Source organism: Onychostoma macrolepis, chromosome 12 (assembly GCF_012432095.1).
Source record: "Onychostoma macrolepis isolate SWU-2019 chromosome 12, ASM1243209v1, whole genome shotgun sequence".
NCBI classification, from domain to species: Eukaryota; Metazoa; Chordata; class Actinopteri; order Cypriniformes; family Cyprinidae; genus Onychostoma; species Onychostoma macrolepis.
Window position 1 is genome coordinate 27,284,163 of NC_081166.1, and position 143,900 is coordinate 27,428,062.

The 143,900-nt window shown below is 39.8% G+C and overlaps 2 protein-coding genes across 4 annotated transcripts; both read left to right on the forward strand.

Annotated features, from left to right (window-relative positions):
- Nucleotides 1–14,877: 14,877 nt before the first annotated feature.
- On the forward strand, nt 14,878–114,408 carry LOC131551073 (uncharacterized). Of its 3 annotated transcripts, XM_058793708.1 has the most exons (32): nt 14,878–14,918; nt 15,055–15,144; nt 22,247–22,285; nt 45,017–45,138; nt 47,689–47,967; nt 53,721–53,816; nt 53,907–54,042; nt 55,509–55,630; nt 65,500–65,778; nt 66,693–66,788; nt 66,891–67,023; nt 79,744–79,865; nt 80,002–80,280; nt 80,371–80,460; nt 80,585–80,720; nt 80,894–81,015; nt 81,128–81,391; nt 81,462–81,557; nt 81,664–81,799; nt 81,908–82,029; nt 82,127–82,402; nt 82,610–82,705; nt 82,881–83,013; nt 83,152–83,276; nt 83,360–83,638; nt 83,756–83,848; nt 83,954–84,089; nt 88,424–88,450; nt 91,052–91,250; nt 111,972–112,237; nt 112,313–112,458; nt 112,851–114,408. In XM_058793708.1, the coding sequence occupies exons 2-32, from the start codon at nt 15,105–15,107 to the stop codon at nt 113,358–113,360; spliced, it is 4,995 nt and encodes a 1,664-aa protein (XP_058649691.1). In that variant the 5' UTR covers nt 14,878–14,918; nt 15,055–15,104; the 3' UTR covers nt 113,361–114,408. The 3 variants fall into 3 exon arrangements, with proteins under 3 accessions (XP_058649691.1, XP_058649690.1, XP_058649692.1); XM_058793707.1 differs by lacking the exons at nt 14,878–14,918; nt 15,055–15,144; nt 22,247–22,285 and adding an exon at nt 31,215–31,389; XM_058793709.1 differs by lacking the exons at nt 14,878–14,918; nt 15,055–15,144; nt 22,247–22,285; nt 55,509–55,630 and having other exon boundaries at nt 45,081–45,138; nt 47,689–47,716; nt 47,836–47,967.
- Nucleotides 114,409–137,778: 23,370 nt separating this feature from the next.
- Nucleotides 137,779–139,499, forward strand: LOC131550758 (zinc finger BED domain-containing protein 5-like). The gene is made up of 3 exons (XM_058793134.1): nt 137,779–138,965; nt 139,088–139,270; nt 139,480–139,499. Exons 1-3 carry the CDS (start codon nt 138,608–138,610, stop codon nt 139,497–139,499), a joined length of 561 nt encoding a protein of 186 aa, XP_058649117.1. The 5' UTR covers nt 137,779–138,607.
- Nucleotides 139,500–143,900: the final 4,401 nt, after the last annotated feature.

Genomic DNA, 143,900 nt, shown 5'->3' on the forward strand with positions numbered 1-143,900 from the left:
GTATTTCTATAGTAAATGACCTCAGATTGCAATAAAATGTTCATATATTCACTTATACACTATATCTTCATATCATACGATAGATCTTCTCATTCTGAACAACTTTCTCTTTAGGATCGCTGCTGTCAATCAAACTGTTCTTTAAAAAACCTACTTTTGTGAACTAGCCCTTGGTTTTTAACTCAAAATAAATAAAATCAGTGCAGTACTATTCTCTAGACGCTCTAGGTCATTTGTTTCAAATATCTATATCTGCAACAAAATGTGTGTGCAAGTATGTCTATGTATGTGTGCGTGTCTGTGTGTATAAGCATACTTATTGAGTATTAATATACTAGTTTAACCATTTCATTTCAGTGTGTGTGTGGGTATCTGTGAGCTTATTCTCCATTTTGGATGTGCTTCACTGTCAGCCATACATCCAGGTTGGCCTAGACCCTAAAAGCATACCACCTTAAAGGAGGATCTGTTGTTTGACCGTATCAAAAGCAGCAGACAGATCAAGCAAGATAAGTAATGAAGACTTGGAAGCCGCTCTTGCAAGTCTTAGGGCTTCAACAACTGAGAGCAAGGCAGTTTCGGTCGAATGTCTACTTCTGAAGCCAGATTGGTTGCTGTCCAGGAGGTTGTTGTGTGTGAGAAAGGCAGAGACTTGGTTGAACACAACTCGTTCATGTGTTTTTGCAATGAAAGGTAGAAGGGAAACTGGTCTATAGTTCCCTAAAAGAGTTGGGTTAAGAGTGGGTTTCTTAAGAAGTGGAGTGATACGAGCCTGTTTAAATGAGGGAAAATGAGGGGAAAATTCCAGTGTGAAGGGATGTGTTAACGATGTGAGTGAGTGCACGTACAACTGTAGGAGAAATGGCTTGAAGGAGATGAGATGGAATAGGATTAAGCAGACAAGTATTAGGATGACTGCAAAGGAAGAGTTTAAAGACAGAGAGTGGAGAGAAGGATGTGAACGAGTGTATGTTTGCTGATAAGATGTGTTTGACAGTTTGTGGTGTGGAGAATTGTGCAGTGAGGTTTATAATTTTATTAATGAAGAATGTGTCAAAATCGTCAGCTGTTAGAGTTGATGAAGGAGGGGGACGAGGAGGACAAAGGAGGGAGGAAAATGTTTTAAAGAGCATGCGAGAGTTAGGCGAATTGTTAAATTTGTCATGATAGTATGTCCTTTTCCACACATAAACAAAATAAATGGATGCAGCATTTGCATCAACGTCTGGCTGACTTAGCCCAGTCTTAAGAGCTTGCGCTTCAACATTGGGATTTTGTCCTTGCTCATCTAAAGTCTCTGGGGTTGAGACTCAACGCCAAGGAAAGCGTTTTATCTTTTGCCCAGGGGACAGTGCATTTAGGGGTTGAACAGGATTCGATCGCAATGCGTGCACAGCTGTCTCCTGCATATGTCGAATCCATTCTAAACACGCTGAAGGATTTCAGGCTAGGCCAGAAAGTTACTGTACATCACTTTCAGAAAGTTCTAGGTCTCATGGCGACTGCATCTACGGGAAACCTTTGGCGTCCTGCACATGAGACCATTGCAGTTGTGGCTCAGAGCCAGGGGATTTCATCTAAGGGCCAAACCCCAGAGGCATATAAGGGTTATGTGCTAAGAGCTTCGTACCCACTCTATGTGGTTCAGACCCCGGTTTCTGACTTTGGGTCCCACTCTAGTCACGTGTTGTCATTGTGAGATGCTAACGACAGACGCTTCCCTCACAGGCTGGGGATCGGTCTTAGATGACCTTCCAGCCCAAGGGATCTGGAGAGGTCATCTTCTTGACTGGCACATCAATTACCTCGGAATGATGGCTGTATTTCCCATCATCCATTGCACTGATTACACATACACAGCTGAATTCAATCAGACATGCTACATAAGCCATGGACTTCCTCTTTCTCACTGCCGAGTATTGTTCTGCGTTTATCACTCACTTAGTGAGAGTTGCTTTACAGAGCCTCAGTCCATAGAATATTTGCCCAAAAGTCTTGGGGATAATCAAGATATTTTTTGGCAAATGTAAGACGAGCCTTTGTGTTCTTTTTGGTCAGCAATGGCCGTTGCCTTGGAGCTCTCCCATGGATTCTGTTTTTGCCCAGTCTCTTTCTTATTGTTGAATCATGAACACTGACTTTAATTGAGGCAAGTGAGGCCTGCAGTTGTTTAGATGTTTTTCTGGGTTCTTTTATGACCTCCTGGATGAGTTGTCTTTGTGCTCTTGGAGTAATGTTGGTAGGCTGGCCACTCCTGGAAAGGTTCACCACTGTTCCAAGTTTTCTCCATTTGTGGATAATGGCTCTGACCATGGTTTGCCGGAGTCCCAAAGCCTTAGAAATGGCTTTATAACCCTTTCCAGACTGATACATGTAAACTATTTTGTTTCTCATCTGTTTATGAATTTCTTAAGATCGCGGAATGATGTGTTTCTCTTTAAACATGCTTCACTTTGTCAGACAGGTTCTATTTAAAGGTCCCATGACATGCTGCTATTTGGATGCTTTTATATAGGCCTAAGTGGTCCCTAATACTTTATCTGAAGTCTGTTTCCCCGAAATTCAGCCTTGGTGCAGAATTTCAGCCACTATGAGCCAGTCCCACAATGAGCTTTCCTTAGGACGTGCCATTCCTGTCTCTGTAACTTTAAATGCTAATGAGGAGGAGAGAGGCGGGGCAAGGTGGAGGGTGGGTGTGTGGCCTTAACCAGCTTGTGCTACAATGTGCTAATGTTGACAGTGGATGTATCGCAATGGCTCGTAGACACGCAGCCGTTCGAGCTTTTCAGTTTGACCCAGAATCTGATCCGGATGGAGAAGCACCGGATGAAGAAGTTGCAACTCAGCGGCTACTGCAGGACGTCTCCAAATGGTTAGTTTAAAATATTGTGTCTGGATATGGTACTTTAGTTGGTTTGTTTATGTATGCTGTTACAGTTATTATCATGTAGCTAATGCTAGCCATAGGCTCGGATGAAGGAACTAAAAAAATACTTTGGTGTTCATTTGTAAATCCAAACACTGAGCAACTGCCGTGCTTCGCTCGTTTGCAAGCCGTGATGTCTCTCGAGGAAAAAAAAATATTGTGCTCGCCTTGCACGGTAGTAGCTCATTTTCTCATGGGCGGGCAAAGCAGAGAAAGGGGAGGTAACCTTTCCCCGTATGACGACATAAAGGGAAGATTCCAGATTGGGCCATCTAAGCTTTCATTTTCTCAAAGGCGAAGCAGGAGACCCAGGGCTCGGTTTACACCTATCGCCATTTCTAGCCACTGGGGGACCATAGGAAGGCTAGGGGAACTCATATTAATGTTAAAAAACCTCATAAAGTGAAATGTTCATGCCATGGGACCTTTAAGTGATTTCTTGATTCAACAGGTCTGGCAGTAATCAGGCCTGGGTTTGGCTAGTGAAATTTAACTCAGCTTTCTAAAATAATGTGGTTAATCGGAGGGGGCAAGCACTTTTTCACACAGGGCCATGTGGGTTTGGATTTTGTTTTCCCTTCATAATAAAAAACTTCATTTAAAAACTGCATGTTGTGTTTACTTGTGTTATCTTTGATTAATATTTAAATTAGTTTGATGATCTGAAACATTAAAGTGTGACAAACATGCAAAAAAATAAAAAAAATCAGGAAGGGGGCCAACACTTTTTCACACCACTGTATAGTGCACTATCTGATGCGATACTGTAGCTGACGGCTGCATGGTTACAATTTAATCTCTGATAGTATCGATCTTGGAAGTAAAGTAGCTCATAAAGTCATTACTGCTGTGCTCTTGGGAAATGCCAACACCTGTTGATGCTTTATTTTTCGTTAATATAGTCACTGTATTGAATAAATACCGGGGGTTATGTTTGTTTTCTTCTAGAAGAGACGGAAAGTAATCAGATCTAGCAGTTTTTAATGCTTTTCTGTAGGATAGGGTACTTTCCCGCCAAGCTATACGAAATACCTCTAGATTTGTTTTCCTCCAGCTGCACTCCATTTTCCGGGCTGCTCTCTTTAGGGCGCGAGTGTGCTCATTACACCACGGTGTTGGAGTTTTATCCTTAATCTTCCTTTCACAAGTTCACACTTACCTATAATAAACTGAGTAAAGATTATGCGTATTTGGCGTGCTGTCCAGGGAGAGGGCTCCGAGCTCGGTAATTACTACGGAGCAACCGTATCTAAAGTGCTAGAGAAGAGAGAGTCCATAGTTTATATTACATCATCAAGTTGCTCTGAGCTATTGGATATGCTGAGGAACAGAGATAAGTCAGGAAGATTATTTATAAAGCAGTCTTTTGTGGTAGAAGTGATGGTTCGACCATATTTGTAACAAGGAGTTGGCTTTACAGCTTTAGCTATATGGAATATACAGGAGACTAGATAATGATCTGAGATATCATCGCTCTACTGCAAAATTTCAATGCCACTGACATCAATTCCATGTGACAGTATTAAATCTAGAGTATGATTTTGACAATGAGTAGGTCCTGACACGTGTTGTTTAACATCAATATCAACATGGATATTAAAATCACCAACAGTTAGGACTTTATCTGCAGCCAGCACTAACTCCGATAGAAAATCAGTAAATTCTTTAATAAAGTCTGTATGGTGCCCTGGTGGCCTGTATACAGTAGCCAGTACAAACATCACAGGGGATTTAGCATTAACACTTGTTTCTTTGGATAACGTTATTTGAAGCACCATTACTTCGAACGAATTATACTTGAAACCCGACCTCTGAGAAATACTGAAAATATTGCTATAAATTGTAGCAACACCTCCCCCTTTACCTTTTGGATGCGGTTCATGTTTGTAACAGTAATCTTGGGATGTAGACTCGTTTAAAGTAATGTAATCATCTGGTTTTAGCCAGGTTTCTGTCAAACAAAGCACATCTAGTTTATGGTCAGTGAACATATCATTTACAAAAAGTGCTTTGGTAGAAAGGGATCTAATATTCAATAAGCCAAGCTTTATCATGTGTTTATCTGTATTATATCTGTTTTTTATTTGTTGAAAATCAATTAAATTGTTTGGTTTGGATGTTTTCTGTATTTTCTAGTACGGGGAACAGACACAGTCTCTATAGTGTGATATCTAGGTGAAGGAGTCTCTATGTGCTGAGAATTAACTGACTTCTGTGGCGTGAGGCGGCTAGCAGACAGTCCGTTTAGCCAGTCTGTCTGCTTCCTGACCTGGGCTCCAGTTAGTCAAATACGAACTCTGAGACTATGTGCCATATTTCTAGAGAGAAGAGCGGCACCACCCTAGGAGGGATGAACACCATCTCTTTTCAACAGGTCAGGTCTGCCCCAAAAACTCGTCCAATTGTCTATAAAGCCTATGTTATTTTGCGGGCACCACTTAGACATCCAGCCATTGAGTGACAACAGTCTGCTATGAATCTCATTGCCACGGTAAGCAGGGAGCGGTCCAGAGCATATTACAGTGTCTGACATCGTATTTTCAAGTTCACACACCTCTTTAACATTATTTTTAGTGATCTCCGACTGGCAGAGTCGAACATCATTAGCGCCGACGTGGATAACAATCTTACTGAAGTTACGTTTAGCATTAGTCAGCACTTTTAAATTTGCCAAGATGTCAGGCACTCTGGCTCCCGGTAAACAATGGACTATGGTGGCTGGTGTCTCCATTTTCACGTTCCATACAATAGAATTGCCAATAATTAGAGCACTTTCATCAGGTTTCTCAGTGGGTGCATCACTGAGTGAGGAGAACCTGTTTGATGTTCTAATCAGAATGGAAGAGCTGTGTTTTAAGCCACCTCACAGTCACCCAGTTGCCCTGCTGTATGGGCTCAACCGGAACCGAACAATGTACAGGACTCCCTGAGCTAGTCGCATCCAAAGCAGTATACAGCCCTCACATTCTTACTATCCTCAACTAAAGTTTGGATGTGTGTCTCTAGTTCTAAAACCTTCTCTGTCAGCCTAACTATTTCCCTGCATTTATCACAAGTGAATCCCTCGCTGATGACAGAGAGAGATAAACTGTACATGTGGCAAACAGTGCAAACGACAATAGCAGGAGAAGAAGCCATTACTCACCATGATTGATGAATTATACCAACTTAACTTACCACTTACCACTGTTGTTTGATGAACTCATGAAAAACGGAGCGAGAGAGAAATGAAAACGGAGCGAGAAAAAAAAGAAAACATTAGTAGGCGTGAATAGAAACGCGTATGGTAACATTTTCCAATAATGTTATAGTTAAGAACTGTCTAAGGATCTGGTGTCAATAGGCGTCATTTTACTTTACAGTCAACACCTCTTTCATGTCCAGTGCACCGCAAGCCCCTCTTTCCTCCCTCTCTCACTGATAAGGCTTTTGCGGCTTGGCTGAACCGCGGGATCATTTCTATTAAGCATCTCTACTTTGATGGAACGTTTGCTTCATTTGAACATTTGACTCAAGTTTTTAACTTGCCAAGGTCTAATTTTTTCAGATATTTGCAAATCTGGGACTTTGTCCGTAAGCATTTTCCCGGGTTCCCCATGAGCCCACCCTCCAGCCTTGTTGATAGTATTTTCAATACTAATCCTTACCAAAGAGGAGCTCTACAATATACAATACTTTATCTGCATGTCACCCCCTGGATTCTGATTGTCTTCGGATTACCTGGGCTAGGGACCTTAACATTGAGATGCAGAGACATGGCAGTTGGTTTTAAAACGTGTTCATAATTCATCTGTTTGCGCTCGCCATGGGGTTTTACAGTGTAAAGTTGTTTACAGAGTACACTGGTCCAAAAGTAAATTAGCCTGTATGTTTTCCTGTTGTTGAGGCACATGACTATTAATTAATTGTTAAGTAATATGTCATTGTGATTATAGATTTTGAATTAGTTAGTTAGTCCAGTGCCTCAACAAGTAAATTCATAACATAATGATACCCATGCAAATCATTAGCTAATGATTAATTAAAGCAGACAACTGGAAGTTTAAAGGCATGGCTTCGACCCAATGTGGTAATTAACATATGAATTTACTTCATTAGTTAATAAAATAAGTTATTAGGTAGTTAATATATTATGACGCATTTAACTGATAACAATTTATTGATTACTTACTCTATGAATCATATTGAATGTTCATTTGTTGCTGATGCAGTAATTGATAATAAATGGTTTAGTTCTTCATGAGTTACACATTAACTCATGATTATCTGTGCATTTGTTAAGCATGAATTAATGCATATTAGTGTCAACAGCCATTTATGAGCACTATTTAATTAATATTACATATTTAAGCTAAGCATTTACAAATTTGCTGTGTACACAACAGTCTCCATGCTCACAGTGTCTCAGACACTAATATTTTAGCTGAATCACTGTTTGGCCATCTGGGATTTCAGTATGGAGATAAAGGTTAGGGTTATAATTTTTTTCAGTATGTCAGACGTAACAAGCAGATATTCTGAATCTGCTATGAGCAAGGGGTGGAGTGGAAGTGCACCACAATAAAATACTGCCCTTTATTCAATATTCTGTTTTACTTGGAAATACATCACAACACTGAAGTCAGTTGCAACTTCTGGTTCACGGGTACTTTAATATTGATCATTTTTCAAGGTATTGAAGTTAGAAATTCCTGTATCATGACCACTAAGTCACATGCTTTGTCAATAAGATAAAAGTGGGTTTTGTTCAAAGTAGCTAATATCCACATAGATCTTTGATATGAATAATTTTTTTTTTTTTTTTTTTTTGTAATTCATCAAATAATCGCAGGTTAAAAAGTAACTAGTAACTAGTACTCTGAGTAGTTTTTGAGAAGAGTACTTTGTACTTTTACTTAAGTTATCTGCTCTCATTATTTACACTACATGCGTTAATCAGTGGGCGGGGCTAAACAGGCAGTGATATAGAAGCAGGTGTTGATCTTCCTCTGCGGAGGTGGTGTTTAGCCACACAATTACGTCATAAAGTGGCACATTCCACAACCTGTCGTTTCGGCTGATTAGCTTCAACATAAGCTGTTTTTAGACTAACAAGAAAGTTTTGAGTTCTAAAACTTACAGAATGGTTTTTTTTATAGCAAAATGACCTCTTATATGTCAAAAGATCAAGGGAATTTTGATTTCTCAGTTCTTCACCCCTTTAAAGATTTCAGTCTATTCAGTCAATTGTCAAAAATATAGAATGAAAGGCTCTAAATGATAAATTCATATTAATTAAAATATTTATATTCTTTTACAACACCTTGGAGAAAATAATTTGCTAAATTAATACATTTAAATAATTACATTTATTATTCATAGCTTCATCATTTATGTCCCTCCAAAACAAAATAACAACTGTGTGCGGCTAATCCTTTTTTTATTTAGTGCTCAAAAAGATCCCCTGCGAAGACCTCGTCACTTCAATGGCCATTGGCTCAAGACCACGGGAATCAGATGTCCTCTGCACAATTCTGACTTGTGTTTCCTGGAATTAAACCACACCATATCGGTTTCATCTGGCCAGAGGTGAACTGGCACTCCGAATGAGCCTGGTTTCTCCCAAGGTTTTTTCTCCATTTTCTGTCACAGATGGAATATTGGTTTCTTGCCACTGTCACCTTTTTGGGGAAACTTAATTTCTGGCAATATTGTCAACTTGATTGCACAGATACTATTTGAACTGAACTGAGCTGAACGATGACATTACTGAATCAATGTACTAACTTTAACTGGAAAATTCATTGTTTTCTATTGTCCTCGTGCATTATCGACACACTATTATCCTGTTTAATACTGTAAAGCTGCTTTGACACAATCTGTATTGTATAAAGCGCTATATAAATAATGGTGACTTGATTTGACTAAAACATTTTTTTGAAAACATCAGCTGATACATGTTGTGCAAGTTGGAAACAATGACTGCATTATTTCTAGTATTTTATCTAGGAAGGTTTTGCATAATTTTCTTCTCCTGGGGAGGAAATAAAAAAATGAGAGAACATCATTGGTTACGATGTAGGATATCTAATATTTTGTTATTAGTAGTTGTAATTTTAACCACATCTATATTAATTATGATTATGTTTCTTCTGTCAGTGCAAACGGTGGACAATCAGAACTTCTGAAAAAAAAAAAAAGAAGATATATTTACTTGAGAAGTAAAATTATTTAAGATATAAAGTCTTGTTTTCTGGAGGAAAAAAGATAATAAATTAAGTGACTTCATGCTTAAAACAATAAAAAATAAAAAATAAAATCTGCCAATGAAGTAAGAAAAATAAAACTTGTTCTTGCTTTGAAAGTTTTTTTTTTCTGAGTGGCAGATTTCCCCCTCTTGGTTTTAAGTATAAAATTAAGTATAATTTAATTTTAGAAAACAGTAAAAAAGAAAAAAAAAAGTAATTCGGCTTTTCAAGTAAATGTATCTTGGTTTAAGAATGATTAGATATTTGTACTGTAAAAAAAGGCAAAAATACTGAGTAAGAAAAACATCTTTGCACTGCTTATTTTTTTTTTTATGTAGGTTGTTATCTGAATTATCTGACACATTGTATGCTGTTCTGTTTTATAACGTCAATTTCATATTTACCTGTATATTTTCTAACGACACCAAGCCTTAAACTGACTGTTAGTCTGTGACTGGACCAAAGACAGTTGTTATGCCTGACCTTTTCATGACTCACTCTATTCTTTTCAAACCTTTTTTGCCTTTCAAATTGTGGTTATGCACACTGCTGACATTGTAGTTTTATATTTTGAAAAAAGTATTGGATTCTTCTCTTTTCTCTTTTTGACTGTTTTCCCTCCAATCTGCTGTTTTCAGTTTAAAAGGACAAAAACAACACTATTACTAAAACTTATAAATTAAAAAATATATAAATTATATAAATACTAATGAAAACTATAAGTTTTTCAATACTACTAAAATAACACTGACATAACACGAACCATGACGAATATTTTTTTTTAAACAATTAATTTGTGTTAATGTTAGTAAATATTGTTCATTGTTTGTTCATTTGAGTTCATGGTGCACTAACCAATGTTAAAAAATAATTTAGATTTAAAAAATGAATTAGAAAATTCAGACATTAACATTGACTAATATTAATAAATGTTGTAGAAATACTGTTCATTGTTATTTCACTTTAACTAATGTATTTGTGTAATGCTAACCAATGATACATTATTGTGAAGTGTTACTGTCATAGATCAATAGGCTCCCGTTACACACACATGAGGACTGCGTTCCCAAAGCTGAAAAAATGCTGCCTTCTAAGGATACATTCTAAGGTATGCAGGCATCAAGGCACGTTCGAATCCAATGTCAGCTTCACTTCCTGTCTCCCGAGTTGCCTTCATCTGATCAATTTTTGAAGGCAGCATAGATGCATGCTCCACTGCCTTTGATATCCCACAATCCTGTACGCTCCATTCTGTGATGGTTGAGCTAAAAAAAATAAAGATAGAGTCTGAAAGTTGCATTTGGTGGTCAGTTTGTGTGTAAAGTATATTTCTGACAACCTTTTGGTTGTTTTGATGTTATTTCCAGTGATAAATCAGTATTATAGTAATTAATATAGAATCGCTATAGAAACAGATAATCCCCAGTTGGAGGACGTGAACAGCCCCGAGTTGAACGTCACGTGTTGTCATCTCGGAATTACGGTAATTACGATATGACGTGAACGCAGCGATAGTCAGCATCAAGAGTTTTGGACACAGCCCAGAAGTCAACCAACTGATCACCAGCACCTGTCACTCATCAGCATTGCAAACAAGCCCTGCATAAAAGCTATGCAGTTGTCACTCACTATCTGGATTTGAGTTAGACTACAGACTTCTGTAATCACCTTGGTGGTAAGTCATAAGTCTCCAGTGATCTTCATCCACTCCTAAACTTCCTATGACCCTTGTCAATGTGATTGTACCTGAAAATTCACCTTAGATCACTAGTGGTGTGTACTCACCATCCTCTCTGTCACGCTGTATTTAGATTCTCTGTCACCCTGTGAAGAAAAAGTTCTGTCAGTATTCACATCCACTCCATTTCTCGAGCATGTTATTGATATACTCCCCTGCCATTATCCAGTTTTCACCTCCGTCAATGAAATACCTGTTTGGGTTTACTAACTCCTTTCTCCAGGCTAGAACAAACATCATGCCATGCACTTTCTTCAGTTGGATCCACTGCCTCACCAGACACCGCCATCACACACTCCAACGCTGCTTCTCCGTCTGTTTATGCTGTCATTCACACAGTTAATCCAGCACCCTTCTCTGGCTTGGCAGAGGCCTGCATTGGGTTCCTTCTACAATGTTCACTCAGCCTAGAGATGTAACCGCATTGTTTCCCCACTGAACGAGCAAAGACCTCCTTCATCTTGTCGCTGATGGGCACTTCAGAGGGAAGAGATGGACCAGGTATTCATCACTCGACAGCTTGGTGGCCCATTTCCAAGAAGTGTTTGGACACCCATTTGGTGACTCATTTGAAAATGAAAAATGTTATTTCTTTAGTATAAATTACAGCTTTATTAACCAATTATGCTTTGAAGTTCCTTCCTTCCATTGGTTGGAAAGAGCAAACTCTACTGACAACCTACTGGCAGGGAATCGATTCAGCATTGCAGCTGCATCTCTCTGCGTACAATGATTCCATGGAGCTTAAGCATTTCATCCAATTATCCACCCAGGTCCTCCATTCTATCCTGCTAGCCAGTTCATGCCAGTACTCCAGAACTAGGCGGTGAAGTCATGTAGCTGAACAATACTCTCCTCTCACCGGCCAAGTGGTGTCATTGGCTTGGCCAGCATATCTACTTGTGCTGTGGCTCAAATGTCATTGTGGCGTGTCTCATTCGTCCTTCACCCTTGGTGAGCTATGTTACTAGTACCATTGTCAGTACTTCACCCCTCTCCTCAACTTTGACACTGCCTCTGGTATTCTTGTTTCAGTCTCAGCCCTCACTGACTCTGGATCAGATGGCAGTTTCTCTTCTGGGGAGCTCTGCTGTTTCTTCATCCGGAAAAAAAAAAGGGCCCAATGAAACGGCCTACCAAGTCCAATTCATAATTGGGAAGCTGTTTGGCCATGGAACAGTGAAATAATGTGTGGGACCCATCCAGCTGCAAATAGGCTGTTTCCATCAAGAGAACGTTGTCCTCCTGGTTCTGGTTCAGTCAACTACCAGAGCGATTTTTAGGGTGACCATGGCTCATCCAGCAAGATTCATTCATCCCCTGGTCCAACAGAGACGTCTTAAAATAGGGACTGTTTCCAGAAACTCCTGAGATCTGTGCATACATGACTCACAACAATCTCTGTGAATTCTACTTTGACTGAAAGCCCCTCGGAACGAAGGCCAATGGACATTTCATCTTGCTACTCCCACTATCAAGAAAAAAAGTTTCTCGGTTACTACCACACAGACCATGGGACGGTGCCATCCACCCCTTACTGGGTGAGCCAGTGCTCCATGGCAAGATCTATCCATTCTTCCTTACAGTACAGAAGGCCAGAGTACGTGGAAGAAGCCCTCCAGCAAGCCCTCCGCATTTTGTTGCTAGGACAACAAAATGCGTCCTAGCACTTGCACTGTGTTGGAAAATGAGACCGTGCAAGTGCTAGGACGCATTTTGTTCTGTGGGGTGAGTTTGCTTTTAATTTTCTCCAAAACTATACAGTAAAATGCCTAGATTTTAATAATAAATAAATTACTACAGTGATAGTCAGGGTCACTCTGAATATATATCAATTGAAAGAATGAGCTAACCTATTGAGGAACACTTTTTATGCGTGTTTGAATATACAGAAATAATCCAAGTGCAACAATGGAGTTTGTTCTGTGTGGTGAGTTTGCTTTTAGTTTTCACCAAAACTATACAGTAAAATGCCTAGAAAATTTATACGGTAATAGTCAGGGTCACTCTGAATATATATCATTTGAAAGAATGAGCTAACCTATAAAGGAACACTTTTTATGAGTGTTTGATTATATACAAATAATCCAAGTGCAAGAATGTCTGGGGTGATTTTGCCTTTAATTTTCTCTGAAACTGTACAGTAAAATGACTTGAAAATAAATACACTGATAGTCAGGATCACTTTGAACGTCAATATGGTAACGTTACAGTTGAACACATATAAACAAATGAAATTTCGCATATTTTGCTGTTCGTCAGTTATTTCGACAGATAGAAGTTAACGTTACTATGACAAACGTTCACACTGGGCATTACTTTAAAAGTTGGGTAAACACTACTTTAAATGCTCTCAATAAAAAATTAAACTGACAAAATGAGAAAAATGCAGCATTTAGCCTAACTATGCTATGATAGCAATTTCCATATTACTGCACATACCAAGGCAGCCAGGGCAAGGCCGCTTGTCTAAATGTGTGATAGCAGGCTATTGTGACATATCACTTATACATTAACTTAAATAAATATAAAAGGATATATTTCTTAAGTAAAATTAAGTGAATTTACCAGGAATTATGAATAAAGCCTCTAATCTTCAATCATTCTGGCACTGCTCCAGTCGGCTGGATTTCAGATTTGAATGATGTGCGCCCAATCCCATAAGTAGTGTAAAAAGCAGGAGCTACAGTGATAACACCTGCTTCTTGTAAATTAATTACAGTTGACATGGAAATATACAGTTAACAACTGTAAAACCTTATTTGACCCATAATGCATTGCGAATTACAGCTACATCTGTAAAATTTTGCTGTAGAAACTACAGCAATTTTTTACAGTGTAGTGCACGTCCAGAAACGTCACGCCTCTCACCTCAGTGGCATGTGCTCCACTGTTTTATTGTAAACTGTTGGAAAATTGTGAATCCATCATAGTCGTTTGAAGACAGAATCGCGATTCATATTTGAATAGATTTTTCGTGCCCCCTAGTTTTGATGGCATGGCAACAACTCTTCTTCTCTAAAGCAGTGCAACATGGCCTTGCCCCCTTTGTTGCATGTTCCAGGGCTGGGGTTTATGTAAATTTCAGGGTTTGTGACATCACAAACCCGGAAAGAAGCTTGTTGTAGTCCCTACCAGCCATAACTGTAGGCATTAAACAGCCATAATTTTAAAAGACAATATCTCAGTTTGCATTGACCTTTCAGCGTCGTAACTTTGCAGATATCGTTTATGCTCAAACAGCAACATTACACTCTAACTAAAGTTTTAAAAAGTGAAATCACAATCAACCAACCCTTTAAACTTCCTCTCCTGCTTCATGCTGCTTTTTTGTGGCTACGGATGGATGCTTGTGACCTTGCAATGACTACCGGGCACCCAACAAGTTTACCGTCAAGTACTGCAATCTATTTTCCCTCGTCCCAGACATCTTGGAATTGCTGCGTGGAGCCACTGCCTTTACAAAGCTGGATTTGTGACGTGTGTGTGTGAGAGAGAGAATAACCTCATTACAATACTGAGAGGAAATGAGTGAAAGACCATCTTTGTAACACCCACGGGGGACTATGAATAACAGGTAATGTTCTATGGCCTGGTCAACACCTGTTCCGTATTCCAAGGCTTCATGAATGAAGTGCTCCAGGAGTACCTCCAACACTTTTGTTCTGGTATATATCAACAGCATCTTTGTGTACTCCCAGAACAAGGCTGAACATCACCAACATGTCGCATATCGCAGGTTGTAGACAAGTTGAGGGTGAACAACTACACCTCAAGGTGGAAAAATGCACCTTCCATAAGCTCTAAATAAAAGCACACATATTCAGACGACTGGTACAAAGAGACTGTGTGTTTTTTGTTTTGTTTTTGTTTTTTTGTTTGAAAAATGTTTGCATGCCAATATGCATATTCATTTCAGTACTATGGCAACAATTGGACTGCATATTAAAATTTGTGTGTGTGATGTCATTCTGTATAAAAGATAGATGACATTAGTGGAGAGAAGACAGTGGTGAACATACTTCAGGTATGCATTAAATTGTTCTTACAATATTATTTGACTTCTTTTGGTTCATATTAATTTTATAGGAGTTTTATAGATATAATATTACTATTCTATATATTGATGCACGATTGTATATTTTTGTATTTATTTTCTCCAGATGCAAAGCCTACATTTTAAGAAAACTACAGTTTCTGAAACTGCTTTACAATGGAATTTCTGAAGTATCTGATGCTGATATTTCTCATCCGTAAGTTTGTCGGTTTTTGTTAATATTTGCAACAAAATTGTTTTAGATTTAATAAATATTTATTTATAAATTTTCACATCAAGGCCCTTTAAAGCTAAAAATAGCAGCAACAGAATTAACTGTAAGAATGCATTTCAATAAACAATTGATGTTAATATGTTTGTTGAAATGGATTAATATGAATGTTAAAATATAATGTGTCATTCTCAACGGGGAGGAAAAATTGTTAACAATACTCATTCACCGGTCTGAACAATTAATTTTTGTTAGTAATGTGAATCTTTGGAACAAAACACTGGTATGGCAGTTCAGGAATTTTACAGTGAAAACTGATCACAGTACCAATGTTGTTTGAAGCTTTTATACTTATCTCGGTCATAACTGATTTTAAGCAGAAATCTTATAACTGGTTAACAGTGAATGTATGTAATTTAGGTTTGTTAACAGATATTCAAACAAACTCAAATATACATTTTTGATCATACATTCATTTTATTATGATATGTAAATGCATGCATAAAAATACAAATATTTTTAAGTAAATTCCTGCCTGTCTCTTATATTTATTCCCCCATACTCTGCACGTTGCATAAAAACTGGGGTCACCAATTTGATCACTTGTTTGCCGTGGTGCAGACTTGGGCTGTGCGATTAATCGAAATCGTCATAAAAATATTTTTTGATTTGAGCTTGCGCGATTTCTAAATCGTTTTATAGCACGATTTTATAGTGTCCCCGACCTACTGCGGTCAAGCCAGCCGTGGTTTGAAAATTCACGGTCAAGCCAGCCACACTTTTTTTTTTTTTTTTTTTTGCGAGTCTAATCGCGCACTTACGGTATGGGTGCTGGGAGCGGTCAAAATGGATGTAAATAAGCTGTCATAACAGCGTTTCCTTTGTACTTTTGCTGATATTTTCAATAGATTGCTGTTCACGGTGACCCAAAATATGTCTACATTAAACGTAATTTAACCCCAAAAAGACCATGAAGTGACATCAGAATATGTATTTATTGCTATTTTATAATTTTATATCATGACCTAATACAATTTCAGGATTTTTTTAATGATTTGAACATTGAATTTTTTAATTTTTGTACATTTAACATTTTGTATTGTACACTTATTAACATACTACATTTATCAATGTTACACTATGTATATATGTGTGTCTGTGTGTACCTTTCAACTGATACTTGTTTAAAGTGACTATTACTGTAGTAATTTTCAAGTTAAATCTACTGTACAATTTCTGTACAAATTAATGGCAAATCACTCCAAATCTCAATGAGCATTCACATTTTCTCATAAGCACTTACTCGTAAAAAGCTTTCCTTAATAGGTTTGCTCATTCTTCCAATTGATTCCTGTTAACAGTGACCCTAACTATTATTGTAGTAATTTTCAAATATTTTTACTGTATAGTTTTTGAGAAAATTAAAGGCAAATTCACCCCAAGCATCTGTGTATCCTTGCACTTTTACATCATGTCCCATTTTCAAACACTCATAGGTTTGCTCTTGCTTTCAATTGATTACTGTTCACAGTCACCCTGGCTATCACTGTATGACTTTTCAAGTGCTTTTACTGTATGGTTTGAGAATATTAATGGCAAAATCACTCCAAAAAATAAAGTGCATTCTAGCAGTTGCACCATTACCCATTTTCAAACACTCATAAAAACCTTTCCTTTATAGGTTTGCTCGTTCTTCCAATTGATTCCCGCTCACAGTGATCCTGACTATTACTGTACTGATACATAAACACTTTTACACCATGTCCCATTTTCAAACACTCAAAAATATTTCCTTTATAGGTCTGCTTGTTTTATCAACTGATTCCTGTTCACAGTGATCCTGACTGTTACTGTACTGATTTTCAAATATTTTTACTGTATAGTTTTGGAGAAAATTAATGGCAAATTCACTGCATGCATCTAAGTGCATAAGAACTTTCACATCATGGCCCATTTTCAAACCCTCATAAAAATGTTTCATTTATAGGTTTGCTCGTTCTTTTAATTGATTCACAGTGATCATGACTATTCTTTTTAAGTCTTTTTACTGTATGGTTTTGGAGAAAATTAATGGTAAACACCAGTGGCGGGTGCTGGTCTTTCAAAGAGGGGAAGCTCATTTTAGTTCACCCCACGACGCTAGCCTAGCCTACTGTATGGATGAATGAATGAACAAACGATCTAAAAAAAAAAAAAAAAGATATTAAACTCAACGGAGGAAATGTGGGAATTAGGTTAAACTGAAACAAGGAATGTGGTGTATAATTGTGAGAAATGTATGGTGAAAATTGTCTAGCAATTTCACCAAGCAAATACCAAGAAATAGGTTGCAGCAGTTTGTCTTTCGACTACACTTGCAAAATCCGCTATGGGATTGAGCTCAAATAGCTTCAGCGTCAGCGACTTTTTATTGTACAAAATCACTGTCAATCAAAAGGAGATGCAGTCATTTGACAGACCCTCCAATCATCACGCAGAAGCCCAGAGTCCAGGCCAGCCCACTCCTCCATTCACCCCCAGAGACGCTGAGCTCCGTGGGCGGGACATAATCGCAGCATTTATCCAATGACCATCTAGTTTCGAAGCACTGAAAAAAATTGTTCAAAGCAGCCCCATTGAAGTCAATGGACGCTAGGCTTCAACAGGGAAATGCACTGTAACGCTATGGGAATGTATGAGAAGGAAATCGAGTCAGCCGACCTGCTATATGTAGCTGATTCTGAACGAAATCGTCTTCGAGATGAACGTGTTCGAACACATTTTTAGTCAATAAAATTTTAACACATTAGTACATATTTGACCATTATTTTTTTGACATTATAGGGGAAGTCGAGCTTCCCTTGCAGTCTTAAAGAAATCCCCACTGGTAAACACCCCAAGCGTAAAAGTGCATTCTTGCACTTGTACTATTACCCATTTTCAAACACACATAAAAATACTTCCTTTATAGGTTTGCTCATTCTTCAGTTGATTCTGGTTCACAGTCATCCTTACCATTCCAGTATTCATTTTCAAATCATTGTACTCTACAGTTTTGGTGAAAATTAAAGTCAAATTCACTCCAGAAATCAAAGTGCATTCTAGCGTTTGGACCATTTCCCATTTTCAAACACTCATAAAAATATTTTATTTTCACAGTGACCCTGACTATTTCTATATTAATTTTCATGTCATTTTACTGTATAGTTTGGTAAAATTAAAGGCAAACTTGCTCCAAAATTGTTTTTGGAGTGCATTCTTCCATTTTCAAACACATTTTTCATTTTTCAAGGCATTATTATGCAAATTTACCATGCTTATTACTTATTGCGCATGGCGACTGACTTTGCCTTACAGGCGACGAAAGTCATGGCGCAGTCCTTCGGGAAGAACATCTCTGGCTCAACCTGGTCGAGATGAGAGACGTTGACAAAGTGTACTTTCTTGACCCTCCCTACTCCAAGGCTGGCCTGTTCGGCGACACTATCGAGGACTTCACCCAGCAGTTCTCGGCAGTACAGAAGCAGACTGAGGCCACACAGCACATCCTGCCCCGACGTGATCCTCCTACTGCCACCGTTCCATCGTGGGCCGTGCCTCAGCCTGCTCCTCAGCGTGGGCATCCTCCCGCTTCCTCCAGTGCTGCTCCGCCCTGTGCCGAGATATCGTCGAGGCCGGCGCGTCGAGCTCCACATAAGAAGATGATGCCCCACGTGTCCCAGTGGTCCACCAAGTTCTACAGGAAGACGACGAAGCGGCCCTGACAGAGACAACCTGGAGATGTAGGAAGCTGCTCTAGAACGCGCTGCCTCCTGGGCCATCCAGCACGACTCCCCACCGCTGCACCACCATGTCGATTGTCCCTTTGGTGCCACTCACATGGATTTGGGGACGTGGCTTGCGCTACTCAACCCGTCCCGCTGGCTCATTCGGACAGTTTGACTCGGCTACGCAATTCAGTTTGCCAGGTGACCCCCCAGGTTCAGCGGCATCCTCGAAACTTCGGTGACAGTCCGAGACGCCCCTGTCCTGTGCGTGGAGATTGCTGTCCTGTTGGCAAAGGATGCAATCGCGCCTATTCCTCCAGCTGAGATGAAGCAGGGGTTTTACAGCCCTTACTTCATTGTACCCAAGAAAAGCGGTGGCCTTTGGGCAATCTTGGATCTGCGCGTCTTTAATCGGCCCTTCACAAGCTTCCGTTCAGGATGTTGAAGCAGAAGCGCATCCTCAGTTGCATTCAATCCCAGGATTGGTTTGCAGTGGTCGACCTGAAGGACGCATACTTTCATGTCTCGATTCTTTCTCAATACAGGCCGTTCGTACGGTTTGCGTTTGAGGGTCGGGCATGGCGGTAGCGAAACAGTAGCTGTTTCGTACATTAACCGACAGGGTCACAACTCGCCCGTCATCTCCTCCTCTGGAGTCAGACATGGCTCAAGTCGCTGCGTGCCGTCCACATTCTGGGGGAGCTCAATCGTGTAGCTGACGCATTCTCATGACAGCTCATGTTCCCCCGAGAATGGCGACTCCATCCCCAGGTGGTCCAGCTGATCTGGACTCTATTCAGGGAAGCTCAGGTAGACCTGTTTGCCTCCCACAAGTCCTCCCACTGGCAGTTGCCTGGCATACCTGCGTCCAGATCTTTGGAACCTCCATGTGTGACTCCTGGATGGGATGCAACAGACCTATGTGATCTGCCAAAGGCGGTGGTAGACACTACCACTTCCAGGTGAGCTTATGCCTTTAAGTGGAGTCTGGTCACGTACTGATGTTCTTCTCCCCAGCGCTCCTGATTGCTCTCACCTCCATCAAGAGGGCCGGGACCTCCAAGCATTTTCAGTGAGCAAAGAGTGTCTTGTGTTTGGGCCGGCCTACTCTCAAGTTGTCCTGAGATCCCTGCCTAGATACACGCCCAAGGTTCCCACCACTCCCTTCCGAGACCAGGAGGTGAACCTGCAAGCGCTGCCCCCAGAGGAGGCAGATCCAGCCTTGGCGTTGCTGGGTCCTGTAAGAGCATATACGTGGACCGCACTCATAGCTTTTGAAGTTCTGAGCAGCTCCTTGTGTGCTATGTAGGTCAGCAGAAAAGGAAGGCTGTCTCCAAGAAAAGATTGGCCCAGTGGATACTGGATGCCTTTCTTCTGCCTTTCTTCTCTCAGAGATGATTGAGGCTTCCAAGTAAACCCCCAAAAACGCCAATGAAATTTGACTAGTGGATTTTGCATGCTGAGCCACTCCTCGTGCATATGGGTATATAAGGTGACAGCATGCATCCACTCATTCAGGTTTTACACTGAGGAGTCAAGAACATGTCCCGGCATCAGCGTTTGGTTCAAGGTTGTGGCATGGGGACATAACATCTCCGTTCCCTCCATCAGGGAATGAGGGTTACGTACGTAACCGAGACTTTTCAGTTTCATATGGTAATAAGCATGGTACGTTTGCACAATAATACCTTCAAAAAACTGAAAACTTTGTGTTTGAAAATACAAGAATGCACTCCAAAAACATTTTTGGAGTGAGTTTGCCTTTAATTTTATTACAAACTACACAGTAAAATAACATGAAAATTATTAGTCAGGGTCACTGTGAACAGGAATCATTTGAAAGAACAAGCAAACCTACAAAGGAACATGATGAAAATGGGACATGATGTAAAATTGTTAGAATGCACTTACACATTTGGGGTGTTTTTGCCATTAATTTTCTCCAAAACTGTACAGTAAAAATATTTGAAAATTAATACAGTAATAGTCAGGGTGACTGTGAACGGGAATCAATTGAAGAAGAACGAGCAAATTGAAGAAGAACGAGCAAACCTATAAAGGACATATTTGTTTTTTGGAGTGAATTTGCCATTAATTTTCTCCACAACTATATAGTAAATTGACTTTAAAATCAATACACTAATAGTCGGGATCACTGCGAACAGGACTCAATTGAAATAACAAGCAAACCTCTAAAGGAAATATTTTGAAAATGGGACATGGTGTAAAAGTGCTTATGCACTTAGATGCTTGTGGTGAATTTGCCTTTCATTTTCTCCAAAACTATACAGTAAAAATATTTGAAAATCAGTAGAGTACTAGTCAGGATCACTGTGAACAGGAACGAATTGGAAGAACGAGCAAACCTATAAAGCAAAGATTTTTATGAGTGTTTGAAAATGGGACTTGATGTAAAAGTGCAAGGATACACTCAGATGCTTGTCGTGAATTTGCCTTTAATTTTCTCAAAAGCTATACAGTAAAAATATTTGAAAATTATTACAATAATAGTCAGGGTCACTGTTAACAGGAATCAATTAGAAGAACGAGCAAACTTATGAAGCAAATATTTTTATGAGTGTTTGAAAATGGGACATGGTGTAAAAGTGCTTATGCACTTAAATACTTGGGGTGAATTTGCCTTTCATTTTCTCCAAAACTATACAGTAAAACTATTTGAAAACTATTTCAGTAATAGTCAGGATCACTGTAAACAGGAATCAATTGGACGAACGAGCAAACCTATAAAGGAAAGGTTTTTACTAGTAAGTGCTTATGAGAAAATGTGTGAATGCACATTGAGATTTGGAGTTATTTGCCATTAATTTGTATAGAAATTGTACAGTAGATTTAACTTGAAAATGAATACAGTAATAGTCACTCTAAACAAGTATCAGTTGAAAGGTACACACACACATACATATATATATACACACATACATACATACTGTATACAGTAGGTATATATTACTACAGTGATATATAATACGTCTGTATTTCTGCGGAAATAAACATTTTGGGGTTATTCATGGTATGTTGAAAGTAATTTGTTAATGCTTTTACACTTTTAAATTTCCTATGTTCGATGGTTGAAGGATGAGTAGAATAATGTCACCTCATTGTGCCCAGTTTTTGAAAATGCTTATTAATGCATTCTGATTGTTTATTGGGATAAAGAAGTTTCTCCCATAATTTGCACAAAGCGTCATGGAGTGTAGTTGGATAAACCAATATTTAAAATAAGCAACAGCTAGATACAAAGTCTTGTGATTCACCTTGAACACACTTGCACATGTTTTTTGTTTTTTTTAACTACCTTTCTCTCTCTATTTACTTTTTAGGTGACACAAGAAAAGCTACGTGCAATGGAGAAGATACAGGTAAAAAAAAAAAAAAAGCAAATAGTAACCTGGTTCAATACAATTCTGTAAGTGAATAATAAGTAAGTAATTGGTAGCTCTTACTTGGTAGTAAGTGGTAGCTCAACAAAAATAAAAATTGTCACCATTTACCCTCATGTCGTTCCAAAACTGTATGACTTTCTTAATTGGAACACAAAAGAATATATTTTGAATGTCTCAATGCTTTTTTTTTTTTTTTTGTCTGATCCAGTGTTGTCCAATAAAATTGTTTTGAACCCCACTGACTTAACCTACCTTAAAATGTAACCTAACAAGATTTAGTTTTCACTGTTCTGAGCCCTCATGTATAGTCTTTGACTATAAACGCCACATACACATAGTTAACACAATAATTTTAAAAGAAGAAGAAATTAATTATGCAGTATAGACAGTTTCATTTACTATAACATTGTGAGCTTAGGGATTATAGGTTAAAGGGAGTGCTCTCTGCACGCTTTCTGGGCTATAAATAATTCTTTCAGAATTCGTAGAAATCTTTGGTTTTCATGCTGCTAAAATGACATAAGAAAAGGGCATATAAATGCAGCATTCTCTCTAGAAATCGCAATGTTTTACATAACCATAGATAACCATGATAATCATAGAAATGGACGGGACAACCCACATGAAAAAATACTATAGTAATTTATAATAAATACTATAGTGTTTTATAACCATACTATAGTAAAATGTATTATACTGTATATATTATAGTATTTATTTACAACACTATGTTAATGAATACTACAGCATATTGTAGTATTAACTATAGTGAACTGATAAACTGTTGTGTATTTTAGTATAATATTCCCTATAGATGTAGAAAACTTAGTACAGTATTGGGTAAAGTAATTTGTTTATATTACTATAGTTGTTATATTACCACAGCAACTACAGAATTACCACAACAAATTAATTCAAGTACTTTACTGTATTATGGTTCAAAAACACTATAGTATTTACTATAAATTACTATAGTATTTTTCATGTGGGAAAATGTCAAAATAAATTTCCACTAATTTCAGAAGCACCCTCGGTGACTGATTCTTACGGAGCCCTTTAAGGGACATGGTGGTGGGAAAAATTCGGGTTGAGTGGAAAAAATATTTTTCAAATGTTTTCAAATGAAATAGTCAGTGGTTAGTTTAACAGTCTTTAATCAAGGAAACACTGGGAAATAATCCACAACAGGAGCTTGGCAAACACACGTAGCAACAAGTAGACCCGACAAACACAAACTGAATGGACTGGGGCTTAAGAACACAGGACAATCAGGGAAAGGACGAGACACACCTGGAATCAAATTAACGCAATCAACGGGAGACAGAAACTGGGTCACGGAGCACACGGGGAGCAAAAACACAACAAAAACAGTCCAGGGGCGTGACATTACTCCCCCCTCCCGGAAGGCATGTCCCACGCTGTATCAACTTCCCCGGGGAGCGGGGAGTGGGCAGACAGAGACCAGGGAGGCGACGAAGGAGGGAGGAGCCAGGGAAGAGACAGAAGGGACCCGGAGCAGGAGGAGCCAAGCTGGACCCAGGCCACAGCCATAATGTCGACCCACGGTGGAGCCGATGGAGGAGGAATGGCCGCCGACTCCAGGGGGCCAACCAATGGCAGCGGAGCAAGTGGTGGAGGAGCCGGAGGCGGAGACGGAGAGCCAACGAGCCAGGGGGATGCCGAGGATCCAGGGGGCCAGGGTGGAGCCGAGGGAGGCTGGAGGCGGAGGTGAGGGATACTCCAGCCATGGCGACGCTGGAGGATGGAAGTCCCACGGAGCTCGCACCATATTGATGATAGGCTGAGGGCAAGCAGAGGGGCTAACAGACGACAGCGGAGGAGGAGGCAGGAATGGGTGGGAGGGCGGGCATTTGTGAGCCTTTCAGGTCTGAATTCAGGATCGGGAGCCCCCTCTGGGATGAACTCGGGAACTGGATCCCACACTGGAGCGAGTGCTGGGGCTGGAGTCGACACTGGAGGGCGCCCTGGAGGCACGGGCACATGAGTGCGCTCTGGGCTGGATGTGGGAACAGGGGTAACAGAGGGCTTTGTAGTCGGAGGGAGGAGAGGGGGCAGGTCAGCATACCAATCAATTAGGTCCTCCTCCACTTTCCATTCACCCAGATATGTATCCAGTTCACCCTTAGCCATGGTGCAGGGAGCGTAGCTCCACTCCGCGCTCGCACCGTCCATGGCTTGCTCCCTCGTGGTGGGCACTGTCGCCAGCTCTTGCACTTGGTCTGACGGATTGGGCTCAACGTCCGGGGCGATCCTCCGTTCAGTCGCTTGGCTTTGCGCTGGCTCGTCTATCGCAGCGGGAAATGGCTCTCCTTCATCGGTGGGCTCGGGCTGATGCTCCGCACCGCGGGGAATGGTGGGCTGGGCTCTGGGTCAGGAGTGGATCTGGCGAGATCATCCACGGGGCAGATGGTGAATGGCGATCTGCTTCTCACCGGAGTCCACTCCACGAAGGCGGCGAATTCCACTCGAGGACCATCTTCGGATGACGGCGCGTCGTCTGGGTAGCTGGTAAATTCTGTGAGGGCCAGAAACAGTCTGGTATGATCCTTGAGTGAATGCTCCCCCTGCTCCAGGGCGGGCAAGGGGATCCATAGGGATAACCGAAAACAAAATGGAGGGGAGACACGGAGTTTACTGTTTTGGTCGGGTCTTCTGTCACGATTCGCTGTAGTAAGGAGCACGATCGAGGGAAATGAGGAAACGTTTAACAGTCTTTAATCAAGGAAACACTGGGAAATAATCCACAACAGGAGCTTGGCAAACACACGTAGCAACAAGTAGACCCGACAAACACAAACTGAATGGACTAGGGCTTAAGAACACAGGGCAATCAGGGAAGAACGAGACACACTTGGAATCAAATTAACACAATCAACAGGAGACAGAAACTGGGTCATGGAGTGCATGGGGAGCAAAAACACAGCAAAAACAGACCAGGGGCGTGACTTTTGCATTCACTCGCAAAGATATTTGCATTCCATCTCAAAACGTTTGTGTTCTCTCGCAAAGATATTTGCGTTCTCTCACAAAACCAGTTGAGTTCGGACAAACTCTTCCTGTTTACTTTACAGCTTGCAGTGGTTACAGCTTGTATGTTCACAATAGAGCAGTTCATAGAGTTTTATTTTGAACTTGGACTCAATAAAATAATACAGTCAGTGCTTAGTTCAAGGCACGGTTTTGGGACATTCTAAAACGCTTAATGTTTTAAAACAGTAACATTGGAGGACCAAATTCGGTAATAACAAATCCTGATAAAAAGTAGTAGGCTAACATTAATAACATTACTATTAAAAAAGCAGAATATGAACGCATGTTCAGAATATGAACGCAACGCCCTGCACGTTAAGACTTTTCTCCCCCATAGAAAATGCTTAAGGTAGGCTAATGAAAGGTTCATACAGCTCACATGTTCACAATGGAGCAGTTCATAAAGTTTTTATTTTGAACTTGGACTCAAGTATAAAGAAATACAGTCAGTGGTTAGTTCAACCCTTACAAAAAAGAAGTTTATTCAAGTGTGCTTTTAGTATACTTCTTTTAAACTAAAAATAGCAAAGTATACTTTTAGTTTACTTTTTATGTACTTCTCAGAAATATACTTAAAAATACATTTAAGTAGAGATCGACTGATATATCGATTTACCAATATTCTCCCGATATTTAAGCATTTTACCATAATCGGATATCGGTTTTGAACGCCGCCATATGGATATCTTGTGGGTGTTTTGAGAATTGTGCGCAGTATCGCCATTGCAGCTGTGTCTGAGGGGAGACGAGACAACAACAACGGCGTGCACAGGTACTTGATTTGCAGTAGTTAGTACACTTTATTTAACATAACAGCCATTAGTGCACAAATTAGATGTATCACATAAATGCCTGATATGCAGTGACATGCTCTAAGAAATAGAGACGAACTCACGGAGTCACGTAAAATAATCTGTCAGTCTGTCCCAATAAAGACGTAACTTTGCCTGAATTAAATAATATGCAGCCATGAATGAGTGCATGTTGGAAATAAAAGTGCTGAATTTAATTCTCTCTCTGTTGTATGCTCATTATTAGTCTCGAGAAACCGCTTTCATTTTGCTGTTCACTCAGCGGTTGATGCTCAGGAAATGCTCCAGCACGGCCACCGCATGTAACAAGATTCACTTGTTTAAAACACCCTAAATTATATTAACATTTACTATATAACCATTATTTCGCTAATACACCATTACAAATAAATACATCTCTATGGAAATGAATTATTTATTATCTCCGTGAGCGATCGCAATTTGAGTAGGCTATAGTTCTGTGTAAATGCATAGATAAACACACCGTCAGCAGGCATTTCATCATCTAAAATGACAAAAACATATTAATAATTCTGATAACATAATAGTTGAGAAAGGCAATAAAATACGATGTTTTGTTTGTTATATTCCAATATTCCAGAGAATATTATTCAGTGAATTAACATTATCCACTGAATTATTCTTCACTCTTTAGCCTATTAAACAGCTTATAAACCTAAAACTGTAGTTTAAAATGAAGTTATGACTCCTGTCCTTTATTTTCTCCATTTGAAAACATTCTACATTTATTTTGCTTTTTATAAATAAAATGTTATTATTGTTGTAATATGAAGGTTAAATTTAACATGAAAGACTGTTAATTTAAAAAAATCAATATCGGTCGATCACTACATTTAAGTACACTTGACTTATACTTAGAAAAAGTCTAAATATATTTGAGCTATATATTGTGCTCCTTGAATACGTGTTTTCATTGTTATATGGTAGGAGGCGCGTACATATCTTCTGTACAGAATTTCCAAAAAACACAAATGAAGAAGAAAAAGAAACAACAGATACTTCCACATCAGACATAAAACAGCATCAAAACTGTGTAAGGTTACGGAATAAAATCTCGACCAATGAAGAGGTAATAATGACTGTCAAGCTTTGGGTTGTTGATCGACTCCATCTATGTTTTGATTATCATTCTGAATCCAATTCATAGTCTCTTTTTCAGCTTTTTGTTCAAAAAGTTTGTATTTCTTTATTTTTTAATTTATGAAATTTACCCACATTCAAGTGTTTAAAAAAAGAATGCATGACGCTAGAATAAAATGTTTTGTTTACAAGCAGATACCCTTTTTTTGGACGTTTTGTATGTTCAGATATTCATATAACAAAATATATACAAATTAATACCTAAATAGGGACATAGTAGTATACTTAAAGTATGATGTAAAAACTTATGAGTATACTTCCAGTATAAAACTACTAAACTAGTAGTTTACTGAGACTATACTTCAAAGTGTACTAAAAATGCTACTACAAGTATTTAATTAGTAAACTATCAGTATAGGCTATCTATAAGTTCACTTTTAGTATAGGGCTAGTTGCAGCGCAAGCTAAAAGTATTTATGTAAACTAGTTGCGTACTCAAAGAACGCAAAGAAAAGCAGATGAGCCCAGAACGGAACAGCTTGCAGTGGTTCATTTAACACTTAACGCAGGCTAATGAAGATGATAAAAAAAAGACGTGCTAGTTTTTTTTTTGTAATGTTTTGTCTGCGGGGGTTCTGGGCTGTGCGTAATATAAACTGTAAACAGATTTGGTATTTTTAATTCACCGTCTTCATTCATCAGCCTACCTTAAGCGTTTTATGGGAAGAAAAAGCTTGCGTGCAGGGCGTTGCATTCACATTATGGGCTATTCTGCTTAGTAATATTATTAGTATAATTAATATTAGCCTAATAATTTTATCAGCTTTTATTATTATCGAATTTGGTCCTCCAATGTCACTGTTTTAAAACATTAAGGGTGGGTTGCACCAATAAGGATTAAGTTTAAATAGATTAAATCAAGGTTTATCTAATAATTCTGTTGCACCAAACTTTAAACCTTGTTTAAAAATAAGCAGGTTTACATTTAAACCATCATTTTGATCCTGGATTTATTTTATATTTATGGTAGATTAACTTTAATCCTGTTGCTTCATAACTTTAAACTCAGATTTAAATCTCAATTAGGGATTAATTTTGAATTTACAGGTGAGGAGGTTTAAATAATATAAAGTTCACCTACAGTTACAATATGTGGCTGAATGAACAATGACAGAAACAGTGGGTGTGTCGTCAGGTCTCAGAGAGGTGTTTATTATAAATAAAAATGAAAATCAAAGCGTACTGATCCAGCAGATTGTGAGGGTCGTGGCAGTAAACTTGCGTCTGCTATCGATTCCAGGATGTGAATCCGTCGCTTATCTCGGTGCATCTCAGCGTATGACAAAGAAAAGATAGGATCGCGACCACGCCTCTCGTTTCTCACGCCCGCTCCATACGCGTGCTGGATGGCGAGCAAATGGACAGTGCGCCGCAGGTACTCCGAGAATCATGGCAGTTGTTTTCTCTTATCTCGGTTGTTTGTCATAAACTATAGCCTTCTCCATTAATTAATACTTTAAATATATTGCCAACATTATGAAATCCGTATGCACTGCCTCAAAGTTTTCATTGTTTGCTTGATCAGTCGTTTGATCAACGGTCTCTCTACGTAACATTAGCGGTTTATAATGGGAGCGGACCTTTTACAAGTTTATTTCCTTTATCGACAAAAGCAACTTGTCAGAGACAGAGGATAAGGAATATTAACAATGTTGCTGTTTAATTACATGATGAATCCATCATGGCGGAGAAAATTTATTGTAGATGGAGGTTTTAATCGCAGGTTAGAATTCTAATCCCCGATTTGTTAATCTAAATTTAAAATTAAGTGGTGCAACACAACTGGATTTAATATTTTTTATCTTTGGCGGCGCCTGCCGCGATGCGCCGTGCACGTGGAAGCGGCAGGATTTTGGGTGCTCGAGCGCCGCTTGCGTATGGCAAGCCAAAGTATTCGTAAACGCCTGCTCGGGCGTCTGATTGCACACTGACACGTCAAAAGCGTGCTTTTTGTCAGCAAAACGCGCGTCCTCAACGTGTGATTTGCCATAAAAACGCGCGTTGTTGACGTGCGCTTTGAGTTCTTGGAACACGCGCGACAGAAACCCGTGTTTCTTTTAATCAAAACGCGCCTCCACGACGTGTGATTTGCTGTAAAACGCTCCTTGTTGATGCGCGCTTTGGAGTCACCAAAAACGCGCGTTTTTGACGTGCGTTTATCATAACAGAAATGGGCGTCGAATACTCTCGTTTTGAGTCGGACAAAACGCACATTATGAACGTGTAAACAGGTAAACCAACTGGCGGTGCAAACGCCTGTCTGAAAATAAAGTGCTCCCTTCTAGTGTTCTCAAAATGGCACGTCCAAAGCATGTGCTCACTTCATAGGGCTTGAGTCTGTCATGCTTTGTCCGCTAGGATTTGGGGTATTACGGTAAGGCATTGCTGCCACATAGGTATTATTTTCCCCCCACAAAACACATTAAACAAATGTCATTAAACTTCAGTTCACATATTAGCTAATGCTCCTTTTTACATTTACAAATGTTGTGAAAATATAGCTGAATTAGTAATTATAAGCACAAACTATTTATGTTAATATATTTATTAACTCAATCACAGTGGTTAGTTAAGTTTAGCTGAATGCTTGGTAAAGACATAAACACATTGTAATTTTGGTGCAAAACATGTTTTTATTACACTTATATTAGTATACTGGTGTGTATCATTAAACAGAATATTCTTTGAATCATACATCAACAGGAGGGGGGAAACAAATTTTCAGGAAAATATATGTATTTGTTAGGGTACCAAAGCAATGAAATATAAACGGATTGAATCATGTTCCCTTATCAAATTGACCCCTGTACACTGCTGACCCCTTACCCAACCTTAAACCACCAAACCTGTCCCTAACCCTACCCGTATACCTCAACAGCAGCAAAAGTGTTGTACATTAAGAAAAGCTTTTAATGATTGAATAACATGTTAAAATCCTTTGTAGATTTTCGAGATGTCCATAATCATATGAATAACTCATTTTAGTCAATCTCTGCAAGACAGACTTTTTAGGATAGGAGATAGAATAAAAATGAGCTCCTAAAACTTACTGCCAGATTCTGGAAGATAAATTCTTCAAACAGTGGTACAAGAGGATGTGATGCTGGTCCTTCAAGAGTCACTCAACTTATCTGTCCATAAAGCCTATACAAAATCAGTCTTCATGTATTTCACAACACTTCAGCATGTTATTCTTATTAAGTGAGGGTTATTTTTTTAGCATTTTTTACCCAAGCAAAGTCTCTGAGAACCTGACACATTGCTCTTCTGGAGACTCCAGGAAGGTTGCAGTTCTGGAAAATGATGGTGCTGGAGACTAAATGGTTCCTAATGGTTTCTCACCTAATTCTTCACCTTAATTCTTGTGCAGTTAACGTGTCTTTTCTTCTGCACCCGTTTTTTCTGACCCTGCTGACCCAATGAGCATTTTGCTGCCCAATGGTCATGCCTTAACTTTGCTAATTCTATTATTGCATCCTTCTCATGGGCATTTAATTATTATTATTATTATTGTTTTTTACTTGGTCTGAGTTCAATCTCTTTTTTTGGCTCATTTTATCTGTAAAAGAAAGCCTGCCTAATAATTCAGCACACCTGAAATAAGGAGTTTTTGACTTTCAGCCTTCATAGACAATTATATAACTTAGAAATTATTAAATACAAAATCAATAGTAGTTATTAAGATTGATGTGGTTTGGAATTGGTAAAATGTTCTTGGGAAAAAAATATGACCAGGATATCAACACAGTGTACAGTTATTAGTAAACATTAACAAGCACGTTATTTCACGTTTCTTTATATGTGAATTTATGTTAACTAATGACCTGTTAACCATTAGGCCTATATAATGTTTGTTAATGATCTATTAATAAAAGTTATTATAAAGTGTTACCCGGTGAATGAAAAACAGTGATTAACCTACCTTACAATTGTGTCTTCCACAATATCGAGGTCCGGGTTTAATGTTGACAAAATATGACGATAAAAGTGATCCTGCACTGTACCAGAATTCTATGAGCCATGGTGGTCATCTAGGTGCTACATGGTGCTATAGAGGTAATGTTACACAGCAGCTAAAATGAACAACAACTTACATCCCTTAGACATCACATAAATTGTACCACACCACTGATCTAGAATAGAGAGTTTATCAGACCCATTTGTTTAATGAACCTTAACCACATACAATTAAAAATGTTTAATATTTAATATGTTTAATGTGTTTTGTGGGGAAAAATAATACCTATGTGGCAGCAATGCCTTACCGTAATACCCCAAATCCTAGCGGACAAACCATGACAGACTCAAGCCCTATGAAGTGAGCACATGCTTTGGACGTGCCATTTTGAGAACACTAGAAGGGAGCACGTTATTTTCGCCTGTCTGGATACTTCAGACAGGCGTTTGCACCGCCAGTTTGGTTTACCTGTTTACACGTTCATAACGTGCGTTTTGTCCGACTCAAAACGAGAGTATTTGACGCCCATTTCTGTTATGATAAACGCACGTCAAAAACGCGCGTTTTTGGTGACTCCAAAGCTCGCATCAACAACGAGCGTTTTTACAGCAAATCACACGTCGTGGACGCGCGTTTTGATTAAAAGAAACACGCGTTTCTGTCGCGCGTGTTCCAAGAACCCAAAGCGCACGTCAACATCGCGCGTTTTTATGGCAAATCACACGTTGAGGACGTGCGTTTTGCTGACAAAACGCACGCTTTTGACGTGTCAGTGTGCAATCAGACGCCTGAGCAGGCGTTTATGAATACTTTGGCTTGCCATACTTGCGCTCCTCCTCCGCACCGCCAGCAAAACCACCTGTGTTTTGCCACTTGTCGCATGTCTCCCATTGATAATGTACTAGACACTCGCGACTGCCGCGTCCCGTGTGAAAGGGCCTTTAAAGCCCAGTTTACACTACTGCCTTAAGCAGTGGTGGAAATGGCCAGAATTTACTGGGGGGACTCTAGCTTGGAAGGGGGTTAATAATAGTAATTTTAGATGACCTTTCGGATGTATTTAATTATACAACACTTTATAATCTATAATAACATTTATTAACAACGTATTTGTTACGTACAAGCACCTGCAATTCTGGCCAAATTAAAGATACGTGTGTGAATTTGCACATATTACGTTGCAAAAACATTTGCAGTTAGTTTTTAATATTTCATTCATGAGGACTCTATGCTTACATTTCTTTTCAGGAGCACTAGTGCTCCTACTTAAAAATAAATAAATAAAAATAGGAACAGACCTTCTGATCAATGACAGGAGGGTCATTCCTGGGATTCGGTAACATTTTAACTTGGAATATACATGTTTTTCAACTTCTAAATACCCCACATCATTAGGCACATATCAAACCTTCAAAAAAATATTCATCATATTTTAATATATCATATTCAAAATATCATATTTTCCCACCTCAGGCATTACAGACCTTTTATCAATTTGAGTTTTTTTCCAGCTTTTTTTTTTTCTTCTCAACCCCGTAACGGACAAAATGGGATTGGTTTAAAAAGGATTTTACACAGAAATCGTTATAAAACAAACATCTACCTACTGCTCTTGTGTCCCTGATAAAAATTTAATGATATCAAATGTAACATTTATCATCATTTTCACATTTTTATAGGACTGAAGCTAAAAATACACAAATTGTTTGTCTACAGTCTCTTTATTTTTAAGTTAAACATTTTAACTAAAACTACAATTTTATTGTTTTAGCCCTTAACATGTCAGATGGTAATCAGCAAGAAATGTTTGTTCTTAATTGTCTTCCCTATATTTTTCTGATGGGGTTGAAGACTGTAACACATTTGAAGGGATACATTGCCTTAAATTTACATTTTTAGATTTGTTTGTCTCTCATATTGTCCCCTTGTTTCTGGGTCTACATATCTGCATGGCCAACATTGTCTTTCTGCTGCAAATGTGGGCACAATTTCTGATGTATGATGCTTGTCCACGTTTAAGTGGACATATTATGTCAAAAATAGTTGTCATGCTTTTGGAGTATATATATTTACTGAAACCATAACTATTTTATATTTTTTCATTAAAATTATTAATAAATGAAGCAAATAACAAATATATTTGTGATGGGGTTGAGTGTGACGGGGTTGTGGCCACTGCTGCTCATGTAGCACAGGAGAGTAGACCATATATGGCAGCAATAAAATAAACACATTGTATATATTTACGAATGAAAATAAAATGTTGTAAAAGTAATAATTTTCCATCTTAATTTTATATGACGGGGTTGAGTTGTTAAGCTTGACAGTACCCTCCCTGACCATAACATGCCTCAAAAATATGAATAAAAAGTATGATACCACTAACCATTTTCTGCACCACTATTAAAGAGACCTGGATGAAGTCACATATGAGTGGAGACTAAATTATTATGGGCGAGGAATGGTTAGTGTGACAGGGTTGAGTTCAGACTGAGAGACATAACTTTACAGTCTGTTTTTTTAATCAAATATTTTGCTTTTTTTTTTTAGAAATTGTTTTTTCTAAAAAAAAAAGTAAATGCTTACATTGTTGCCAAAAATCACAGACACTATGCACATTTTGTTAATAATTTTCTAAGTACAAACTCAGGGACATTACAAAATGCTTGGTTCAAGATAGATACTGTATAAAACATTATTTTATGCTAAAAATATAAAAATGCAATAATTATTTTTATTAATTATAATGGGCATCCCAAAGTTTTGTGAAAAGCTTCTAACAATTTTGGTGAACCACCACTTTAGAAACTCTGGGGGACTGAAATATTACTGAATCCCAGGAATGACCCAGAAATTAACCTTCCTATTGTTATTTGACTCTAAGTTTTTTTTTTTTTTTTTTAAACCTTTGTAATGCCATTTTTCTAACTTTATTAAATGCATGTCATCTTTTGTGCCAAAAAACTTTTATCAAAAAATTAACTACACAATCAATTAAATTAAAATAATAAGATATAACAATAACATGTCACGTAAGGAGAGACTCGGATCCAATAGCGAGTGAAGGAAACAGTTTATTGATAACACAGAAGGTAGAAACCACAACAGTATCCAAATATCCCGGAGGGACGTCCTAGCTCGTAGAGCAAAGGTCCGAGAACAGAAGTCCAGCCGCGGAGGGTAAAATCCAAGCAGGTCACAGAACACACTAGAAGCCGAGGGGAGAACAAACAAAGGTGAGCGAGAAAACGAACTGACAAAGGATCATGAAAGAGCGACCCAGATATAGGCAGTGAAATAGGGTGCAGGTGAAGCGCTAATTAGGAAACGGGTTGCCAGCAGCGGCAGAACCACGCAACACCACACACTCCCAGGAATGAGCACAGAGACCCATGAACCGTGACAGTACCCCTCCTCCTAAGAGCGCCTCTCGGCGCTCCCAGAAGCGCCTGCCTGGCGATTGTAATCATCGATAAGAGAGTGATCCAGTATGTCTCGCAGGCACCCAACTCCTCTCCTCTGGACCGTAACCCTCCCAGTCCACCAAGTACTGAAATCCTCGACCCCTCCGTCTCGAGTCCAGAATACGTTTCACCAAATAAACAGGTTCCCCATCTACGAGACGCGCGGTGGGGAACCGGGACAGGCGGGTTAATAGCAGAATGAAATACGGGCTTTAATTTAGAAACATGAAAGACGGAATGAACTCTCCTGTACGCAGGAGGAAGTTTGAGGCGGACTGCCACCGGACTAATGATCTTGGTGACCGTAAACGGGCCAATGAATTTGGGAGCAAGTTTATTACAAACGGTGCGAAGAGGAATGTTCTTAGATGAAAGCCACACCTTTTGACCAACGGCGTGAGCGGGAGGCTTAGACCGGTGGCGATCGGCTTGGGCCTTGGTGCGCGCTCCCACCGGAGGAGAGTCTGTCTGGCTCTGCTCCAGGTGCGACGACACCTCTGAACAAAGGCGTGAGCGGAGGGGACCGCGACTTCAGATTCAGTACAGGGAAAAACAGGTGGCTGGTACCCTAAACTACCCTCAAACGGAGATAGGCCCGTAGCCGATACCGGTAAAGAGTTATGAGCGTACTCAACCCATGAGAGCTGCTGGCTCCAGGAGGACGGATTCTGAGAAACCAAACATCGTAACATGCGTTCTAAATCTTGATTTGCTCTTTCCGTCTGGCCATTACTCTGAGGATGATATCCAGACGAAAGACTAACAGTCGCCTAATAAGTGACAAAACTCTTTCCAAAATTTGGAAATAAACTGAGGCCCCCTGTCAGAGACCACGTCCGTCGGGAGGCCATGAATGCGAAAAACGTGGTCAATGACAGCAACCGCTGTTTCTCTGGCAGAAGGCAGTTTGGGCAGAGGGATAAAATGAGTTGCCTTCGAGAACCGGTCCACCACGGTCAAAACCACCGTGTTGCCCTGCGAGGATGGAAGACCCGTAACGAAATCTAGCGAGATATGGGACCAGGGTCTCGAAGGAACTAACAGCGGCTGGAGGAGTCCCGCCGAGGGTCGATTGGAAGTCTTAGAAACAGCACAGACAGAGCAAGCCAAGACAAAAAGTCGTATGTCACGAGCCATAGATGGCCACCAGAATCGTTGTTTAATAAGAAACGTAGAACGACTCACCCCAGGATGACAAGCCAACTTGGAAGAATGACCCCATCGAATGACGTCCGACCGTAAACTCTCAGGCACAAACAAAGCGACCGGTGGGCATCCGGGCGGAGGCGTTACCCTTCGGAGGCCGTGCGAACCTTCGATTCGATCTCCCAAGACACCACAGAGACGACCACTTTCTGTGGTAAAATGGGCTCGAGACGACGGGCGCCGGAATGGTCAAAAACACGGATAACGCATCAGGCTTGATGTTCTTAGATCCCGGACGGTAAGAAATAGAAAAATCGAAACGACCGAAAAATAAAGCCCACCGAGCCTGTCTGGAGTTTAACCTTTTGGCGGATTTGATGTATTCCAAATTCTTATGGTCGGTCCAGACAATGAAAGGAACCCCCGAACCTTCCAACCAATGACGCCACTCCTCCAAGGCGAGCTTGACTGCCAGCAGCTCCCTATTACCAATATCGTAGTTGCGTTCGGCGGGAGATAAGCGGTGAGACAAAAACGCGCAAGGATGCACCCTGTCATCCGAGGAAGAGCGCTGGGACAAGACCGCACCAACTCCCTCCTCTGAAGCGTCAACCTCCACCACAAACTGACGTGATGGATCAGGGCGGCGAGAATGGGGGCTGAAACGAAGCAGCCCTTTAGTTTGGTGAACGCAGCCTCGGCTGCGTTGGACCACCTGAACGCAGTTTTGATGGAGGTTAAGGCGGTCAGAGGAGAAGCTAGCTGGCTGAAATTGCGAATAAAACGCCGGTAAAAATTGGCAAAACCCAGAAACCTCTGCAGGGCCTTACGAGAATCTGGGATTGGCCAATCCACCACAGCCTTAACTTTGTCGGGATCCATGCGCATTCCCTCGGCCGACACGATGTACCCTAAAAAGGGGACAGACTGTGCATGGAAAACGCATTTCTCCGCCTTGACATAAAGCCCATTCTCTAACAGCCTCTGAAGCACTTGCCTGACGTGCTGAATGTGTTCCTGGAGAGAATGAGAAAAAATCAATATGTCATCCAGGTAGACATAAATGAACTGATCGAGCATATCTCTCAGCACGTCGTTGACAAGTGCCTGAAAGATCGCTGGAGCGTTAGAAAGACCGAACGGAAGAACAAGATATTCAAAGTGCCCCTGGGGGTATTAAAAGCGGTCTTCCATTCATCCCCTCTCATGCGAACCAAATGATATGCGTTACGGAGATCCAATTTCGTGAAAACAACGCACCCTGCAGGCGCTCGAAGGCAGAAGACATCAACGGCAAAGGATAAGTATTCTTCACCGTGATGCTGTTCAGCCCCGATAGTCGATGCAAGGACGCAGGGAACCGTCTTTCTTTTCCACGAAAAAAACCCGCCCCGCCGGTGACGAAGAGGCGAATGATCTTGGCTGCTAGAGAATCAGAAATATATTTCTCCATGGCCTCCCTCTCCGGAGCGGAAAGTGAGTATAGTCTGCCCTTAGGCGGAGACGCACCTGGCAATAAGTCTATAGCACAGTCATAGGGACGATGCGGAGGAAGAGAAGCAGCTCGAGACTTACTGAACACTCCCTTCAGGTCGAGATACTCCCTGGGCACGTTAGACAGGTCCCCATGCTCACCCTGAAACACAGAACAAGAGACAGGAGGACAAGCAGACAATAGACAAGAAGCATGACATTTATCACTCCAGGACAGGACATAATTGAGACCCCAGTTAATGTGAGGTTTGTGTAAAGTCAACCAGGGATGACCGAGGACTACGGGGACAGAAGGAGAATTAGTTAGAAAAACAAATGTCCTCCGTGTGATTGCCGAGGTGACCAGTCTTATCAAGCCTGTGGTGTGAGTCACAGGAGACAATGATTGACCGCTGAGGGCAACGACAGAAATGGGACTCTTAAGGGCAAAAACAGGAATTCTAAGTTTATGGGCCAAAGTAAAATCCAAAAAATTACCCTCGGCTCCCGAGTCAATGAGAGCCTGACAGCTGTAATTGTCTGAGTCCCACTGAACCTTGATCGGAAGATGGGTGACAGTGTGGGAGGTCTTTCCGTAGCAAACCCGCCCGCCAGTAACCTCCTGTTTACCGACGGACTCCGGCTTTTACCGGACACTGTGCCACCATATGGCCAGCCTCCCGCAGTATAAACATAATCCGCGACTACGACGTCTCTCCCTCTCATCCGGAGAGACGGGACCGTCCCCACTTGCATGGGCTCAGAATCCGAGACTTCGTCCGGCGTCTCATACGAATTGTATGAAGAGCGATCTAAACGATCAGAGGTCGAGAGAAGAGGTCTGTGCTGACTTCGCCGTCGCAACCTGGCATCCACCCGGATAGCCAAGTCAATAAGCCCATCCAAAGAGGTGGGTAAATCCAGGGCATAAATCTCGTTTTGGATGTGCGGAGCCAGTCCGTGCAAAAACATATCCCATTGGGCCTCGGCATTCCAGCTGCATTCTGCTGCCAAGGTGCGAAACTCAATTGAATAGTCTGTAACTGTTCGGTGAGTCTGGCGTAACTCCGCCAAGATCCGTGCCGCCTCTCTCCCAGACGCCGCTCTATCGAAAACCTTTCTCAGTTCCCCCGAGAACGCCTGGAACGAGGAAACACACTGGTGCTTATTGTCCCAGACCGTGGTGCCCCAGAGAGCAGCCCGTCCAGCAAGCGACGTGATAGTGAACGCTATCTTAGATTCCTCTGTGGGAAATGATGACGGCTGAAGAGAAAAGTATAAGGAACATTTAGTCAAAAAAGGACGGCACAAATGAGGCTCACCGGAGTAGATAGTGGGAGGCGGCAGCCGAGGTTCAGCAGAATGGGTGGTGCTAGATGCATCTGGAAGTGCAGGTGGATTGTGCACAATGGACTGTTGTGTAGACTCCACTTTAAAACGTTGAAACTGAGAGGTTAAATCGGAAATCTGCGAGACTAATGTCTGAACGGCGCGGCCAGTGCTCAGCATCTGTTCCTCCTGTTGAGTCATTCTTGCGTTATTATTCTCGAAAAAGCTTCTTAGCTCCGTAGCACTCGCTGGATCCATTTCTGGTCAGTTCGTTCTGTCACGTAAGGAGAGACTCGGATCCAATAGCGAGTGAAGGAAACAGTTTATTGATAACACAGAAGGTAGAAACCACAACAGTATCCAAATATCCCGGAGGGACGTCCTAGCTCGTAGAGCAAAGGTCCGAGAACAGAAGTCCAGCCGCGGAGGGTAAAATCCAAGCAGGTCACAGAACACACTAGAAGCCGAGGGGAGAACAAACAAAGGTGAGCGAGAAAACGAACTGACAAAGGATCATGAAAGAGCGACCCAGATATAGGCAGTGAAATAGGGTGCAGGTGAAGCGCTAATTAGGAAACGGGTTGCCAGCAGCGGCAGAACCACGCAACACCACACACTCCCAGGAATGAGCACAGAGACCCATGAACCGTGACATAACAATCAGGAAGAATAAGTTTCCAGTCAAATGAAATCAGCATCAACAATTCATCTTTGCATGGCACAGAAGAGCACAAATGTGGCATTAAGGAATATTTACAGAATTTAAGAAATTTAAGAAGACTCAGAGGTGGCATTAATGCATCTCATAATAACAATGTTATGAGATTAATGTTTTAAATATATAAATTTCAATGAATTAATTGACTCAATTTATACTTTAAAAATGGAATAGAAACTGCCAGTAGGTGGCATCAAGGCACTGTCTTTGTCATTGAATCATTCATTCAATCGATTCGTTCAAACGGCTGACTCATTTAGTTAAAGCAAGTGACTCTCTTTATGAATGGGTCATTGAATCATTGACTCACTAGATTTGTTCAAAAGCAAAGATTAAAAAGCTGTTACCCTCCGTTCATCGCTATCTCACAAACTTCCATTTTAATGTAAAAAGCTCTCTACACTGCACACTGAATATATTATTTACATCATCTCTACACTTTGTTTGTTACGATGAATGACAACAACTGCAGTCTGCTTTCACAGTCCGTGCTGTGAGGAGCAGGACGAGCGGCGGTAGAGAAGCATTTCTATTGGCTGCAGTCTGCAGGTATTAAATTGCAAAAGACGGCGTTGCGCAGCGAACCATAAACACAGCGCTACGTTTATATGCAGAACTGGGATCGCTTTCGTAGTCTTTTGAAAATATAGAAATCATGTTCATTTCCAAATAAACCTAATCAGTTAGAAATGAAACGCCGTTCCCCCTCGAAATTCACTCCCGGACTCCGTCCCCCCGCGTCCCCCCCCCCCCCCCATTTCCAGCCCTGGCCTTAAGCCCAATTTATACTTCTGCGTTGGACCTACGCCGTAGCCTCCGCAGAGAGGCACAGGCCTGCGCCGTAACCTATGCCGTACCTGACGTGCACCTCTCCAAAAATCTAACAGCGCGTCAATTCTACGCGGACCGCAAGCGCTGTGATTGGTCATTTATTATACAGCATTATACATCAGTAGTTGTCCGTGACAAACAATGTTGATCTGCCGTGGTACACGTCCCTGTGGAGATTGAAACAATGCCATCTTCTCCTGTTCCGTTGTTGTCCCCTTTTTGTTGTTTTAAATAATAATTTAATGATTTGATATTTATTTGCCACCGTCACGGCTATAATGCTTCTCCGACAAGCCGCTTCTTCGGCTTTTGCCGTGGTACTGCGGGTTACACCAGCAACATGCCCGTGGACACTGGACTAGCGGTCCGCATGTGTACTGCACGTCGGACGACGATGCAGAAGTATATATGAAAACCGACGCACAGCTTACGGCGTAGGTCCGATGCAGAAGTATAAATTGGGCTTAAGTCATGAAATTACCAATATATTACCAATAGAGCGGGGGAACTATGATGTCACTTTGTAGGCAAAAACCCAGAAGCGAGTTAGCATTTTAGCACTTCCAGTTCCATCATCCCAGAATCAATGGTTTTTTTTTAATGGGAGTTTGGTAAAATCCCCTAAAATAAGGTCCGTGGTTCACACAAGCTCAAGATACTTTCACGTTTTATTCTACGGCATAACCGTTTTTAACCGTTACGTTTCTTAAAAAAGACGGTTGCTAACAAGTTGCTAAATGGGACTAGGCGCTGTCGGAAACATTAAACGTCACCGCGCTGAACAGTTTGTCAATTTACAGTATTTCCCATTTGTAGTATAATTTATAGTACAATTAATTGTAGAATAACCAATTAATAGTTTACCGCATTTTATATTTTTGTTCGGCAATGTTTTTTTGCTTTGCCCTGAAATGCAATACAAGTCTTCGGATGGAAGATCGCTCACTCTGCTGTTATTTAATTGAATAAATGCACTAGAATTTTATTGAATAGTACGTGGAGGGGTTGTTGCGATAGAGGCCATTTACACTAAGTGAAAATAGCAGTATTCTTTAGCGATATGCTATTTACACAGTGGAAATAGCTTTAGATTCTATTTATTCTCTGTTAAAATAGCAGGATCCTGTTAATTACTTATTGCAAATATTGAATAAAAGGGTATGATTAATTGTGGCAAAAAACATTAGAGAAAAACATTACTTATTGCAAATAGTGGCAATTATCTGCACCTATGCATTGTAATACATTATAAAATAGTATGCAATAACTTGAGTGTAATTTTTTAATTTTATTTCAAATTATTAAATGGGATGCCACCTTATTGGGACAAAAGCTCTCCCTACACCTATCCTAACCCTACCCGATACTTTATGTTCAGCTTTTCTGATGTGATTTGAAATTTGAAAAGGGAGAAAAAAAGTTTGCCAAAAGGTAAATTCGAACCCGGGTCGATCGTGTCAAAAGAAGTCTAATGCACGCTTTATCATCTGTGCCACTGAATCTGACAATTGACAACCGTCTTTTGCAAATTTGACTATCCCAATCATGCGTTTGTGGGTGGAGTTAATGTAAATAGCCTCTGCCAACAACATGGCTATTTGTACTTAAATAGACACTCCGAATTTTTTTTTTAATATTCCCAACAATTAAACCGTTGCCCACAGAAAAAAACAGGGGGTGCTGCAGCACCCTCAGCACCCCCACTTCCTGTGCCCCTGTTTACACCACCATGCTGGCAGGCAAGAACAGCCGGGAGCGAATATGAAATGAATGGTGCCAGCATGAGTTTCAAGGCAACAGAGTTCACTGCGCACTTTAATTCAAAAGACATAGACCTGCACATAGCAAAACTTAATAGATTAAACATAACAGATCCTTATATGCCCCTGGGGTGCTTTTAACGTGCATCAATAAAGGAACGGATAGATTTCCTGACCTGCAGTATCCTGATATCTACAACTACCTCATCAACAATTCCCTCCTAACATTACTGCAGAGACTCTTTAAAAGCCTACAAAAGCCTGGAGGGGTACGAATGGGCACAATCTAATTTTTTGATGAATATTCAGGAGTCTGCCGGCTAAAACCATAGACTGTAAAAATGTCGTCACTGGAAGGGTAAGTCAACTGTGTTGTTAGCTAACGTAATCGACCCTAGCTGTCCTTGTAGGTAGCCAGCATGTCACTGTGAGTACAGTATACATCATAAATATCATGAAATCTTACCCGTTTAATCCCAAATGTTGTGTTTGTTAGCACATTTTATTGCAGTGAACCATTTTAGAACCGTTATTTGGCATTAGTGCGAGCGCCGCATATTGTGAAGCAGGAGCGACGAGCCGGCAGAGGATTCTGCAGCCTTCCTTGAACAGTTATGTTTAGGACTTTCTGATTTACTTAACGAATACTGCGTGAAGGGGGCAAGAAACTGGCCAAGGGAGGTCATGTACAGGACACATAAATTGAGCCCAATATACGAGACGCCCTGGCTAATACGGGATGGTTGGCAACCCTAGCTTTCCCCTGCCTGTTCTGGCATCCTGGTGCACAGCAGCTGTCCACCATGTTGAAAACAGTCTGGTTTTAAATTATTGTTCTACAACTCTTGATACCAATGCTACGGCCGCTCTAGCGCTCTCCTGATGGCCTGCCAAAGTGGCGGAATTTAGATTTTCTGTGACGTTTAGATTTGCGTGACGTTAACCTCTGGAGCTCTATAGAGTACCTATCTGGGACGTTCTTGGTTATGTTACGTTAGGACGACGTACGTAGTTGGTATTGGGATGGTAATGGAATTACATGCATAAGACGTCGTGGTTACATTGCCTATTTTTAAGTCATGAAATTATCAAAAAGTATGAATACATTACATAACTGTTACTTCGTGTGTTAGCTGGGAAATATATTTGCGAGAGAACGCAAAAGTTTTGCAAGGCAACGCAAATATCTGTGCAAGAAAACGCAAAGGTTTTGCGAGGGAACGCAAAAGTTTTGCGAGGGAACACAAAACATTTTAAACCGTACCGTTTCAAGGCATAGGCGAGCTAGGCAGTTGCCTAGGGCGCCACCAGCTGAAGGGGCGCCAATGAGCACACGTACTACTACATTTTAACAGGGTTGTGATAAAGACTGGCATGGTCACCCTGAAATATGATTGCCGCCCCCACTGGATCCCCAACATCATTGGACTAGAGTACTGTCAATCTGACGATGCCTGTATGCCATTGGATCAGAGCGCTCTGAATTGCTGCCTGATTGTCGCATGCTTGCATTTGGAGCGCTCATCAATGCTATTAGATCATTGGGCTCTGTCAGTGCTTTGGCAAGGTAATGTTTTTTTGTTTTTTTTGCCATGCAATAAAGCGAAGTTCAAAGGCCAATTTGTGGCAGTTGATGAATCATGTTGCGAGATTTGTCCAAAAGGTGTGCGTTTTTGCGCCAATGCATTGTTAAAGGATAAGCGTGTCATGTAATATTCCCATATAAACTTTGACAGCCAATTAAACAGTAATGGTATAGTAAAATTCGCTAATTCACAAGATCAATACATCCTTTATTAAACTGCTTTGTCGAGTTTAATACATCCTTATGGAGGTGTTGAAATGCTGATCAGTTCATTCACTTCTAACACAGCACTTAATGGGAGAAGAAGCGACATACACAGAGGGCAGAGCGTCACCTTATTTAAAGGAGAAGTTCACACGTTAATGAGTAGCAAAGGATTAAGTAGCTGTATTGATTAATTTGCCACTGATCAGGCTTTTATATGTAGTTTGGGGCAACAAAGGGTTTTATAGGTTTGACTGAAATAATAATGCAATATCTGACACTTTAAATCAATGTTTCAAGCAACAACAACAAAACAATTGAACAAAAAACAGATAAAGACAAAAAGTAGCCATTGATAGCATCTAAACATGTATCCAAATCCAAATGTAATAAAATTAATTTGTGTGTGATTTGTGTGTAAATTATGTGCAATGTCTTAGCTACTAGGGATTGTTACATAGGGCTATACAGGCATCTAGTGGCAACACAATGATATGACAGATAATAAATTGTGCAAACTGTTTATCTTAAGTCAATTTACAAATAATGCATTCAGACTTGTGGAACTCGATCTCCACAAATCAGTGTCGTTACTATGACAACCAATTTGAATATAATGAGAAACTGGTGTCTGAAAAGAATATATACATATACAAATTATATATATATACACATATACAAATTATATATATATATATATATATATATATATATATATGGGATATTATATTATGATTTTCACAAGCCATCCGTCCATTTTGTTTTAGTTTAAGTTGTTTTTGCTCGCACTCAATCACTCTGTCTTCTGTAGTCTGTCACCAAAGAAGAAATGAAACGGCCTCGAGTAGCTTTGGAGACTAGTTAAATTGCCCCCTCTTGTGGATGACTCAAAATTTGCAAGCAAAATCTCACATTCACAGCTTTTTCACTCGCGCTACCAGGGTGAAAAGTTCACTGTTGTAGATCTCTGGTGTTCTCTCTCTCTCTCTCTCTCTCTCTTGATTTTGACTTTTATAAGACTACAAACAATATAGAATAATTTATAATCATATGGTGCCTTAAAAATGTGATATGTTTTGTTGAAGAAAATGTGTTGTTTTTTGGGCTGATGTAGAGTTTTTTTTTTTTTTTTTATACTTCAAAAATGTTTGAACTGATTATCGTTTTAATAAAACGATACCTCTCTCTCTCTCTCTCTCTCTCTCATAATTTCAGACCTTTTCTACCCATTTGGAAATGAAGACATACGGAGTCCCTCTACAGATGATGGAAGCTCTCCAATAATATTACTGGAAAAGCCCTTTGTATATTTTGGAAATGTTTATCAAAAGGCTTATGTAAGAGCATTGTCTTCATAAATTCTGTGTATGTGTGTGTCCTGGTATCCCCTACATTATGGGGGCCAAATGTCCCCACAAGGATAGTAATACCAGTAAATTTTGACCTTGTGGGGACATTTTTTATTTTTTTTGGTCCCCATTAGGAAAACTGCTTATAAACCATATAGAATTATCTTTTTTGAAATACTAAAATGTCAGGAAGCTTTGTGTGAGCGGTCGGTTTAGGGGTTGGGTGAGGGGATAGAAAATACAGTAGGCCTATAAAAAACATTGCATCTATGGAATGTCCCCATAAAACATGGAAACCACTGTGTGTGTGTGAGATTGTGTGTTAATGTACAGTGCATTTAGAAAGTATTCAGAATTCACTCCATACACCACAATGAAAAGCCGAAAACCTAATTTGTGATAACTTTGCAAATTTATTCAAAATAACTTAGTGAAATATCACACTGGTGTAAGGATCCACCCGCCGGCTCAAAAAGCGAAATCCAGCGGCCTGGTCGAAGGTTGTCTGCGTGTAAGACTTATACGGCGCTTCTGCAAGAAATGATCTTAAATAATTAAAATCAAAAATCTGACTCCATGAATAATTTATTCTGACTCCAATTGTAGATTCTTCTTTAATTTTTAATTTGTGTTCTTTAATTAAAAGCTGGCCACAGCTATCGGTTGTGTAATAATTGAGATATTTGAATATTCTGGATATCCCATACTTTCAAAACTCGGTTCATTAGGGACAAGGTATCGCATAGGAATTACACTTCGGCCGATAGTGAATCCACGGACATAAACTCGTCAGTTCTGAACTTTCTCAGAGGGTGCAGTATGGTTATAATACCTTTAAGGACCATCAAAATAAAATTTAACCTAACATATAAACATTGCATTTTTTTTTTTTTTTCAGTTGAAATTATTAACTAGCTCACATCAAAATTTATATTAGCCTCACAGGGAACACTCAAATAACATTACACACCTAACCACTTACAAGATGTACTGTAGTAAGATACTATGCAGATCTTAAATAATGTCAAGATATATAGTCCATTATAAATGTAAAAGTAGATTTAATATGGTGTTCATTGTGTTATAAATAAACAATCTTAATTGTTGTTATGATTATTTATAAGACGATATAACATATTATAAGGTTTTTTATAATGCATTATGCATTCATTATAATGCCTTAAGAATATCCTTATAATGTATTATAAATATAGGCTTCATAGAAAGTGTTACCGATATTTTTTTTTAGAGTGCGCTCAATGCGGACAATTTTTGTACTTTATTATTATTATTATTATAAAACTAACTTTTTACACAGGTCACAAAATCATAATTGCAAACCTTGTATGATATGAATTTAAAGTGAAACAGATGATACACTATCCATTTGTTGAAAGAAAACAAAAAAAATAATGGGGTGTAATAATGGTAATTTTAGATGACCTTACAGATGTATTTAATTATAAAACACTTTATAATCTATAATAACAATTAATTACAACATTTCTTTCTCTAAACCTTCTTGTATATTAAGACAAGCACCTGCAATTCTGGCCAAATTAAAGATACATTGTGTGTGAATTTGCACATGTTATAATGCAAGCATCATTAATGAACCCATGTGTTTAATAAAAAAATAAATAAATTTTTTTTAAAAGATTGATTAGTGAAATTAAAGAATGATTTAATAAAAAATGAGAAGCATAAGTGTCTCTAACTGGCCTGTTTAGCTAAGCTCTCAAAACACTTATTTACTGGTACAGTATTGTAAGATTTGTAGATTATATTTAATAGTTTACACTTTGCAAAAACGTTTGCAGTTAGTTTTTAATATTACATTCTTAAGGACTCTACGCTTACATTTCTTTTCAGGAGCACTAGTGCTCCTACTTTAAAAAAGAAGAAAACATAAAATAGGAACAGACACCTTCTGATCAATGACAGAAATGAACCTTCCCATTGATATTTGACTCCTTAAAGACTCCTTTTTTTTAATCTTTAACTTTATTAAATGTATGTCATCTATTGTGCCAAAAAATTGATTTGTAAATTTTTACCAAAAATTTTAATTAAACAATAAATTAAATTAAAATAATAAGATATAATCAGGAAGAATAAGTTACCAGTCAAATGAAATCAGCATCAACAATTAATCTATGCATGGCACAGAATAGCACAAATGTGGCATTAAGGAATATTTACAGAATTTTTGACAAGACTCAGAGGTGGCATTAATGCATCTCATAATAACAATGTTATGATATTAATGTTTTAAATATAGAGTTTTGAATATAGAAATTTAAATGACTCAATTTATACCTTAAAAATGAAACTGAAACCGCCAGTAGGTGGCAGCAAGTCACTGTCTTTGTCACCGAATCATTCATTCAATCAATTAGTTCAAATAGCTGATTCATTTAGGAAGAAAGCAAGTGACTCTCTTTATGAATGGGTCATTGACTCACTAGATTACTTCAAACTCCGTCCCCCTGTGCCCCCCAAATCTCTTTTTATAATATTTTATTACCTCTGTTTCAGGTTAATAACAATGGGCATTTGACATTTGGTGAGCCTCTTTCACAGCCGACACCCGGCTATTTGCAGTCAACATTCAACATAGACATTATTGCTCCACTTTGGACAGACATGGACAACAGAGTCAATGGAACAATCTCTTATCGTCAGGTCACCAGTGGTAGACTCTTACTAGCAGCTTCAAACAACATAAACCAGTATTTTCCTAATCTGAACTTCACTGCCTCATGGCTGCTCATTGCCACTTGGGATAAAGTGCCATACTTTGCCAGCCCACATTCGGTAAGCTATCTGTAACTGTTCTTACTCACGTAGGGTACTTTCTGAAAGACTTTTGGAATTTTTCTGTTCTAAATACAGGTGCTGGTCATATAATTAGAATATCATCAAAAAGTTTATTTATTTCACTAATTCCATTCAAAAAGTGAAACTTGTATATTATATTCATTCATTACACACAGACTGATATATTTCAAATGTTTATTTCTTTTAATTTTGATGATTAGAGCTTACAGCTCATGAAAGTCAAAAATCAGTATCTCAAAATATTAGAATATTTACATTTGAGTTGGAATAAATGACCATCCCTACAGTATAAATTCTGCGTATCTCTTGTTCTTTGGAACCACAATAATGGGGAAGACTGCTGACTTGGCAATGATCCAGAAGACGAACATTGACACCCTCCACAAAGAGGGTAAGTCACAGAAGGTCATTACTGAAAGGTGTGGCTGTTTACAGAGTGCTGTATCAAAGCATATTAAATGCAAAGTTGACTGGAAGGAAGAATTTGGGTAGGAAAAGGTGCACAAGCAACAGGGAATACTAATGACTGCAAGCTTGAGAATATAGTCAAGCAAAGCCGATTCAAACACTTGTGAGAGCTTCACAAGGAGAGAACTGAAGCTGGAGTCAGTGCATCAAGAGTCACCACGCTCAGACGTCTTCAGGAAAAGGGCTACCAAGCCACTTCTGAACCAGAGACAACGTCAGAAGCATCTTACCTGGGCTGTGGAGAAAAAGAACTGGATTGTTGCTCAGTGGTCCAAAGTCCTCTTTTCAGATGAAAGTAAATTTTACATTTCATTTGGAAATCAAGGTCCCAGAGTCTGAAGGAAGAGTGGAGAGGCACAGAATCCATGTTGCTTGAAGTCCAGTGTGAAGTTTCCACAGTCAGTGATGATTTGGGCTGCCATGTCATCTGCTGGTGTTGGTCCACTGTGTTTTCTGATGTCCACAGTCAACGCAGCCATCTACCAGGAAATTTTAGAGCACTTCATGCTTCCTTCTGTTGACAAGCTTTATGGAGATGCTGATTTCATTTTCCAGCAGGAGAGGTACCAAAAGCTGGTTCAGTGATCATAGTGTTACTGTGCTTGATTGGCCAGCAAACTCGCTTGACCTGAACCCCATAGAGAATCTATGGGGTATTGTCAAGAGGAAGATGAGAGACACCAGACCCAACAATGCAGATGAGCTGAAGGCCACTATCAGAGCAAACTGGGCTCTCATAACACCTGAGCAGTGCCACAGACTGATCGACTCCATGCCGCACCGCATTGCTGCAGTAATTCAGGCAAAAGGAGCCCCAACTAAGTATTGAGTGCTGTACATGCTCATACTTTTCAGTTGGCCAAGATTTCTAAAAATCCTTTCTTTTTATTGGTCTTAAGTAATATTCTAATATTTTGAGATACTGATTTTTGACTTTCATGAGCTGTAAGCTCTAATCATCAAAATTAAAAGAAATAAACATTTAAAATATATATCAGCCTGTGTATAATGAATGAATATAATATACAAGTTTCACTTTTTGAATGGAATTAGTGAAATAAATCAACTTTTTGATGATATTCTAATTATATGACCAGCACCTGTACTGTTCAAGTAATTTGATGTGGTATCTTAACATGCTTAATTCTAACATCTTTTGGTGTCTTTTAACAAGAAGCTGGTCTTCAGTGTTGGGGAAAGTTACTTTTAAATATAAAACATTACGATATTGCATTATTTAAGTCTGTACAGTAGAGGAGCAGCTCAAGCAAACCTTCCAGCTTTGAAGAATAGGACACAAGAGTAGAAAATTAAACACTCTTCATAAATAAATGACAATTGTTATGTTTATCTAAAGTAATTTTTGCGATGTTTGAATTAATCAAAGTTCAGCAGGAAAGACACTGGTTAATAAAATGAGATTAAATACATAAATATATTTGTGTTATTTAACATACAGTATCTCACAAAAGTGAGTACACCCTTCACATTTCAGCAACAAATTTAGTATGTCTCCTCAAGAGACGATACTACACAAATGAAACTTGGATATATTTTAGAGTAGTCAATGTGCAGCTTATATACAGTGAGGAAAATAAGTATTTGAACACCCTGCTATTTTGCAAGTTCTCCCACTTAGAAATCATGGAGGGGTCTGAAATTGTCATCGTAGGTGCATGTCCACTGTGAGAGACATAATCTAAAAAAATCCAGAAATCACAACGTATGATTTTTAACTATTTATTTGTATGATACAGCTGCAAATAAGTATTTGAACACCTGAGAAAATCAATGTTAATATTTGGTACAGTAGCCTTTGTTTGCAATTACAGAGGTCAAACGTTTCCTGTAGTTTTTCACCAGGTTTGCACACACTGCAGGAGGGATTTTGGCCCACTCCTCCACACAGATCTTCTCTAGATCAGTCAGGTTTCTGGCCTGTCGCTGAGAAACACGGAGTTTGAGCTCCTCCAAAGATTCTCTATTGGGTTTAGGTCTGAGACTGGCTAGGCCACGCCAGAACCTTGATATGCTTCTTACAGAGCCACTCCTTGGTTATCCTGGCTGTGTGCTTCGGGTCATTGTCATGTTGGAAGACCCAGCCTCGACCCATCTTCAATGCTCTAACTGAGGGAAGGAGGTTGTTCCCAAAATCTCGCAATACATGGCCCCGGTCATCCTCTCCTTAATACAGTGCAGTCGCCTGTCCCATGTGCAGAAAAACACCCCAAAGATGATGCTACCACCCCATGCTTCACAGTAGGGATGGTGTTCTTGGATGGTACTCATCATTCTTCTTCCTCCAAACACGTTTAGTGGAATTATGACCAAAAAGTTCTATTTTGGTCTCATCTGACCACATGACTTTCTCCCATGACTCCTCTGGATCACCCAAATGGTCATTGGCAAACTTAAGTCGGGCCTGGACATGTGCTGGTTTAAGCAGGGGAACCTTCCGTGCCATGCATGATTTCAAACCATGACGTCTTACTGTATTACCAACAGTAACCTTGGATACGGTGGTCCCAGCTCTTTTCAGGTCATTGACCAGCTCCTCCCGTGTAGTTCTGGGCTGATTTCTCACCTTTCTTAGGTTCATTGAGACCCCACGAGGTGAGATCTTGCATGGAGCCCCAGTCCGAGGGAGATTGACAGTCATGTTTAGCTTCTTCCATTTTCTAATGATTGCTCCAACAGTGGACCTTTTTTCACCAAGCTGCTTGGCAATTTCCCCGTAGCCCTTTCCAGCCTTGTGGAGGTGTACAGTTTTGTCTCTAGTGTCTTTGGACAGCTCTTTGGTCTTGGCCATGTTAGTAGTTGGATTCTTACTGATTGTATGGGGTGGACAGGTGTCTTTATGCAGCTAACGACCTCAAACAGGTCCATCTAATTTAGGATAATAAATGGAGTGGAGGTGGACATTTTAAAGGCAGACTAACAGGTCTTTGAGGGTCAGAATTCTAGCTGATAGACAGGTGTTCAAATACTTATTTGCAGCTGTATCATACAAATAAATAGTTCAAAAATCATACATTGTGATTTCTGGATTTTTTTTTTAAGATTATGTCTCTCACAGTGGACATGCACCTACGATGACAATTTCAGACCCCTCCATGATTTCTAAGTGAGAGAACTTGCAAAATAGCAGGGTGTTCAAATACTTATTTTCCTCACTGTACAAGTACACATTTACTGTCCTCTAAATATAACTCAACATATAGCCATTATTGTCCAAATAACTGGCAACAAAAATGAGTACACCCTAAGTGAACATGTCAAAACTGTCAATATTTTGTAGGGGCACCATTGTTATCTAGCACTGCCTTAATCCTCCTGGGCTTGGAATTCACCAGAGCTGTACAGGCTGTTGCCATTCAGCCTAGTTTCTAAAGGGAGGGCGTCATCTTCTGCTTCAGAATGTCCCAGTACATGTTGGAATCCATGTTTCCCTCAATGAACCGCAGCTCTCCAGTACCAGCAGCACTCATGCAGCCCCAGACCATAATGCTACCACCACCATGCTTGACTGTAGGCAAGACACAATTTTCTTGGTACTCCTCACGAGGGCGTCACCACACATGCTGGACACCATCTGAGCCAAACAAGTTTACCTTAGACTCATCAGACCACAAGACATGGTTCCAGTAATTCATGCTCTTTGCCAGGTTGTCTTCAGCAAACTGTTTGCAGGCTTTTTTGTGAGCCAGCGTCAGAGGAGGCTTCCTTCTGGTACGACAGCCATGCAAACCGGCTTGTTGCAGTGTGTGGCGTATGGTCTGAGCACTGACAAGCTGACCTTCCACTTCTGAAAACTCTAAAGCAATGCTGGGAGCACTCATGCGTCTGTTTTTTGAAGGCAGCTTCTGCATCTGATGCACAGCACGAGGACCTAACTTCTTTGATCGACCCTTGCGAGGCCTCTTCCGAGTGAAACCCATCTTGGAAAACCTCTGTATGACCCTGGCCACTGTACTATAACTCAGTTCCAGGGTGTTACCGAACTTCTTATAGCCTCGGCCATCTTTGTGGAGAGCAACTATTCTAATTCTCAAATCCTCAGAGAATTCTTTGCCATGAGGTGCCATGTTGAACATCCAGTGGTCAGTATGAAAAAAAAATTGTACTCCAAGCACCAAATTTGAACTGCTCTAAAACAAGATATACAAATTTGTATGGTCCTGTCAAGCAGACAAAAACATGAACATGATAAATAGGACATTTGGCTTTGCATGGTTAAACGGCGTATAGCTGTTTTCATGTAGGGTGTACTCATTTTTGTTGCCAGCTTTTTTGACAATAATGGCTGTATGTTGAGTTATTTTCAGAGGACAGTAAATCTTTACTGCTATACAAGTTGCACATTGACTACTCTAAAATATATCCAAGTTTAATTTCCATAGTATTGTCCCTTGAAAAGATATACTAAAATGATTGCCGAAATGTGAGGGGTGTACTCACTTTTGTTAGATACTGTATTTAATTATCGCAGGTTTGCATCATATTCTAAGTTTGCTTTTCATTGTTTTAATTGATTTTGAGGTCTACTGAATCTGTTTTTTGTGCAGGTGAGAGGAGTAAATGCATGTTCACATTTAGTTTAGAACTACAGTAAGCATCATGTTTATGTAAATGTAAATGAAAAAGTAGTGCATTATTTTACTAGTTACTCGGAAAAGTAATCTGATTACATTACTCATGTTACTTGTAATGCGTTACCTCCAACACGTGTCTTTATGAACTTTATTTTTTTATTGACTTCAAGCCAATAAAGCTTTGTTTTCTCTTTACATGTTTGTATTTCTCTAAGAATGCAAGTAAACCAAAGTTTGGCCAACACAGCTGTCCAACTTGTTCCAAATAAAGACAACATTTAACAGCAGCTATAAAATTAATGAAAAAGTCAGAGTAAAGATGCAGTTCCATTTCATGGACAAAATTATTAAATATTAGTCATTTTATTAGGAGAGTTTTGCATGAGAGCAAAAAAAATAACAAAATCCTCACGCAGATTACGCTGACTTTTTTAAACTGGTTACGTGAAAAAAACGGCTCACTGACCTATAGAAAGCTGCTTAGGTTGAAAGAAACTTCTGTGTGAGCCGTGCTTTATAAATTACTACGTTTTTAGACAATGAACTAGTTTTGCAAGTGAAATTCGCCAAAATTTCAATGTGAAGTTTCTTTTGGTTAAAAGAAAGGGAGAGCTGTGACAAGGAAACTGTGTCATCTGTATTTATGTAGTTATTCCCTTTATCTTCCAGAAATCAACTTTTCAAGTGGTTTTGGTGTCTGGCAAAAACATATCATTTACACTCATGCATTATGGTCATATCACTCCAACCACAAATAGTTTTATGGTAATTTGACCACACTTATCAAAATATATTGTTGTTATCACTATAGGATAAGTGACTGATTTTTAACTGAACTTTTGTTGTCTTTGACAGTCTGGCTATGACACAAGTGACTCAACGGATTTCTTTTTCATTCCTGTCTCTAACATCACAAAACTGTCACTCACAAGCAATGTCAACATCACAGGTCGATGGGTATTTCGAGTTGACCATGCATCAGACCACAATGGTACAGTAATTTAATAATGGCATTTATTACGTATCTTGTTTTGTAATTGTTTATATTATTCAAAACATTTTCTGAACAATTCACTGAGCAATTAAAATGTGGTGAAATGTTGAGAGTTAAATTAATTAAAATCACAATTAACTCTCCGTACAGACTGCATTCCCCTTGGTAAATCACCTTGCGGGGGTCACAAGTGCGGTCATAAATGCGGCCACACTTTATTTTAAGGTCCAATTTCTCGCTATTAACAAACCATTAACCATGACTTTTTCCTCAATAAACTTCTAATTTGCTGCATATTAATAGTAAATAAGGTAATTGTTAAATTTAGGTGGGTAGGATTAGGGATGTAGAATATAGTCATGCAGAAAATGTGCTTTATAAGTACTAATAAACAGCTAGTGTGTTAATAATAGGCACTCTTGTAACACTCGGCCTTACCAACCAAGTTACAAGAGTAAAATGGGGGTCAGATTTAACCATGAGAGATGACTAGTGGTTAAAAGAATGAGACACAAAAGGAGATTAAATAGGATATGTGTATTTACAATGTTTACATAAAAGACTTTAAAACAACACGATAAAACCAGGTAAACTCAGTCTGTTAAAAGAATACAGTTCGTTTGTCCATACCCTAAAACAGTCCAAGAATCCCAGTGTGTTGATGAGTCCAATGTGAGTGTCCACCCGTGTATATACAATCCACAGAAAGTGTAATCCAAAGTTTGTAGATGGTGTCTGGAAAGGTGAGCTCAGAAAGTGATAACTCATCAGTCCAAGTTGATGACTGTCACCCTGTTTGTTTGTCATGCTGCTCTCTTATTCAGTTGTAGTTTCCTGCTTCCTGTCATGACAGGCCAACCATAGTGTTCTTAAAGACATACACACACTTAAAATGTTAAGAATAAAATGGACTAAAAAACATGTAAACCAATTAAAACTCTATAATATATTAAATCATTGTAATAAATAGAGTGGTAAAACATGTCTTTTGTGTGACAGTGTCACACTCTAATAAGCAACTAGTTAATAGTGAGATTTGGTTCCTATAATAAAGTGTTACCATACATGCTTTAGAAGTACTAATAAACAGCCAATATGCTAGTAATATTCATGCTAATAAGCAACTAGTTAATAACGAATAGTGTTCCCTAATCTACATCTGAGTCTAAATCTTACCCATATTATGTATTTGCTTCTTAGAATCTCTTTGTATTAGCCAAGTAAATTTTAAAAGCACATTGTTTCATAGCAGACTGATTAAACCTGTGCACCCCAACACCTGGAAATTGTTTAGTAGCTAGTTAACAATTATAGCAAGTTTATGCTATTTTTGAGTGCAGTATGAACGAGGTCCATGGATATGCTGTCAAGCAAAGAGACATGTAACAACATTTGTTACATAATCACTGAATTATGTTGTAGATCACTGTAGTAGTTCCCCCCCCTCTATTTTATATTTTCAGATCTTTTCTACCCATTTGGAAATGAAGACATAAGGAACCCCGCTATAGATGATGGAAGCTCTCCAGATATATTATTGGAAAAGCCCTTTGTATATTTCGGACATGTTTATCAAAAGGCTTATGTAAGAGCCTTAAATTCTTTTCATGTGCGTCCTGGTATTCCAAACATTATGGGGGACCAAATGTCCCCACAAGGAAAGTAATACCAGTAAATTCTGACCTTGTGGGGACATTTTTTTTGGTCTCCATGAGGAAACAACCTTATAAATCATGCAGAATCAGTTTTATAGAAAATCTAAGTTTTCTTTGAGGGGTATAGGGTTTGGGTAAGGGGACAAAAATTACAGTTTGTAACAGTATAAATACCATTATACTTATGGATAGTTCCCATAATGATAGGAATACCAGTGTGATTGTGTGTTTATGTACAGTGCATTTACAAAGTATTCAGAGTTCACTCAATACACTACAATGAAAAAGTAAAAACTTAGTTTGTGATAACTTTGCAAATTTATTAAAAACAACAAACTGGAATATCACACTGACAGAAGTATTCAGACTCCTAACTGCAACAACAATGTAAAAAAAACCAAAAAAAAAACAACTGCATATTTTCCACTTTAAGCTTGCTGCACAATAGACAATTTTCAAATCTTAACCGATTTTAAAACCATGGGAGACCACAAGCATGAAGACAGTTCAACCGATTTTTAGCCTTATAATCCTCTGAACGCGCACACTAGATGATTTGACCAGACAGCGAGACCACACACTTGAAGATTGTAGGAACTATTTCACAGTGAAATAGAGAACAATAACAAATAGAGGGCAATCAACATTCTCCGCTGGCTCTCCAGGCACGCGTTCTGTTTCACAGTGAAAAACAAAGAATACAAAAGAATATGGATGATGTTCTCTGCTTTCACCGCAAGTTTGTGGCTGCCAGGTTTCAGCTGTAGAAGCAAGCAACATCCAGTAGGTGAAGCTTGCTCGCTCTGGTAGCCCAATGAAGAGTCATAAATATTTACGATTTGAGTTCGGCGATGCAGCGTCTCAATCGGGAGCAGATAAATAATCGTAACGACACCACACAATAGAGGATTTTTGGACAAAAAAATCGCTTGCGACAAGCCGCGAATCGGGCCACAACCCCCGATTGTTTGGGGGTGCAAATCGGATTTAAAATCGGGCTTAAAATCCTCTAGTGTGCGGCTAACCATATGAAACCTTTTGAGTTTTAAGAAATTACTAAGCTTTCTTGAAAAAGAAAAACTAAGCTTTCTTGAAACTACATAAAAAAAAAAAACCTTGTCAGACCAACAGAATTAACCCAAATGTTGTCCCAACTAGTCAGGCACAGTTGTGTGAACAAAGAATTTCATTTGCTGAAATGTTACGACTTTGTGAGTTCCCAGCATGCATTGCAGCATGAATAAATTATTATGCTTATAGGGTTAATGTTTTTTTGTTTACTGACTTTTTTTTCATTATTGTTAGTAATTTATTGTGATTTTTTTTTTGTTATTATTATTTTTACATTTGTTGATTGCAGTTCATGAGGTTTGTGTGTCAAGTATTGAGGCCAAGAGTATGTTCAACCACTTAAATTTGTAACCTGGAAATCTTAGTTTTGTAGGATGCTTTACAAACAAAGATAACGTTGTCTATGGGTCAATATCACCATGGAGTGCCTTTCAACCCTCACAATACCCAAACATTTTGGTTTTAATATCCCATTCGCTTTATGTCATATCATAAATAGTAGACACTCAAGTACTATAGAAACATATTAGCTGAGCTCCCACACATTATTTTAGATAATTATGGGCCATTATTCGAAGCATAAACCATAAGATATGTCCACCCTGTCATGGACATATATATTACTGTTAAATACGTTTTCATTGCAAAATTAAGATGCAAATTATATTTTCTGAAAGGTATGATGTTCCTTTCCTAAACCAGGTTATTTGTTTGCTTTCAAATCATAAATACATAAAATATTTTATGTAAACCATGTGTTTTTAAAGAAACTCATACAATTCACACATGTATTTTTTCTTATTTGAAGAAAACTGTGATATTTGGATGCAGTTTTTGTTTGCATGTTATTGCCCCCACACTTAGCTATTGAACACACTGACATGATTATAGATATGATTGAATTATTATTTAAAACATTATTGTAAAATATCAAGATGACAGGGTGGACCAGCACATGACGGTGTGGACACATAATGCAAAACACACAAATCATGACAAATTATGAAAATGAAACATTTATTCAACTTCTAAAAAAATAATATAATAATAACAAATAATATAATTACATTCTCAGTCACATTGATATACCGCCCCCTCCACATTCATTTTCATTCAGTCCACCCTGTCATGTGTCTGTCCACTAGGGCTGCACGATATATCGCATGCGATATTTAATGCGCATCTTGTCAGTAAAGCCGGTTCTATAATCAGCGGTAATTTCCATCACGTGCTGATTTAACAGAGCAGCATTTACTACACAGAGCCGTTGTTCACTGACAAGCTGCACAAATCCACGTTCATTATCAATGTGGATTTGCGCAGCTTGTCAGTTTTTGAAAATACTGTATTCTAATCCCTTCTGGCATATTTCATGCCGACAGGTATGTTAAGCTTGGGAAAAGCAAGTAAGCAAATTCATACGAAGAAATCATTTGGTTTTTATTATCAAATAATCAATATACTCAAATTGAGTTTAACAAAAAATTAACAAAATATTAATAGAGATTTTTAATTTTATTTTATGATTTGACTGTATTCTACTCTCATTCAAATTTAATGAGCAGTGCATGGGACAAAGCAAAATAACACGCATCCTCTTACACAAAACAAACAAAACAAAAAAATCTAGAAAATTTATCTAAAGAGCCAAGTAATGCTTTTGTTATGAATATAAAAACATATCCTAACATAACACACCATTTCATAGTAATTTTTACGTTAAGTTATCATGGCAAATGAGTTATTTATGTACAGGACACCAAAAGGCATCCTACAGTGATATTGACCCCTATATATTTGTAACAAGCAGTCCACTGAAGGCGAGTTTAAGAACACAAGTGCAGCTTTATTCCAAAAGTAATCCAAAATCCAAACATAATCCAAACAGAGACTTGACTTGGCATGAACAGACTTGACTCACCAACAGCAGGTTACAACATCAATACTCGACAAAGGCAACATGAGGGCTATTTATATCAAACAATACAGGTCACATGACAAGAACCAACCAATGAGAGACAGGACACATGACTAAGACAACCAATGAGAACATGACACATGAACCAAAGAACCAATAGCAGGGTAACATGAGAGCAAGGGAATCACATGACTAGACAGGAACCATGACAAGGCAAAAATATCAAAATAAAAGACAAGAAAACAATGAACAAGGAACCCCACATTACACCCCCTCTAAGGGCAGTTCCAGACACCTAAGCCAAACCCAAACCTCAACAAGTCCAGGAGGGTTGTAGAGTGGAGATGGAACAGGGGGAGGGATGGAGGGCCAGGCCCATGAAGGGGAACAGGACCTGATCATAACATGGACTGTGGATCAATGGCAGGCAGTGAAACACTGGGAGTCCTGGGCTGTGGAGCAGTGGCAGACAGTGAAGCACTGGAGGACCTGGGCCATGGATCAGAGGCAGACTGTGGAATAGTGGTGCAGGAGATCACCAGGTCAAATCCAGAGGAGAATGGAGCCATGGCAGAGCAGGAAGCCAGGGCGGAGCCGGCAGAGCAGGAAGCCATGGCGGAGCAGGCAGAGCATGAAGCAAAGGTGGAGCAGAGGACCATTAGGTCAGCAGTGCAGACAGGAGCAAAGATCCCCACAGTGGAACAGATGACCACCACAGCAAAGCAGGTATCCACCAAGGCGGAACAGGCATGCCTGGAACAAAGAGCACAGAGAGGTTAACAGTGGCCTCTGTGGCCGTAACAGGACAGGTGGACAGGTCGGAGATGGTATCATTGGTCATGACAGGACAAGCAGAGAGTTCATGGACAGTTACCATGGTCGTGACAGGCCAGACTGTGAGTTTATGAACAGCCTCCTTGGCCGTGACAGGACAGACTGTGAGTTCATGAAAGGCCTCCCTGGCTGTAACAGGACAGACTTTGTGTTCATGAATGGCCTCCTTGGCCGTGACTGGACAGTCTGTGAGTTCATAAATGGCCTCCAACAGGACAGACTGTGAATTCATGAACGGCCTCCTTGGCCGTGACTGGACAAACTGTGAGTTCAGAAGCAGACGCCGCCGCCTCAGGAGGTTCTGCAGCGGATTCCGCCACCTCTGGAGGTTCTGCAGCGGACGCCGCTACCTCTGAGGCAGACTCATGGACAGGAGAGGCCTCTGGGGCAGACACATGGACAGGAAAGGCCTCTGGAGCAGACTCATGGACAGGAGAGGCCTCTGGGGAGCAGTGTGCAGCCCACACGCTCAAAATGGTGACCACCATTACAAGAAGGGCTGCAGAGGGTGGCAGGACTTCTAAGTTGGTTGGGAGCGCTGACGTCACCAGGATGCCGGCCGCTCACACTGACATCAGCGGTGAGTCCATCACACCAGCAATCCATCTTTTCAGTCCTGCTCCAAGTTCCACATCCTCAGGAGCTTGGGTACTATAGCCCCCCCCCCAAAAAAAATCCTTTGGGTAAATTTTGGTGACAGCCGTGACGTGGCGAGGTTCAGGCATGGTGGCCATCTTGGCCTGTGAATTCAGGCATGGCGGCCATCTTGCGATGAGGCTCAGGCGTGGCAGCCATCTTGCGAAGAGACTCTGGGCTGGTGGCCATCTTGTGAGGAGACTCTGAGCTGGCAGCCATCTTGCGACAAGTCTTAGTCACATTTTAGTCATTTGAGTCTTTCATAGTTTTAGTCAACGAAAAGTCATTGCATTTTTGTCAAGTTTTAGTCATTACTTTTAGTCAAACTGCAGTTACCAACTTTTATTTTGGTAGCTATTTTTCTATGTAGTCTTCAAACAAAAATTGTCAATAATTCTTCTCTCTTCAGACCAAATTAATTAAAGCTGCAGTCCGTAACCTTTTTTGTGTTCAAAATTTACAAAATTTATATAATAAGCAAGTACACCATGAATCCATTTTCCAAACCGTGTTTTTGGCTTGTCCTAAATCACTACGGTACACCAATAATAAGTGTTTATATTCAGACTATTTTAGACTGGTTTGCGGAGTGGCTCAGTACCTGTGTGATTTGTCATAGACATAAACAGAAAGAGGTAGCTCCGGCTACAATGTTCTTCTGCAAGAAGCACGCAGTTCTGTTTATTAACTGCTAGAGCAGCAAAAGTTATGAACTGCAGCTTTAAGCTTATGAGAAATTTGAATCAAGGATTGAATTTGGAAAAACTTGAATAAATGATGACAATTTTCATTTTTGGGTGAACTATCCCTTTAACTGTAGTGAAAAAGGACTTATAAAACTTATAAACAACTTATAAAAAATATAGTTGTTCATATATATATGCTAATATATGTTAATATATATATATACAGTATATACACCCCTCACATTTTTGTAAATATTTTATTATATCTTTTCATGTGACAACACTGAAGAAATGACACTTTGCTACAATGTAAAGTAGTGAGTGTACAGCTTGTATAACAGTGTAAATTCACTGTCCCCTCAAAATAACTATAACTCACTGGCCACAAAAGTGGCCATTTAGCCATTTTCTCTCCCCGGTGTCATGTGACTCGTTAGTGTTACAAGGTCTCATGTGTGAATGGGGAGCAGGTGTGTTAAACTTGGTGTTATTGCTCTCACTCTCTCATACTGGTCAACATGGCACCTCATGGCAAAGAACTCTCTGTGGATCTGAAAAAAAGAATTATTGCTCTACATAAAGATGGTGTAGGCTATAAGAAGATTGCCAAGACCCTGAAACTGAGCTGCAGCACAGTGGCCAAGACCATACAGTGGTTTAAGAGGACAGGTTCCACTCAGAACAGGCCTCGCCATAGTCGACCAAAGAAGTTGAGTGCGCATGCTCAGCGTCATATCCAGAGGTTGTGTTTGGGAAATAGACGTATGAGTGCTGCCAGCATTGCTGCAGAGGTTGAAGGGGTGGGGGGTCAACCTGTCAGTGCTCAGACCATACGCCGCACATTGCATCAAATTGGTGTGCATGGCTGTCGTCCCAGAAGGAAGCCTCTTCTAAAGATGATGCACAAGAAAGCCCGCAAACAGTTTGCTGAAGACAAGCAGACTAAGGACATGGATTACTGGAACCATGTCCTGTGGACTGATGAGACCAAGATAAACTTATTTGATTTAGATGGTGTCAAGCGTGTGTGGAGGCAACCAGGTGAGGACTACAAAGACAAGTGTGTCTTGCCTACAGTCAAGCATGGTGGTGGGAGTGTCATGGTCTGGGGCTGCATGAGTGCTGCCGGCACTGGCCATTATTTCAATAATGAAATGCCTTTAACTGAAAATTGAAAATTGAGTGTTTAATCTTATCATCATACATTACTGACACTCTATCCTCTAATTTGATACTATTAAGTGCTTTGACACAATCTGTATTGTTAAAAGCGCTATATAAATAAAGGTGACTTGACTTGACTTGACTGGGGAGCTACAGTTTATTGAGGGAACCATGAATGCCAACATGTACTGTGACATACTGAAGCAGAGCATGATCCCCTCCCTTTGGAGACTGGGCCGCAGGGCAGTATTTCAACATGAAAACGACCCCAAACACAACTCCAAGACGACCACTGCCTTGCTAAAGAAGCTGAGGGTAAAGGTGATGGAGGAGTGGAAGAGGACTGTGAAGCTCTGGTGAAATCCATGCCCAAGAGGGATAAGGCAGTGCAGGAAAATAATGGTGGTCACACAAAATATTGACACTTTGGGCCCAATTTGGACATTTTCACTTAGGGGTGTATTCACTTTTGTGGCCAGCGGTTTAGACATTAATGGCTGTGTGCTGACTTATTTTGAGGGGACAGCAAATTTACACTGTTATACAAGCTGTACACTCACTACTTTACATTGTAGCAAAGTGTCATTGTTGCAAAAGATATAATAAAATATTTACAAAAATGTGAGGGGTGTACTCACTTCTGTGAGATACTGTATATATTAGGGGTGTAACGGTACACAAATATGACGGTTTGGTACGTATCTCAGTTTTAACGTCACGTTTGGTATGATTTCGGTACAGCAGGGGGAAAAACTAAACAATTTAAATAAATTTAAATAAATAGTGGTTTACTGAACAAGTTGCTCTTTCTTTAAAATACATTCAGTTATAGTTAACATTTTCTTAGTGATAAAAATCTACTTCAGCTTATGCTTAAAACTATAGGGAGCCCTTTTACATTATAAGGTTACAATTAGGCCTAACAACTTAACGCAAACATAATTTGAATTACTATTTATTTTTAAATAGATGATCAACACTCAACTTTAAAGAAAATCGTATGCAAACATGTAAATTGCACATAATGCAGTTTTTAAATTAACTTATAAATAATAAATGTCTAGGCTATTTGTTAAAATACATTCAATTACACACTGGATGTCATAGCATGTTTCATAACAGACTAATTTAAACATACATTAAATAATTAAGACTAACAGGTTCAGTAAAATATAATGAGTATATGGTGTAATATTTCACGAAATGCTCCTCTCTAGACTTCATTTCTCTAGTGAACTAATGAGCTGTGGACACTGATGACTTGCTGAGGTAAATTAAATGCTATGTAACATTTTATTTCCACGCTGTTTTGTTGATGTCTTTCCATGGTTGAAACACGGATTGAGCGATTACATGAGGCATGAGATGTTCAGTCATGTTTATTTGCGTTAAAACTAGTTGTAAAGAGGAGGGAATAATCGCGTTCACTCGCGCTCCGCTCTGCTCAAGTCCACGGCACGTCACGGTTCATACACGGGAACCGTAGCTGATTGCGACCGCTCTAGTCAATGCTTGTGTTTGTACCATCCCAGAAGCGGCTCTCCAAGGCGTTAATACAGCGATCTGTCATGCCACATCAAAGACTGTTAAAACACCATTTATAAAAACACCAAAACACCAAAACGGTTCGGTACGAATACGTGTACAGTTACACCCCTAATATATATATATATATATATATATAATTATTATTATTATAATTTTTTTTTTTTAATAATATATATATAATTTTTTGAAAAAGAAGCACAATAAGACAAATATGAAAGAGATACAAATTATACTCATTTTTAGATACAGTAGGTTTACTTAACATGTATACATTTATTTAACATCTTTGTTGCTTAACATTAATGACACAGATAGGTACTTAATTAGGAATGCTGTCCCTTTAAGACGAAGGGCATGCATGTAATACTGACACACATTCCGTTCTCACCCGCCAGTTTATGTTTCACTAAACCCATAACCGACTGTATTAACGTGAGATACTCTACACGATAGACATTTGGACTACTGTGAGTGTATTTGAGCACTGAGAACTGATCGCGGGCTGTCCGAGAACTGAAGAAGCGGAGCGTGTGCGATAGAGCTGAGCACTTCTGGTGATTCCGCCTATCCTGCCTTCACTAACTTTAAATTAATCGACAACGAGTTGTGACTCCCAGGAAAAACGGGACGTCTGGTCACTCTATACCTAACCCTTCAGGTGCTGAGGCCATTGTTTCAGATCGTTAGTTTTCGTTTTGGTAGACTGTCTGTACTGCGGCTGCCATACTGAGACTAAATATGCAAAGGTCGCAATCTAATGACAGGGATGCACATTTTGAAAGACAAGACAGTTAGCCTATAGGATGTATTTTAAATGTCTGGTAGTCCTCAAATAACATTCTAGTCCCATCTCATCTTGTTAACGAAGACGCGGCATAAATTTTGTCATAGATTTTATAATCAGATATTAGTTTTAGCTCATCAACATCTCGTCTTAGTCACAGAAATGTTTTCGTTAACATAATATTTTTTGTTGTCATCTTCATTCATGAAATTAACTCTGGTCTGGGGATGCATATCCATGGAGGGATGCACATACCTCTACAGGCTAGACAATGGCACCCTGACTGCCATTAGGTATCAGGATGAAATCCTTGGACCCATTGTCAGACCCTACGCTAGTGCAGTGGGTCCTGGCTTCCTCCTGGTGCACGACAATGCCCGGCCTCATGTGGCGAGAGTATGCAGGCAGTTCCTGGAGGATGAAGGAATTGATACCATTGAATGGCCTACACGCTCGCCTGACCTAAATCCAATAAAACACCTCTGGGACATTATGTTTCGGCCATCCGACAACGCCAGGTTGCACCTCAGACTGTCCAGGAGCTCAGTGATGCCTTGGTCCAGATTTGGGAGGAAATACCCCAGGACACCATCTGTCGTCTCATTAGGAGCATGCCCCAACGATGTCAGGCATGCATACAAGCACGTGGGGCCATACAAACTACTGAGTACCATTTTGAGTTGCTGCAATGAAATTTCAGCAAAATGGACTAGCCTGCTGCATCATTTTTTCACTTTGATTTTCAGGGTGTCTTTGAATTCAGCCCTCTGTAGGTTGATCATTTTCATTTCCATCGGACGATGTGGCATCCTTTCATTCCTAACACATTACCCAGTCCATATCAGAATAGATATCCAGCATGATATTTACCCCTATTGAGATCTGATGTGTTTTCAAAGTGTTCCTTTAATTTTAATTTGAAATTTGTGATTTTCTGAAGATTGATATGCCAAAAATTTGTGCAAATTATGTTGACTTCATTTCAAACAGGTCACAGAGTTGCGAAATTGTGAACCTTGCATGATAGGAATGTAAAGTAAAACAGATCATACACTATCCATTTGTTTAAAAGAAAACAAAGTTGACTTTTTAAGAGTTTAAGGCCCTATTTTGTACTGCCAAAGCTCTTTTTATAATATTGTTTAACCTCTGTTTCAGGTTAATAACAACGGCCATTTGACGTTTGATGGGCCTCTTTCACAGCCGAAACCCAGTAATTTACAGTCACAGCTCAAAATAGACATCATTGCTCCACTTTGGACAGACATGGACAACACTGTCAGTGGAACAATCTCCTATCGTCAGGTCACCAGTGGTAAACTCTTAAGAGCAGCCTCAAACAACATGAACCAGTATTTTCCCAATCTGAACTTCACAGCCTCATGGCTGTTCATTGCCACTTGGGATAAAGTACCATGTTATAACAACTTGCAATCAGTAAGCTATCTGCTAGGCTACTTTACTTAAGCACTTGTGGTAGTGTCTGGAAGTCATTTTTTGTTCTAAGAATTTTTCAAGTAATTTATTGGTGTATCTTGAAATTCCAGTATCTTTTGATCTAAATAAGATGTCTGTCTTTTTTAAAGCTAAGGCAGTTTCTGTACTAGCAGAACTACAAAAACAAAGCATGTTTTCAAACAACCTTTACAAACGCCCATTTCATGCATCATGACTCAAAAATCTTACAGCTCTTATAGGTCTATAATGGTGAAGGCATGCCTCAACAGAATAAAGGGGTGATGAACTGATAAATCAAAATTACCTTGATCTTTTGACATATAAGAGGTCACTGTAATGTGATTAGTTAAGGCACATGTGATCCAAGTTCACCATTAGACTTTCTCCAATGAACACTATTGGAAGAGGTAGACCCGTGGAGGTCCGTATCTCCAAATAATAAGAATAAGAATAATCTTATCTTAAACCAACTCCCATAGGAATTAATTGAACATGCCCACTATGTTCCTCTTGCTCTTTGCCAGTGGACATGCACCGTGAGGCAAAAACAATAAATAAAGAAAAAACAATTCATTACACAGAATGTTTGCTAATTTTCAAGATTCTCACGTGAATTCACAGTGCTAGAATGCTACTTGGTTTGAAAGTGACTTCTGTGTAAGCTGTGCTTTATATCGCTACACGTTTGACAATAGAAAGTGGACCTTTTTTGCCAGCAAAATTGTGCTGACATTTCTGCAGCTAATTTGGGCAAAAGAAAGAGGAAAGCTATTTATGATTCTTAAAGCACAAGGATGAACTGCTTCTTAGTATAGCAGTGCAGAATTAACAATACTGTACATACGGAATTACTCTCTGTCCATTAAATATCTTTTTTTTTTTTTCTGTAATAGAGTTCATCTTATCAAGTTGTTTTGGTCGCTGGTGGCTCTCTGTCTTTTGTCATGATGAATTATGGAAACATCTCCTCTACTTATCATCGCTTTCAGGTCAGAGAGAATGAGAATCATATATCTGAACTCTTGCACAATTAGAGAACTTGTAAATATTATGCGCTGCACAGCCTTTAGAATTGATTTATGTTTCCTTAGGCTGGCTATGGCACTGTAAAATCAACAAATTACTTTTCCATCCCTGTGCCTGATGAAAATAAGCTCTTCAACTCCAGCAATGTCAATGTGCCGGGACGCTGGGCATTCCGTGTTGATGGTGGACCTAAGGAAGGTAATCCTTTGACTCTGTTCGATAGTATACAGTGACTTTTCAAACCAAGAAGCACATCTGATAAAATCTGACAGGCCTGCCAATGCTTGTAGTTGACTTACACAATTCACACTGTTTTCATGCTCTCATGCCACATGCCTATTTTCTCACATAGTGAAACGCACCATTAAATTGAAAGCAAGAGCCCCCTTAGTTGAAACTGTAGTAATAGGACATTGGTGAAAAAAAATGGTAAATGCTCCAGTGCTTATCTGTGTTTGCACTTTGGAGAGCATGAAAATTCTCAATTTTATAGCATTGAGCAATGTAGCCAATTACAGACATGTCTGTTAATTTCTTAAACACCAATGATCAGCTACTGCATTCAACTTAGTAGTTAGTCGGTTGCAATTATTTGTATGTAATGACTTATAAATCTTGCAGTTCTCTCACTGTACTGCTATTGTTGTGGTGGTGAAAAATTATGTGTTTTGCAGCATTGCAACAGTTACATAAACAGTTTTTAAATAAAGCAAAATTACAAAGGACAAAAATAAATAATGAAGTAATCATCAGCTGTTATGTTCATTACAGCAGCATCTCAGTGATCTCAAACGTTCAATTAACAGAATTAGGCTATTACTTCCCCATCTGTGCATTATGTCATTAACGACAGTCCTATATATTTGAACAAATGGAGGTGGAGGTGTGACCATGTTCGGCAACAGTCGTGACTAACTAATTAGTTTCTAAGTGATGCATTGTAAGCCTACTATGGTGGTTCAGCAGCAAATTACATTTTTGTGCAGATTTGTCAATGGGGAATATGTTAACAACTAAAGCATGCTAGCTAAACTAACATGAATTAATACACGTACATTTTACCAATAGCTAACTTTCTTAAAAACTTTTTTACTTTTTTTTTTACTTTTTAAAATTTACATAGCAGTTGCTAAGAACCAGTTAACGTTAGCAGCTTACCAAGACAGCTAGACTAATTTTACAACATAAACCTACTCAAATATATACATTAAAACACTTAATATTATGTTTTGGTAAATAGACTATTTAAAACGTTTCTGTAAATTCTCCCTTACTTTCTTCTGACATAACTCTCTCTGAAAACACTCGACGGCTGTCACCTCGCACTGACTGAAGGCAGCTGAAGAGGGAACAAATTGCTCGAAACACCACCGGGCTAGAAATACAGTTCGAAAGAAATTATATAACTTGTTATGTCTGATAAACATGTTATTTAAATGGTTTTATATATGCATACTAACCTTCATCTGAGGTAAATCTCTCAGAAAATCAATGCACGCAGCAATGGAGCAGCTGAAGCGGGAATAAACGGCTCGAAACAACGTCATGCTAGAAATACAATTTAAAAATATTAAATTACAACATCAAACAGCTTTTAATGTTATGTTCTTTTAAACATGTTATTTAAAATGGTTTTATATATTCACACTTACCTTTGTCTGAGGTAAATCTCTCATAAAATACCAGACGCTGTCAGCACGTGCAAAAACTGCAGTGAGGCAGAGGGGGACGGGTAAGAACAGTGATGCTTAGAGTCGATTTCAGAAAGATTCGATTCACGGGGATCAAGAATTGCGAGTCTCGGGTGATTCAGTTCCAAATGCGAGGCCTGAAATGTCTGTGCATGATATTACCGTGTTCATTACCTCGAGTACCAAACTATAACAAACCCCGAGACACAACACAACCTGCGAATGTGTGGATTTTTATTAATCTCACTCAAATTTTGCGATTCTGTTAATCAAAAGACTCATTGAGATTCATTCAATTCAGATTCATTTAAACTTGCCTACAGATTTAAAAATGACTGGTTGATTAATTTTTAACCGATAAACACCCCAAAAAACACGACAGTGCTTGCTCCTTATGACAATAAACCATGGTACATAAAAAAAAAAACGTTTTCTAGTAAAACTGTGGTTATACAAATATGGCAATGAATCGGCCAGAAAATGGTAACTACACTTTTACTATAATAAAACCATGGGTTATTTTCAGGTGCATCATGCACTCATGATTTTTGAGGGGGCACAAGGGGGTTCTCGTCATGCTTGTTATGTGACACACAGAAATCGTCCCAGGTCCCAGGTTACGTATGTAACCATGGTTCCCCGAGGGAACGAGACGCTGCATCGGAAAACGCTAGGGGAACGCCCTCAGCGATACCATGCTCTAAATCATATGTGTAGTCAGTCCAATCGATGGGCGAGACGTCACGGGCGGGTGACGTAACGATCAGGAAGCTTAAAAGCATGTGAGGTGCAACTGGCGTTAGCTTCTAGGAATGAAGTAAGCTTTAGTAGAGATGCCGGAAGTATGGCATTGAAATGCAGTGTCTCGTTCCCTCTGGGGAACCATGGTTACATACGTAACCTGGGACATTCCCCTTCAGGAACTCGAGCTGCGTTGGAAAATGCTAGGGGAACGAGATGCCCATGCCACCACACTTGCAAATCCCTGCCTAGTGTGGAAGAGCACAGCTATGACAAGAGAACAGAAGAGCCAGGAGTGACTCGCAAATCTAGGTCATAGAACCTGACGAATGTGAGGGGCGTGGACCATCCCACAGCATTGCAGATGTCCTGCATAAGCACACCTGCAGAAAGGCCTTGAAGGCCGCCATACTACGAGTCGAGTGAGCCTTGATCCCCAAAGGCAAGGGGAGATCAGTGGACTCGACGCTATGGAATAGCATCCTGATCCACCACTTACCATAAATTTCTCTGGCCAGAGGACTCAGCCTCATCACACCGCGGAGGAAACATGTAACTAGGGGTTGTCTGCCCACTGACTGGGCACCAAGAGGGGCGTGGTAGGCCGCAATTGCTGCTACGTAGACCTTAACCCTCTGGGGTCTGAGGTGATTTTGGGGCCCTTGAGATGTTTTGACATGCCCCGACATTTGTGCTTATTTCAGCTACTTATAACATACTATTGGCCAACATGTATTTTTTTGGTGTTCAGCACAAACTGTGTTACAATAATATGTGAGCAAGATTGATTTATATGTTTGCATTTTTTAGAAAAATAAATAAAAAAATGCTTTTGTTAGTAAGTTTTGGGGGGAAAAAAATGTAGCTGAAATAAGGCCATAAAACACATACTGAATAGTTCTGAATAAGACTTTTGAGTAATCAGTCTTGTAGGCTAGAATATTCATGTCAAAATTAAGACTATCAGTGTAGTAGGAAAACAGTTTTAAGAAAGTCATCAGAATTCATCTGTGGTGCAGGTATCTGATTCAATAAAATACAAACAACAACAACAACAAAAAAAAAACACATTTGTGAGCATGTTAATATCATGAGCATCTGTAAGTTTTGTAGCCATAGACTCACGCATGCTTTGTACTATCATAAAAAAAAGAAATTTTATATCTGAGAAACTAATTATTATTGTTTAGAACATTATTAAAATCGATTTCTGAACAGAGTAGGCTATTAAAAATAAGCATGTTCTAAACATACTTAGACTCATAGCATTCATCATGTTACAGTGTACACTCATATTACTTTTAATGTTTTGTATAGAGCATGAAAACATCATCGCACCATAAGATATTTAAATACAATGAATTGCCTATCATATTCAAAATGTTTTACTCCATTTCAAACATTGTAGTCAGGAATTATAGTTTGGGAAAAACCCAACTTTGATTTTGTAGTCATATAGCCTACTATGTATGATTTTATAGTAGCCTATGACATGATTCTGTAGCCATAGATTCACGCATGATTTGTACTATAAAAAAGGATATTTTATATCCGAGAAATGAATTATTATTGTTTAGCACGCTATTAAAATCTATTTGTGAACAGAGTATTAATAACAAACATGGTCTAAACATTCTTAGATGCGTAGCATTCATCATGTTGTAGTTTGGGAACAACCCAACTAGTAAATGCGTTCAAGTTTATGTCACAATAACACGTTAACTAATGCAAAAAAGAAACATTACCTACTCATCAGATTGATCTCCTCTACTGGATGAAGTCTTGTTCTTCTTTTGAGGGAAATTCTGCCTTATTCCTCCCAGTCTTCTTCCAGAAACAAAAAGTAGCCGCGATGAATGATCTCCTCTCTCTTTGTTTGTGTTGGGCATTTACATGTGCACGCGTCCCATGTGGATATTTACATATGAACAGCGCGAGCCTCGAGGGGGCGGGATCGCATTAGAGATAATGAGTTAGATGGGAAAGACTGAACATCATGTTGGTTTCATACGGATTACTTTATCATAGAATATTTGTTTTTGATAACATCTACATTTACATTTATGCATTTAGCAGACGCTTTTATCCAAAGCGACTTACATTGCATTCAAGTTACAGTTTTTACATTTTATCAGCTCTTGCTTTCCCTGGGAATCGAACCCATGATCTTGGCGTTGCTAGCGCTAGCATCGTGATCGAATCCCACACCACGCCCAGATAAGTGGTTATCTGTACTGGAGAAAGCACAATTTTCTGGCATTAAATCTTAACCCCAGCTCTTTCGTGTGAGCGAGAACGACATAAGATAAGATAAGATAAGATAAGATAAACTTTATTGTCCAGAAGGAAATTTGTGTTGGACACATACAATACAATATCTGTTGTTTTACACAAATAACATACTACGTTCATATAATACATACAGCGACCCGTCTCTGCCCTCCCCACAATATACAGTGAACAACTAAACTGCACCCTACCTATTGTGCAAGAGCACATTGTACATTGCATGTTTAATCATCATGTTTGTATATATTTGCACACACCAGATGGGGGAAGAGATAGAATTTTTTTTTTTATAATTCTTGACCTCTAGCTAACTTATCATTTAATGCTTTAATGGACAATGGGACAAAGGAGTTCTTAAAACGGTTAAGCCTACACTGAAGAACTGTGAAGGACATGAGTGGGATCTGAAATAATTTTTTGAGCCTGTCTAATAACTGTTTCTTCAAAAAGAGCCTGAAGTGTGGGATGCTGCTTAACTCCCATAATTTTCATGGCTCTCTGTGTTAGCCGTGTAATCTGGGCTTTCAAGTGTACACTAAGATTGCCAAACCAGGCTGAGGTGCCAGCATGATGAAAGAGAAGCAACACTTTCTGGTTAACACCAAAGACCCTCAACCTTTGAAGAAAATACAATCGCTGTTGGACCCTAATGCAGACATTTTCAACCTGAACACTCCATGCCAGTTTATTATCAATGTAAATGCCTAGATATCTGTAAGAGTCCACCTGGGCTATATTCTGACCATTAATGACCACTGGTAAGTGGTCTCTAATGGATTTGGGGTCAAACATCATCTCCACTGTTGTTTTTGTGTTAATGCTAAGGAAATGTTTATCACACCACTGGACAAAGTTCTGAACCTCATGTTTGTAAGTAATAACATTTGATGTTCCAGATATGAGATGTAAAATAGCTGTATCGTCAGAGAACTTAATCATGTAATTATTAACAGTACTGCATGTACATTCATTAGTATATAATGTGAACAGGACTGGAGAACTGACACACCCCTGTGGGGCGCCAGTGCTGGTAATCGTAGATTCAGACAACGTCCTATTCACCCTGACCTGCTGGCTACGATTTGTCAGAAATTAGTGGAACCACTTAATAATAAAGAATAATAAAAAATTAATCCGCTGCATTGTTTTCAAAAGAATATGAGGCTGCAAGGTATTAAAGGCTGAGCTAAAATCTACAAACAACAGTCTAGCACACGCCCTAGGATTCTCAAGATGTTTAGTCACTAGATGCACTAAACTGTTGATAGCATCATCAATGTCTCTCTTGCACCACTTCTCTAACTGCAAAAAGCATTAAGGGTACCCCCTCATCCCATTCCCTACTGTTATCCATGCAATATTTCTGAAGCATTACCTTCAAAGTCTGATGAAATCATTCGAGAGGTCCTTGACTCTCTGTATTGTAAGCGCTCGCGACTCTATGCGGTATATTCAAGGTTGCTAATACCTGTAAAAAAAGAGTTTGGAAAGGAAATTAGTTCCTTGATCAGTTTGCACAGTTCTTGGCAGTCCAAGCATGGAAAAAAATCTCACCAGTGCTTTAACCACTCTTGATGCCGTGATTTTTCTTAACCCTCCATCATCCTTTGGGACAAATTTGTGCGAAATCATTTTTACAACATTTTTTTTTTTTTTAATAGTTTCCTTAATCTGAATGGTTAAAGACTTGGTTACTTTTCGTAAGTTTTCCACCTGAACACACACAAAAATAGGACTCGATTCAACAATGTTAAAGGGTTAGTTTACCCAAAAATGGAAATTAGCCTGTGTTTTACTCACCCTCAAGCCATCCTAGGTGTATATGACTTTCTTCTTTCAGACGAATCCAATCGGAGTTATATTAAAAATTGTCCTGGCACTTCTAAGCTCTATCATTGCAGTGGGTGGGTGTTTCTGCGTCGGCACCACAGAATAAAGCTGTTTATTTTCTGGAAGAAAATTTGTTAATGCATAGATGGTGTCCTAACGTTGCTGATGGTCCGGAGTGGAGTATATGTGCCAGATTGTTTTGCTTGCTTGCTATCGACCCCAAGTTTTGTCTCCGGCTCATGATCATGGTTTATCAGGGCATTTGGGAATAAAAAAAAAAAAAAACCTACCAACAAATTTTGAGACATTTTTTGGCCTCGTTTAAAGCCTGAGCCTGCATAACTGCACAAGAAGAAAACACTTCAGGTTATGTGTTAGACAATTCATCAGGCTGATCTAACAAGATCAGCTGATCTACAACTTCCAACAAAGGGAAAACCTTTTCCCCAGACAAATCATTACCGAGAATGAAGTCAACCCTACTTACTGGCAAATTTTCACAAATCCCTACCTTCACCACACCCATGCACAAATCGTCTTAATTCCCTGCACCAATACATTGCTGCCACACAATGTCTGATCCGAAAATGGCAGTACATTTGCAAGCACAAAGGACTGCATCATGCCAGTATCATGGAGAATTCTAACTTTCAACTGCTCCATCGGTTGACCATTTATGGAGATGAACCCTTCCGTCATGAAAGGCTCACAACTAGAGTCTGGTTTGCTATCACTTTCAGGCTTAGCAGTGTCAACTGCGTTCACAAAACCAGCACATTTGGGTACAGCACCCTGCTGTTTTCGTTTTAACATGAGGCAGTCAGCAATGAGATGGCCCAGCTTGTGACAATAAAAACAATCTCTGTCTCTTCCTTCGTTCTTAAACCATTTGGTTTAATTTGTGGCGGATTTACCAAACCAGCAGTTTGGGATTTTTCAGAACGAGCAGAGACGAATACATTCTTATGCGTCAGCGCGAATTCCTCCGCAAACATAGCAGCTTGAGACAAAAATTACACTTTCTGTTCATTTAGATAAACAATCTCACAGTTATTAATACAGACCTGGTATACAGTTCTTAAATTCTTCCAGCAGTAGTAACTCTCACAATGACTTAAAATCCATAACGTCACTCGATGAGCACCATTTATCGAACAACATGCCTTTTTTTCCTAGCAAATTTGACAAAAGTTTGACCGGGACTTTTCCTATGACCCCTAAATCGCTGATGGTACGCTTCTGGTACCAACTCGTACGCGCACAGTATTGTGGCTTTGACCACATCATAATTTAAACTATCCTCTAAGGATAGTGCGGCGCAAACCTCTTGAGCTTTACCGGTTAGCTTGCACTGTGTTACGGGGCAAACGAGACGTGAGACGTGCAGATCCATTTGCAAGCTTTATTCCAAGACGTGATCACAAAAAGGCAAGAGTCAAACAATGGCAAACAGGTATAACACAGGCAAGACAAAGAGTAATCCTAAGGCAAGCGTGGGTCTTCGATCGGCGAACAATATCCATAGGGCTTTAGAAGAGGGGTAGTCCAATAACATAAGCAATAGTCCAGGCGAGGTGCAAACACAGTCCAAAACAGCAAGACAAAGGGTAAATCCAAGATACACAGGCAAGAATCAGGTAACAGGCAACACAAGGCAAGACAAGACTTAAACTAGAACTATGAACAAGAAACTAGGGTAGAAAACTGGCTCCGTAAAGTAGCTATCGCTAGGAGAGAGATATACGCTAAACAATACTCGGTGATCTGAAAGAGGAAGTCCAAGGCTTATAAAGCGTGTCTGATTGGATTCAGCTGTGTATGTGTAATCAGTGCATTCAGCTGTGTGTATGTAATCAGTGCAATGGATGATGGGAACAGTAGTCTGGAGTGACATGTAACAGTCTGTGTGGTGTGAGAGTCAATATGATTGTAGCAGTCGGACAGGAGGCCATGAGCCGGATTTGTGACAGAGCCCCCAGGAGGGTGGTGGAGTGGAGGCGGAACAGGGGGAGGGACGGAGGGCCAGGTCCGTGAGGAAGTGGAGAGACCGGGGACTGAGGCCAAGCCAGCAGAGCAGAGCACCAAGGCGGAGCAGGGAACCAGGGCAGAACAGGAACCCAGAGCAGACGGAACAGGCGGAGCAGAAGACCACCAGTGCAGGATACAGGACCACCACGTCGAAGCAGAAGACCACCAGGCCGGAGCAGACGGAGCCGAAGACCACCACGGAGGAGCAGACGGAGCAGGAGACCACCAGAGCAGGACAGAAGACCACCACAGTGGAGCAAATGGAGCAGAGGACCCCCACGGTGAGCCAGACTGATCAGGAGACCCTGATAGAGACTGAGACCTAGAGAAAGCAGAGACAGACAACACAGACAGAGCATTCACGGAACAGGTGGAGCAGAAGACCACCAGTGCAGGATAGAGGACCACCACGGCGAAGCAGAAGACCACCAGGCCGGAGCAGACGGAGCCAAAGGCCACCACGGAGGAGCAGACAGAGCAGAAGACCACAGTGGAGCAGACGGAGCAGAGGACCCCCACGGCGATCCAGACTGATCTGGAGACCCTGGTAGAGACTGAGACCTAGAGAAAGCAGAGACAGACAATACAGACAGAGCATTCACAGCCCCAAGGACCGAGGCAAGAAATGTAAAGAGTTCCTTAACAGTCTCCCTGGTGACAACTGAATGGGCAGACAGTTCATAATCGGGCTCATTGACTGAAACAGGATAAAACTGCACATTTTAGAGTGGCCTTTTATTGTGGCAAGCCTAAGGCACACCTGTGCAATAATCATGCTGTCTAATCAGCATCTTGATATGCCACACCTGTGAGGTGGATGGAGTATCTCGGCAAAGTAGAAGTGCTCACTAACACAGATTTAGACAGATTTGTGAACAATATTTGAGAGAAATAGGCCTTTTGTGTACATAGAAAAAGTCTTAGATCTTTGAGTTCAGCTCATGAAAAATGGGGGCAAAAACAAAAGTGTTGCGTTTATAATTTTGTTCAGTGTAGATAATTATGATCCCGGACGAGGCCCCATTAAATGTTATGAACCTTAACTCTCTGGGGTCGACGGTATCGCCGGCAATACCAACTCATTTTTTTTAAGATTAGTGCAAAAGATACTAAAAATACTCTGTTGATTTTGGTCACACAAATAAGTTTTATACATCAATCGAAACTGTTAAGTGTCTACTTTTATTTGTGTACACTCACAATAACAAGAAAACAAACAGGGTGTGCTCTCTTTCTTCTCCATCTCCGCGAATTGCTTTTAGAAACGCGTCACTAAAATGAACTGTAACTCAGCAAATACTCAGCACACAGACATGGGAGTTATATCTATAGAAAGCTTGAAGCAAGTCTTATCGAAAACAAATGTTCTGTGATGAAGTAAACCGTATGAAACCAACACGATGTTCAGTCTTTCCCGTCTGACTCATTATCTCTAATGAAATCCCACCCCCTCGTGGCTCGCCGTTCATATGTAAATAGCCACATGGGACGTGTGCATGTGCAAACGCCCAACACAAACAAAGAGTGAGGAGATCCTTCATCGCGGCTACTGTTTGTTTCTGGAAGAAGACGCGCTGAGTAAAGGCAGTTTCTGGAAGAAGACGTGCTGAGTAAAGGCAGGATTTCCCTTGAAAGAAGAACAAGATTTCATCCAGTAGAGGAGATCAATCTGATGAGTAAGTAATGTTTATTTTTTGCATTAGTTAACTTTTTATTGTGACATAAACTTGAACAGATTTACTAGTTGAGTTGTTCCCAAATGACAACATGATGAATGCTACGCATCTAAGTATGTTTAGACCATGTTTATTATTAATACTCTGTTCACAAATAGATTTTAATAGCGTGCTAAACAATAATAATTTGTTTCTCAGATATAAAATATCCTTTTTTATAGTACAAGGTACATCCTTTTATAGTACAAAGCATGCGTGAGTCTGTGGCTACAGAATCATATCATAGGCTACTATAAAATCATACATACTAGGCTATATGACTACAAAATCATAGTTAGGTTTTTCCCAAACTATAATTCTGGACTACAATGTTTGAAATTGTGTAAAACATTTTGAATATGATAGGCAATTCATTGTATTTAAATTTCTTATGGCGTGATGATGTTTTCATGCTCTATATAAAACAATAAAAGTAATATGAGTGTACACTGTAACATGACGAATGCTACGAGTCTAAGTATGTTTAAAACATGTTTATTATTAATAGCCTACTCTGTTCAGAAATAGATTTCAATAACGTGCTAAACAATAATAATTAGTTTCTCAGATATAAGATTTATTTCTTTTTTTTTTTATGATAGTACAAAGCATGTGTGAGTCACTTGTTGAACAGAATCTGTTGCAGGAATGACTCAAAGTCTGTTCACATCTCTGTGGTTAGATCAGTGTGCACAATAATGTGTCTTTGACCTTCATTATGTATGTTTTGATTATACTGTGTTGTAAATAAAATAAAAACTATTTTTTTTCAATCTCCTCACATTCTCTCTTACCTTCCTCAAAGTCAGTCACACTGATGGGCCATTAGAGGCATTAGGGGAGGGCCCTTTGTCTCTCAGGTGAGACTCACTAAATATTCAAGGCCATTGCCACTCCCTCGCATATAGTCTTTCGATCACAAAACATGTCTTGAAAAATTTAAATCAATATATTGTTTTCTGTGAATGAGTAAGCAGAATGATTTTCACATAATTTTGAAGTAAATATTCTAGCCTACAAGACTGATTACTCAAAAGTCTTACTAACCACGCATAATATTTTTTTTCTAAAAAATGCAAACATGTACATCCATCTTGGTCACATATTATTGTAGCTCAGTTTGTGCTGAATACAAAAAAATTACATGTTGGTCAATAGTATGTTTTAAGTAGCTGAAATAAGCACAAATATCAGGGCATGTCAAAACATCTCAAGAGCCCCAAAATGACCTCAGACCCCAGAGGGTTAAAGGTGTAAGGTTTAAGACGCAACATTTAGGAAAGCACTAGTGCGGGGTGAGCATACAGGCAGAAGTAATCGGGTACAAACAGAATCATTACGGTTAATGGTTTATTGTCACAAGATCATACCCAATTGTTACCGTGTGCGCTATTTACAGATGCAAATAAAAACAAAAGAAATAAAAAAGAAAAGCAAAAAAAAAATTCAACATAGGCTACAGGAAAAGGAATGTGAGTGGCGCCAACTTAAAGACCCAAGCAAAATCAAAGAATTCATTTAAGCTGCTCCCCCGTTCCTCTAACCTAGGTAAGGAAAGAAAATTGCAGAAAAGAAACCAAATTCTTCGGCGCATTTGACGCCCTAGCTTCCCTACTCTAATTATCAAAACATAAATACGAAAAGTGGCACACACTCCTAACACGCTCCTAATGATGTAACATTCAGTATTGCTACAGGAAAGTGTATGTCGCACGACCTGTTTTCCTGTTCACTTTTCCCATCCAAAACAGAACTCTGAACTCCATGGCACCACGCCAATGGGCTAGAATACATTGTGCTTAGTTCACATACCCAAAATTAAGTCAATGTATTGGAAAGTGCGCACACCGTAACAATAGAACCCAACACACACACTGAAAACCCCCGTTCTCTAGCAAAGCACGCCAGAAGGCTGCTATGACAAGATAACAAAAGATGACAAGAAACCTTGTATAGTGTGAGCACCACAGGAATCCAGGTAGTCTTACAGTGCTTTAGAGTGAGCTTTCCGTTGGTTTCTACAACAATGCATAGTGCTGTGGAAGATAACCAGCGAGTTATGTCACTGTATGGGAATCGCACCCTGGACTGGGCACCACAACAACAGACAATCAGCAACAGGGAGCATTTGCATTCATGATGCACAAAAGAGAGAGTGAGCAAGTGGTAGATGTGTTGAAAGACTATAGTAAGAGAGATGGCTGAGACTTTACCAAAAAAAAGAATGTCAGAGAAAAATTACTTGGAAAAAGAAGGGTTAAAATCTACAACCCACATTAATAGTGGAAAAGAAAAACATTAGAGAGTGGGAAGCTTTGCTTTTTGCTCAACCTGTGAGTAACATTGGTTTTGCTATGTTTCACAGAACCAAGATATGCTGTTGTTATAATATTAGCTATGGTAACATGACAGTTTTGAATATTATCATTGCATATTGAATATTAAGTCATTGCCTGTGTTGCATGTTCGTGAATTTGGGGGAGGAGCAATGAAGGAAGAGGTGTGATTCTTTTGGAAAGGGGTGTCTTTGAGTGTCAAATTCAAATATCAGATATATTTCTCAGAAATTGCTTACTGCACCTTTAATATCGTATTTTATTTATGATGTTCCTTTACGATTATAGGAATTTTTTACCCATATGGAAATAAGGATACAAAAAACCCTGCAGAGTATTTTGGAAGTTCTCCTCGGATCCCTCTGGCTCAGCCGTTTGTCTACTTTGGGCTTATTTATAATGAACTATATGTAAGCAGCGTTGTCATATTCATAACACTGTAAACTAAGTTTTATTGAAGCAACTTGAGTAGCTTTATGTTCTACATTAAGAATTTCACTTGAAAGTCCAGATAACTGAGCTTTCACTGTTTTGTTCTCATAACAGGTGAATAACAAGGGGTATTTGACTTTTAATGAGCTGTTTCACCAGTCATATCCCAATTCTTTTCCTGCATACTCGACTAGAGACATCATTGCTCCATTATGGACAAACATTGACATTACACAAAAAGGAACCATCTCTTACCGACAAGTAACAGATTCTCATCTCTTGAATCGGGCCTCAGAAGACATAAAACAATATTACCCTAACTTGAACTTCTCTGCTTCATGGGTATTCATTGCTACGTGGGATAAAGTACCGAGCTACATAAACAGAAAGATAGTAAGTCTCTTTCTTGCATAGAAATTTGATAAAGAAACAATATCCCATGTCCTTTGTATTTATGTTGTTATTCCCTTTATCTTCCTTAAGTCAACCTTCCAAGTGGTTTTGGTGTCTGGCAAAAACATGTCATTTGCACTCATGAATTATGGTTCTATTGCCCCGACATATACTGTTAAGGTAAGTAATTTGAACACCCCAAAAACCCATTGAAAAACACTGAAATCAAAATATTATTGCTATCACTATATGAGAGGTGTTTATTTAACTGAACTTTTCATTGTCTTCTTATTTTGATTGACAGTCCGGCTATGACACAAGTGATTCAACTGATTTCTTTTCAATTCTCCTCTCTGACATTACATATCTTTCATACACAAGCAATGTCAACATCATGGGTCGATGGGTTTTTCGTGTTGACCATGCATCAGACAACAACGGTACAGTAATTTTCTAATAAAACATACATGGCATTTTTTGCATATCTTGCATAATAGTTTTTTGTTTGAAACATAGAACAATTAATTGGGCAATTAGTATGTAGTGAAATGTTGAGAGTTACAATTGAATTAAAATCATAGGTGTGCTGACGAAAAAACTTGTATGCTTGCAGGACTGTTCTATCCATTTAGGAATGGGCACAAACTGAATCTGTCAGGGCCGCATTATGGAATATGGAAGCTCTTTTTGCAGACACCATTTTCTTACTTTGGGCTCACATACAGTTCTGTTTATGTGAGGACACTCATAAATGCAATTGCATTTTTTTTAAATAAATGTATTACTTTTATTAGCCATTAAAAGTATTTGTCAACATGTAATGTCTGTTACTTCAATCCCCTTTTAGGTTAAAAAAAATGGATTTCTTACTTTCAACCGGCCACTGTTTCTTTCAAGTCCCCCAACTTTTCCTGCAAATATAGATATTGTTGCTCCACTTTGGACAGATATTGACAACAGTGACTTTTACTTTCAACAATTCAAGGGTGTCCGAGTATTACGGCGAATTACAAATGATATACGTCAATATTTTCCTAATACAAATTTTACTTCCGACTCAGTTTTTATTTGTACTTGGGACAATGTGAAATATTTCAACACTTCAGCACAGGTAAGATTAATTATGTTGTTTTCAGTTGTCTTGTGACTGATGATTTTATGTTGTGTTTTTTCTTCTTCAGAATTCGTCTTTTCAAGTACTGCTGATCTCTGGATCTGGATTGTCATTTATTGTATTTAATTATGGCAGTATTCCCCAAACTAAACACATTGCACTGGTGAGAAAGATTTTCAAATATTTTAAATTGATTTAAAATATACAAAATAGCCACAGCTCCTCTTATCCACATACCTGTAAGGAAAATGTGTGTAATCATTGTTTAGGCTGGATATGACACTGACGATTCAACCGGTTATTATACAGTTCCTGTGTTTAACACTGCTAACCTGACCCACTCCTCAAATGTCAATGTAAAGGGCCGTTGGGCTTTACATATCGACACATTGCCAAAAAAACATGGTGCATTTTTTTACATTTTCTTTTCTTTCGTCACCTCAATTTTGTTAACTTCTTAATCTTTCTTTGTACTTTACCAAGGCCATAACATGCAACAACATGTTTTTCCAGGTCTGTTTTATCCAGCTGGTTATCAAAACACTCAGAATCCCTGTCAAAGTAATGCAAGCTCACCAGCTCTGCACTTGCAGTATCCTTTCTTGTACTTTGGACGCAAATACCAGACAATATATGTGAGATGTTATGCTAAACACGGTGCATTTGAAGTACACTGATGTACAGTATTACAGTTCATGTTGCTTCAGTTAAATGTTCACATTTTTATTATAGGTCAACAGTAATGGACTTTTGACCTTTGAACCATTTTATGAAAGACACCCAAAGGCTTTCCCTGCCAACTCTACTAGAGACATTATAGCTCCACTCTGGGCAACGTTTGACTGTAGTGTCAGTGGAAGCATCACCTATCGCATTGTAACTCGAGGCCGTATTCTGGACAGGGCGAGAAATGATATCAAACAGTTTTTCCCTCAGTTTGGGTTCTCAGTACATACAGTCTTTATTGCTACTTGGAATAGGGTCCCCTACTTGAACAGCCCCACAACAGTATGTATATTGAAAGTTTACTTTAATCTTCTTAAACCTAAGTTTGGTACAAATCTAAGCAGAATTTGAAAAAAAGTTTTACATGCTTGAAAATATCACTTATTATAAACTTTTTTTTTTGCATTTAGCCTGAATGAGTTTTGTTTATAGACCATTTATAGCTGTGTTTTTCCATTGAAACCTAATGTTTTTCTGGACTTTTCCTAGGAATCCTCCTTCCAAGTCGTTTTAGTCATTTTCAGAACTCTTTCCTTTGTCATAATGAACTACGGAAATATCTCCTCAACTGATCAAAGTTTTCAGGTTGGACAGAATAAGAATCTTGCTACAAAAATTTGAGATTCAGATTATATTAATGGGACCCTTAATGTCTTTAGTAAAATTAGTAAAGACATTTTGTTTTCCAAAGATTATATTACCTGGTCATATACATTTCATTCTTGAATAACTTTTTTTTTTTTTTTTAATCTACTCGCAGGCCGGTTATGACACAATACACTCAGCAAATTATTTTTCAATCCCTGTGACTGATAAAAATAAGCTCTTCAACTCCAGCAATGTCAATGTGCCGGGACGCTGGGTATTTCGTGTTGATGGTGGACCTGAGGAAGGTAACATGATTAATATAGAGAATATCACATTATTTGACAAATAAACAAATATAACATAAAACAAAGGCATTTTGAAGCTTATAAAATGTCCTTCTTCAAATCTTTAAACACTCATAATAATATTATTGGGAATATTAGGAATATTCTACCCATGTAGAGGTGTAGAGGATGAGATGAGCCCACAGTCAGATGATGGAAGTTCTCCTCCAATCCCCCTTCTGCAGCCATTTGTGTACTTTGGGCGTGTATATGACAAAATATTTGTAAGAAGCATTGTGATATTCATTACATATTCCACATAATTGACGTTACTTGAAAATACAGACAACTGGTTTTGATCCTACAGGTGAATAATAATGGAGACCTGACCTTTGACAGGCCACTTTCCCAGTGGCATCCCTATTATTTTCCTGCAAACTCATCTGTAGACATCATCGCTCCAGTGTGGACAGACATTGATAATCGGGAGAAAGGAACCATCTCTTACCGACAAGTAACAGATGCTCATCTCTTGAATCGGGCTTCAAGAGACATAAACAAATATTTTCCCAACTTAAACTTTTCTGCCTCTTGGGTTTTTCTCGCTACATGGGATAAAGTATCGTACTTCGGAAACAGAGAGGCAGTAAGTTTCTTCTTCATTTAGCATGCACTTTTGTTCCATAGTATTTTCAATTAACTGAAAATAAAGGAATATCCAGAATGATGCTTGTATTAATGAATAATTTCCACTCTCATCCAGGAATCTACCTTCCAGGTGGTTTTGGTTTCTGGGAAAAACATGTCATTTACACTCATGCATTATGATTTCATCACTTCCACCCAAAGTGTAGAGGTAAAGCAGTGTGAAAAATGTGTCAAAATATTGTTACCCCAAATTACGATCTTTAGAAGAGTGAAATGTTTTTGGATTTAATGGAGTTTCTTTCTTCATTAACAGTCCGGCTTTGACACCATTAACTCTACAAATTTCTTTTCAATTCCGTTTTCTGATGTCACATATCTGTCATACACAAGCAATGTCAACATCATGGGTAGATGGGCATTTCGTGTTGACAATTCATCAGAAAACAATGGTATGTTTATTAATGAAATGTGTCATTTACCTCAATTTCAAATATCTCATTTTGGTAACACTTTATATTAGGGAACACATATTCACTATTAAGAGTTTTCCCTCAGTAAATTCCTAATTACTGCTTACTGATGACAAGTAAAGTAGTTGTTGTAGTAGTTAAGTATAGGAATGCAGTAGGGTTAAGGAATCTAGAATATGGATATGCAAAACAAGGCATTAATCCCAGATAGCATACAGATGTGGGCCACTTAAGGCAATGATACGGTCCTGCTGGCCTTCTTATGGTCCATACAAAATGAATGTTAGCCTGAAGTGGCCCACATGTAAAATAGCAAAAATGGCCCAAATGTATCAAATCACATGTGGGCCTCTGTAGGTAAAGATGCGGTGTTCACAGCAATGTGTAATCTAAATGTGACCCTAAAGTAGCCCATGTGATAAATAGTGAATAAGGCCCAAATAGTGCCAACCAAATCTGGGCCATCTTTGGCAAAGATGTGGCACATATCTGTGCCAGTTTTGGCAAAGATATGGCACAGTAAGCACTGGCGAATGTGGCTGTGAGCCTAAAGTGGCCCACATATAAAATGACAAATATTGCCCAAATAATTAGCAACAATTTGGCACACTTTTGGCAAATATACGGCACAGTCAGCATTGACTAGTCAAGTCAAGTCACGTTTATTTTTATAGCACTTCTAACAATACAAATTGTGTCAAAGCAGCTTTACAGTATCAAATAGGAAAGTAGTGTGTCAGTAATGTAAAAGGACAATAGTAAACACTAAATTTTCAGTTAAAGGCAGTTCATCATTGAATTCAGTGATGTCATCGTATAGCTCAGTTCAGTTTAAATAGTATCTGTGCATTCAAGTTGACGATATTACAGGAAATTAAGTGTCCCCAACTAAGCAAGCCAGAGGTGACAGCGGCAAGGAACCAAAACTCCATCGGTGACAGAATCCAGGCTCAGTCAGGGGGTCGTTTGGGAGACAAGGTCTTCTCTGGGGATCTGTCTCTGGGTCTCATGTAGTTGTCCTGATCTCCGCTGACATTCAGGGCTGTTGAGGTCATCTCTAGGTGCTGATTCACCATCTGGGCTGGATACGGACTGAATCTGGTGGCTACGGTGACCTCGGAATAAGAAAGAAACAGACTAATATTAGCGAAGATGCCATTGTTCTTACGATGTAACAAGTACATTGTGTGTTATGGGAAGTGTTCCCGGTTCCGGTTGACCTAATTAATGCAGCCTAACAATCCTTTAACGGATTTGAGTAATAGAAATGTGTTAGTGTGTTATGTATATGCCAGGTTAAAGAGATGGGTGTTTAATCTAGATTTAAACTGACAGATTGTGTCTGCCTCCCGAACAGTGTTAGGTAGATTATTCCAGAGTTTGGGCTCTAAATAGGAAAAGGATCTGCCACCCGCAGTTGATTTTGATATTCTAGGTATTATCAAATTGCCAGTTTTGAGAACGCAGCAGATGTGGAGGACTATAATGCGATAAGAGCTCGCTTAAGTACTGAGGTGCTAAACCATTCAGAGCTTTATATGCAATTAGCAAGATTTTAAAATGTATACACAGTTTAAAGGGGTCATATGATACTATTTTAAAGATCATTATTTTGTATTTTGTGTAACAGAATATGTTGACATGCTTTAATGTTAAAAAACACATTATTTTTAAAATACTGTACATTATTGAAGTTCCTCTATGCCCCGCCTCTCTCAAATGTGTCGTTTTCTACAAATCTTCTCCTTCCGACAAGCACAGTATATGCTCTGATTGGCCAGCTGACACAGTGCATTGTGATTGGCCGAACACCACAAGCACATGTCAGAAATGTAACACTCCTTTCCATAATCGCAAGCTTCAGCTTTCAAAATAAATGTAAAGACAGTTATAATGTCCTTAGTTTTACCATCAGTTCAAACCTGAAAGGGGAACAGGGCCGCATGACAGACGCAGTGATGATGCTCGTATGTATTTGCAGTACACAAGCCGTGGTTAAGAACGTCGACTCCACTGTGATGTGACCCTCTCTCTCTCTCTCTCACACACACACACACACACACACACGACGTGATACTCTACATGGCGTAAAACTCCACATTTGAACAGTCAATAGCAAATACTTAAACTATTAACAAAACATACTTACAGTCGCTGATTCAGAAGCGCCAGATTGTCATAGCAAAGTAAGAATTTACCCATTTTTTTTTTTAGAAATAGCCTTTGCGCAGCCAGCCTTGTACTCTCCTAGGTTCACGAAACTGTTATCCATAAAATGTGTTGCACAAATTCAAACATTTGGGTTGTGCTGTTCTGTTGTAAGTAATCTTAATGATTCCTAACTGCATCTAATTTCGGGAGGCCAAATGAAGTGCTTTTGCATTCGCACAAAAACACACATCGTCTCCCTGACATGGCTGCATCGACACTACTGCGGTTATTGAAACCATGCCTTCTGTCTTTGCGTGAACATTTGGGCGGCATTATGCAAATATTTCCACATCGTGACATAGACATGTGGGGGTGTGTTTTAATGAGGCGTTTTTTTAGCCCAGTCTGGATCAGCCTTATCTTAGATAGAATAAATCCTTTTGTGGGAGACTTTGAGCTTTGTAACTCTGCAGATCTTATACATGCACTAACAGCTACATACCACACTAAAGAAAAAACTAAAAATAGACATTGCATCATATGATCCCTTTAATAGAGAGCCAGTGCATTGTTGACAGAATCGGGCTAATATGGTCATATTTCCAGGTTCTAGTAAGAACTGGAGTTTGTTTATTAAGCGTACAGAACAACCACCCAATAAAGCATTAGGATACTCGTATTTATGATAATTCCGATAGCACGTGAGGCAGCATTACTGTCACAGTTTCTGTTAATTTGGACTTTGTTTTCCTTTTGCACCATTCTCCTTGTTGTGTTGATTGTATTATTCTGTTCAGGTGTGCCTAGTTAATTATCCTTGTTTGGTCTGAGTACTTAAGTTCCTGTGTGTTCACTTTGAGTTTATCTGGTCTTACATCTACATGTCTTAAATGTTGCTGTGCACATTGTGTTTGGATTTACCCTTGTTGGATTATACTTAACCTTTCTTTTTCGTCATGCACTCTTTAACACAGCGTAGCCATGACACTCACAGACTTACAGTGTAGATAGAGTCTGCGTGAGAAGCAATTAGGTTCAAACTTGTAAAGAAAAGTTTTTAAAGTATTGGAATGTGTCTTTGACTATTTATCTGTGACATTTGAATTGCTGCTTGTGCAAAACCTGGGTCGGGATGATTTTATCAATAGGACACATTTCTGGAACTTATTTTAACATTTATGGGAGACATTTTTAAATTTCTCTTTACAATATGTTCAGTATTGTTGATGCATAACTCACTTAAGGCTTAGTGTGGCCCAGATATGTATATTTATGGTTTATTATTATCTGAAATGTGTCTGTGTAGAGGCCTACTTGTGGAATGTACATGAGGAATATAAGGAAGACCAGGGTTAGAATAAAAATCAACTGTGGCCCACATTAGGGCCAGTTTTGGTTTATTTGGTTGGCTTACATGCAGCAATGCTAAGGCTTACTTGAGGCTCAAATATGGCAAACAGGACCGGACTGCCCAAAGGCCATTATTCCATGCAGTATGTGGGCCGGAGCAGGGTGTTGGATCTGGGTTGAATCTGGGCCAGAATGAAAATAAACGTGGCCCAGATTTGGGCCAGTTCTGCTTTATTTTATTTATTTATTGTCATGTCTGACATGCTTCCTTCCTATGGCTTGCTTGTGGCTGAAATTTGGCAAACAGGAGCGGACCACCTAAGTGCCATCATTCTTCACAGTATGTGGGCCGGAGCAAGGTGCTGGATCTGGGCCAGAATTCAAATCAATGTGGCCCATCTTTGGGTCAATTCTTTTTTTTTTTTTTTTGGTTTATTTATTGTCATGGCTGACATGCGACCTTCCTATGGCTTGCTTGTGGCTGAAATTTGGCAAACAGGAGCAGATCACCTAAGTGCCATCATTCCATGTGGTATGTGGGCCAGATGAAATTGTCAGGTGTGGGCCTGATCTGGGCCTCAGGAATTTTGCTATCTGGGATATGTATTTTGTAAGTACTAATGAACTGCCAATATGCTAGTAATTTGCATGCTAATAAGCAACTAGTTAATAGTGAATAGTATTCCCTAATCTAAAGTGTTACCCAAATTTCGTTGTTTTTTCTTAAAACACATGCTTTTGTTTCTTACAACAGAATTGCAAGTCTTTGAGGTAGACATGCATGTAACGTCTGTCTCTATTTTGTTTTGCAGGATTCTGTAGCAAATCTAACCCCCAAGGTATATTAATATTACATTGACAATGGTTTCTAGTTGAATATAGTAACATAATTGATATCTGTTTTTGATTAAGTAATTGTACAAATAACATGTCACATGTCTACAGCAGGATGTAGATTCATCCGTGACCCCTCAGGTTTTTGAGTCAGTTAAATTTTGAATGCAATTTCAAAAGTAGACACACACACACACACACACACACAGAGACAGTGGGGAAAATAATTATTTGATCCCCTGCTGATTTTGTAAGTTTGCCCACTTAAAAAAAAAAAAGAAGGGTTTATCATTTTTATGGTAGGTTTATTTGAACTGATAGAGACAGAATGTCAAACAAAAAATCCAGAAAAAAAGCAGCATACAAATGTTAAAAAAAGATTTACATTTTAGTAAGTCAAATAAGTATTTGATCCCCAAGCAAAACGTGACTTAGTACTTGGTGCAGAAAGCCTTGTTGGCAAGAACAGAGGTAAGACGTTTCTTGTAGTTGGTCACCAGGTTTGCACACATCTCAGGAGGGATTTTGGTCCACTCCTCTTTACAGATCCTCTGAATCATTAAGGTTTCTTGGCTGTCTCTTGGAAACTCAAAGTTTTAGCTCCCTCCACAGATTTTCTATAGGATTAAGGTCTGGAGACCGGGTAGGCCACTCCATGACCTTAATTTGCTTCTTCTTGAGCCACTCCTTTGTTGCCTTGGCAGTATGTTTTGGGTCATTTTCATGCTGGAAGCCACGACCCATCTTCAGTGTTCTGGCTAAGGGAAGGAGGTTCTCATTTAATATTTTATGGTACATGGCCCCATCCATTGGCCCCTCAATGCGGTGAAGTCGTCCTGTACCCTTAGCAGAGAAACAGCCCCAAAGCATAATGTTTCCACCTCCGTGCTTGACTGTAGGGATGGTGTTCTTGGGGTGATAGTCAGCATTTCTCTTCCTCCAAACACGACGAGTCGAGTTGATGCCAAAGAGCTCAATTTCGGTCTCATCTGCCCACAGCACATTCTCCCAAGCCTTCTCTGAATCATTTAGATGTTCATTGGCAAACTTAAGACGGTACATGTACATGTACTTTCTTGAGCAGGGGGACCTTGCGGGCGCTGCAGGATTTCAGTCCATTGCGGCATAGTGTGTTACCAATGGTTTGCTTGGTGACTGTGGTCCCAACTGCCTTGAGATCATTAACAAGCTCCTTCCGTGTAGTTCTGGGCTGATCCTTCACCTCTCTCATGATCATCCCTACCCAATGAGGTGAGATCTTGCATGGAGCTCCAGACCGAGGACGATTGATGGTTATTTTGTATTTCTTCCATTTCCGAATAATCACACCAACAGTTGTCTCCTTTTCACCAAGCTTCTTGCTGATGGTCGTGTAGCCCATTCCAGCCTTGTGGAGATCTACAATCTTGTCCCTGATGTCCTTTGACAGCTCTTTGGTCTTGCCCATGGTAGTGGAGAGGTTGGAATGGAAGATATAGATTCTATGGACAGGTGTCTTCTATACACACAACGAGCTGAAATTAGGAGTATCTTCTTGAAGGTGCCATAGAATGCATTGATACAATATTTTAAATTGTTCTCTGATATCTACATAGAAGGTATGTGGCTTAGTTAAGGGTAAAAATTATCCAGAAACGGTTTTACATGCGCATTTACAACCCTAGTATTTCTCCCTAGAATTAAATGGTCTGTTATTGGCTTATTTGGAAGGGTCATGAATAATATTGTTGAGCTTTGCTCTGATTAGCTGTTTCACAGTGTGGCTCAATGTTGAGCTCTGCTCTGATTGGCTGTTTCACAGTGCGCTCATTTCAGTAGCTCACACAGCAGGAAGGAAACACAGGGAAAATATATATTTCAGTACTTTCTCTCGCAGTTATATCGTTGGGTAATTATACTGTAACTAAAATGTGGGCATCAGGGAGCTGCTATTAATATGTGGGGCATTGAAACTGCTTTCAAATGCATGATCGCTTTTTAGTTTCACTAAAATGTAAATCTTTTTTTAACATTTGTATGTTGCTTTTTTCTGGATTTTTTAGTTTGATATTCTGTCTCTATCAGTTAAAAAACAAACAATCAAACAAAAAAAACCCTACCATAAAAATGATAAACCCTTCTTTTTTTTTTTTTTAAGTGGGCAAACTTACAAAATCAGCAGGGGATCAAATAATTATTTCCCCCACTGTGTGTGTGTGTGTGTGTGTGTGTGTGTGTGTGTATATATATATATATATATATATATATATATATATCTATATCTCACCTCATCATCACCTTTTGCTAAGATTAGCTGTTTTAGATCTTTTGAATTTACCTGATTTTGCAGAAATAATGATCTTTTTAAAAATTCAAATTAACAGTACATTTTATAATTTAATTCATTCATTGCCATTCATTGAAATGTTATTTTATATACATATCAGCGTTATGTACATAAGTATGCCTTTTGGTTCAGTAATGAATATTTATTGATATTTTATGTGTGGTGACTTTTCATCATGCTTTTTTGATTATTACAAAAACTGTTCATACTGAATCAGGAACTAAACTTCAAGAACTACACGTTCTTGTATAGTAGCTTACATCATTATATTTTGCATCAGCTTCCTCAGATGATGTTTCTAGTGCTCTGATATGTGGAAGAAACGCAGTTACCACCACCAGCAGGATAGTAGGAGGTCAGAACACTTCAGCTGGACGCTGGCCCTGGCAGGCTAGTCTTCTTCGGTTAGGCAGACACATCTGTGGAGGTTCTCTCATCAACAAAGAGTGGGTGCTGTCTGCTGCCCACTGTGTTCATGGGTAAACTCATTCAACTTACTTGCAAATAAGTACTTCAGTTTACAGTTTAATTTAGGAATTTATTTAACAATATAAAGCCTACAGATATGTGTAATTATTAATTCTTAATTATTAACATGATCAAACCTAAAATCCTCATGCACACAATCCACTACATGCCTTCTGTCATCTGACTGACTTTTTATGCAAGTCAAAGGTCTTGTATAATTAAAAAAAAATATTCCACTATCAGGTTGTGGTTCGTGTTGTATTTGTCCTTTTCCTATAAAATCTTTACTGATTAATGTAAGGAAACATTTACATTTTAGTAATATTTCAAGATGAACACTTACTTGACTAAAGCAACCTAGGTTTACTTGTTTGTCCATACATCATTTTGGCTTCTTCGCCAAAATTTAGTCAGTATCTCCTCCTAGAGTTTTAAAGCTACAACCACCAAGACTGTTCTGTCTGTCCTGAAATTAGTTGCTATATCTGTTCCCTATCAATACTTCAATTGTGCTGCGTCGCTAGACGCTATGGGGAAAAGTAATTTTTCTCCAATTACGGAAGCCTTTTTTAATAACGCAGTGTAACTGCATGCCCACTGGTTCGTGCAGTGAAATGAAAAACAAACCAATGGTGAGGCTGGTGGAAGCCTGCCAGAGCCCACCAATATGGACGGGGCCATCTGGCTATATAAGCGGGCGTTTTGGCATAGGATCCTCAGATTTTATTTCAGCGACGACGTCGATCTTCGCTTTCTATGAGACTCGAAGCTTTCGCCGTAGACACGCCTCGCAGCGGATCAAGCTGCCTGTCTCTGCTTAGCTGATTCGCTGCTCGCTAGCTGCACAGAAGATCCCCAGCCACCATCCGGCGACCTAAAAGAGCTTGTTTTTCAAAGAGCAAATTTCTTGCTGTTGTTGCAAATGCCACGCCGTTACTATCACTCGTGCAGGGAGATGCTGACGGTCACGGCAACTGCGTTTCCTGCTTGGGGAAATCCCATATTTTCCTGGTGGCATTTGCACCTGCAGCAGGAACTCTGAAGCAGCTGACAGCAGCGTCTTTATTTGCGGCATTTACAAACGTCAACAACTGGTGAATGGAGGACGCTGTGATCAGAGCTGGTTTTGTTATATGTCGTGGGTTTCGTGATAGTAGAGATGTTATTTAAACACACAGTTTATGCGATTGAAAGCGAAATCTGATTAAATCTCCTATGACAACTTGTAGAGTTATCATCAAAGCTGAGAAAAGAACACAAAGCTGCAGACATGCCGTTATCATTTTCTATGTTTGTGGAGTAAATATTTTTACATGGCTTTTTAAAAATTCTGGGTAGCCGGTGTTTCATATGCATTTGGCCAATCAGTGTACACTAGAACCAAATACATTCCTAGTTCCTGAGGTGCGAATACAACAAAACTTCCGCAAATAGTTCTAGGATCTATGGAAAGGTTCCTCTGGTTGCAAAAGCCCCTTAAGTGGACCCACATAAAATCACACACAATCGAGGACACACCCTAAATTTACTCATCAGTAGAGGTCTAAACATTTCATCCATTGTTATTAAGGATGTAGCACTATCTGATCACGTCTGTATTTTCTTTATACTTATATATTTTTACTTAGTACTAAGTTAAACATATCACACATACATGTGTATATATGATGGTATTATCTTTCAAATGTGACAGCTCAACCTAATTAGACCCTACAATGCAAAAGAATCATGAGCAATAAACAAATATCCTACGAGAACATTGGACATTATACAATATTTCCAGTATTATATACAGTACTTTAGCAATTAAACCTCAATATGACCTTCTTTTTCTCTTGTGTTTGATCTCTCATGCTCCTAAAAGCTTATGTTGACAGAGTAGTAGCAACAGATAAATACAGATTGAATTCAAAAACAAAACTCCTAACTTTATATCACTAAAATGAAATGCAAAGCCGCTAAGAGATGCTCACATCCACACCGGGGGCGCAACACTGACGCCTTCACTTCCAGGTCAAGAAGCTGTCAATCAAAAACTCAGTAGCCAATGAGAACACACCGCTGCTAGCCCCGCCCCCACGAAAGATTTTTGCCAGAATGGCGAACGAAAACTTCAGAAGCATAAATGAAAACTTTAGATGCGTAAATGAAAAACTCTGGCAGCGCATTTGTAAGTACAGATCAACGAATGAAAGAGGAGAAAACAGTTGCAAAACATGCAGTGTATTAAAAATGAAGTCAAAGATTTTGCATACTACTTATTTATTTTTTCAGTTTCAAAGACATTTTATTCAGTTTCAATTTATATTTTCATGAGTTTCTTGAAAAATTACATTCATTTTAATTGGCACAAAGGTAATTCCATAGAATGCCACTCGTCTAGCTTTTCAATACTTTTTCTTTGGGTGGTTAAGAGGAAAATATGTCTTTTTAGCATCTTATCACTTTTTAAAACATGCTAAAAGTTGCTAAATACATGTTTAAATTGCTAAAAAATTGCAGAGTTATCGGTTGATTGTTCTGATAATTAATCGGATAACTATAATTTATCTTTATGGTAGTAAAAAATAGGCCTAATCAAACAATAGCCTTTAAAATGACCTAAAATACATATATAATAGCAATGAGGCCATAATAATTAGTTCAAATAAAGTACCAAAAACAAGTAACAATATGGTTCTGTTGAACAAACCTAATGTATTATAAACAATATAATATACATTACGCATTATATCAAAAGCCTACGGAGGGCACCAATGGCCGCACGATCATTTTTACATGTCAAACCACATTCAATTCAAATGTCCATTTAATCTTTAATATTTGGCCATTTCTTTACGACAGAAATGCTACAGCAATTGTAAATCCTTGAATGTGGACATCAAAAGTTGCCATTTTTCTGAGTTTTTCATTTCGTTCAGTCATTTCACAGAACTAATCAGTTCAGCTTTTCCCCCATAGGCGGTGTGAATTAAACAAGGGTTCATGATCAGCCCTTTCGATGCCCGCCTTCTCAGTTTCGCATTAGCCCATTGGAGTGGCTACCAGGAAATTCTTGTGTAAAGAAATGCCTTCTAATCAAGAGGAGAGCAAATATGTTTCTCTTTCGACTACCGGCAAGGCTCACCCATCCGTTGCTGTGAGTATTGAACTCCCATCAATTTCAATTTCAATTTCAAATTTATTTATAAAGCATTTTAAAACAACCTTAGTTTACCAAAGTGCTGTACGCAGTTACATTGACCCAATCACACGATAGATAAACAGGTCATTAGAAAAACACAGTCACAAAACATTGAAAGCATGGGGGAAAAAAAGATGAGTTTTTAAGAGACTTTTAAACTGAGACACTGAAGAAGCTGTTCTGATAGATAATGGCAAATTGTTCTATAGCTTGGGTCCAGCAACAGCAAAGGCTCTGTCTACATTTAAATCTAGCTCTGAGAACCAAAAGCAGATGCTTAGTATGTGATCTGAGTGATCTAGCTGGATTGTGTACAATAATCAACTCCGAGAGATATGGAGGAGCAGGTTTGTTTAGGGCTTTATACACACATAGCAGGATTTTGAATTGAATGCGATAAATAATCGGTAACCAGTGCAATGAACGCAAGATAGGTGTGATGTGATTCCTTCTGCGACTGCCTGTGAGAAAACGAGCAGCTGAATCAGCTACATATAGCAGGTCGGACTCGATTTCCTTCTCAGACACTCCCGTAGCGTCAGTGCATTTCTCCGTTGAAGCCGAGCGTCCATTGACTTCAATGGGGCTGCTTTGAACAGTTTTTTTCAGGGCTTCAAAACTAGACGGTCATTGGATAAATGCTGCGATTATGTCCTGCCCACGGACGCTCAGCGTCTCTGGGGGTGAATGGAGGAGTGGGCTGGCCTGGACTCCGGGCTTCTGCGTGATGATTGGAGGGTCTGCGTCTCCTTTTGATTGACAGCGATTTTGTCCTATAAAAAGTCGTTGAAGCTATTCGAGCTCAGTCCCATCGCGCCTTTGCACTTGGCTCTTATCAATCATTATATATATATATATATATTATTTTTTTAAATAATATTATGCTTTAATATACATGCTGCTAACTCCCGACACTTAGGCAAAAAAATGCTCCCGACACTTTGATTTGGGCGAATCACTGATTCACTGAGCCATTCATTAAATCAGTCATTTGATTTGCTCCTGAAGGATTCAGCTGTTTTGAAAGAATCGTTTGAATGACTGAATGATTCAATCACGAACTTCTGCCACATGCTGGCCGTTTTTAAGTTTCCCGTCTAAAAGTAGGTATATTACATTATTTTCCAACATATTTCTATATTCAGAATTTAGTATTTAAAACATTAATCTCATAACATTATTTATGCAATTATAAATACAGTCTAAATGAATAAATGCCACATCTAAATGTCACTTCATGCAGCTTCTGTGCAGTGCTAAGATGAGTTGTGTTTAGATCATTTCATGGATAACAATAGCCAGTCATTCATTCACATTAATTAAGTATTCAGAGAATAATATTGTCTGTTTTCACTTACATCTATTTATTTATTGAATTTTGATTCATTTTGTAGAATTTAATTATAAATTAAGCTGGTATAGTATTGTAAGACATTTTTATAGTATCATGACAACCCTATAATAGGCTACTCCACATTCCTTGTTTCAGTTTAACCTAATTCCCACATTTCCTCCGTCGAGTTTAATATCTTTTTTTTAGATTGTTTGTTCATTCATTCATTCATACAGTAGGCTAGGCTAGCATCACTGGAAAAGACGCCTAGTTGGTACGAAAGGGTCACAGAGCATTTTCTTGAAAAGGAACGTAGGGCAGGATTTACATATAAATAAATGGACAATTTTTATGATGTAGGCCGAAAATGAGCTTCCCCTCTTTGAAAGACCAGCAGCCGCCACTGGATTGAACCAATGGGTAACATGTACAGTGAGAACAATAACGGCGCCAAAGTTGATCCTTGAGGAACACCACATGAAGAGGAAGAGGAATATTGCCCAATACTGACTGAAAATCTTCTATTAGATAAAAAGGAACGAAACCAGTCAAGTACAGTGCGTATAACATCAAAGGGGGAAAAGGTGGATTTTAATTTTCGTAGGACACTTGAAGTCTGTCTTTCTTCCATTTACATTCGCACTGGCAACATTGCTGTCTGATCTCCCAAATGTCACTATTTATCCATGGCTGGGTCTTGCATTTTAAATTAATTCACTTGTGTGGTGCAATAAGGTCTAAAATGTTGGAGCACCTACTATTACAAATCTTCACCTGTTCATCAACACTCGAATGTGAAATGATAGGATCCAAAATAAAAGGTTGATGAGCCTCCAGATACATATTTGAGAAGTCAGTACTAGATTGAGCAGTCAACGTACATGACCAACATACCCGAGTAGGTGTAATGAAGGAAGAAGAGTAGTAAACAACATGGTATATGATCAGAAAAAGATCAGAAAAAGAAACATCACAGAACTCAACGTTAGCAACAGATAAGCCATAGGTCAATATCAAATCTAGTGTGTGACCAAGACAATGAGTGGGGCCTTTTACCCATTGTACAAAATTCAATGAGGACATAAGATTTAAAAAGTCCTTGGCTAAAGCATTAGCAGGACAACAGACATGAATATTGAATTCAACCAGCAGTATAATGTGGTCATATTTGGTTAAAATTTCCCCCAGAAACCGTCAGATGCTGCGAGAACCTTCCGGTCGAGCAAACCTTGCCTTTTCTGTTCGACTACCAGCTAAGCTCATCCGTCCAAAGCCACAAGTATTGAACTCCGAGATACTGCGAGATCAGATACTGCGAGATCCTTCCTGTTTGAGTGAATTTTTTTCTTTCAACTACCGGTGATGCTTACCCGTCTGTGCCGTGAATATTGAACTCCCGTCGAACGCTACAACAGCCTTCCGGTCAAGCAAATCTCGGCCTTTCAGTCCATCTATCGGTGAGGCTTACCCGTCCGATGCTGTGAGTATTCAGCTCCCATCGGATGCTGCGAGAGCCTCCCGGTCAAGCAAACTTCGCCTTCTTCCATCCAACTACCGGCGAGGCTTAACCATCCGATGCCGTGAGTATTGAACTCCCGTCGGAGCAAACTTGACCTTCCATCCAACTACCGACGATGCTGAACCATCTGATGCCATGAGTATCGAACTCCTGTCAGATGCGAAGCACTCCCAGCCATGCACTTCAAATTTAATCAAACCCATCCATCGGCCGGTAGGGTCCACTCATCTGACGCCGTGAGCTGCTCCCGTCAAAGCTACGTGGACCTTCCTGGTCAGGCGACTCGAGCCCCGTTATCGTCCAGTAGGGCTCACCCATCTGACACTGTGAGCTGTTCCCGTCAAGAAGCGGTGTGAGCCCTCCTGATCGGGCTTCCCAAATCCTGCTGCTCCTCATCCAGTGACCAGTGGGGCCCATCTCCCCAGCGCTGTGAGCTGCTCTCGCTGGAGGCATTACGGCCCCCCGGTCCGTCAGCCAAAACATGCTGCTCCTCCTTTATTGGTTGGTAGGGCTCACCAGTCCGCCGCTGTGACCTGCTCCCATCAAAAAAGCGGTGTGAGCCTTCCCGATCGAGCGCCCCTAGTCACGCTGCACCTCGTCCATCGGCCAGTAGGGCCCGTCTTCCCAGCGCTGTGAGCTGCTCCCGTTGGAGACATTACGGGCTCCTGGTCGGACGGCCCAAAACATGCTGCTCCTCCTTTATCGGTCAGCATGGCTCACCCGCCTGACGCCTAAGTGACATGAGCCTTCCTGATCGGATTTCTCAAATCACGCTGTTCCTTGTCTATCTCCCACTAGCCACTTTGGCAGGTTGAATATAATTTCAGCATACAGCCTAATCAAAGATAGCCAAAATCATCGTAGAACAAAATTACAATCCAATCACAATTCGTTATCGATTAATGAATATTGCAGTTAGTGAAGGCAGGATCAGCGGAATCGCGCTGAAAGAAACGCAACAGAAGTGCAACAGAAGCGCTCTCTGGCGCGCGCTAAATCAGTTCTTCTTGCACCTGAATAATCAAATAGGCCTACACACACCGACAGATGTCAATATGTTCATCATGTGGAGTATCTCGCGTGAATAGTCGGTTATGACTTAAGTGGACGTAAACAGGTGGGTAAACAATGGCTATGTGTCATAGTATATTACATCTAGAACGCTGCTGCCAGGATTCTGAAAAGAACCAGAAAATCTGAGCATATCACAGCAGTCCTCAGGTCCTTACACTGGCTTCCAGTTACATTTAGGCTTGATTTTAAAGTACTTTTACTCATTTATATATCACTCAATTGCCTAGGACCTAAATACATTGCAGATATGCTCACTGAATATAAACATACTGTAACAGACCACTCAGATCATTAGGATGCAATCAGTTAGAAATACCAAGGGTTCACATGAAACAAGGGGAGTCTCTTTTAGCTATTATGCCGCCTGCAGTTGGACCCAGCTTCCAGAAGAGATCAGGGACCATATTCACAAAACATCTTAAGGCTAAAAGTAGCTCATAACTCGCCAATTTAGGAAAAAATATAAAAATTATGGGCGTGTCAATTCTAAATTTAGGACTCCTATATTTTTATTCTAAGAGTATGTCACAAAGCGTTTTAGCACTAAAACTAGCCCCTAAATCTGTGAAACGTTAGGAGTAGTGAAGAGGACTTCTAAGTCACTAAGACCAAGCCACAAACTATAGCTAAACATATACTTGTTTAATTAGTGACACTTATCCTGCATTTTAAAATCTTTATTTGAATGTTGCTATTAACATTTTATTTATTTTTAAACCTTTATTTGAATAGGGCAACATAATATTGTTCTCTACAGTATTTCCATGTATAAATCTCTGTCAGAGACTATCAGCCAATCACTGTGTGCATAGTTAGTAAGCATGCTGACATCCTCCATAGCAACGAGGTCAACCTTAAGCCGGGCTCACACTGTGCGATTTTTAAAAGTCCTTTAGGATTGTACTTGTCAGACTGTACGAAAATGATGATCATGATGTTATTAATGTCAGACTGTACGACAGTGAAGACGCGTTAAAAATGGGTGCGTACAAGAAAACTTGTCCGGAGTTCTACATTATTGTAAAAGAATTAGCTTTTATTCTGAATTTTAGCTTTAGGAAATCAAATCGTAGAGATTCGATATTGATCTGACTACTTGATATTAATCAAAATGTATAATTTATACCTTATTAACGACTCGACCAGCGAGTATTAACCAGTATATCTTAGCAATTCGGTTTATTTCGTGGCAACGATAATAATACAGAATTGGTTGGGTAAATTAAAGAGCACAGGTAACAAAATCTTTGGCAAATAATTTCAAATTTGAAAATCACGGCACCAGACCATTCATTATAAATTAAACAAAAGTTTATTTGCTATTCTATGATACAATACTAACAAAACACATACACACGTTCTGGCAAGATGAAAGCAGTTTGAAGAAAGTTTAAGGTTATACTCTTTCCCAAAATAAAGACAACCTGAGGATGTCACAAACAGAGGCTTTGACTTTGCTCTTAAAGATTAATTCAAATCAGCTCAGCAAATAGAGATTGTTGTGTGGTTACTTGCTTTAAGTTGACTTGAAGGCTGGCTTGCTCTCTGGGTGGTTACTTGAGGGAATCCCGGAGTTGATTTTGCGGCTGCTGTGTTGTTGTCGCATGACGTCACTTGGGAATCCCTTTTGGATTGGATGGCTTCCTGGCAGCGCGCGGATGGCAAGGCTTTGAAGTTCTTACGCTGCAGGCTTTGCAAGTTTCGTTGGTCAGAAGTTGACAGAGTGTTGAAGTCTTGGATGGTTAACCTGATGTTAAGGCTGTAGGCGGGTGAGGCGAGACCAAAGTTTCCAAGCAGCCAAGTTTTTCCAGCAGTTTTCCAGCAGTTTTGCAAAGCCGGGTGTCTGTTTTTATTGGACTGAGTCCAATCGAGTCCCATCCACATCCCATTCACTGTTTGGTCCAATCACATTGTCTCTGTAGGGCGGAGCCCCGCCCAGCACGGCTTCTTTTCGTGCATACATTATCTTAATGTTTCATCCATCATGTGAGGAATATTTCTTAATAACTTCTTATAAAAGTATTCATCATTCATACGAGACTGAAAATCGACATATAATTCATTGCAACTTCCTGCATCAGAAATAAGCTTTAACCCAATACTACACATGGCTATCTATTCAAAAGATCGTTATAAGGCAAAGATCAAACTAAAACACGTAGAACACCAAGCATATATATATATAAGACATCAAACATGTAATTTGTGGATACACTTTCTCTAATAGCAATGGAAGTGAATGATTGTCTTTAGAGATCCTCTATATAAGTTGAGTTTCTTTTGTTGTAAGAGAAAAAGAGGCGCATTCCTTTGGAAGGGGGAGACCAAAGCTGAGGTCTTGAGGTCATTAGGAGTGTCACGTTGTGTAGCTCTGTTGATCTTCTTAGCTCAGACGAAGCTATAAGTCAATCGTTTTTGTTTATCAGAAGCGTAGTTTATGGTAAGCGGGGGTCGCAGTATCGCAAGCGCTCTGACTCTGGAACCTCTCCAAATACGCAGTTCTTTGTTCTTAAATCTGTGCAGATGTAGCGCGGTCATTCCATCCTCAAATTTATCGTGGTTTACGAGTCTCTCGAGGTGATAAGGAGAGTATGGCTGGACGCTAGAGAATTGTGGCATTGTGTTGGTCATTTGTTAATTTTACGACTCAGTGTGGAGGGGGAAACTCCTTGGGATGTTCTGAGTTAAGATTATATGTGTGCATTCTTTTCGACCAGGTTCTACATTATCAACCCCGTATACATATCTATGGTCAACCCACACACGTTAAGTGGCTGCGAGCTGCATTGCACGTGAGGCTGAAATCTTGGCTGTCATCAAAAGCATATGAACGGCGGCAATAAGCAGCACTACACACCCACATGAAAACAGCAGCGCAGCCGGTGTTTATTATAGCAACGTATAATATGAATTCCGTGATAGGACGGGAGCGCCGTAGTTTATGGCAGTTAGAAGAAATCTCTAGCATTAATTCTGATCATGGCTTGTCTTTAAAAATGAAGACAGTTTTATGGTCATCGTAGGAGAAGTCACAGTGTGCCAAATCTTCTGACATTGCCAGAATTTCGTCGGAGGTAAAATTTGATTGCAACGGCCATTAATCGGCTGTTGGTGAACATGTCAAACTAACGATCAATGACTACAGATTTTAGCCTAGGATCATAGGAATCTTTTAGGATTTTAAAAATTTGTCTCAGATGGCCAAATCGTGGCCAAAATCGCACCGTGTGAGCAGGTCTTTACTCTTAGCTTAAGACTTCTTTCTATTCCTTAGTAAAAGTTTGTCTCAGCAGCTTTGTGAATGGGTTTTAACAGAAAACTCTTAGCTAAAAACCTTTACTGCTATTTAGGAGAACTCTTAGTGGTAAGATAAAATGTTTTGTGAATACGGGCCCAGATATGCTAAAACATTAGCCACATTTAAATCTAGACTCAAAACTCATCTGTTTAGCTGTGCGTTTACTGAGTGAGCACTGTGCTATGTCCGAAATGATTACACTGTATTTTATGTATAATCATTTTCGGTAACACTTTAGAACAGCGGTTCCCAATCCCTGTCCTTGCGCATTTTGCATGTCTCTCTTAGTTAACACAACTGATTCATATAACCAGCTCGTTAGAAGAGAGCTTCGTGCATGAACTGTGTTCCGATTGATATGATCCCTACACAGTGTTCATTGCTTCCTACTCCCTGAGAAGGGAAAATCCATTGAAGTTTAATTCACTTCGGAACATTAATTTATAAATTTGCGCTGTGCAAATTTAACTAAATTTCTAACAACATACTAAATTTTCTAACAACATGCTAATCATGCTAATAACTAGTGCTGTCAATCGATTAAAACAACAAATTAATCACACTTTTTTTCTGAAATTAATTGATTAATCCCACCTAAAATTTAAAGTTTTTAAATATACTTTTATATTGCAATAATTTTACATTCAATCTTCAAGTTATTGTACAAACAATATAAAGACAAAAAAATATATAAAAGTATATTTTTAATATTTGTTTAATGGAATCTTTTTTATGACTGAAGGCCAGTATCACTGATACCAATACAGGTGCATCTCAATAAATTAGAATGTCGTGGAAAAGTTCATTTATTTCAGTAATCCAACTCAAATTGTGAAACTCGTGTATTAAATAAATTCAATGCACACAGACTGAAGTAGTTTAAGTCTTTGTTTCTTTTAATTAGGTTTGTTTAAGATGCGCCTTGCCTCGCCTGAAATGTAGGCAAGAGTAGGCGGCTGCAGTGAAGGGAGGAGTGAAATAAGCGCAGTCAAGACGGACAGATCTGCCCTCTCTAAGTGGAACGGATACCTATGAGATTAAAAGCAGATATCGCGTTATTCTCACTCGTATGCTGTGCTGCTGATAAACATGATATAATTTCAGTTCTGTTCCTTTTATATGAATATAAATATGATGATCAAGACACTCAATGCTTGCTATTTAATTCCATACAAAAGGCATATTTATCATACATTTTTATTTTAATTTAGTATTTTAGATTTTTATAGAAAATATGACAATCACATATCTCACACAGAAATCGCACTGTCATAGTGTTTGGGAATATTCATGCACAATTTAAATACATAATAGCATGAAATCAGATTAAAAAAAATAAAACATTTTAGAAGAGAACGCAGCATCGTGGTTGTCTGAACCAATGAGCATTAAGCTGTATCGTCAGTCAGTCGTTTCCCATCATGCTTTTGATCAGCGCAGTCGGTGGAGAGCAACTGCGCGTGACTGCTCAATCCGACACAGCCGCTTCACCGTCACAAGAGTTTTTTTGGCACACGTCAGCATGACATCAGAGCAAGTCGGACGTAACTCGGACACTTTTCTAACCGCCATGCATCTCGAGGTGATCACCGGTGATCGGTTCTGCACAGATTTTGCTCATCTCAAACAAGCCTATTGTGATGATTTTGGCTCACATTTAACAAAACCGCACCAATTCACTATCTCAACAAATTAGAATATGGTGACATGACAATCAGCTAATCAACTCAAAACACCTGCAAAGGTTTCCTGAGCCTTCAAAATGGTCTCTCAGTTTGGTTCACTAGGCTACACAATCATGGGGAAGACTGCTGATCTGACAGTTGTCCAGAAGACAATCATTGACACCCTTCACAAGGAGGGTAAGCCACAAACATTCATTGCCAAAGAATCTGGCTGTTCACAGAGTGATGTATCCAAGCATGTTAACAGAAAGTTGAGTGGAAGGAAAAAGTGTGGAAGAAAAAGATGCACAACCAACCGAGAGAACTGCAGCCTTATGAGGATTGTCAAGCAAAATCGATTCAAGAATTTGGGTGAACTTCACAAGGAATGGACTGAGGCTGGGGTCAAAGAGCCACCGCACACAGACGTGTCAAGGAATTTGGCTAAATTCTAAATTAAATATAGACAAATCCTTAAAGCTATAAAAGTTATTGATTTACTCCTTTTTCTTTGATTAACAGACATCACAGCAGCGGGGTTATTAGGTTGTTTTGGCTGCTATTTCTTTAAGAGCTGCCACTTCTGTGCGTGACGCAGAGCTGACACACATCGTATTTTCTCTCAAGTCTCTTTACCTTTTCTGACCCACTTCAGGACTTAAAGTCTCTACTAATGAACTGACGAGTTGAATCGGGTGTGTTAGATGAGGGAGACCGTGCTGGGCTTCTCCAGGACAGTTTGGAAAACCATTTCAGAGACCTGTTTTTAAATCTGACTCATATATAACATATTACATGCATGCACAGTTTTATGGCAGCTTTAATCGCCTTTTTGGTAACTTCATGACTTAACTGACCACATCATTGCATGCACATAGTTTAATTTGCACTTTGATATGAAAAGATACAGTGAACAGCGCGTCGGTGCCTTTGTGCATGCAATTTAAGAGCACGCGCAATGAGCACAGTACCGTTTCCGCGCTTGTTTGACTTGCGCCTGGTGCTGAAGTGAAGTTGGAGCACGCATCTGACACGTCTCCGGTTTGATGTGGTCATAAAGATGTTCTGCAACTAAAGAAATACGCTTCATGTCAAGAAAAAAAAAAGAGACAGAATCAGTAGTTGTGAGTGGTGGCCAACCCTAGCTCTGCCCAAGTGTTAATTGTGTTAAATATTCTTAATTTTGACAGCAACATGCTAATCATGTTAAAAAAAATGCTAGCAACATGCTAATAGGGTTGCCAACTGTTCCATATAATACGGAATCGTCCCGTATTTAAGGCATCAAAGAAGTGTTCCGTATGAAAGCCATACGGAACGCAGTTTGTCCCGTATTTAAGGCATATGCCGTATGACCACCTAGACCATACGAATAACAAGCTCTAAATTGAGAATGAATCATTCTTTTTGGACAATTAAGTGTTTGATTTGTGAACATAACCATTCGAGGGAGGCTTTAAGACCAAGCGGAATCCTCTGCCATGCCAGCTGGTCACTAACGTTCTTAAACATTCGCATTCTTAAAACACAAAATGACTAACCACCAAAAGCAGCTTATTAATTCTAGAAGTTCTCTTTAATTAAAAAATGTGCATTTTCATATATACTGTAGTAGATCTAATGTATACTTACACACACACACACACACACACACACACACACATACATACATATATATATATATATATATATATATATATATATATATATATAGTTTGGGATCAGAAAGAATTTTAATGTTTTTTAAATAAGATCATTATGCTCATCAAGACTGCATTTATTTGATCCAAAATATAGAAAAAAACTAATTTTGTGAAAAATTATTGCAATTTAACATAATAGCTTTCTATTTTAAAATAATTTTAAATACAATTTATTCCTGTGAAGCAAAGCTAAATATTCAGCATCATTACTCCAGTCTTCAGTTTCACATGATCCTTCAGAAATCATTCTAATATGCTGATTCTTTATCAGTGTTGAAACTGTTGTGCTGCTTTATATATTTTTGGAACCTGTGATAATTTTATCAAGATTCTTTGATAAATAAAAAGGTTAAAAGAACAGCATGTATTCAAAAATAGAAATCTTTTCTAACAAGTCTTTACTATCACTGTTTATCCATTTAACACATCCTTGCTGAATAAAAGTATTCTAAAAGTTTCTTTAAAAAACAAAAACAAAAGGAAAAAAATATATTTACTGACCCTATAGTAGTATATATTGTAACACAAAATTTGTATTTTTGAATGAATAAATTTCTTTTAAATATTTTATCAAAACATCTTGAAAAAATATCACGGGTTCCAAAAATATATTAAGCAGCACAACAGTTTCAACACGGATAATGAATCAGCATATTAGAATGATTTCTGAAGGATCATGTGACACTAAAAACGTCTTAGGTTACGTATGTAACCCCAGTTCCTCGAGGGAACGAGACGCTGCGTCCAAGAACGCTAGGGGAATGCCTCCAGCGTGACCGCGCTCTGATACAAATGTAATCTGTCCAAAGGATGGGCGAGACGTCACGGGCGGGTGACGTAATGGCCAGGAGGCATAAAAGCACGTGCGGTGGAACCGGCGTCAGCTTCAGGAATGAAACAACCGCCGCAGGGATGCCGGAAGTATGGCTTGAGACGCAGCGTCTCGTTCCTCGAGGAACTGGGGTTACATACGTAACCTAAGACGTTCCTCTTCAGGAACTCGAGCTGCGTCCAAGAACGCTAGGGGAACGAGATCCCCACGCTGCCAGACTGACAAATCCCTGCCTAGTGTGGATGGAGCACAGCTAGGGCGAGGGAAAAAGGCCACAGGTGGCTGCGTCCCAAGGCCAACTTCTGAAGAGTGAGTCTTGATCCCCAAGAGGGGAGAGCAGAGGACTCGAGGCTATGGAATAGCATCCTGATCCACCACATAGCAAACACTCTCTGGCCGGAGGCCTCAGCCTCTGGAGGAAACATGTACTAGGGGGTGTCTACCCACTGAAGGTCACCGAGAAGGGCGCTAGGCCGGTATAGCCGCCACGTAAACCCTCAGGGTGGAGTGGGTTAACCCTGCAGAGGAACAGGCCCGCACAAACTCCTGAACTGTACCAAATGGGCAGTTGGCTGGGTCGAGCTGGCAACCTCTGCACCATGAAGTGACACTTCACTTCAGGGTGTACAAGTCCCTTGTGTTGTGGAGAAAACATGTAACTAGGGGGTGCCTACCCACTGAAAGGCCACCGAGAAGGGCGCGGTAGGCCGGTATAGCCGCCACGTAAACCCTCAGGGTGGAGTGGGTTAACCCTGCGGAGGAACAGGCCCGCACGAACTCCAGAACTGTATCAATCGGGCAGTTGACTGGGTCGAGCTGGCGGTCTCCGCACCAAGAAGTGAAAAGTTCCACTTCAAGGCGTATGGTTTCTCGCTGAGGGAGCTCTGGATTGGAGGAAGGTCTCAACAACCTCGGTTGGGAGACCGGAGTTATGGGCTGTGCCTCAGGGCCACACCTACAACTTCCAAAGCTCCGGGCGGGGTGACAGACCCCGCCAGAGAGGAGATCCTCCTGACGGGAATCTCCCATGGAGAGCCGTCGAGGAGAGAAATCAGGTCCGAGAACCATACTCGGCCCGGCCAGAACGGTGCTACCAGAAGTAGACAGACCTCGTGTCAGCGCACTCTTGCCGGAACTCCCGGGAGCAGAGCGATCGGGAAAACGCACAGACGAAGCCTCGGCCACGCTCTGTACCATGGCATCCAGCCCCAGTGGAGCTGGATGAATTAGAGAGTACCAGAGGGGACATGCGCTGTGTACTTACCTGAGCAGCGGAGAGGTCCACTTGAGCCTGGCCAAACACTCAGGGTGAAGCATCCATTCCCCGGGCCTCAGCCCCTGCCTCGACAGGATGTCTGCTCCCACACTGAGATGCCCAGGCATGTGAACTGCTCTCAGCGAGAGGAGTTTGTCCTGGGACCACCCAAGGATCTGGTACGCCAGCCTGTGCAGGGGGCGTGAACGCAGACCACCTCGGTGGTTGATGTAAGAGACCACCGCAGTGTTTTCGGTGCTATCGCACCAACACCGGCGATCTCTTAGGTCTGGGAGAAAGTGTTTCTGTGAAACACCGCCAGCATCTCCGGGCAGTTGAAGTGCCACATGAGACGGCGAGTACTCCACAGACTGCGGGCAGGGTGAGGGACACGTCCGTCGCTAGCGTACGCAGCGACACGGAGCTCCCAGCACCAGGCCCTGAGACAAGAACCAAGGATGTCTCCACATGTCTAAGGCACGTAGGCACCACCACGTGACCTTGATCATGTGAAGCGGGTTTCCCCTTGGGGAGAACCCCTTGGTCTTGAGCCACCACTATTGAGTGACTGGCCTTCTTTCACTCTCCTGACTGCCGTGAGGATCGACTTGATCCGAGCAGGGGACACACGTGCCTGCATCGTGGTCGAATCCCACACCACACCAAGATAAGTGGTTCTCTGTAATGGAGAAAGCACACTCTTCTTGGCGTTCAGTCTTAACCCCAACACTTTAATGTGAGCAAGAACAACATCTTGATGTTGAGCCGCCATCTGCTCTGATAGAGCGAGAATCAACCAAAGTGGATATGCGGATGCCTTGTAGCCGCAACGGAGCTAACGCTGCATCCACACACTTTGTAAAAGTGCGGGTGAGTGCTAGGCCGAAGGAAGAACCCGATATTGGTGAGCTTTGCCCTCAAAAGCAAACCTCAGGAACTCCCTGTGAGTGGGAAGGATGGAGATATGGAAGTATGCGTCTTTTAGATCGATCGTGACAAACCTGTCCTCGGACCTGATCTGAGACACGACCTGCTTGAGCATCTTGAACTTCAGTCTGCTGACTGAGTGGTTCAACTGATGCAGATCTAAAATGGGACGCCAACCCTCCATCCTTCTTGGGAACTATGAAGTACCGGCTGTAGAACCCGGAATCTCTTTCGAGAGGAGGGACCACCTCGATGGCCTCCTTCCTCAAGAGAGTACTCTACTTCGTTCCATTACCAGAACCTGCTCGGGGCCCACCAGAGTGGGATTCACCCCGCTGAAAAGAGGCGGAGGAGAACCAAACTGGATTCTGTAGCCTCTCTCTACAGTATGCAGGTCCCATGGAGACACATTTGGCAGTAGTTTTCATGCTGCCAAATAGTCTACTAAGGGAACCAGTCTCTCAAGACTGGCCTCTGGTATAACCAGGGCGGCTAGCTCGGTGTCCTGGAACGGCTCGCCGGCAAGAGATGGCCAAACTAGCTGCTCTAGAGACCCCTGAAGGGGGTGGCGAGCATCTCAGCTCCGCTACGTTTCCGGGCGGAAGAAACTGAGATGTGAGCTCGCTGGAGATCGCTGTGCCCTGGAACACCGTACGTGGCAGGGTTGGCAGACCGATCTCCTGAGGGCACTGAGGAGAGACGGGCACCGTGTACCGCGGTGTACGCCGCTTCCCAGAGGGGCCTGCCCTCATAAGTTCTGGGCCATGGGCACCAGGACTACCTCAGCCAAGTCTCCTATTGAAGCGACTGTCCTCAGACTCGCGTCATCTTCTAGGAAGACTAGACTGGTAGAACCAGAGCCTGCAACGCAGGACCCAATGAGACACGCTTGGCAGGGGCTCCCACACCGCCAGGTGCCTACTAAGGGAACCAGTCTCTGGAGACTGGCCTCTGGTATAATCAGAGCGGCTAGTTCGGTATCCTGGAACGGCACACCGGCAGGAGAAAGCCAAACTAGCTGCTCTAGAGACCCCCGAAGGGGTGGCGAGCATCTCAGCTCCGCTACGTTTCCGGGCGGAAGAAACTGAGATGTGTGCTCGCTGGAGATCGCTGCGCCCTGGAACACCGTACGTGGCAGGGTTGGCAGACCGATCTCCTGAGGGCACTGAGGAGAGACGGGCACCGTGTATGCCACTCTTCCCCAGAGGGGCCGGCCCTCAGAAGTCCTGGGCCATAGGCAGCAGGATGTTTTAGCCAAAGACTATCCAGCGAGAGTGACGGTCCGCAGATCCGCCTTCTGCTAGAAGGCCTCGGCCCAGGAGCGCCACTCTGACTCCAACATACTGGGGAGTAAGAGAAGTGACGCTCCCTATATGAGGAGCTGGAACACGGTTGGGGCTGCTCCGCCCAGCAGCCCCTGCTGACCACATCAACCTCCTCAGAGGAAGAGAAGTAAAACATTGTGCTCTCACTCGAGAAAATCCCAAGTTTTCTTAGGCTCCTTTTACACATACACACCTAACTTCTCCTAGTTAGATGAAATAGATCATTTAATTCCTCAGAATTAAATGGAGGAAAAACAACCAGACAAGTAAATACGGTCTGATATGAAAAGGATTCATGAAACGAACGAGAATGACATAATGCACGCGTCGCCTCGGCAACGCGGCGCTGCAACAGTGAGCTCTCACTCAAGGGGAAGAACCGCACCGCGGGCTTCCAGCCCAGCGAGCGCTAGATCTGGGGATTGCAGGTGGAGAGGGCGAACCCGTCTCCAACCCGTCCGCCAGATCTATGTGCGATCCCCGCGATCTCATTCGCCGCCGTGCCTCAGCAGCGGCGGACCGGAACCGCGAGATCATACGGCGGGGAGCAGCACGATCAGCCCCTTTTTTTCTTCTTCTTTTTTTCTCTCGAGCTGACAGCGCGAACTCCGTTCCTATGCAGGGACACTGCTATAATGACAACCTCGTTCATAATAAGCTTGTGCAAACAATGCTCGTGCAAAGACTGCGATTTTACAAAGCTCATCGACGCCCTTCACGTCTACCTCCTCGGAGAAAGACAGGTGGAGCGTTGCGCCCTCTCTCTCTGGGGGAAGAACCCGTGGGGCTTCCGAACCCAGAGAGCGGGCGCTGGATCTGATGGGAAGGAAGAAGATAGGGGATCGCCCGTCTTCATTCCCTCCACCTGATCCATCTGCGATCCCCGCGAACGCAGCCGCTGCTCCGCCTCGGCGAAAGCGGGCCGGTAACGCAAGGAACGCATGTGAAAGCTCCCTCCTCAAAGAGAGCCCTCTGAGAGTAAGCATACGCAGCGACAAACGCTCACAAGCGGGCAGTCAGCTCCCTCGAGAGCTGACTCTGCGTGCTCTGCTCTCAAGCAGACCACACACGGACTGTTAGTGAAAAACACAGCCTGTAATGCGATCTGCTCTCGCCCAAGTGCAGTTTCTCTGCACTTTAGACATTGTGGAGCTTATTTCAAGTGACAAACAACACTAAATAAGACTCACCACACAGATCGACAGACACACACAGAGTAGCGGTTGCTGAATGACAAAAGCTGACGCCGGTTCCACCGCACGTGCTTTTATGCCTCCTGGCCATTACGTCACCCGCCCGTGACGTCTCGCCCATCCTTTGGACAGATTACATTTGTATCAGAGCGTGGTCACGCTGGAGGCGTTCCCCTAGCGTTCTTGGACGCAGCTCGAGTTCCTGAAGAGGAACTGGAGTAATGGCTGCTGAAAATTCAGCACTGCATCACAGAAATAAATTATATTTTAAAGTATATTAAGGTATTAAAAACAATAAAACTAAAACAATATTAGAAATTGCAATAATATTTCACAATTTCTTTTCTGTATTTTTCATCAAATAAACACAGCCTTTATGAGCATAAGATACTCCATTAAAAAACGTGTGTGTATGTGTCAATAATTACTCATCCTCATATCATTCCAAACCTGTAAGACCTTCGTTCATCTTCGGAACACAAATTAAGATATTTTTGATGACTTCCAAGACCTCCCTTACCCTCCCACAGACAGCAAGGATCCTAACACGATCAAGGCTCAGAAATGACATCATTAAAATAATCCATGTGACATCAGTGGTTCAACGGTAATTTTACGAAGCTTCGAGAACTACGAGCACTTTGTGTGCGCAGAGAAGAAAACTAAAATAATGCATGTTGCTAGCATGATTGAACACATTGCTAACATTAACATGTTGCTAACGTTCAAAGTCGTTATCATTTTTGGGTGAACTATCCCTTTAAATCATGTTAGCAAAATGTTAATTCATGTTAGCAATGTGTTCAATCATGCTAGCAACATGCTATCAACATATATTTATTCAAACTTTCAGTAAAGGCTTTTTCAAGCCATCTTCAAAATTTGTTTGCATCTTCAAAATGTATCAAATATGATACATCAGGCTTTTGAGGAAAGTTTATTTTGTTTATCTCTCCATCAGTGCATTGTATTATATGTTTTGAAACCACAGAGCCTTAACCATAGCATTTAAAATACTATATTAATATTTTACTATAATAAATATATCACTTATATCTGCCTTATATTAGAAGTTATCAGCATTTTATCCTAATTTCGCAATAAACAAAAAATTCTGACCAACTGCACAAAATTACATATTTTTGCTCATTTTGGATTCTTATTAAAATTGAGGTGTTTTTTCCTATTTGAATGTGAGCTCCATATTCTCACTAAATGGGTCATTAATATATAAGCCAGATGCATCCTATGATTCAAAACAAAATACATGTGCAAACTTTTTTAACATTTGGTCAAAATTGCTCAATTAAAAATAAATCAATAAATAATCTGACTGTTATTTAATATGTGAAGCTTTACAGGGTTAAAACTCTTTGTGACTCTTACTTTCCCTATATCTCCTTTTTTTTAATATATATTCCTCAGGTATCCAACCATTGATTTCACTGTGGTTTTGGGGCGACAGACCCAGGAAGGTTCCAACCCTAATGAAGTGTTCAGATATGTGAGACGAATCATCAAACATCCCAATTACAATTTTACAAATGACAATGACATTGCTCTTCTCAAATTGAGATCGCCCGTCACCTTCACTGACTACATCAGACCTGTGTGTCTAGCAGCTCATAACAGTGTGTTCAACAGTGGCACAGACAGCTGGATCACTGGATGGGGAAATATTAGTGAAGGAGGTGAGAATTAATTCATTATGAATTTCTCAGGATACTCAGTGACTATGTAGAGTAAAATCTCATGTTTCCATACAGTGCCCCTTCCATCCCCTAAAGTTCTACAGGAAGTGAAAGTTCCTGTAATTGGTAACAGACAGTGCAACTGTCTCTATGGAGTTGGAGAGATAACGGACAGCATGATCTGTGCTGGTCTACTGGAAGGAGGCAAGGACTCATGTCAGGTACAGAAACTCTCTATTTAGCCCAAACCTGTGTTTACAAGATAAACAATGAGTGATTCAAATGAAGAATAAATAGCTAGGCTTGATAAAAGTTGTGAGGTTCATGTCCAGCCTTTGAAAGATATTCAGACACTTTTAAAAAAAAAAACATTTGGTAACAAAACCTAAATATTCAAGTAACTTTTGTTTGGTACTGTCAATGTGTATATTACAACATACACTTTTATTTAGAAGTTTGGGGTTGGCAAGATTTTAATGCTTTTGATCATAAAAGCTGTATTTATTTGAACAATAATACTGTAAAATCAAAAATAAAAATCTTACTGACACAATAACTTTGAATGATTGTTTACGTTTCTTTCTACAGTTATTTTATTGCTGTGTATTTTCAGGGGGATTCTGGAGGTCCGATGGTGAGCAGGCAGAGCTCTGTATGGGTTCAGTCCGGTATTGTTAGCTTTGGGACTGGGTGTGGTCGACCTGAAACTCCCAGAGTGTTTGCCAGAGTATCACACTATCAGGAATGGATCAACTCCTATGTATGCAGTGATCCTCCAGGTTTTGTGCAGTTTACCTCCACTGGAGCCGATCCTGACTACAGTTACAGCTGTCCTGGTCTTCCTCCTCCTCCTCCTACTCCTTCTCCTCCTTCCTCATCCACAGATACAGAATCTGCAGTTCTATCTGCATCATCTCCTCCACAAAATCTTTTGCTATTATGTTTTCTGTTGCTTCTACCAATACTTGCCTTAATTTTTTATGCAATGAAACACAACCGTTTTGGGTCAGTAAGATTTCTTTTGAAAGATATTTATACTTCTATTCAGCAAAGATGCATTAAATTGAACAGACGTGACAATAAAGACATTTATAGTGACACAAAAGTTTTCTATTCCAAATAAGCGCTGTTCGTTTGAAAATATTCGAAGAATCCTGAAAATTGATCACGGTTTCCACAAAAATATGAAGCACAACTGTTAAAACATTGGTAATAAGAAATGTTTCTTGAGCAGTAAATCAGCATATTACAATGATTTCTGAAGGATCGTGTGACACTGAAGACTGAAGTAATGATGCTGAAAATTCAGCTTTGCATCACAGGAGTAAATTACATTTTACAATATATTCTAATAGGAAACAGCTCATTTAAATCAAAATAACATTTCACAATATTAAAATTAATGCACATTTGGTGAGCATAAGATACTTATTTCAAAAACATTTAACTTTTGAATGGTAGTGTATGTACAAAAATAGACAACGAAGTGGTTTAAACATAAGTGGGGTATTTGCTCGGTCAAATACATTGATGTAAAGAGTTTTGATCTTACAATGTTTAGTTGTTTTCTTGATCATTCTTACACAATTTTACTTCTTCACTGACTTTTGAATAGCTCTAATAATGTATTTATTCCAGATTCTGGATCCCTTTCAATAGCATGATGATTTGTTATTTAGTCTTTATTTACCTTACCAACATATATATTATTTGCCAAATATTTTTGTGATTTGCGAAACACAACATGTATCTGTTTCTCACAAATTATGTTTATTTTACTGAATATTAATGTAGAAAATTCTATTCTATTTACTTTTCTGTTGATGTTTTATACTGTGTATTTTACACTATAGATGTATTTTCATGTGTATAAATTATGTGTATCTTTACCAATCTTACTTGGAGGAAATACTCAACTAGTCAGCTTTCCAAATATGACATCACATATGGACAGTAGGATCAATGTCATTTCAATTGATTAATTGCTGTTTTACTGTTAGACTGACATCTGGCTGGGCTGACAGACTATTGTTGCATTGTGGCACAAAATTACATTTTTATTTTCTGTCTGTATCCTATTCATTGGATGTAATTATTAAATACAACTTAGAATACACTTTTCAAGAACATGTAATACACTTCTTGACAATAATAAATATGTCAGAAAAACAGACATTATTTTTTCATTATTATTACTATTATTATTATTTAAATGAAGAGTGCACTTAAACTTCAGGAAGAGCTCAGAACTGAAAGTTGATTCTAAAAACATATCGTTATACAATAATTGCCAGGAAAACGGAAGCCTTTAGAAAATGCAAAAGAAAAAAAAAATCTTTACTGTGGAACAACCTTTAATTCCACAGGTTGTCTAATGAGATTCATCTGTTTGAACATGTTAGTTTCTTCATCAACACACTGCCAGTCATTTGGCTTTTGAGTGAATTTGCTGACCTGCACTGCTTTTACTTCTCATTTTTAAATAGTTTCCCTCATATTTGCTGTGGTTTACTAGATAAGATATTCCAGCAGTTGTTAAAAGTCTACTGAAAAGTGGAGCTTATATACATAATTCCACCACTAAGCAATTCCACCTTTTGCTCACAAATGGATCCTCTGTAGCGAAGGGTGCCGTCAGAATGAGAGTCCAAACAGCTGAAATGATAAGTCAACATTATCGACAATGTCTACAACAATAGTTTTGTTTTTGAATAGTCTTTTGAACTCATATGAAATAATGTAATGGCCTGTAATAACATGGTTTGCTGTAAAGCAAGACTACCAATTCCCACCCGAATGCAATCCAGAAGATGCCATGACACAGAAAGAGACACTGAACCAGAGTATAGTAAGGTTTTACGAAACTACAAACAAAAAATGTCCTGATATACTCCCAGCGAAGTTCTTATTCGTTCTTTGTTTAGGGGTCAAAAGCTGTTTGATGTAAGCAAGCAGCATGAAGCAGAGCAGGAAACACCCCGAAACATATTATATTAAAGTGATACTTTGGTAAAAGCTTGATCTACCTCAGGACTTTGATTATTGTAACAATATAAGGTGTTTTAAGAGAGGTAAAAATAAATAAATATATAAATAAATAAATACATACATACACACATACATCCATACAGCATACATGCATGCATACATACATAAATAATAGTTGATGACCTTATTTTACTTATTAATTAGAATATGTATAATTCATTATTTTAATTAATTGCAAAAGTTGAAGTGCACGTGGCCGCCTTAAATGCTTTTACGTGATATTTTGTCTAAGCCTAGCACATTATAGCTCCAATGACAGATCTGAAAGAAAAATTCCATCTTATTGACTCTTTTAAGAGCATTTTTTTTTCACGTTACTTGATTTATTGTAGGACCATATTTTCACTGAGCACTGTAAAATAAAACAAGTATATAATATAATTTTTTTAAATTTATTTTATTAATTTTTTTAATTCACAGTAGCAAAAGTAGTAAGGTACTGATTTCAAATTCAACTAACATATACTGCATTAACACATAGGTACATATAGTGCTGTTAAGCTGATTAAAACAGTTAGCATGCTGCCTTAAACCTATTTGTTAGCTATCAAAAGGGTAGTTGACACACTGTGCCCCAAGCAAATACCAATCAATGCCTTCCCCCGCTTGTTAGATTGTGGACCAGACTCCTTTTTTGTTGGGTCAAGAACTTTCCCTAACATTTTTATCAATCAATGTTTTAATGGGATAGTTCACCCAAAAATGAAAATTCTGTCATTAATTACTCACCCTCATTTCGTTCCAAACCTGTAAGACTTCTGTTCGTCTTTGGAACACAAATTAAGATATTTTTGATGAAATCCAAGAGCTCTCTGACCCTCCATAGCCATCAAGGGTCCTACCACGATCAACACACAGAAACATAGTAAGGACATCAGTAAAACAGTTCATGTGATATCAGTGGTTCAACCGTAATTTTACGAAGCTACAAGAATACTTTTTGTGTGCAAAGAAAACAAAAATAATGACTTTATTCAACAATTCTTCTCCTCTGTGTCACCCTAGTGCCATTGTTTACATTCAGAGGACTGCACGTGCATTATTTCAATTCAAGTCCAATGAACTTTCATTATTATTTGAGTGAAATTAACTCCTTTCATTTAATTAATTTCACTGTTCGGTTTTACAGTGTAGTTGATATAAAAAAAAAAAATTGAATGTCCAGTAATTTCCTACTGCTAAATTCTGAGTAAAAAAAAAAAAAAACGGAATCCTCATGTAATAACTTAGAACACTGTCTAATACTTGATGGCTGCTCTGTCAATTCTTCGTCATCAGTTAGGAAACTAGATGTGCTATTTGATTGCAACCTTTCCTTTAAAAAACATGTTTCTAGCATTTGTAAAACTGCATTTTTCCATCTTAAAAATATATCTAAATTATGACCTATGCTCTCAATGTCAAATGCAAAAACGTTAATTCATGTGTTCGTGACCTCAAGATTAGAATTATTGTAATGATTTATTGGGTGGTTGCTCTGCGTGCTTAATAAACAAACTCCAACTGTTCCAAAATGCAATAGAACCAGGAAGTATGACCGTATTAGCCCGGTTCTGTCAACTCTGCACTGGCTCCTGTTTGAACATTGTATAGCTTTTAAAATCTTGCTAATTACTTATAAAGCCCTGAATAGTTTAGCTCCTCAGTACTTGAGTGAGCTCACATCACATTATAGTCCTTTACGTCCGCTACAATCTCAAAACTCTGGCCATTATGTTGGCCATTTGAGAGCTGAACTGGATGATGACATCACTGAATCATCAATGAACTGACTTTAAAACAAATTTCTGCTTAGTTTGGGCCCCTGAATTATTATTATTTTTTGTTTCCTTTTTGACTATGAGCTCGATATCATGGTCCATAAAAGTCTGATATATCTAATATTAATAAAATTATGCCATTATATTGTAAAACATTTGCACAATATTCAATGACATACTGTAATAAACAGACAGAACTGAAGCTGAATTATTATTGTGTTGTTGCCTTGATTTAAAGGGGTCATGAACCGCTTTTGTTTTATTTTATTTTGTACTGCTCTCTGAGGTCCACTTATAATGTTATCACGATTTTTACATCAAAAAATCATCATAATTTAGAAGTAATATATTTTCTGCTGTGATTTAGGTCAAAAATGCATAAATAACTCAATACATATCAAACGATCTGTAAGAAGAGACAAAGCAATAGTGACCACGTAATGAAAACATTTACTCACACATGTGTTGCGACATTACTGTCTGATTCAATATAGGCAGCACAGCATCGTCTTTTAGTTTCAATGTTTTTGAAAATCCCGCGTTGAATTGTGCCTTTTTTTTTAAACGAATCCACAGTAAACTGAAGTGAACAAAGGACCAAGTTCTTACTGATGAGTTCTGGAAGTTCATTAAAAAGAAAGTTAATTCACTCTTTCCTAACATTGGGATCAGAAGGAAGGCAATGCAAACACTGTTTTTCCACAACTTGGCACTGCACAGCGTCTTGTTGTCTTCAGAGCCATCTTTATCTTTTGGTTTCAGCGTAGACCTGTGTATTTGCCTCTCTCTTAAACACTACATGTGCGAATCGGTGGGTGAGCTAAACAGGCAGCGATGTAGAAGCAGGTGTTGATCTTCTTCTGTGGAGGCAGTAATTATCCACACTATTACATCATAGAGTAGAACATTCCAAAAGCTGTTGTTTTGGCAGACTGCCTTCAATACAAGCTGTTTTAGACTAGCAACAAAGTTTTGAGTTCTGAAACTTACAGGATGTTTTTATAGTACAATGACCTCTTATATGTCAAATGATCAAGGGAATTTTGGTTTCTCAGTTCATAACCCCTTTAAATTATACCTAAACTGAAGCTTTTTATAAAGTGATCTGAATGTGGTGCTTTTACTGACTTTTAAATGTGTGTTCATTCAGAAACATAAATCACATAAATATGTGTACAAAAATGCACTGTAAAAATGGGAACATTCAGTGTCAGTGTTTTAACTCTTTATTATTCATGTTTTAAACAATGGGCCTCATTCATGAAACATTCGTAAATAAAGGAGTAAATTCTGAGTAATTTGCGCGTAAAACGGACCTTCCCGAAAACTCTCCTCCGGATTCACAAACGCTTCATAAACATCTGATTTGATAGTTAAACATGTAAGGGATAATCAACGGCTAGCTGTGCATTAAACAATTTGAATGCATGACGTGGAGGCGAAGAACCACCCAACGCGCAGTGGAGGGTGGTTGCCTCCGCGAAGTGCATTGGTGGCACAGCATGTTTCGAGCTGAGACACTTTGGTTGCTATGATAAGGAATATCCACGGCAGTAACGTATTACTATCTCATTTTGAAGAATATTACTGAATATAAAAATGCAGTAACCAGCAATATTAACTTCTCTATAGAGTGGGGGAACTATGACGTCACTTTGTAGGCGGATCGGCTGTTAGCATGAAACTGGTTCCCTCAACAAAAAGCCAATGGGATTTTTTCCATAGGCTTTTGGATAATCGCAAAAAATAAGCTCTGTGTTCAATCATAGTTCATGAAACTTACACGTTTTGTCCATCAAGATAATCTTCACAAAATAATATAACTTTGACGAATTTTGAAGCCTAAATAAAAGCGCCAGAACTGAAAAGCTAAACTTAGGCTATAAACGAACTACAGCACCACGGTCGCTCGCCTTCAGCGTCACCACCACCGCGCTCCCGACAACTGTTTCAAACTTATTTTTAACATGTTCAGTGAAAAGGATTTACTCTGTATATGAATTTTAATCCACGCTACATGAACCGTTTCATATAAACTGTAATAAATACAAAATTAGAGCCAAACTAAAACTGAAATGAGACATTAGTAATAAGTATAGTGAATAAATGAAATAATCTTAACTAAAGGACATTTAAAGCACGTATTTCTGTACATTTCGAAATAAGGTGCATTAAAAGTGAATAAATCCTTGATTAATATGAATATTTTAATTTAAAATGTATCCCCGCGTATTTAATCTTTTAAATAGCAGCAGAGTGAGCGAGTTTTTGGATATGGTAAGATTAAACTTATTTTAGTGAACAAACTACTACATTTCAGCTATCATTTTGTTAGGGTGGATACACAAAATGTTATTTTATCCTTGCTTCTAGGAAATCCTCAATCTATATGCTTTCTAACAGCTTCATGTTGCCTTAAACATTTAATTTTAACGTGGCTTTAAGCACTATGCATTATTAAAGTTTCACTTTCACCACGTAAAGCCGGTAAATGTGGTGTTTACATGTAAGAATCGTAATATGAGTTTACCTTATAGTACAAACCCAGAGTCTCCGTGTCAGTAGGAAAGCGATAAAACGAGCTTCTTCCATCCGAAGACATGTGTCGCATTTCGGGGGAAAGCAAAAAAAAACATTGTCGAACAACAATATAAAATGCGGGAAACTATTCATTGGTTATTCTAAAATGAATTGTATTACAAATTATACTACAACTGTAAAATACTAAACTGATAAACTATCCGGCGTGATGACGTTTAATGTCTCCGACAGCACCTGTAGTCCCATTTAGCAACTTGTTAGCAACCGTCTTTTTTAAGAAATATAACAGTTTTAAAAATCACTAGTGGGGTGTAACTGGTGTGTTTTATGTCGTAGAATAAAACGTGAAAGTATCTTGAGCTTGTGTGAACCACGGACCTTATTTAAGGGATTTAAACAAAATCCCATTCAAAAAACCCATTGACTCTGGGATGATGGAACCAGAAGTGCTAAAATGCTAACTCGCTTCCGGGTTTTCGCCTACAAAGTGACATAATAGTTCCCCCACTCTATTGTTGTTCAGTTGTTGTACAAGTAGGATGATTGGTCGGTGTGGTATTTGTCCCGCCCCTCCTCCATTTATTGGACGGCTGGGTAAAAAGTGACAATGACAAGTGCTGCGTTCTACCCAAAGCTAAACCGGAGCTAAACAGTTTATCAACTCTCAGCTACAAAAAAAACAAAACAAAAAAACAGAGCAAACGAACTTGTAAAATATTATAATGGCAGTGCATCAAACTTCAGTGCCATCAGTTTGCCAAAAAGAACAGAGAACGTTTTACGCACCATTTACACGTGGTAGGGAACAGGTGTAAATTTCTTTCATACCAACTAACGTTTTGAAAATACGAACATTTTAATGAATTCGAAAGTTTACGTCAGAACGGCTTTACGAAGTTTTACACAAAAATTTGTTCTGCTCGTGTTTCATGAATGAGGCCCAATGTCTTTATTTGTGAAAAAATCAATGGGCTATAATTTTTCTTTTCTTTATATTTTTATTAGGCTATATGTTTTAGCATTATTATAAATTATTTTGGTGAACACAATAAAATTTAATTTGTTTAGAATAAGGATTCATTTGTTAACATTATTTAACTACATTAGTTACTATGAACAATGAAAAATACTTCTAAAGTATTTATTGATCTTTTTTAATGTGAATTTTGATATTTGTTAATACATTATTAACTTTAAAATGTTTAATAAATACTGTACCAAATGTATTGCTTGTTAGTTAATGCAATAATGCTAACTAATGGGACCTTATTGTTATCAGTGTTAGTATTTTCTATCCTTTTATGTATGCAATATTACAATAGGTTAACAGTCGCTGGACCTTAAAGACTTTTAGAAAAGTTACAATCAGGCAAACTGGAAGATATAACATAAAAACAAGTGTAAATGCCATGGCTAGTGGTTGAATAAAACACAATGAAGAACACGCAGTATGTTTATTGTGCAGCCAGTAATGAGGTTATTTTCATATGTGGAAAAAGCAGCACTTGTTCCCTATCACTTCCTCATCTTTTCTTTCCTCTAACTCTATATTATTTCCCCAGATAATTTTTCTTTGATATTTCCATCAGTTTAACAGCTGTTTCTGCATTTTGACCATCATGTATTTTCTGGATATTTGTATTTTGAATAACTCTTGCAATATCCTTGCAAATGTGTGTGAAGCAATAAGAAAAAAAATTAACTCTCCGATACTAAACTATTAGCAGGAAGATGAGTGAAACCTTTTGCCTGCATCATATGAACATCACTGTATATGATGTAGAATATCTAATATTATTTGTAGTAGTTGTAATATTAAATGCACAGTTTCATTTCATTACAAACAAGTCAAAACTTTTCTTTTTTTTTTCCTGGTGTTTAGAATTGTCTGTAAAACCTTTACAGACAGGCCGCCGCATCTGAATGAACTGCCACATTGTTCTACACTGTTCTATTTTATAATACCATCGATTTTCAAATGAACCTATATATTTTAGAATCTCACCAGGCCTTATAATGTTTAGTCTGTGACTAAACCACAGACTGTTGTTATGTTTTCATGACTAACTGCATTCTTTCCACTTTTTTTGCCTTTCAAATTGTTTTTTTTGTTGTTTTTGTTTTTTTGCACACTGTTGAACATCTGCTTCTCATGACATCTTCTCTTTAAAGATATGTAATGTTTTTAATGTTTGTTTAGGTTATCATCCAACTATATTTAACTTTCTTTTTAGATTGATAAGATTTGCTTTAAAACCCATGGTGGAGGGAATCTATGACTGTTTTCCCTCCAATTCCCTGTTCATTTAGTAAAGTGGTAACACTTAATAGCTAATTTGTTAACATTAATAAATGTATGCAGCTAACATGAACCAGGGTTAATTAACCAAAACTAAAACTGAATAATATTTTTTTATAATCAAAATTTAATGGTTTTAGTTTCAGTTTTAATTTGACCATTAGGCTAACTGAAATAACATAAAATATTAAAAACAACAACAAAAAGACTTTGTATTTCAGCTAGTAGCAAAGGCAGCATTTCCCATTTTAATTTAGGCTCCTTATTATTCAGAGGACAGGTACAAAGAGAACTTTTTGTATCGCAAAATATTTGCATGCTGATATACATATTCATTCAGTACTATGGCAACATTTAGAGTGCATATTCTTGCTTTACTATGTAAATGATGTATGTTATGTCATTCTATACAGTAGATTTGCATAGATATCATTAGTGGATAGCGGACAGAAGAAGTGTTTGTACTACACGCAAAACAGCTGTGTACATGCTGCAAGGCATAGAATTTCTCAAATATTATTTCACTTCTTTCTCTACATATTAATTTTTAGGGATTTTATAGATTTATTGCTTGTATTTGTCAGTGAGTCACAGTCACAGTCACTGCCGTCAACAGCAATCACCATATCACAATCATCTGAGTTCTAATCACCCGCACCTGCAATCCCTCATCAGCACTCCCATAAGTATACTATCTCTCTGACACTCATCGCCCGGTCTACAGTTCACTACCCCTGAACAGTAACCCGACTCCACTCTTGCTTACCTGTGTTTATACTTACCTGTTGTTTCCCAGACCTTCTCCTACGATCCTCCTGTGACACTCCGTCAAGGTAACCCCTGACTCTTGGTTCCCGCTCTCCATCGATCCTGTAAAAGATACTCTGATCAGCTGACAGCTAAGACCCACTCAACTGTTCCAACCTCCAAGATACTCACCTGCCATTCTCTCCTCATGATCTGCATTCAACCTTTTAATAAACCATCTTGTTATTTCACTCACCTCTTGTTCCCGACTCTGTTTGTGACAGAAGACCGGACCTACACCGTTACTCCCATGGATCCCCGGCCTTCATCACCTTCTGAAATCCTGGAGGAGCTGGTCAACACTCTTCGGGCCTCGCTTCTGCCAGCACCACCCCCTCAATCTGCCTCTGTCAGTCCCATGGTGTTACCGGCTGCCTATGCGGGTGATTCGGCCAAGTGTGGCGACTTTCTCCTACAACTGGCATTGTATATCGAGATGCAGCCACGGAAGTTTCCCACCGAGCTCTCCAAGGTAGCCTTTTTAATCTCCCTTCTCACCGGTCAAGCCTTAACATGGGCTAGAGCCATATGGAACGCCAATACTGCCATAATAAATTCCTATTAAGCATTCACTCGCCATTTCAAGGAGGTGTTCGGTTCAGCTACTGGAGCCCTCTCGGTGTCGGACCAGCTACTGCGCCTGCGTCAAGGCACTTCCTCTACCAACGAGTACATGTTGCAATTCTGTACTCTGGCGGCAACTAGCGGTTGGAATGAACCGGCTCTCCTCAGCGCTTTTCGGCAGGGATTGGATACTACTATCCGTGCTCAGATGGCGATATATGACGATTCCGTAGGATTGGAAAACTTTATGCAAAGGGCTAACCGAATCTCCCAAAGTCTATCTGCCTGCCACACCACCCAAGCTGCTCACCAGCCTGTCTCACCCGCCACCGGTTCCCCAGTACCAGAACCCATGCAAGTAGACACAGCTCGTCTCTCCAACCACGAACGTGCCCGCCGATTGGCAGCTGGGCTGTGTCTTTACTGTGCTTCTGCAGACCACTTCATCAGATCTTGACCCATCAGACCCCCACGTCCAGCAGTGAGTACTCTCCAGACAGATCCTATAATTTCCAAGCTTTCTGTGCTTACTGTGCAACTATTCACTCCAGCCCAATCCGTTACAGCCTCTGCCCTGCGGCATTCATTACTCCCTTCGGCCACTATGAATACCTTGTGATGCCGTATGGCCTTGCCAACGCCCCCTCAGTCTTCCAGGAGTTCATGAACGAGGTGTTCCAGGAGTTCCTCCACCGCTCTGTTATAGTCTATATCGACTACATCTTTATTTACTCCCGGAACCTGGCCAACCATTGCCACCAAGTTGCGCAGGTCTTTCAAAAACTCAGGTAATTCCATCTGTACCGATCCATCATTCCACATCCAGACTATAACCCCTCACAGTTCACCAATGACATCGCCTTGCTGAGACTGAGTGAGCCAGTCAACTTTACCAGCTTCATCAGCCCGATCTGCTGTGCTGCTAATGACAGTGTTTTCACAATGGCACCACCTGCTGGGCCACTGGATGGGGAGAAACCGGCTTTTTAGGTAATGACTGTGTGAATTAAAGATGTCCTATAAACCTGTATTATTATTATTATTAAATGTGCTGTAAGTGTATTATACAATGACCCATATTTTCATATGAATGTCACAGTCTTCATCTGGTGTGCCCAAGACGGCCACCAGAGGGCACTCCTCCCAGATCATTGTCTCTCTGTCTTGGACTTCATTTCCGATTACCCTTTGCCTGAACTATCATGCCTCATTGATTCCGGCTGTGTATCATTAGCTATTTTAGCTCACCCTATATATACCATGTTCACTCAGCCTTTGTTGTTGAGGTTTTGTATTTGTTACTCTGCTTTTTGTGCATTTTGTTTGTTTGTTTGTTTGTTTGCTTACTTGCTGGTGCCTGTGTTCTGCACTTGGATCACCTAAACAAGTCTTGGAGCAGTTTGTGACAATGAAAAAGCCATTGTGGTTTTTATTATTAAATAACGCCTAGGTGCTGAGGCTTCTGGAACTCTGCAGGAAGCGGTAAAGATGAAAGTAGTAGGGAATAAGGAGTGTAAATGCAGGTTTCAAGAATCACTGCGACCATGATGTGTGCTGAAAGAGAGATGGGTGAAGGAACATGTTTTGTAAGTTACAACAGTTTAACAGCATCATTGAATTCTTGATTCTGAATGAATGGGCTTTTATTGAACATACACGGCTTATGAAGTAGTTTCAGAATGACCATATTGTAGCTTAATGTACATTAAGTTAAATCTTTCTTCAGACAATGTCTGTTCCATCTTGCTCATGTTGGTTTCTTAATTTTTTTAATTTGATTTCAGATCCCTCTCTTTCATTTTTAGAGAGATTCTGGTGGTCCATTACAGTGTGAGCAGGATTCTGTCTGGATCTTAGCTGGTGTCACTAATTATTCTTTTTGTGGCACTGGAATTGCACCTGACAGCTATGCTAGAGCATCCAAATTCCAAAAATGGATCTTGGAGAATGTTAATGGATCTGATATTGCATTTGTGACTTTTACATCTGATGGTGAAGATACGGATAGCAGCTTTCAGTGCAATGGAGAAGATATAGGTAAGACTGAAAGCAGGTAACCGTTAATAGTAACCTCAGGGGCAGATCTAGAAAATCATTTTTAGGGTGGCAAAGGGGTGGTATGGGGTCTATGAGGGGTGGCAACACCAAAGGAAGCCCCAATGCATATTTTTTGGGGAATTTATTGTCTGCCATGCACAGTTGTGTTCACAAATATCGCATTACCATTAAAGGGGTGGTTTACTGTTTTTTTTCTAGGCTTGATTGTGTTTATGGGGTGCAGTCTAACATGTGTTCATGCTTAATTTTTTTAAAAACGCATTATTTTTCATATAATTTACCTTTATTCCACATCGCTCTGTCCCTTCTCTGACAAACGCCTCGATTACTTCCTGTTTTTATGAAGCCCCTCCCTCAGAAATACGTGATGGGCTCTGATTGGTTAGCTGGCTCAGTGTGTTGTGATTCACTAAACCGCAGAGCGTGCGTCTAAATGTCCCGCCCCTCAGCTCAGCGACATGTGCTCCGGTTGTAAACAATGATTTATAACAATATAGAAACGTCTATATTGCTTATCAATTTGAGCCCGATTGAGACGCAGAGGATATTAGTGAAGAGGATCGCGCAGAACCTGTGCAAGCACGGCTCTTAATGGTATGTTTTTTTGTTTGTTGTCTCATACATTTAGATACGCTGTTATTATGCTACTGCTTATGTTAGCTTTTAATATACGTTTTTATTCTGATTAAAGTTTTAATACAGTACAGCAACCGCACACGCGTCCATGTATAACGCTTCTCATTGCTATGTGAAAATGTATAATTGGAACAGTTTGTTGGAGCTGATCTGACGATCTGAATGAGAGAGAGAGAGAGAGAGAGAGATGCAGAGCAGGGCAACGCGAGGAACAGTATTAAGAAACGCTGTTTTAGAACATTAATTGTGAATCCATTAGAATCGATAGAAGACAGAATCGCGATTCATATATGAATAGATTTTTACGTGCACCCCTAGTTTTCTCTTCCTCTTCCTCTTCTCCAAAGCAGCACAGCATGGCCTCGCCCCCTTCCTTACATGTTCCCGAGGGCGGGGTTTATCTGGGTCAGTGACGTATCAGACCCGGGAAGTAGTTCGTTGTAGTCCCTTACCAGCCGTTTTTGTAGGCATTAAACTTCCAGAATTTTAAAAGACAATATCTCTGTTTGCATTGAACTTTCAGCGCTGCAACTTTGCAGATGTTGTTTATGCTCAAACAGCAACATTACACACTAACTAACATTAAAAAAGTGAAATTGCAATAAACCACCCCTTTAAGTAATACTACTTTAAAACTAAAAATTTACAATTTAAAATTAAAAATAAATCATGGCACCAAGTCAATATAAAAAACTTCAACAGGTTATAAAATGTTTCTGAGCTTGTATCTTTAAAGACATGTGGTTCTATTTATATTACATAGGCTACTTAGATGGTATAAATCACGTTTTAGTGCAAGTTTAAGAGTAACACTTTTGAATTTCCTAACATTAGAAAGAAATACAATAATATCAAAGCACTGCAACTGGATCAGTTTTGGAAACAATGTTTGATTTTCTAATTTTCTGTTATTACCAGAGGTGGGAATGTCTGTAATCACCCAGAACACACAATCAATAGTCTAGCAAAACCCCAGCAACTGCATAGCAAGAGCCTAGCAACCACCCAGAATATCCTAGCAACCAACAAGCAACACTTTATCAAACATCTATAACAGGGGTGTCAAACTCAATTCCTGGAGGGCCGCAGCCCTGCAGAGTTTAGTTCCAACACACAAACCATGCAGTTATCAAATAAGCCTAACTGACTTGATTAGCTGGATCAGAGTGTTTAATTAGGGTTACATCTAAACTCTGCAGGGCTCTAGCCCTCCAGGAACTGAGTTTGACACCCCTGATCTAGAACATCTAACTGACCAAACTATTTAAGTTTCTTAAACAAGACTTTAAGACAACCCAGCATAAATTTGTCTTTCAAACTTTTCAATCTAGTAATTACAGGTATTCTTAAATGCTTACACTCACACAATTCAAACACACAGATGACTTTCCTGCCCAGTGAACACAATAACACTTAACAACAAACTCTTATTAGGATTCAGGAATTATTTTTGCAGCTCAATGTCTGTTACAGTATACAACATGAATTAAATTAGAGATAATAATAATAATTCAGCAATGAATTTTGGGAACAGATCATTTTCATTTTACTACTGGAAAGTAATCTTGCAGTAGATGAAAAACACCAGAAAAGTTCAAATACCAAAGAATTGTATATGAACTTGGTATGCACCACAATACAGTACAGTAAAAAAAAATGAAATAAAAAAGTAAATTCAGCATCCTCTGCACATTTGGTCAAATTTCATTACAGTATAGACGTGGTCGGTGTCGTGTCATAGCTGTGTGGGTGGAGTCAGCGTGGGGGAAAACGATCATTTCCCCCTCATTGGAAAAGCATGGTGTTGACCCAGAATGGTCTACATAAAATCATTTCTACCGCTCGACAGAGCAAGATACGTCGAAAAACTGAGTCGTATTGTGTCGGACTGTCCGTAGAGTATCTGTGACTGGACAAACGACCCAACGGAATGGCCAGAAGTGTCGTTTCCCAACACTTTTATTACCTGATTGAGTCTCCAGGCAAGAGACAACTTACTACAAGCCTATATGTGACGGCTTGTGAAAGTAAACATTTGTAAACATTGTCGTGTACACCAGATCACTTCCCTCCTTTAGAGGAGGATGGACAGGGCAGCATCTACATCTTCAATGGAGGAGCATATCAAATAAATCCCACATATTCACATGTGCGATGGGTGGGAAAAGAGCTAATAAGAAAAAAGACAAATTAACAGTTAAACCTAAAAAATACCCCCCAAAAAAAGCTGTTTTGGTATTTGCACAAATAGGATAAAAACATGTTCTATTTTTGTTGTTGTGAGAACTATTAGATGTTTAACTTTTATATTTGAAAAAAGTTATTTAAAAGTTTTTTTTTTCCACTGATTATAGATTTGACTAAAATTCATCAAGCACAATCATTATTCAACCCTGTTACCCAAGCTGTTGTAAGACAAAAAAATGAAACAAATCATTTTCTTTAATGTACTGGAAATAATTTTATCAATAACTCCAGAGGACAACCTGATCCCACAGAATTCCGTGTAATGTTCACGGATTTAATTAACCCCGAATCTGTGGTGGCATCACGGAATCGCCGAAAATTCCGTGCTGGGCTCACAGAAGGCACCAGCCGTGGTCCATGCACGGATTCACTGGTTCAACACCAGCGATGCATCGGACCACGTGAAAAGAGTGACTCCGATGCAGTTATACTTTCACTGGAGTACCTGACACCACCCCTACCCTAAACCTACCCAGTTCTGAACAATAATGACAATAATGATGACGATAAATTTCCCAGTATCGCGTCGGCATATTGATGCTAAGGGTTTCCGTGCGTGGAGCACGGCTGATGCCTGTCACTGACTTACATTGGTATCACTTCTATGAGCCCATCATGGAATTTTTTTCTGTGAGCCCATCACAGAATTTTCGGCGATTCTGTGATGCCACCACAGATTCAGAGGTTAATTAAGTCCGTGAACATTACACGGAATTCTGTGAGATCATGTTGCAAGAGGAACATTCCAAGTGTTTTTTTGTCAAAACACACAACAACAAATATCCTGTTGAACACTGTTTGTGGTCAGTGCCTATTATAACTGTAACTGTTTTTCAGTTTTACCTGAAGACCCTCCATTCTGAAATCCTCTGTGTCTTATTCTCCCTCTTTCCTTCACTATATGTGATGAGAGAGGATTGCTAACATAACCTCGGTTCCCCTTCAATTCAATTCCCTTCAATTCGGTCACTCTGCATTGCTATGGGAAATACATTTTCCTCGAATACTACTGAAGCCTTGTTGAATCACGCCAGTGAAACTGGCCAATAGCGTTCAAGCGCGCAAAATATGAGCGGGAGTCCCACTCTATATAAGGCAGTGCTTGTACATCATCCATTCAGCAAACGTTCTACGAGAAGCAAGAAGCCTATCAACAAGACTACTCACCGTGATCTACATGCTGCAGCGGACACGCCTTCTCTTCCTCTGCTGTGTTCCGGTGGGCTTCGGATTCAAAGATGACTCGCGATTGCCTCTAACAGCCTGCTGGATTACACTGCGCCCCATGACAGCTACACGGGGGACCTCCTTCACAGTGATGTTGAGCTCCTAAGCGTCCTGTCCAAGGCAGTGGATGAGCTCGGTTTGGAGTGGGCGCCTCCTGCCGAACCGGTCAGAAGCCGTCTGGACAAGTAGTACCTCCAGTCGGATCGCGGCCGAAAAGACACCCCGCGGAGACCCAGCCCCTTTTTCCCCGAGGTGCACGACGAGATAAAGAAGTCGTGGAATGCGCCTCTCACCAGTCGGGTGCATAATCCGGAATCCTCCCTCCTGTCTTCTGTCCTCCCTCCTGCCCTCCTGCCCCCGTGGACTATCCCACTGAAGAAAGACCTCCTCTCTCAAGCACAAGGAACAATTTGGCACCCAAATCCAGAGTCATGGAGCCTTCATGTCTGGCCGCTCGACGGAGCTTGCCAGTAACAGATGCACTTCCTCAGCGCATGTCGAACACTATCTCTGAGGCTAGGGCTCCTTCCACGAGGCATCTTTACGCACATAAATGGAGAGTTTTTCCAAGTTGGTGCGTATCACGGGGCGAAGACCCAATCAGCTGCCCAATACCAATAATCCTTGTCTTCCTTCAAGAGCGATTTGATAGTGGTCGTATGCCATCCACATTGAAAGTGTATGTGGCCGCTATAACAGCCTTTCACGCGCACGTCGAAAATTGCCCGATCGGCAGAAATTACATGATCATACGATTTTTAAAAGGAGCAAGAAGGCTGAACCCTCCTCGCCCTTCTACTCTACCCACTTGGGACTTGGCGCTTGTGCTTGTCGCTCTCACAGGACCCCCGTTCGACACCATACAATCAGCAAGCTTACGAGCGTTCTCTCTCAAGACAGCGCTCCTGCTCGCTGGCCTCTGTTAAACAAATTGGAGATCTAGTGGTGGCGCTTTCAATTGATGACTCGTGTATTGAATTCGGTCCAGATGATTGCAGGCTCACCTTGAAGCCTAGAAAAGGTTATGTGCCTAAAGTGCTTTCGACTCCATTTAAAGCGCAGGTCATAACACTATCTGCTTTCCGTCCCAAAACACAGACCGAGACGGAGCCGCTTAATACACTCCTGTTGTGCCCTGTACGCGCGGTGCGTACTTACAGTCAGGTCCATAAATATTGGGACATCGACACAATTCTAACATTTTTGGCTCTATACACCACCACAATGGATTTCAAATGAAACGAACAAGATGTGCTTTAACTGCAGACTGTCAGCTTTAATTTGAATTCCAAATCAGGTGAACGGTGTAGGAATTACAACAGTTTGCATATGTGCCTCCCACTTGTTAAGGGACCAAAAGTAATGGGACAATTGGCTTCTCAGCTGTTCCATGGCCAGGTGTGTGTTATTCCCTCATTATCCCAATTACAATGAGCAGATAAAAGGTCCAGAGTTCATTTCAAGTGTGCTATTTGCATTTGGAATCTGTTGCTGTCAACTGTCAAGATGAGATCCAAAGAGCTGTCACTATCAGTGAAGCAAGCCATCATTAGGCTGAAAAAACAAAACAAACCCATCAGAGAGATAGCAAAAACATTAGGCGTGGCCAAAACAACTGTTTGGAACATTCTTAAGAAGAAGGAACGCACCGGTGAGCTCAGCAACACCAAAAGACCTGGAAGACCACGGAAAACAACTGTGGTGGATGACCGAAGAATTATTTCCCTGGTGAAGAAAACACCCTTCACAACAGTTGGCCAGATCAAGAACACTCTCCAGGAGGTAGGTGTATGTGTGTCAAAGTCAACAATCAAGAGAAGACTTCACCAGAGTGAATACAGAGGGTTCACCACAAGATGTAAACCATTGGTGAGCCTCAAAAACAGGAAGGCCAGATTAGAGTTTAAAAAAAAGCCTTCACAGTTCTGGAACAACATCCTATGGACAGATGGGACCAAGATCAACTTGTACCAGAGTGATGGGAAGAGAAGAGTATGGAGAAGGAAAGGAACTGCTCATGATCCTAAGCATCAGTGAAGCGTGGTGGTAGTGTCATGGCGTGGGCATGTATGGCTGCCAGTGGAACTGGTTCTCTTGTATTTATTGATGATGTGACTGCTGACAAAAGCAGCAGGATGAATTCTGAAGTGTTTCGGGCAATATTGTCTGCTCATATTCAGCCAAATGCTTCAGAACTCATTGGACGGCACTTCACAGTGCAGATGGACAATGACCCAAATCAAACTGCAAAAGCAACCAAAGAGTTTTTGAAGGGAAAGAAGTGGACTGTTATGCAATGTCCAAGTCAATCACCTGACCTGAATCTGATTGAGCATGCATTTCACTTGCTGAAGACAAAACTGAAGGGAAAATGCCCCAAGAACAAGCAGGAACTGAAGATGGTTGCAGTAGAGGCCTGGCACAGCATCACCAGGGATGAAACTCAGCGTCTGGTGATGTCTATGCGTTCCAGACTTCAGGCCGTAATTGACTGCAAAGGATTTGCAACCAAGTATTAAAAAGTGAAAGTTTGATTTATGATTTATTATTCTGTCCCATTACTTTTGGTCCATTAACAAGTGGGAGGCACATATGCAAACTGTTGTAATTCCTACACCGTTCACCTGATTTGGATGTAAATACCCTCAAATTAAAGCTGACAGTCTGCAGTTAAAGCATATCTTGTTCATTTAATTTGAAATCCATTGTGGTGGTGTGTCCCAATATTTATGGACCTGACTGTATATCGAGCGCTCTAGACCAGAGGTCTTCAACCCTGTTCCTGGGGACCCACTATCCTGAAGAGTTTAGCTACAACCCTAATCAAACACACCTGAAGTGGCCAATCAAGCTCCTCAAGTCTGCTTAAAAATTGCAGGCAGGTGTGCTGAAACCGGTTGGAAATAAACTTTCCAGGAGAGTGGGTCCCCAGGAGCAGGGTTGAAGACCTCTACTCTAGACAGTTCAGACTCTCGGAGCAGCTATTTGTATGTTTTGGTGGACGTACAAAAGGATTGCCTGTATCCAAGCAAAGGCTGTCACACTGGATTGTCGACGCAATTGCTGTGGCTTATAGCTCTAAGGGCGTGGAATGTGCTATAGGGGTTCGGGCCCACTCAACCCGCGGACTCGCGTCTTCGTGGGCCTGGGCAAATGGCATGTCTATTCAGGACATTTGTATAGCGGCAGGCTGGTCGTCACCCAGCACTTTCAATTGACGACTCGTGTATTGAATTCGGGCCAGATGATTGCAGGCTCACCTTGAAGCCTAGAAAAGGTTATGTGCCTAAAGTGCTTTCGACTCCATTTAAAGCGCAGGTCATAACACTGTCTGCTTTCCGTCTGAAAACACCGACTGAGACGGAGCCACTTAATACACACCTGTTGTGCCCTGTACGCGCGGTGCGTACTTATATCGAGCGCTCTAGACCAGAGGTCTTCAACCCTGTTCCTGGGGACCCACTATCCTGAAGAGTTTAGCTACAACCCTAATCAAACACACCTGAAGCGGCCAATCAAGCTCCTCAAGTCTGCTTGAAAATTGCAGGCAGGTGTGCTGAAACCGGTTGGAAATAAACTTAGGAAGTTAACTCCGCCCCTGGTGTGACACGGCATCGTCTTGCTGCTGCGCCCCCCCTGACTTTTACATGGTTTCGACTAGGTCCTGTAGACCTGAGTTGTGTTTACTAAGAGCGCCAATATCATTGCCGCTCTCATTACGGCTCCGAATGTGAAACTTGACATGCTTAGTCGAGCCAGGCTCCATCGCTGTGACACGGCGGGATTTTATACGTTCCCATAGCAATGTAGAGTGACCGAATTGAAGGGGAACGACATTGCTCTTATTGCCGTGTCACCGAGCTCAGGATCTTAGAATGCCAAGTTGCTTCAGTCAAAGATTCTGAATGGATGATGTACAAGCACTGCCTTATATAGACTGGGATTCCCTCTCATATTTCGCGCGCTTGAACGCCATTGGCCAGTTTCACTGGCGTGATTCAATAAGGCTTCAGTAGTATTCGAGGAAAATGTATTTCCCATAGCAATGTCTCGTTCCCTCATTTAGGTTTTTTTCCTAGGGTTCCTGAACACGCCCCCTTATGCCATTGGTTGGTCCAACCAATAGTCCTGCCCCCAAATTCACGCCATTGGTTGAGCCAATGCTGCTGAGTTGGGATTATCATGTAAATATTTCGGGACACCACAGAGACAGTAAATTTATTGTTGTCCCTGTTGTTTAAACTGGCACAGAAGAAATCTGCATCTGCACATTGACTTTACACACTTCACAACATCATAGAATATTTCTAATTTTGGATAAACCTCTTATGCTGTGTCTGTACGGACTCATGGTGAATATGAATATGTTTTTCAGTGAATGCTCTGTTTCACCGGTTGGTATTTTGGATGGGTTGTAAGTCACTTTGGTTTCCAAATGCATGATGCGTCTGGACCTGAATGATTCACATATAACACGTATGAACGATCATGACTGAATCTGTAGTTTTGTATATTTAGAGTTCTTTATAAAACAAAAACACACCTGAGAAGCAGAACTGCTCCCATGGTCCCAACAGCAATATAAGGAAGGCTGCTTCTGCTCTGGTCTAGAGAGGACTGACTCAGCGAAATCCCAAAGAACCGCAAACCTGGTCGCACAGATGACCCAGCAATCTTCTGTCATCACATATAGTGAAGGAAAGAGGGAGAATAACACACAGAGGATTTCAGAATGGAGGGTCTTCAGGTAAAACAGAAAAACAGTTACAGTTATAATAGGCACTGACCACAAACAGTGTTCAACAGGATATTTGTTGTTGTGTGTTTTGACAAAAAAAAAAACACTTGGAATGTTCCTCTGGAGTTATTCATAAAATTATTTCCAGTACATTAAAGAAAATTATTTGTTTCATTTTTTTTTTGGGGGTAACAGGGTTGAATAATGATTGTGCTTGATGAATTTTAGTCAAATCTATAATCAGTGGGGAAAAAAACATCATTTTAAATAACTTTTTTCAAATATAAAAGTTAAATATCTAATAGTTCTCACAACAACAAAAACAGAACGTGTTTTTATCCTATTTGTGCAAATACCAAAACAGCGGGTTTAACTGTTAATTTATCTTTTTTCTTATTAGCTCTTTTCCCACCCATTGCACCTGTGAATATGTGGGATTTATTTTATATGCTCCTCCACTGAAGATGTAGATGCTGCCCTGTCCGTCCTCCTCTAAAGGAGCTCCAATAAGCACATCCATGTAACCATCACCATTCAGATCTGCTGGACTGGCCAAAGAAGAGCCGAACCGACCCCTCTGACCTGCCATTCCCACCAGCACCATACCCGAAAAAATGATGTACGACTACAAAGACAGACCAGAGAGAGAAGTAAACAAACAAGCAAATCAAATATCTAAACTTAAATCAGAAGTGATTTTCAAAATGATCTAAAACATTTAATCCCCATCGCTTACCCAATGACTGAAGGTGTAAACAAAGTACATTGGTGCCGATAATATCATGAGGTCTGTTCTGGAGTCACGGTCCAAATCCACCACACAAACCTCAGCTCCAAAATATAAGCCAGTCTGAGGTTGAGAAAAGATATAAAGATGTATAGTTTAACAGATGGGTTTACTTACTTTCACTTGCTTGTGCAATGTACTAATATTTTACACAAATATGAGTTTTATAACTTTAGGTGGATCCAGTTGCTTTAAATTGCTTCGATTATTGTCAATTCTTGAAACAATCACTTGTCCCTTATGCTTGTGTCATGACTGCATACTTTGTTCTGAACGTCGTCGCTATTGCCAAGGAATAACCTGTAAATAAAATAGACTTTAAAAATATTCTTATGTATTTGCCTGATTTATTTTGATTTACACAGTCAAAGAAGAGATCTTACCTAAATAACTGTCATGCTCACTTCCAGCTTGAGAGACATTTAACTGATCATTTTCTGTGTACAGCTGATATCCACCCTTCCACTGGAAAGCTCCCACTGCAGTCATTATTATATCTGTCTGAGTGCATAATATTATAGGAATTATAAGCTGCTTGTATTACAAGCATACAAATTGTATTTAGGGCCTTTAACACTTAAAATATTAACCCTTGGTCATTATAAACAGAATCCTGGTTATCTTGCTTCACACATTTCACACTCCTCATTCTTTAACCGGAGTTAACAATTAATTCTGTGAATTCATAACCTGACAACCCTGGGTTAATGTTCTGCATATTTGTGGTGTCAGCGTTATTAATTGGATGAATGCTGCTCGTGTTTATATAACGCCATTGGGACATTCTCACATTACCGACAACTGTCAAGTTTTCCAGAATTGACTTTTCATATTAAAGGTAAGAATGAAACGATCTCTTCTTATGTCAAATTCATGTTTTCTGTCACCATTTGACACAAGAGTGGGTGTTTGTTGCTAAGCGTCTAGTACAACCTTTAGTCTGTTGAGATATGTCTCTACTAACTTTGCACATCTAGACTTTGCCTACTCTTCTTTACTGAACTGCTCAAGTTTAGTTAAATTTGATGGTGACCATTTCTGAACTGCAGTCTTCCAGTCATTCAATCGTTGCCTTGGTAACGCAAGTGTAATGTAAACAGCGATATGGACGATGATCAGATATTTCTGTTTTTGGGACTCCTTTTTTATCTAATGTTTAATTTGTTAAATAACAGAAAAAAGTACACAACTCTTGTCGCGAAAAATAAAATAAACAGAAGGCGATGACGGGTATAATATCAATAAGCGCAAATGTTTCCTCCACAGACCAAACTGTATCAGACATTTTTTTCTTTTTTATATTGAACGTAGTGCAGCTGTTTGATCAAATAGCACGCTTACGCTTAGCCAGCTGTGGAGAAACTGGTAGCCAGGCAACAGAGTGGCGATGTCACGCACACGCACTCTACCAGCACGGCTCAGCACGATTGTCTAACCATGCCGAGAATATGGGCCGAGAATGGTTTGTAATCATGCCACGTCGTTCCAGGCTCATGTGGAAATACAACTGGAACCGTACCTGACAGTTCTTAGAACTGTTCGGGAGGAAGTCTGGCTTTTACAGCTGATAATTCATTACTCCCAAGAGGGATGGGGGGTAACGTCCTATCAAAGATCTGTGCCAACTCAACCGCTCTGTCAAGATTCAAGATGGTGATGTTGAAACAGATCATGACTCAAATCAGGTCCGAGGACCGGTTCATCACCATAGATTTGAAGGATGCATACTTTGATGTCTCCATACCTTCCTAACACAGGAAGTTCCTGAGGTTTGCTTTCAGAGGCGAAGCATACCAATACCCTGTTTTTCCATTCAGTCTAGCGCTGTCACCCCGCACTTTCACCAAGTGTGTGGATGCTGCCTGAATTCAGTCTGCTATCTGAGTTGTGTGAAACATTGATGGGATTTATTTCTTTGTTTATTTAACTGTTTATTTGTTGTCACTGAGTGCTTGTATATATTGATACATTTATTTTCCTAATGTGGAATACTGTGGGTTAAAATTTGATGGATTTGATTGCTATGTTTTGATTAAAGTCAACAAAGACGACTGCTTGACTAAAGACAAACTCTTGTCTCTCTCTTTCTTCATTGCAGAAAAGGACAATTCTCATCTGTTGAGTGGACTTCTGGGGCGGGGTCTGCAACATGTATTTATTTTATGTACTTTATCCATTTGTTCAGTTTTGTCAAATATAGAATTACACAGAGACCCATAAAACTTTAAGAAAAGAAAAAATATATTAAAGTTTTCATACTAAATTAAATATTTATGCTTTTTTAAATTATCTTGGATAATACAATAATATGCTAAATTAATACATTTAAACAATTACATGTATTACTCAAAATTAGCACTGTCAACAGCTAAACAATTTTTCACATATGTTCCTTCAAAACATAATGACACTAAAACCTTTCTGAAACTTCAGTTGATACATGTTGTGCAAGAGGAAAACAATAACTGTATTATTTCGAGTGTGTTATCTAGGGATGTTTTGCATAGTTTTCCTCTTCTGGGTTTGAAATAATCAATGAGAGGACATCGTTGGATACAATGTAGGATATCTGACATTATTAGTAGTAGATACTGTATATCAATCTCAGGCGCAAGCTGAAGATAGATAGATGACAACCTAAAAACAAAAACCTTACATATATTTGAAGAGAAGATGTCATGAGAAGCAGATGTCTAGCATAATTTGCATAATTTGAAAGGCAAAAAAAAAAAACACCCACTGGAAAGAATACTGTGAGCCATGAAATGGACAGGCATAACAACTGTCTGTGGTCCAGTCACAGTCTAATCATTATAAGGCCTGGTGAGATTATAAAGTATATGCAGTAGGTTCATTTAAAAAAATGATGGTACAACATTGTGGCAGTTAATTCAGATAACAGCCTCCATTAAAGGTTACACGGATAACTCTGAACACTGCAACAAAATGTTTTTCTTGCTCAGTTTTGATTTATTTTACAGTACAAATATCTAAACATTCTAAAACCAAGATAAAATTATTTGAGAAGCAAAATTGTTTTCTGAGTTTATACTTAAAACAAGAAAAAAATATCTACCAGTGGGGTCAGAAAAATCATTCAAAAGTGAGAATGAGTTTTATTTTTCTTACATCATTGGCAGTTTATTTATTTATTTATTTTTTCATTTTTCAGAAAACAAAAAACTGCACATTTCAGAGTTTCTTTTATTGTGGCCAGCCTAAGGCACACCTGTGCAATAATCAGCATCTTGATGTGCCACACCTGTGAGGTGGATGGATTATCTTAGCAAAGGAGAAGCGCTAACTAACACAGATTTAGACAGATTTGTAAACAATATTTGAGAGAAATATGCCTTTTGTGTACATAGAAAAAGTCTTAGATCTTTGAGTTCAGCTCATGAAAAATGGGGGCAAAAACAAAAGTGTTGCATTTATAATTTTGTTCAGTGTATATTCTGAGTCACTGATAGAGGATTTGCTGTTTTGCAAGTATGTCCAAACTATGGCGACGGCTGATGATCTCTTTAAGATTCTTGACAGTTATCTCATAGAACATGATCTGAAATGGGAGGCAAGGTGACTGTCTCGAGGTAAAGTGTTGTCACGAGTTTTGAGCTTAGACTGGAGATTCGACCCTTTTTGGAAGAGGAACGCATGTATGACACTGCAGGCAAGTTCAGAAGTTCAGAAACTGGCCTTACATCTTAGCAATGTAATTGGAAAGCTGAACGAATTAAATCTTCAACTTCAAGGCAGAGATAAGCACCTACCTCACCTAGCAGACAATATCACTGCATTGATCCGAAAGCTTGAGGTATGGGGCAGGCACCTTGATCAAGGAAATACTGAGGCCTTTGAGAATCTGAGTGAAACTGCTGAAACCAGTACTTCAGGAGCCACCACAGTGATCCCATGTTTCAAACAGCACATCTCTACATTGACAGAATTATTTCAAAAATACATTCCAAACAACAGTGTCCAGTATGACTGGATTATCGATCCATTCAATACAGCAGGTTGGTATTTTAATTTGATTGACTATGGCTTTTTTTTTTTTATTGTCATATACTGTACATTTATTTATAATGTATGCTATTTAAACATATTGTTGTCAAACTTATTCATATTCTATCTGCAGCACCTGCAGATTTCAGCTCTGCAGAAGAGGACCAATTCATTGAGATGACGATTGACTTCACTCTTAGGCTGAGGTTTCCAGTTCAGACACTGCATGAATTCTGGCTTGGAGTGGAGAAAGAGTATCCACTCATTGGGAAGAGGAGTCTGACCATTCTTCTTCCCTTTGCTACATCGTATTTCTGTGAGATGGGATTTTCAGCTGTTGCTTCACTCAAAATAAAATACAGATCTCATCTTAAAATTGAGCATGACTTGAGAGTGGCAGTATCCAGCCTACAACCGCGCTTTGAAAAGATGTGTGCTACAAAACAGGCTCATTGCAGCCACTAAAATAGTGAATAAGATTATTAGCTTTTTATTCTCAATTTTGTTTGTTCTTTTTGCATACAGTTTACAAAGTGACAAAATGAAGCAAAGCACAACTAGTCCACACTTTTATTTTCTCTGTTTCTGAATTTGATGTTATCAGAGGCAAAATGCAAACAATTTTATTATTATTATTTACTTTCAAACAAAGTCTTATTTCATGCAAAGTGATAATATAATTGCACTTTTATTTTCTCTATTGGAACGTTTTTAATGCTGTTATTTGATGTCATGTTTGTAAAATGTGATGTTAAAAGGCATCTATTATGCAAAATCCACTTTTACATGGTGTTTGGACATAAATGTGTGTTGGCAGTGTGTGAAGACAACCACCCTACAATGATACAAATCCACCCACTCCTCATTTTTTAATCCCCTTTAAAACAAGTCAGTCTCACGAGTCCTGCCATTTTGATTCTCATGCAGTGTGACGTCACATTGCATAGGGCCGGGCCACGGGGGTTGATTGACAGCCTTGCATTGCTATAGTTTCCACCCTCAGCAGTTGTACCAGAGATTAGTTTGTACGCTCTCAGTTATGTTGCTTCTACCAGCTGTGTATTGCTGTAGATATGCAATGCAGAGACATATACACAACGCCCTCTTCTGGAGATGGGGCGGGAATATGCAGCTCATTTGCATTTAAAGCGATACACTCCAAAACTGCTCTTTTTCAGACACACCCCAAAAATTACATTTTCCAGCTGTTATAATAAATGATCTGTTGGGTAATTTGGGCTGAAACTGAAACTGAAACAGACACATTCTGGGGACACCCAAGTCCAATATTACATCTTGTAAAAAGGGGCATAATAGGTGCCCTTTCATAAAATAAATGTTAATACATTTTAACAGTTAAATTTAAAGCCTAGTTTATTACCATTTGCGATTGGGGACAGATGGGGCTTAGAACCCTTACCTACCTCCAAAGTGGGGAATGGCAGAAAAAGTTTGAGAAACACTGGTTTAACCCCTGATCTTAACACCTTAGTATGGAGATAAAGGAACACTGTTAGGTCCTGACATGGAGGTTGTGATTTAGGACACCGGAAGTGTCCATCCAGTGAACACCCTGTGTTTACTCACGACATGAGTTACAACCTCCACCAACTCCTCATATGCAATGGATTGAGGTGGCCATCTTCTGTATCGATGTGCTGACCACATCAACCTCTTCAGAAGAAAAGAGGTATGGCACCGTGCTCTCACTGGGGGGAAGTGAGTGCAGACCCGTAATGCACATAATGCAAAGGGTGTTACAGAGGTTGGGCACCCATTGGCAGAAACATAAATTGGCGCCTATGGCATTGAGCAATGTTGCCAATCAAAGATATATCTGTTAATTTCCTGAACACTTCTGATTAGCAGAATCAGAATTCACTCACCTCTCAAAACACCAAATTTTTTTTTTAGACTCCGGAGTTCTGCATGCTCAAGAATCTTCTCATTATAAGAAAGTTTATACACAATGTAAATGAAACACTCATTGATTGTAACAGAACTTTGTGATTGGGATGAACTGAAGAGAGTGACAGCTTTTTAAAAGAAGCGCACTTTGCACAATTTAGGCAACATATAATCCATTCAGAATTTGAAAAAAAGGTTTTGTTTTTTGAGATGCTAAGAGGACCAAAGGCCGCATACCCTGTACACACAGCAAAGTTTTGGGAGTGGCATCTAAATCTCTCATTCCTCATATACTGCACTTTTGAAATTGCAATAATTGACATAGTGATAACCATAGCAATGGACGGAAGAAAAATTGCCAAAATAGATTTTCAGTATACCATGTAAATGCAGACTAATAATTTACTATAAATATTTGAATTTTTGTACCAAAATAATATACATAAATACATTCTTTATAAAAGCACAGTACCAGTCATCAGGATGTTCTACTAGGCATGTGTAAGGGAGTCCCACTGGAGGCAAGTTGTGATGAACCCAAGTCCAGTTTATTACAATCCAAAAGTGAACACAAACACAAGGAAGGAGGCTTGGCTTGGCATGGCAGGGGAAAAAAACATGAAAACAACTCGCCAACAGCAGGTTACACAACACAGAACAAAAACCACAAGACCAGATAATAAACCAATGAAAGCATGACACATGATGAAAAGGACCACACGGCAGGATCTCATGATAGGATAGGGAAACACATGACAGGAACATGAAACATGGCTAAATATCAAAATTAAAGACAAGAAAACCTAAACAAGAAACAAAACCCCAAAACCAGCGTGAAATATCCCCCCCTCTAAGGGTGGCTCCAGACGCCCTAATGTAACACCTACCCCAACCCAAACAAAACTCAAAAAGTCCAGGAAGGTGGTGGAGCGGAGGCAGAAACAGGGGAAGGGATGGAGGACCAGGCTTATGTAGGGGAACAAGATCAGAATCATGGCATGGACCATGAAGCAGTGGGCAAAACTATGGGCTGTGGAGTGGTGGACCTGGACCCTGGAGCAAGGGCAGGTCTAGACTGTGGAGCAGAGGTGGGCCTGGACCGTGAAGCACTGGAGGAAATGGGCCGTGGAGCAGAGGCAGACTTGAACTGTCAAGCAATGGCGGGCCTAGGCCATGGAGCAGTGGCAGACTATGGAACAATGGAGGACCAGTGCTGTGGAGTAGTGGAGGACCTGGTCCGTGGAGCAGTGACAAAGACCATGAACAGGCCTGGACCATGGAGCAATGGCAAACTGTAGAACAATGGAGGACCTGGGCCATGGAGCAATGGCAGAGCCGAATGGCACCAGGGTAGATCAGGCAGGACTGGAACAGGGAGCACAGAGAGGTTAACAACGGCTTCTGCGGCGTAACAGGACAAGCAGAGAGTTCATAGACGGCCTCCTTGGCTGTGACAGGACAGACTGTGAGTTCGGAAGTGGGTGCCACTGCCTTAGGAGCTGAAGCAGATGCCGCCTCCATAGGATGTTCAGCAATGGAAGCCGCCACCTCTGGAGGCACTGGAGCGGTCTCAAGGAGTTGAGCAGGCTCTGGAACGGTTTCATGGACAGGAGAAGTCTCTGGGGCATACTCATGGACAGGAGAGACCTCTGGAGCAGACTCATGGACAGGAAAGGGCTCTGGGGCAGACTCATGGACAGGAGAGGCCTCTGGGTTGCAGTTTGTAGCCCAAATACTCAGGATGGCTACTGCCATAACAGGAAGCACTGAGGATAGGGAACAGCTTCTGTGATAGCCAGTGCTGAGGCCCTAGGGATGCCAGCTGCTCGCACTGACATCAGAGTTGGGTCCATCACACTGGCAATCATTCTAGTCTGTCCAGGCCCAAGCTTCACATCCATAGGAGCTTGTGTACTAATAAATGCTTAGGAGAAACCTGCATGGCAGCCATGGCATGATGGGGCTTTAGCGTGGCAACCATGGCATTACGAGGCTCAGGCATGGCGGCCATGGCGTGGCGAATGGGAACAAATGGGTTCATTAAGACCCACCCGAAAGATGTCCTTAAAGGCCACGTCATTAAAATCCACTTGGCAGCAGAGTCCACAAAAGCCCTGAACATAATCCTCAATAGCCCGATCACCTTGACGAAGAATATGAAAACGCTGATACGAAAAACTGCTGGATCCATTTTTGGTTGTCTAGCTTTTTGTAAGGGAGTCCCACTGGAGGCAAATTGAGATGAACCCAAGTGCAGTATACAGTTACAATCCAAAAGTGAACACAAGCACAAGGAACAAGACTTGGCATGGCATGGCAGGGAAAAAACATGAAAACAACTCACCAACAGCAGGTTACACAATACAGAACAAAGACTACAAGACCAGATAATAAACCAATGAAAGCAGGACACATGAAGAAAAGGGCCACATGGCAGGATCACATGACAGGGTAGGGGGACACATGACAGGAGAATGAAACATGGCTAAATATCAAAATTAAAGACAAGAAAAAAACAGTGTGACAGCGTACTCATAAGAATTTAATGGTTAGAATTTAATTTCTCTAATGGTTAGAGAGTCAGACTCGTAATCTAAAGGAATTGTAGGTGTGGGGAGTGAATGTACAGTGCTTTCTCCACCCTCAGTACCAACTGAAGTGCCCTTGAGCAAGGCAACGAACCCCCAACTGCTCCCCGGGAGCCGCAGCATAAATGGTTGTGTGTGTGTGTGTGTGCGTGTGCGTGTGCGTGTGCGCGTGCACACTTTGGATGGGTTAAATGAAGAGCATGCATTCTGAGTATGGGTCACCATACTTGGCTGTATGTCACTTCACACTAATTGTGGCCAACATGCATTGGAGAAAAAGATTTATTTCATCATGAGATTTTCTCCCCACTTTCAAATGATTTACTTCAATGCATTTAACTTGATGTACTAAAATAACTAAAACTGATAAAAAAAAAAAAAATGTATAATTAAATTAAAAACATTCTACTTAAAATGTTCACTGTTAATTCATTGTTACTTGCAGTTTAT

What these genes read in the sequence shown, in the direction of transcription:
- LOC131551073 (XM_058793707.1), top strand. Translation starts at nt 31,296, where the DNA reads ATGTTGACAAAATATGACGATAAAAGTGATCCTGCACTGTACCAGAAT. An exon ending in ACTTGAACAGCCCCACAACA is followed by an intron (nt 82,403 to 82,609) that starts GTATGTATATTG and finishes GACTTTTCCTAG; the next exon opens with GAATCCTCCTTCCAAGTCGT. An exon ending in CAATTCATCAGAAAACAATG is followed by an intron (nt 84,090 to 88,423) that starts GTATGTTTATTA and finishes TTTGTTTTGCAG; the next exon opens with GATTCTGTAGCAAATCTAAC.
- LOC131550758 (XM_058793134.1), top strand. Translation starts at nt 138,608, where the DNA reads ATGACACTGCAGGCAAGTTCAGAAGTTCAGAAACTGGCCTTACATCTT. An exon ending in CGATCCATTCAATACAGCAG is followed by an intron (nt 138,966 to 139,087) that starts GTTGGTATTTTA and finishes TTCTATCTGCAG; the next exon opens with CACCTGCAGATTTCAGCTCT. An exon ending in CTTTGCTACATCGTATTTCT is followed by an intron (nt 139,271 to 139,479) that starts GTGAGATGGGAT and finishes TTTTGCATACAG; the next exon opens with TTTACAAAGTGACAAAATGA.